The 116,396-nt window shown below is 45.5% G+C and overlaps 5 protein-coding genes across 12 annotated transcripts; 2 read left to right on the top strand and 3 right to left on the bottom strand.

The window, feature by feature from the left end:
- Positions 1–781: 781 nt before the first annotated feature.
- On the top strand, positions 782–9,499 carry GNAT2 (G protein subunit alpha transducin 2). The gene is made up of 8 exons (XM_089918490.1): positions 782–1,222; positions 2,877–2,919; positions 3,222–3,363; positions 4,104–4,261; positions 6,158–6,286; positions 6,518–6,647; positions 8,348–8,501; positions 9,041–9,499. The coding sequence occupies exons 1-8, from the start codon at positions 1,039–1,041 to the stop codon at positions 9,229–9,231; spliced, it is 1,131 nt and encodes a 376-aa protein (XP_089774616.1). The 5' UTR covers positions 782–1,038; the 3' UTR covers positions 9,232–9,499.
- Positions 9,500–16,697: 7,198 nt separating this feature from the next.
- On the bottom strand, positions 16,698–55,618 carry GNAI3 (G protein subunit alpha i3). Of its 2 annotated transcripts, XM_022584140.2 has the most exons (9): positions 55,397–55,618; positions 35,358–35,400; positions 35,101–35,242; positions 30,230–30,387; positions 28,071–28,199; positions 24,823–24,952; positions 24,103–24,256; positions 18,930–19,143; positions 16,698–18,839 (listed from the first exon to the last, which is right to left on the bottom strand). In XM_022584140.2, exons 1-8 carry the CDS (start codon positions 55,512–55,514, stop codon positions 18,953–18,955), a joined length of 1,065 nt encoding a protein of 354 aa, XP_022439848.1. In that variant the 5' UTR covers positions 55,515–55,618; the 3' UTR covers positions 16,698–18,839; positions 18,930–18,952. The 2 variants fall into 2 exon arrangements, with proteins under 2 accessions (XP_022439848.1, XP_089774607.1); XM_089918481.1 differs by lacking the exon at positions 16,698–18,839 and having other exon boundaries at positions 19,134–19,221.
- Positions 55,619–55,735: 117 nt separating this feature from the next.
- Positions 55,736–61,872, bottom strand: GPR61 (G protein-coupled receptor 61). The gene is made up of 2 exons (XM_089918475.1): positions 59,590–61,872; positions 55,736–58,916 (listed from the first exon to the last, which is right to left on the bottom strand). Exon 1 carries the CDS (start codon positions 61,195–61,197, stop codon positions 59,842–59,844), a length of 1,356 nt encoding a protein of 451 aa, XP_089774601.1. The 5' UTR covers positions 61,198–61,872; the 3' UTR covers positions 55,736–58,916; positions 59,590–59,841.
- A 27,452-nt stretch (positions 61,873–89,324) lies between these two features.
- On the top strand, positions 89,325–95,381 carry AMIGO1 (adhesion molecule with Ig like domain 1). Its single transcript, XM_022584145.2, has 2 exons — positions 89,325–90,109; positions 90,584–95,381. The coding sequence occupies exon 2, from the start codon at positions 90,649–90,651 to the stop codon at positions 92,128–92,130; it is 1,482 nt and encodes a 493-aa protein (XP_022439853.1). The 5' UTR covers positions 89,325–90,109; positions 90,584–90,648; the 3' UTR covers positions 92,131–95,381.
- A 5,673-nt stretch (positions 95,382–101,054) lies between these two features.
- LOC111180072 (putative transmembrane reductase CYB561D1) lies at positions 101,055–115,228 on the bottom strand. 7 transcript variants are annotated; one of them, XM_022584142.2, is made up of 11 exons: positions 114,742–115,224; positions 112,776–112,841; positions 112,287–112,391; positions 111,661–111,871; positions 111,076–111,362; positions 110,371–110,453; positions 109,762–110,015; positions 108,772–108,970; positions 108,510–108,631; positions 107,234–108,029; positions 101,055–103,373 (listed from the first exon to the last, which is right to left on the bottom strand). In XM_022584142.2, exons 1-11 carry the CDS (start codon positions 114,866–114,868, stop codon positions 102,870–102,872), a joined length of 2,754 nt encoding a protein of 917 aa, XP_022439850.2. In that variant the 5' UTR covers positions 114,869–115,224; the 3' UTR covers positions 101,055–102,869. The 7 variants fall into 7 exon arrangements, with proteins under 7 accessions (XP_022439850.2, XP_089774586.1, XP_089774579.1 ...); XM_022584143.2 differs by lacking the exon at positions 101,055–103,373 and adding an exon at positions 104,657–106,227 and having other exon boundaries at positions 114,742–115,227; XM_089918466.1 differs by lacking the exon at positions 101,055–103,373 and adding an exon at positions 106,759–106,956 and having other exon boundaries at positions 114,742–115,228.
- Between the last annotated feature and the right edge of the window lie 1,168 nt (positions 115,229–116,396).

Genomic DNA, 116,396 nt, shown 5'->3' on the forward strand with positions numbered 1-116,396 from the left:
GAGGAGCCAGAGGCTAGAGTCTAATTTCCCAAGGAAGCACTGTTATGTGAGGCAGCACAAACCCTCTACACTGAATACCAGCAAAGTTCACTTGCCAAGTCAAGTTAGGTCCCAGGTGGCTTTAGTGGGTAAGCAGCCCCGTTCTCTCTACCACATACCCTTTTTCCTTCTTTCCCTCACTCATCAAAACTTCATTGAGGATCCACTAATAAACCACAAGGTCTGAAGGATTCAAAGATGAATCAGATTTGGTACCTGACCTTCGGGGGGAGGAATTCAGTCTGGAGGAAACCCATCTGTAAAACAGACAATAATGAAGTGATTAAGTGCTAATAACAGGAGTACGTATAAAGAGATGAGCCAACATAAAGGAACAACGCTAATAGCTTCCTGGTGCAGCAGCCACTGGAAGAGCTGGAGAAAACATTTCTAATCTTTCCAAAAAGGGGTAAACCCCAAACAAAGATTCCTTGCCAGGACCGGCCTGCTATGATGGAAGAGTGTGCGTTGGTGCCTTGAAGCTGTGTAATCTGGAGTCTCAACGTGGGGAAAGCTTCCTCTGTTTGTGTCTCTAATCTCTAGCTCTAAGATGCAAGTGAATCTAAGAAGGAAGAGACTTTTAGGGGATAAGTCCCTCAAAAGGATGGGGCAACCATTATCTTATTCCAGAGAGTTCCAGCAACTGCATCCTATCCTCCTGTGTCAGAATCCAGCACATCATTTCCCTAGGTCTTTGCCCTTTGTCATATTGAGCTCTTAATTGGCTCAACCCATCACATTGCTAGATATAAAGGCTACAATCCCTAGACTAAGTAGGTCTCTGGCTGGGGTACGTAGCCTCAGGCAAGACAGGCAGGGTACAAGAATATAGAGCCCACTCCCTCACCCAGCTCCCTACAGGCTGGCTTTTTAGGAGGACTAAGAAACTGATACATGATCCCAATTTACTTTTTCCTTATCTTCCATCTCTCAGATAGGAAACCCTAGAGGAGAAGCTTAAGGGCCAGAGGAAGCCACCAAGGAGGAGACGGCAGAAAGATGGGGAGTGGAGCCAGTGCTGAGGACAAAGAACTGGCCAAGAGGTCCAAAGAGCTAGAAAAGAAGCTGCAGGAGGATGCTGACAAGGAAGCCAAGACCGTCAAGCTGCTATTGCTGGGTGAGCGAGATGGGAAGATGGGCCAGAGAAGGAGAAGGTACTGCTCCTTCCTGCTTATCCTGGATGGTAGGTGGGTTCTAGCCCACTGTGTGGGGAGGAGGGATGGAAGGTCATTTTTCCTCTCCCCATCCAGTCTCAGGATAGGGGATCAGGAGCTCTAGGGCTGAGCACAGCCACCCCAATGAGATGCAGAATGCCAAAGTTACTCTGGAACTGTTCTGCTCTTCCTTGAACCAGGAATAGTGTGTGAGGGCCAGGATGCACCCACCCATCTCCAAATTTAACCAAACCTAACACCTAACAACTCAGCAAATATCATGAACTCTGGGCTTGCAGACACTTACTGAAGCTACAAACAGAAACTCTGAGTCAAGGACTCAGAAGAGGACAGTGGACTCAGAAGTCCTACCATATAATCAGTGTCATGTAGTGCCAAGGATCGGCCTAATGGTTCTTAGCAAGTATACTGGTTCCTTCCCCTTGCTTTCAGTAAAAAAATTTGTAAAAATATTAGAAGTGGGGAGCCCTGAGTGGGGACGAATGGAGTCTGTAGAGAAGTCCTTTCCTGGCTTTCTATTCAGCAGCTGCCTTATCTAAAGCCCCTGCCAGATGGGAGGCTCAGCAGCTTGATGAGCTCCTAAGCAGATCACAGGTTTGTGCTGAAAAAAGAAAAGCACCTCAGGCGGTCAGAAATTGATCATGGCTGTAAACAGAGCCAAAACAATAGAGTTTGGGACACCTGGCTTAGGAAGAAACCCCAATGGTAGTACAGAGGTAGGCAAGCTGGAGCAGGTAGGATCTTTATAGCAGAAGACTGGCTGGCTGGGCTGGGTTTCCAAACCTGGGAACTAGAGCCCCAAACTAAGGCACCTCCTTTCCCTCGGCCGATCTGTGGCAGGGCCCTAAGGACACACTAAAGAGCACATCTCTGTAAGCAGACTCCAAGGAGCCCAGGAGGCTACAGAGGGGAAAGAGACGGCAAGGCCCCTGAGAGATCTTTTAAGCCTAAGCAGCTTTCTTCTATATTCAGGGTAAGAAGCTTAGAGGGACCAAGCACAGGATAAGTGGAGGGGGGGGGTTGGTTTAAGGCATCAGGGATAGTATAGAGTGGGGGAGAGAGCTGAAGGGTATGCGGGTCTTTGATAGAGGGAGAGTGGGGTGTGAATGAGGATCTAAGAACATTTTAGTCAATAATGGAAACAGTAAGATAACGAAAAAATAGTATTTCAGTGAGGTGATCCAGCTTTCTCCAATCTCACCCCAAGATCACTCTCCTGAGTAAAAATAGAGTACAAATGTGTTAAAGGAGTTCCCCTGAATCTATCAGTGGTTCTCAACGAGATCTTGTACATCTCCACCCCCACCCCAAGACACTTGGAAATGTCGGGAACATTTTTGGTCGTCACAGCTGGAAGACTGGAGTGCTATTGGCCTCTGCCAGGAGTGCTGCTAAACACCCTACAATGCACAGGACAGCCCTCCACATAAAGAACCATCCAGCCCAAAGTGTCAATAATGCAGAGGTTGAGAAACTCTCCTCTAATTCCAGATCAAATGGCCTGAGCTCAAAGCTGGCAGAAATTGGGGCAGTAATCATCCCTATGTGTTCTCCCCTAACAAGGCTCCCAAGCGAGCAGTGGCTTAGACTTCTCACAGGCCATCTACTGGAGGGTTGGGGAGAGCCGGTGGAAATCTGAAGCATAAGCATTTCTCCCTGCAGGTGCTGGGGAGTCAGGAAAGAGCACTATCGTCAAACAGATGAAGTGAGTAGGAACAAAGCCCCAAAGGACTGAGGTAGGGTGAAGACGTCAGTAGAGCCAGTGGAAGCATGGAGGATAAAGGGCTCTTTATCTGGGTTCTTAAGGAACCCAGGTGTAAAGGATATAAAGGATCTTATTCCCAATGTCCCTCATCTGCATGCCCCGTGTCCCTCACTCTCCACTTCGGGACAGCAGTAAGAATAGAGAGATTGGGTTTTTATGACCCTTTAAATCCTCCCAGAGTCCCAATCCCTTAGGTCTGGTTACTCAGGTCCAACGAAGGGCTGTGTGTCTCCTCCTTGCAGGATCATTCATCAGGATGGCTATTCACCAGAAGAATGCCTGGAGTACAAGGCCATCATCTATGGGAATGTGCTACAATCCGTCCTGGCTATCATCCGGGCTATGCCCACGCTGGGCGTTGACTTTGCTGAAGCAAGCTGTGTGGTACGTGGTTAACGCTATGTGGTTAAGGGTGGGAGGAAAGGCTAATGAGGAGAACAGGCCAGTGGCCGAGCTATGAGGAAACATGGGTCATAAAAAAGTTTATGTAGCTAAAATCCCATTTGCTGAGCTTTAAATCTTTTTACTTCAGTCCTAGCAAAGCATGCAATTCCTACCTTTATAATAAATGTTGATTTAAAAAAAAAATCTGCTCTCAGCTTCCTCTGCCTTTTGGTCTTATTTTACCATTTAAATTGTTCCCCTCAGGTTCTTTGCCCTGGCTGTGGAACTTTTATAAGCCAAATTCCTAGTTCCAGTTATTGTCCTTTTCCTAGATTTGAATCATTGAAAAAACAAAGGTGAGAGGTTCCTGTCTATCATCTTGTCCATTTCATGATCAATCTGGTCTTTAAACTTCCAATCTCCCTGCAGCAGAGCACCCACATTTTGTGGCAGGACACTCACATTTGGACTAAGGATGGAAGATGGAAACACCACAGAGGAAGCCCCTGGGACCTCTGTTATCCACTAGATATCCCAGGACTGGATATATTGGCCACCCTCTGCATCTCAGAAGCACCCTCAAAAATTAATCAGTGTTTATTTTAGAATCTTTGCTGGACACCATCTCCACCTTAGGCTTTGGTTGCAATGCAAAATGCTTTACTTTCAGCAGAATTCCCAAAAGCCTCCTGGAAAGCCATTACTCCCGTGTAATTCTCATCCTGGTTTCTGCCTTACAGGATGATGGGCGACAGCTCAACAACCTGGCTGACTCCATTGAGGAGGGCACTATGCCTCCCGAGCTGGTGGAGGTCATCAAGAAGTTGTGGAAGGATAGTGGGGTGCAAGCCTGCTTTGACAGAGCTGCAGAGTACCAGCTCAATGACTCGGCATCCTAGTAAGACTCTGACTGGGGAGGGGGTGGGATGAGGCGTCAGCAACCTTCTAGGAGAAATCAGAGCCAGCTGAAAATTTTAGGCACTGACAGCTGGAGACCCAAGGACTGAATTCAGGCTGCATGCCTGTCTTATTAGGCTTGGGCAGTGTTTTACTATGCTTTGAATTTAATGCCTTTACATTGGGACATTTGCCACAGTTCCCACCACTCTGTATTGCTTTACACTGGTTCACTGCAGCCTACAAAGCTGAAGACTCAAAATTCAAAACAGAGGTGCTCTGTTTAACAGCCCTCAGCCCCTGCCTTCTTAAATCAAACACGTAGCCTCTCCTTTCAGAATCATGAACACTAATACAGCCCTGCAGTTCTGCCACGCATTCTCCTAGGAGGCATGATTCATCATGGCCCTCTCAGGGCTGAAATTTCTAGCTGGCAACACAGGCTGTACTTAAGCCACTAGCCTAAAATGAAAATCTCCTTCACCCACAGCATCTTATGTCAAGGTGCCAGGGCACAGGACACAAACTGCCAGGGCAAACCAAAGAAAGTTGGTCAGGGATTAGAGAGTACCAGCTATGCAAAGTTGGTCCCCAAAAGATAAGGTATGCAGAGTTTATCAATCCTACCTCAAACAGCATGATATCATAGATGGGCATGAGCTTCAGAGGCAAACAGACCTGGGTTTAGCCCCCGTTTTATCACCTAATCTTATAATAAAGTTATCATTTACTATCCCTGGAGTGCTCACTCACTCAGGCCTAGGCAATGCTCAGTGCATTAGGTACACCTTTTCAATTAATATGCCTTTATGGTAGATAGTATTTTTTATTAGTCCTATTTATAGATGGAAAACCTGAGGTTCAGAGAAGAAAATTAACTTGCCCAAAGTCATATAGATAAATGGCAGAGGCTGGATTGAAATCCAGGTCTATTTGTCCACAAAGTTGAATGTTTTTTTACAATATACCACAATGCCTCTTGTCCCGGACAAGTTATTTAACTCTTCTGGATTTTTCCTTCATCTGTAAAATGGGATATGAAACTTGAAGGTTTATGAGGTTAAATGAGAATTTAAATGTGAAAATGTCTGGCATATACTTAATTTGCCCTCCCTCTTTCTCTCAGTCCTCTCACTTCACATCTGCCTTTTTTTTTTACTTTTTAATGGTAACTATCAAACAAATACAAAAGCAGAATAATACAATCAATCACCTGGCTTCAACTGTTACCAACCGATGGCCACTCTTGTTTCATTTTATCTCCATTCCCCACTGGAATATTTTGAAGTGAACTCCAGATATATCATTTCATCCTAAAAATTTCACTATGTTATCTCTAAAAAATAAAAGATTCTTTAAAAAAAAAAGAATCACAACATAATCATCACATCTAAATACTTAATAATTCCTTAATGTCATCAAATATCCAAGTCAGTGTTCATTCAATTTTCCCCAATTATCTCAAATGTTTTCCCTTCAACTTGATTCAGGATATAAAGGTCCATGCACTGCACTGGTTCACATCTCATATATTTCTAAAATCTCTTTTAATCTACTCCTGCTTCTTGATGGAATTTTGGCACCCATTTAAACCACCAAGTCTCATTCAAGGGTCTAGAAAACCTTGTAGTCAGGTGAAACACAAGGAAAAGTTATCTGACTTGACTTAAATGGGACAGAACCTCTGCCCCAAATGGGCTTGTCCCTCAGCCCATCCCACACTTCCTTTCGTAAGGACACAAGAGGGTTTGAAGGAAAGACTCCTATATTTAACAATATGAATTCTAGGCTGGTTCTATCACTAAGTTAGCTATATGCCTTTGGGTAAAACCCTTCACCTTTCTTGACTTTGGCTGTGGAAAATTTAATATTATCAATGCCAATCACTTTTTTCCAGCTACCTGAATCAATTAGACCGAATTACAGCCCCTGACTACCTCCCTAATGAGCAAGATGTGCTACGATCCAGAGTCAAAACCACAGGCATCATTGAGACCAAGTTTTCTGTCAAAGACTTGAACTTCAGGTGAGTACACGGTTCCCTGGGAGCATGTCAGATACCCAAAAAGGGACACAGGTATGCTTCTTGGCTTTCACAAAAGCCCAGTTTGACTTCCTCCTACTTCTCCCCCTTTCCTTTCCACTTCCCATCTTACTGCTAACTGGCCCCAAAGTTGCCACCTCTGTGGGGTAAACACCAAGTGCATGTGGGTCATACATTAGGTATACGTTTGAAAACAGGTGTTTCTTCTCTCAGGATGTTTGATGTGGGAGGGCAGAGATCAGAGAGAAAGAAGTGGATCCACTGCTTTGAGGGAGTCACCTGCATCATTTTCTGTGCAGCCCTCAGTGCCTATGATATGGTGCTGGTGGAAGATGACGAAGTGGTGAGTGACCTTTGCACCAAGCAGCTTTGATAGATAATTCCCCTGTGACCTTTCCTCTAAACTTTGTGTCACTCCATTACCCCAACTTGGGTGATTTCAGCTAACACTAATAGTCTAGCAGTCTTCTAGCAGACCAATGTCTCAAGCAAATAATTCTAAGAAAACCTCTTCTTCTGCAAGTTCTAGGTTAGCACTTTAGAGCTCCAGATTTACTGAGAGCTTGGTCTCCAATTAGACATCCAAGTATTACTTGGGACATCAAAAATCTCATAAGAGAAACTGAGTATTAAAGGGATAAGTGATCATTAACTTCGCAATGCAAAGGAGTTACTTAGTAGTCTCCCAGGCTGCCTATGGTAGTAAAGGATAGGAGGTGAAAATGATAGAGCAGAAAGAACAACGTACGATGTGTATGCAACATGCAACATGATAGAGGGGTTGCATACTAACCTCACTTGGAAGCCTAAATATATACTCAGTGTCAACAGGACTACAGAGAGACTGGCAAACCAGTTTTCTCACATGCCACTTAAATTGGCAGCTGGAGAACTACCTGAGGGTGGTTCTCTTGAGCCTGTGGAGTTTTACAAGACAGGAGCTCTGCAGGAACAGTGTCAGCCCACCCAGGTACCTTCCAAGTTTAAGACAGGGCATGTCAAAGGCCACCGATGGAAAAACTGGAAAACGCCAATTTTACACATGCATCTGCTCTGTAAACGGAAGCCCACAGTTTACTGATAGAAGACAAAGCTTCTATCCTTCTATTCCCTGCTCCAGTTCTTCTCCCTTCTCCTTAGTAGTTCAGGTTCACATTAGAGCACTCTGAATATCTTCTAGCCAAAATGTCTTAGAGGGCCATTCATTTTCCAAGATCTCTTCCATCTTTAACCTTGAAGTCTAGAAGGCCTTAAAGGGTTTTTATAGGAGTATTAGCAATGAGAAAAGGCTACTAACTAGTTTTATTAGGTGAAAAGATTGAGCCCAAGTCAGCTAATAGCACACTTCAAGACCCTAAAGGTCTACTCCCGAACAATAGGCTGGTTTGGGGCACTAGGTAACCTCTGGACTCTGCAGATTACAGCACTACTTCTCACTCATTGAAAGTGGCAATCAGAGAAGAAGATAAGGCAGAAGTGCTTGTGCTGTGGCACTGGGAAATTCTTTAGCCCTTACCACTTGGCACAAGGGCCAAATAATCCCTATTATGTTCCTGCCTGAACTGAGATCTTGGACTTTATAACAGAAGCCTATCAAAATCATCCTGGAGATGTATGTGGACATGTTAACTTGGGCCCAGTTTCAACCCTGAATCAGCAGCCCTTAGGGATATCAAAATCCTAAGCTGTGCCCTGGTTGCCAAAGATCTGCATAACATTTACTGTACACCTATACACCACCTACTATCATGGACACTATACATACATGATCTCATCTAACCTTCATAATAATCCTGATAGGGAAACTGAGACTCAGAAAAGCTCAGGACTTTCCCCAAAATCATACAGTTGTGATATAAAGAGGATTAGAAGGAAGTCAGATCTCTTTGGCTCTACTCTACCACACTAAAAAAGAGAAAAGCTGTTCCCCATCTTTCCTTTTACATTTGGAACACTGGTTTCTTCAAGGGGAGCAAGAACAGGAAGTAGACAGATATCCCATAAGCCCAACCTGATATCTCTGATGGTGTTTCCTCTTAATAGAATCGTATGCATGAGTCACTGCACCTGTTCAACAGTATATGCAACCACAAGTTCTTTGCGGCTACTTCCATTGTCCTCTTTCTCAACAAGAAGGACCTCTTTGAGGAAAAAATCAAGAAAGTCCATCTCAGCATTTGTTTTCCAGAGTATGATGGTAAGTGCCAGGGGCTGGAGGCGATTCTTTCATAGTAATGACAGGTGGCTGCCTCATTTCCTATACCAAGGAGACATAAAGGAACTTGTCTTTAAGGAGTAGTAAGTGAAACTCCTCTACTTTGCCAAGTTGATGATCCCTTATCCCTTTAATATTCAGTTCCTCTTATGAGCTTTATAATGTCCAAGTGATATTTGGATGTCTAACCCGAGAAAGTTGAGCATTCAGTTAGAGGTTTAAATTCAGATGTCTCCAGAATAGAGCAGACATTAGATTCAGGAGACCCACCGACTTGTTCAGATGGTAACTGCCAGAAACCAAGGGTGGAGACATAGAGACACCTCTCTCCTCAATTTCTTTGCTCAACTCAAGTGAGAAACACTGGAGTGCAATAAAGGAGAGGGCCCTCCCTCTAAAAATAGGCCCCCAACTGCAGCTGTCTAATACAACATTTCGAGGATCAAGTGAGTCACTTAAAAAGTGAGCAACTAAGAAGGGTTAATTTATCCCACTTCTTCACTATTTTTCTGGAAAACCAGGGAACAACTCTTACGAGGATGCAGGGAATTATATCAAGAGTCAATTCCTTGACCTCAACATGAGAAAAGATGTCAAAGAAATCTACAGTCACATGACCTGTGCCACAGACACCCAGAATGTCAAATTTGTATTTGATGCAGTTACAGATATTATCATCAAAGAAAACCTCAAGGACTGTGGACTCTTCTAATTCTCACCATTCCTCAAGTATACGTTCTATAAACAGGTTCAGAATCTGGGTAATTTCAAGCAGAAAATTTTAGGTCAATATACCATGACAAGAATACATCCATTCTCCCTTGGAGATGGAGTAGGTATGATTGCAATTGTGTCTCATATGTTCTTTTAAAAGTGGGATAGCTAGTACAGTTTAAAGAATGCAAGGCCAGGAGTCAGAAGACCCAGGTTCCAGTACTGGTTCTGCAACTTACTACAAAAATGTAAATATTTCATTTCTCTGAGCCTTGAGTTCCTCATCTATAAAATGAAGATAACTTCTCTATACTACTTCACAGGGTTATTCTAATGATCACAAACATAACTGAAGGAGGGGAAGGCACATAAAAGCTGTGTGGTTAGTGACAGAAAGAAATCCTATATAAAAGCTCCCATCTATGAAATTCAACACCAGGTTTTTAGATGAATTATCCCAAACAAAAAAGCAAACCTTCCCTGCAGTCTGCAAAAAAACTAATTAAAAACAGAACCTCACTAAACCTACCACCCCTTTTTACTAACAGACCTTTATGTGCCTTAGCTCAGAGACCTGAATCACCAGATAGAAGATGTGAGTTTCTTAGTTTCTAAGGTACACATCCAGAAAGGCTTTTTTTTTTTTTTGGTCGCTCACACCGTTTGCAGGATCTTAGTTCTCCGACCAGGGATTGAACCCCGGCCCTCGGCAGTGAAAGCTCAGAGTCCTAACCAATGGACCTCCAGGGGATTCCCAAAAATGATTTTTATTAAGCACAGATTATCCCTCTGCTCCCAAACTGCCAAAAAGACTGTGTTCCCTATATCTCTGTAAGCATAGGGATACTTATCCCTGTAAGTAACTTTATCAGCTATACAAGACACGTTCTGAATAAACTTGGAGGACAGAACACACTCCCACTTGGAGTATTAATGATTTTATTGCTGCCACTTCTCTATCACAGAATTTAGAATAAGTGAGCAATCCTAAAATCCTTGTTTCAACCACTACATGTTTCAGGAGAACAAAAAAGGCAGCTGTTTTGCTTTAGGCACCGAAAATCTTCGCAGTTGGGTCCATGAGATGCCTGGCTGAAAACAACATCTGCCCAAACAGGCCAACAATTAAATTATTCCCTGAACTCCTTTGGGGGGAAACAAAGCTTGTATTTATCTTGACAGGAGGTGGTGAAGTCAAGTATAGATTTAGCATTTACAACTACTAGTGAGGAAAGCTCTGGGCATCCAAGATTTAGTATATAAAAGAAAGTGTCAATTAAAATGAATATCTGCTCCTTGCCAAAAATACACATTCACACTTAGGCTACTACTAGCAATATTGATACTAGAGAGCCATATGAGCTTGAAATACACTGAAGAATACATTTGCAGCTGTTAAAACTGGATTCATTTAATAGTCTTTCTGATTCCTTGAAGAGAAACCAACTTGGGAGAATTACCAGAAAAATAAGGAAAACTACTCTGCCCACTGCCGATTAAAAAACTTAAGCCGAAGAAAAAAATCTGGGTAAGACTTCTTGCATCCAAGCACTGTTCAGGGACTATACTAAAGGGCACGCTCCAAAGATTAACCTCTTTGCTTTAACTCAACATATAGGGGCTTTGAGTCTTTTTTTTTTTTTTTGGTATCATAGATCCCTCTGGCAGTCCGATGAAACCTATGGACCTCTTCTCAGAGTATTTAAAAATGCATAAAATAAAACTCAGAGAATTACAAAGGAAACCAACATACTGAACCCAGTTTTATCTTTGGAGTTCTGAAGACCCAGGTTAAGAATCTTTGCTATAGCTATGATTTTATCTATTCAGGGCCCAGATGTAACTTTTCCCATTTATTCTACCTTCAAGTAGGGTAGCCCCACCTACCCCCAAATCATGCCAGATTATTTGCTTCTTTTATTCACTTTTCCTTGATCTTTGACTCTAGGCAGGAATTGGCTATGGGCCAAACTGTAAAAGCCCAACCCAGGCTCCTCAGTTATTAATGTTCATATAGAACCTGCCCTACAGTACTAGCATGAAAACAAAGCCAGTGGGACAGGTCTTCTGGTAGAACAATCTCTAGCAGAATAAAACACGGCTGTATTTTAGTTTTCTTTTGCTCTGGTAGACATCCCAACTTTTAACTGGTTTATAACAAATTCACACAAGCCACCCTATATGCACTTTGCAAAAAGGTTACCTTTGAGGCTGGATGGGGAAGTAGCAGTACTTAGAGGCAACACTTCTACAGCTGCTTTACTGAAGTTAGGATATGGTTATTCATCTTACAATATTTTCAAGCTAAAACTCTTCTGGTGAGTCTACACAGAATAAAAACAGCGGGCCTTGGTCATCCATTCTCTTGTTCCTTAGAACAAAGTCAAAACAATTTCCTGAAGCTCTTAGCCAACACTGGGATGTTCTCTGAGTAAAGGTAAGAGGACTTCAAATGTTCTGGATAAGCTTCAAAAAACAGGCATTAATCCTTACCACAGCTTTACTGTTTGTCAGGCCCAGAGATGGTTCCCAAACCTCATACTATTAGAGACAACTCCACTGGTACTTCTCCTACCCAACTGGCTTATTTTTATCTCATGGACATTTTGATTGTGTGGATGAAAAGTTCTCTTTGCATAAAACAGCTGTTAGAAAGCTTAAAACCAAAATTATGCCATACACTCACTCTGCTGTCTATATCTGTCTTCTTTTGCTTCATTTTAAATTTACACTATATTGTTGAATTTTATATCATCAGAAATTGTTTTTTCATAACAAGATAGGTCAGAAACTAATACTCAACCCTATTTTCACATACTGCAATCTTAATTCTTAAAACGATGAAGCTAGAAGAAACTTAAAATATTCCAGGTCCACTAGCAACTTACAGATAAGTAACTGAGGCCAAGGGAGGTGGAGAGTCTTCATCAAGATCACACTGCTAGGAAGTAGCAGAACTAGAACTCCAAAACAGGTCTTCTGAATCCAAAGCCAGTGGTCTTTCTATATGCACCGTAATACCAACAGCCCACCATACACTATAACATCAAAGTCAATTTTTTCATTCTCCTAAGCTCCTTCTATTCCCAAACAAATCCTTGGTCATTTTTAAATTATGCCATCTCTAAATCATATTTAACAAAATCATCTCCACACTAAATACAAATTGGTCTCAAAATGGAATGTGAAATTAGCATAAAACAGTAAAAGTATAAATAGCTTTGTTTGTTTAAGGTACAATTTTCTGTTCTTAGAGGGCAGAGACTGTAACACACTTCCCTTGCATTGCATGATTAGACATTGATGAAAGTAAGCCAAATGTAAATTAAGTTCCATTTCATATAAATCTGATGACAGTTGCTTTTTTTTTCTTATAAAAATGATTGACTCAAAAGGACAAATACAGTATGATTCCACTTATATGAAGTACCTAAAGTAGTCAAATTTATAAAGACAGAAAGTAGAATGGAAATGGGGAATTATTATTTAATAGGTATGGTTTCAGTTTGGGAAGATGAGAAAAGTTCTGGAGATGAATGGTGGTGATGTATAATGATGTGAATGTACTTAGTACTACTGAACTATACACTTAAAAATAATCAAAATGGTAAATTTTATGTTATGTATATTTTAACACAATAAAAAATGGAAAAAATATAATTGGAAATGTGCTTTTATGTTTCCGTCAATTAAAGGAGGAATAAAAGCAGCACAAAAATTCAGTCTAAAAATTCAGTATAACTATAAAAGACACATTTACTTGTAACAGTTCTTACTCTGATAAAAAAAATCACGTACCCCAAATAGTCCAAATCTGGGTGGCCCCATCCCCAAGGTGAAAAATAACAGCATTCAAAAACCACTCTATACTTGGAGATGTGCCGTAGACCAAAGTGTGCTGGCCATGCTGGGTGGAGAAGGTGGTGAAGGGTGAAGAGCTCTTACCTCCCACTTCCCTCTCTACCCGGCACAGCGCCCGGAGCACAGATTCCAGCAGGACTTCAGTGTTGGGCCAGGGACTGCAAGTGTGCCAGAGCCTCTGGTGATCCTGCTAGGTAAACGCGTGAAGACATCTCTGTGAGGTCAAACAGATATACTGCAGACTGCAGGAACTTTTCTTTCCTTTGGTCATGGAAAAGTAAGCACCAGTTTGAATAGAAAATAAAGAACTGGATTTAAATGCAAAACAAAGACCTTTTCACCCTGCTTCGCAAAATATAGGGTAATTTGTAGTTGAACTTCACTTCAGGTTTTCGAAATGAATATGGGAAAAGTGATGCTGAGAAAAGACAACCAGCTACAATGAATACATTTGTTGGTATTGTCTTAGGTTACCGTTTTTGCAGTGGAGTACAATCTTGAGTATCATAAAGAGTATTTACAAAACACTTTTAAATGTGTTATTTCTATTTGATCAGAACCATAGAATATCACAGCTAGAAGAAATAATTTAGTCTGTCTTTAGATGAGGGATATAAGACTGAAAGACTTCATAGCTAGCTGGAAGCAGGGAAAAGACCAGAACCCAGCACATCAAGCAACTCTCCAACTTCATAAGAGGCTGAGGACCTTCATCTTACATAAGCAAGAAAAAACAGGTAATTTCTTATGATTTGTTATGTCTACTGGGATTTTCTCTTACATATAAACAAGCCTCTCGGTAAAAATGTTTGGATAACCCAAAGGAATATGGCTGGGGGGTGGGGGTGGAGGGTAAGAAGACAGGATAAACCAGGTTGTACAGAACTTAATATGCCAGCTGTCAAAGATCTCACAGCTTAGTGAACGCTAACACACTGAGATGGTGTACCCCAGAAGTATGTTTACTAATATTTGATTATTTCTACTACCATGTTGATTCCCACTAGATTTCAGGAAGGGAGAACATATACCACTGGGCATACAAAGATTTTATATTATATTTGACTCCTCAATCATTCCCCTTACCTACCCCTTCCCAAACCCTCTCAAGAAGACTTTCATTCTATAGCTAGCTTTGCTCTTTTATCTACCAACTGTAAATGAATATTCATGTTATTACACATAGTTACCTTTGTCATAGGATTTTATCTTTACTTTGGTATATCTTTCAATTTTCACTGAATAAATAAATGGAGTGAAATAAACAAAAGTTTGGAAACCCCAAGTTTCTTATTTTGCCTTAATCTTCTATAAAAACGAAATACTCTGTCTAAAATGTAGGAATGTTCTTTGACCAAACAGTCCTCATACTAATTTTCTGGGTGAAAGGCACTTCAAGTCATGTAGGTGCTTTATACTTAATAGCAAATAAAAAATAACTTAGTCATTCACTAGTGATTTTGATGTTGTCTACTATTTGGGTTGATCTTTAATATAAGGTCTATTCAGTTGTCCCCAAATATTGGCCCAGGTTAGCTGCATCAGAACCACCTGAGGAATTTATTTTAAAAATACATATTCGGGCTTCCCTGGTAGCGCAGTGGTTGAGAGTCCGCCTGCCGATGCAGGGGACATGGGTTCGTGCCCCAGTCCGGGAGGATCCCGCGTGCCGTGGAGCGGCTGGGCCCGTGAGCCTGCGCGTCCGGAGACTGTGCTCCGCAATGGGAGAGGCCACAGCAGTGAGAGGCCCGCGTACCGCAAAAAAAAAACAAAAACGTATTCCCAGGACCTGGCTCAGACATTTTAATTGAGTAGAGTTTAGCCAGAGAATCTGTATGTTAATCTTGCACCTCAGGTATCTACTGCTGCATAATATTCCATATTATCTCTTATTCCTGAGAGACTTGAGTAAAGCCAGGTGTAGGCCTGACATAGTATCAGAAAATAACCATCCTGCCCTGATTTGTTCTGAAATATGCTTTCCTCAGCAGAAGTAACTCATAAAAGGTTATGAGAAAACTGGGGGTGGGAATGGGGATTTAAAACCTAAACAAAGGTAAAGGAACAAGGATCTTGACCATCCTGGAACTTAGTTCTCCAGTACGCCTCACTTAAATCTTTTACTTTCTAATAGTTCATAGTAAGAGCAACTTTCAGTTCCAGGCCTCTAAGCAGCCTGGTTTTCTCTTGTGTTTGGTGGCCATAAAGTTATACGGAGAGCTGTGGCTGGTCCAGGTCAGATCTCTGATTTGTACTTTGAAGTCTAAACTGGAACACAAAAATTACCTGGCAGTACTTGGAAACTGAGATAATTTTGTTCTTAAAGTCAGTGTCACATATGAAAGATTTCACAGGTAATATCAGTGAGTAGAGGGCTATTGTTTTTTGAACATCTAGAAGGGGAAAAAATCAAAGACAGGTTTTTAATTGGATAAGAGACTAACTTTCCCTTATATGTAACTGCCAATACAGCAAGGAGCTCTGCAACAGGAAACTCCAGAACTATGCTAAGCAAATGGATAAATATAAAAAGTAACTAGTGAGGTCAGGCAAGCAATGCCCAAAGAAAGCCACAGCTACAAATCAGAGAACAGTGGCCAGGATATAAGAATAACAGGTGGGCAAATAAATTAGAAGAACCAGCAGTTATTCCTAAATACTCCATAATGTGCATATAATAAAACACAAATATAATACATAAGAGAATAAAAAATAAACGAGGGAAGAAAACAGCTTTTAAAAATTTGGTCCATCTATTCTTAGAATGTAGCACCTTGTGAAAAATAACAACCCATCAGTATGATACACTGAACTAGAGGTTTAGAATTCAAACTGTCCACGGTGAAAAAGACATTTCAAGATCCACTTATGAATAACTGTAAAAATTCTTGGAATTTTCATGCCAGGAGGTGAAATCTATTGCAAGGCTGAAATTATAAGGTTAGGGAAGACTGGCCATTAAGGAGCAGAATACTTCCTCTCTACATAGAGCCTAATGGATGGCAATTCTACAGCCCAGAGTTTTAATCAGGTGGGGAAGATGTGACTGTCAACAAAATAAAGGTACTGTTACAATCCTTCCTGCTAGTGTCTGTTTACTGTTCGTTATTTGTTAAAATTTAATTTTCTTAGATGTGCTGATTTCTTAAGTGGTCCAAAGACTGGGCACCTAAATTCTGAAACATGATCCATCACAAATCTCCAGTATTCTCCACCAAAAAGACACAGGCAATTTTTCACTTCTTTGATTACAAACATCAATCCTTTTTCTCCAGGCTAATAGATATGAGGTTCCATTCCCACATTCTGGCTCTGCTGTAAGAAAAGACCTTTTAATTCAAAATATTGATACAATAGTGATTTGTAAGGCTGATGATCAGAATCACCTTCTTAAAATTACAGAATGCCAGCCCACCAGCCAAGAGTCAATCTCTGAGATGGTTCCAGGTGATTTTGACTTAAGGCATATTTGAAAACCACTGACTGAAACTGTGTCCCTGTGTCCTTAAGGAATGTGCATTTTGATAAATTATTTGGCATGGGGGGGGTAGGAGGTGATCCTCATGTAAACACAGGACAAATGTAAATGGTATAGAGGCAAAATTGTGGAGAACTACTGTTTTTCATTGACAGAAGGGCTAAAAAATTAACATATCAGACAGACATATTCAAATGAAAATACAAAATGCATTTCAAAGTATTAATTTTTTTGGATTATCCCTTATTTGTGTTCTCAACGCATTCCCATTAGCCCAGACTATAGAAAGACTACAGTTAAACCAACATTCTACCAGTTCTCATTTCCAGATGATCCTATATCACACAATACAATAAGGAAAAGATATATTCAAAATGAACAAGAACTATCCCTATTTACATTGTGGGCACAAATCAATCACCAATTGAAGCTGATAATTTTCTTTCTTTTAGATCCAGTTTTGCCAATCCTAAAAAAAAAAAAAACTGTTAGATAATACGGTTATACCATCTGTAGAGTTGTATTTTTCCCATGAAAGAAAAAAAAAAAAAACTACCAATAAAGGCACTGAAGTGCTGTGGCTTGCTTTCTGAACCAGCTTTGATGACCACCAACCATTTTTTTTTTAAAACTAGTGAAAGGTCACATCAAAAGATGAAATAGAATCCAATCCAAAAAGATCGGACCCCAAAAGGCACTACTCAAACTACTGATTTGGAATGCTCAAAATGCATTCTCTTCATTTGCCTTCCCCTAATGGACCATTCAATATTTAATGACATTTGCTGTACATTGTACAAAAGGACCTGCAGGCTGAGGTAAATAGAGCTCTCCACACAACCAAAATGTAAATCTGGAAAATGAGTTTTGACTGCATATCACTAACACAGATATGACATAACACGCTCAGTCAGGCCAAGATTCAACAATACTATTACACCAAAAGACTAACACCTTCAGGGAACCCTTCTACCTAAACCCATTCTCAGACAAAGGCCTAAGCACACAGCAGGGGCAAAAAACAACAGAAGAAAATACTTCCAGAAAGGACTAGTTACAAACAGGAACAAACCTGGACTCTTTACTCACCATTTTAATACTGCTGCCAACTATAACAGATTAAAATCTGTACACACAACAAAGTGGAAAAAAAGTCCCCAAATCAATAGTTTCAGCAAAAGAAGGTACTGACTAAGGATTACTACAATGAACATTGCTACAATAAAAACAATGGCAAACAGGGATTTGGCACCACGTTTACAAAGTAAAGGCATGCACTGTTAATACACTTTAGATGTTTCCCAACAGAAAAAGCCAATGGAAGATGGAAAACAAGGGGCATCTTTTACAGAACTCCCTATGACTGAGACGGACAAGCAAGAATTGAAGTGGTCAATTTAGCAGATGTGTAGCAGCAAAGTCACTGGTTCTGTTTGGAATTTAGCAATTTGCATTTCTAACTGGCAGCTGCCCTGGGTGCGTCTGTATCCAAGAAGCTGACTTTATCATACTACATCAGCATTTATCTAGTAATTTGGTAATCAGCATAAACCAGGTTAACCTTCAACCATAAGCTTAAAAAAAGAGCTGGAATCTTACTACAGAATTCTTCAATGTAATTACCATTTAGAAACCATAATGGTACTTTGAACAGGAATAGTAACATAAATTTCATCCAAAAAAGCTATAATTAGAGCCCCAATAATTGTAAAGAATTAAGTAATTATGGAAATATTATATTCTGACCATACCAAGAGTTAAAAACAAAGAGTTCCTACTAAGAGGAAAATTTTCAAGATGATCTGGTCACATCATGTGCATAGTTAAGACTGTTTGTGTTTTAATAAAGATTCTTTTACAAAGAAATAAAATTTAGTGAAGTTATTCTTCCCTTGATTAAAAAAAATAAACAACAAAAAACAACTTAAAAAATGAACTACTGGTGGTTTGTCGAGAAGGAAAAAAAAAAGAGTAAGCTACATATTGAAGTTCTGGAATGCAGCACCTCAACTTGACATCTGCCCTAAACATCTGAGATTGTGAAATCCAAGTGATGTCTTCATGATCAAATCATACTTTACAGTTGTTCCAATTCCAATGTCTGACTTTAGCATCTCATGTCAATTAAGAGTTCCCTAATACAGAAGATTGTGCTAAAGAGTACTAAGATTCTGCATGCCGCTGCCATTCCCTGGTCCCGTTCATGCTTGCAGCTGCCCAATGAGACAGCAAAAGAAGTCTGGTCTCAACACTCCACACTGTAATAACTAGGAAAGAAGAACATTTGTAATTAGAAAAAGTTTACAAAGTCAAGAGACATCAGTACAGCACTATAATTAAACTGTTCAAAGTTTTACCTTCTATTTAACATCCACACTCTTCAATAAAGTCCACATTCCTTTAAGTTGTTTTTAATGATGACATCTGTAACAGCATCAAAAACAAACTGCACATTCTTGGTGTCTGTGGCACAGGTGAAGTGGGTGTAGATCTCCTTGGTATCTTTTCTTCTGTTCAGATCTTCAAACTGGCACTGAATGTAAGCAGCTGCTTCTTCATACGTATTGGAACCTGAGGCAGACACCCAATATTCTCAGTTCAAATTGAAACAGCTGCTCGGACTCAACTGAGTCAGGCCATCACAATTTACTTACGGAGAGAGGAAATATAACACAGTTGAAATAAACAGATTTCTATTTTTCTATAAACATTACATGTTTCTTGAGTGCAGAATCTCATTATAAGTAAAATAAAATTATCACAAAGATCCAGGAAAACAAAACTTTAAGTTTCTTTCCCTTTTATTTAGACTTTTTAGCTAAAAAATCTAGAAAGCATAAAAGGAAACTAGGGAAGTAGGAAGATGCATTTCTAGAAGAACGTAACTGTTTAAAAGGTCAGAGAGCTTGTGCTCCTTGGAGTGGTGCTGAAACAAACAATTCAAAAGGGGAAGTCATGCTTCTTTTCAAAATCATTGCAATTTTAACAGAGCTTACTTAGCCTCAGAGCCTTAGGGAAATAGTTTAAATAACCAAAGGTACACCAGTAGATGCAAAAGGGAAAGGGGCCTGAACTGTATAGTTTAAATGGTGAATTTTATGGTATGTGAATTATACCCTAATAAATCTGTTATTTCTTCAAAGAGGGGGACCCAAAGTTAAACCCTATTTCAACAACATTGGTAATTAACACTCTTAATCGCCTGCTTCCTACACAATCTTATCTACTTGTGACTCTTTAGAACAGCCTTAGAAACTGTCTGCAGAGCCAGGGAAACTCAACAAAGACAGCATACACAGTTATTCCTGTGAACTAGGGGCTATTTTCAGTGACGTTAAGCATGACAAAAATATATCAACAAATAAGTATATAAAGATGACTAAATAACAAAGAAAAGCTTAAAGAAATGACTATTATTTAAACAGACTGTTTAAAGAACAGAAGGAAGATAGCTTGGTAGGTGCTTGAAATAGATTTACTGAGATGTGCAGAACCTCTGTAAATTAAAGGAGACAGATGTTTGAAACACGTAACACCAGATTTTTGTCTGGTAGGAACAGGTATTGATACTTGGGAAATCAGGACTGTGAGAATCCTTAAGAATGAAGTCAATGGAAGATAGGCTTGGAAGTTCACCCTACCCCCCGCCACCCAAAAATGGACATGATATTGAGGACTCTTTGCTATGTGTGAAGATTCCCAGCTGAAACATTAATGTCAATCCTTTACTTGTCTTAAGTAAGATTGTTCTCCCATTCTGAAACTTGGATACTTTCCATCAACTTACCCAACTCTCACCTCCCTCCTCCCTCTGAACAGATGACGACATTTCCAAACTCCCTAAGAAAACAGAGGCCACGGGGCTTTAAACTACATCTCAACTTTTTAGCCCACCACCTCACTTAAAAAGTTATCTATATCTGCACTTATTTGTATCTTTGGTCTTAGAGATGTCTTCCTTTTGATTCAAAATTCAACTGCTCCATCTATACTTTTTTTTTTTTAAGTTGAAGTGAAATTCACATAACATGCAATAAGTTTACAATACAGTGGCATTTAGTGCAGTCACATGCTATACAATCACCACCTCTCTCTAGTTTCAAACTTTTCCACCACCCCAGAAAAACACCCCATTCCCATTAAGTAATCATTCCTCATTCCCCTTGTGCCAATTTCCTAATAACCAACAACCAAACTGCTTTCTGTCTCTATGGATTTGCCTATTTGGGATACATCATATAAAAGGAATCACACAAACATAACCTATTCTGTTTGACTTCTTCCATTTAGTATAAAGTTTATAGGGTTCATCAAAGTTGTGGCATTATCAGTACTTTGTTCCTTTTTATAGCTAAATAATACTCCATTGTACAGATATACCAATTTGTTTACCCATTCATCCTACCTAGACTTTTGCTTCCTTCTTTTCCCACCTGCTTACAAATCTTGCTCCATCAATTACATCCACTTTTTGTAACTTCTCTTTTGCTGTAGGATCTTACCTCTAAGCTCATAAACATTTAAAGATCTCTCCTTCCCCTGTAATCTAAGCTGCTCAAGAGGAGGCTACACTTGTCTTCATTTCTTCACTTCCCACTCAGTAACTCACTGGTCCTGGCTCTGCTCTCATCATTCCACTGATAATGCTCTCCATAACAGTCAATGATCTCCTGGCTGCTAACTCCAGAAGCCATTTTTTCAAAATGTATTTACTTACCTGCATATGACATTGTTGACCACTCTTCACTATTTAAACTCTCCTCTTAGTTTTTGATACTTTGGCTTTCCAGATTCTTCTCTTTGTATCCTATACAAACCTTTCTTTTTCTCCTGCCAATAGAGGCTGGTATTCACTCCCACTCTATTCTTTTCTCTCCTCATTCTATATCATCACTCTAGGTCATCTCATCCATTTCCATGTTGTATTTACACATGATCCCAAATCAATATCTGTTACTAACCTGTAACCTCTCCCCAAGCTCCAAGGCCACATATATAACTATCTGTTAGATATCTCCATCAGGATGTTCCATAGATACTTCAAAACCAACATTCCTAAATATGAATTCAGATCACAGTACTGACACCCAATTAATACAGAGCTCTGAGAGTACCTTTGACTTGTCCCACTTCCTTACCCTAGCTACACCCTTTCACCTTACTATATAAAGCATTTACAGTGTCTGCTCAGCTAAGAAGAGGTCCCCTTTCCTAGAAATACTCAATTCTGATCTAAAGGTCATAGTGATACAGCTCTGGCACTCATGTTTGTGTCCCTAACCTCATCTGATTGAACTAAGGGTTTCTGCCTGACTTAACCCTGGCCAGAATCTCTCTCTTTTAGGGATTTGAACCTTGGGCCAAACAATCCCAGTCTAGCCTGGTCTTTTAAATGGAGGAGATATAGAAACTGTGGCAGGGCCATCTTTTATCACATAAACTGAGCAGCAGAGAAAGTTGGTAACGAAAGAGAGAAGAATAGAGAGACACAGAGAAGAGAGAACAGAGATGGGGAAAGAAGTGCTCCCAGGGTTCTTGACAGTGCTTGCAGGGTTCCTAATTCTAATTGCATTCTTGAGAACTGTCTGCATTCTTGTCCTTGACTTCTATGATATATCCCTGTATCTTCATCAAAAGTTTCTATTTGCATCCTAAGAAAGTCCTCACTAATTCAACTCCCCTACTATCTATCTTTATTGACATCTATCACATTATCTTTCTAAATCAGTTTCTACTACATCATGTACCCCAATGAATATCCTTCAATAGCTCCCCACTGTCTCAGCATGGGATACAATGCCCTCCACAAGCATCCTTGCCCACTTCTCCAACCACTCTTCCCCACCACTTTAAGCTCCATCAATACCAAATACCTCCTAGGTTTCAGAACAAATCATGTCATTTTTAACTCCATATTTTCATATATGCTGTTTCCTCTTCCTAAAATGTTTTTATTCCCCCGTCTGCCTGATGATTTACAGTTCATCCTCTTACTATCTTACTCCAAGTGTCATTTCCTCTAGAAAAAGACTACACTGATCCCACTGAGGTAACCCCTTCTTCTGCTCTTCTATTAATGAACATTTTACACTAAAATGAAATTCTTCAAGTGTGTCTCTCTCTTTCTACAACTAATGTCAGTTTCTTGAGTGTAGTAACTACACCTTACTCTTGTATTTTGTGAATATACTTATACAAAATTTTGATTTTTATCATTCTTTATTTGCCTCAGAAAATGAAGAAGACAAGGATTAATCTCCAAAATTTACAAGCAGCTCATGCAGCTCAATAACAAAAAAACAAACAACCCAGTCCAAAAATGGGCAGAAGACCTAAACACACATTTCTCCAAAGAAGATATACAGGCTGCCAACAAACACATGAAAGAATGCTCAACATCATTAATCATTAGAGAAATGCAAATCAAAACTACAATGAGATATCATCTCACACCAGTCAGAATGGCCATCATCAAAAAATCTAGAAACAATAAATGCTGGAGAGGGTGTGGAGAAAAGGGAACACTCTTGCACTGCTGGTGGGAATGTAAATTGATACAGCCACTATGGAGAACAGTATGGAGGTTCCTTAAAAAACTACAAATAGAACTACCATATGACCCAGCAATCCCACTACTGGGCATATACCCTGAGAAAAACCATAATTCAAAAAGAGTCATGTACCAAAATGTTCATTGCAGCTCTATTTACAATAGCCCGGACATGGAAACAACCTAAGTGTCCATCATCGGATGAATGGATAAAGAAGATGCGGCACATATATACAATGGAATATTACTCAGCCATAAAAAGAAACAAAATTGAGCTATTTGTAATGAGGTGGATAGACCTGGAGTCTGTCATACAGAGTGAAGTAAGTCAGAAATATATATGCTAACACATATATATGGAACTTAAGGGGAAAAAAATGTCGTGAAGAACCTAGGGGTAAGACAGGAATAAAGACACAGACCTACTAGAGAATGGACTTGAGGATATGGGGAGGGGGAAGGGTAAGCTGTGACAAAGCGAGAAAGAGGCATGGACATATATACACTACCAAATATAAGGTAGATAGCTAGTCGGAAGCAGCCGCATAGCACAGGGAGATCAGCTAGGTGCTTTGTGACCGCCTGGAGGGGTGGGATAGGGAGGGTGGGAGGGAGGGAGACGCAAGAGGGAAGAGATATGGGAACATATATATATATATATATATATATATAACCTATTCACTTTGTTATAAAGCAGAAACTAACACACCATTGTAAAGCAATTATACTCTAATAAAGATGTAAAAAAAAAAATGAGGAGGACAGAAATATAAAATAAACACAGTAAACTCAATTATGTCTGGAATAACACTTTAGACTTAAGGGGTCTTAATCACATGCTTAATGTTGATACCACTACCAGTGAACACTCTCCATAAGGAGATACACACAATGTTCAAAACAAAAGACAGCTGTAGGAAGGTCACTAAAGTTTTGACTCAAGATGTATACCTCTGACGAAATCTTTCATGATCCCTTACCTGTGTATTCTGGATAACAGATAGTTAACGGACTCCTCTTTATTTTTTCCTCAAAAAGATCTTTCTTGTTGAGGAACAGAATGATCGAAGTGTCTGTAAACCATTTGTTGTTACAAATGCTGTCAAACAGTTTCATGCTTTCATGCATTCGGTTCTAAAAAAGAAACAAAGGATGATAGGTCAGTAGCAAAAAAGTAAAAGTAGATTAACTGTTAATGAACAACAGACCAAAAAGATTTTTTTTTTTTTTTTGGGCGTGCTACAAGGCATGCAGGATCTTGGTTCCCCAACCAGGGACTGAACCTATGCCCCCTGCAGTGGAATCACAGAGTCCTAACCACTGGACCGCCAGGGAAGTCCCAGACCAAGAAGTTTTAAAAGTGCTGATGGGCAATCATGAAAAGAAGTCAGACACTGATAACACAAAAGCTGAGTCAGTCCTCATTTTTATAATTCTTAGAGGTTGAGAGGTGGGAATAAGGACTGGCTAACAAGAGGACTTAATCCTGCCCACATACTCAATGTGCTGTTCTATCTCGTAAGTTTAAGAGGGCATGGATCAATATTTTGAAAAATCTAATCACACTGACAAGGAGAAAAATTAAGGATTTTAAGTTTTGGTTCAATGAGTAAATGGATGAACAAAGTCTTCCTAAGAGCTATTTTCCGTTTCCTGCCTGCATTAGACAGGCCTTTTATTTACCAGAAGCTCCAACATACCATCTCCTCATCCTCAGCCAGAACGAGGTCATAATCACTGAGGGCCACGCAGAAGATAATTGCTGTCACTCCCTCAAAACAGTGAATCCACTTTTTTCGTTCTGATCTTTGGCCACCTACATCAAACATCCTGAGTAAGGGGAAAGAAAGCACAATTTCAGCAAGGTCATGCACACACACATCTCCCTAAACTGAACTGGTTAGGGAACTTCCCACTATTGCATATTCAAAACCCCATTTATAATAGAAAAGACAAACAAGGAGCAGATAAAATGTAGTCAAAATAATTATCTGTGGTTAAATGTAAAAGAAAACAATATGAGAGAATAAAATTTAGGAACAATTAAAATTCTCATTTTAGATAAACAGTTGAGCCTCTTCACTATCAAAGCTTGTGTCAGATGTGCCAAAAGTCAGCAGAGTAAGCACTGAAATGGATTAAAGGAAGGAGGGAAAAAAGACAGGAAAAATGAAGAGCTGAACAATACAACTTAAGATAGTAACAATAACTAACATTTACCAGACACTAAACATCTTAAAGTACATTAACTAATTTAACCCTCATAACACTCCTGTCAGTACTATTATTATCCCCATTTTACAGATGAAGAAGTTGAGGCACAGATATGTTAAATAATTTGCCCAAGGGAACACTACTAACAAATGGGGACTGGAACTCTAACTCCAGCACCCAACCTGGTACCCACAACACTACTGTACCTCTCAAAAGGGTTTATCTCTCTAGCTAAAAAAAAGAACAATAAACCCCCAACTTGCATTCTACTTCCATAACTCTACTGACTCAAAACTTTGTTTTCCTTACTTTTTGTTTTTTTTTAAATTAAGGTATAATTGAGATACATTTTTCTTTAAGGAAAACATTTTAGAGACTAATTACAGAAAGAAGTAAATTATATTTTATGGTAGGACTCTAAGAATGCAATACCTAAACACAAAATTTAACCAATATTTGCCAACTCCAAGTCTTATTTAACCTAATTAAAAACAACAAAGCCTCAATGGTTCACACATTTTATGTTCCACTTCAGATCAGTTTTAGACCACTACTCCCTTCTGGGGTGCTTACTTGATATCCTGAGTCAACTGCTGAACTTCTGTCAGCAGTGTCCTCATCTACCACCTATAGTAAAAGGAGGACCTGCACGGCTTTGTTTTTTAACTGGTACTAGGGTCTGAGGAGGTATGCATACAAATGGTTAGCTACTCTTAAGATATATATTTGATGACAATGATAAAATGTTTTAGGGTTAAACTCTGCCAAGCTGGTTCAGTGTGTCAGATCTACAGTGACTAGGGATCTATTTCCAGAGAATTTTCCCCCTAGAGATTGAGAGAGATAAGACACAGTTGAGTAATTTCTCAATGTATGTTTGAAAGAGAACAGTCATCTCATCTCTTCATCACCCAACTTTTTCTTTTGGTCTTTTGATCTTCCCCAGTTCTTTTCAACCTATAGTCCTGACACCTGGAATGAGGCAATCACAAGTTGGCTCTAATACAAGGTCATATTATAGGTTTTAAGAAAGCTAACATCACATATTTCACCATGGACCTTTCAAGAGCAGAAACACACTGGTATACCATAATTTGAATTTGCTCCACCATTTCTTTCTATAAAGTCCATAAAACTGGCAGAACACTGTGAAGTTCCCAAAGTGGGCTTTTCGCACATATTAACATTTACAGTATCATTCACTAACAGATCAACATTTTATAGACATTACCTCATAACTGAGAGGCAAGTAAGCAATTACACAATGCCTTGCATATAGGAGATGCTCAATAAATGTTTGAATAAATGGATAGTGGTTTTGCCTAGAGAGAAGAGGAAAAGGAAGAAGTGATAGTACTTCATAACAAGATATCTACATGCCAACAATAAAGTGGGTGCAGCACCTTAATTATATCTGGCTATTGATCCTGACATAAAATGACCAATAGGAATCACCTAACTAAAGATCAATCTATGACATCAACAAAGAAGTTTCCCACACTAAATAAATGAAGGTCATGACATATAATTATGAATGGATTACTAATCTTATAGCACGCCAAGAGACATCTCACTCCTACGGTTTCATGGGTGATAATCCATGGAGACTCTGCTATTCTTGTTAAATAAATTCATCAGTACTATGATAAGCAGCTCGTCTATTCTAAAAATATTCAGCTGAACTGCTATTTTCCTGCATCAGGTTTCAAATCTGTTTTGGTGTATTAAGATTTCAAGACCTCAACTAGTATGTAGTAATACCTAAACTCTGTGTGGGTTTTGCGAAACCTAAGAAGCAATTTTTTTCAGAGAAAAAAAAATTGAGAGAATCTGAACTAGAAGTTACATTTGCATGCAACAATGCTGAATATCACATTCTACATACAAGCATAATGAAGTAGCTAAAAAGGACATCATATACTGAAGGGGGAAAGTTTACTCCTAATCTCAAAGGTCATAAAAGCAGAAAACAAGAACCAAAAAGACAGTTCTATTATTTACAAAAGACCATTAACACAGAGACAAGCTGAAGTGTATTCTAGAATTACTAGTGCTGATGAGAAAATCCTCTGTATTAGAATACTAGAATCTTCTCTCTCTAAAACAATAATTGTTTATATTATATCATACCTCCACAAAATACCTCTATCCCTAGATCGATATTCCATTCTGTACTGTATTAAGAACTAAGTTGTGCATGATACTGTGCACAAATCGGTCAAAGGCCATGACAGTATTAGCTTCATTCCAGTAAACTGAGAGAGAAGTGCGATCCAGTAAGAAAGGATTGACACTGGTGAGAAAAGCATTTCTATTTTAATATCAAAATGTCAGAACAAAGCCATATAAACTAAACCAAAACACTAGCTTTCTATCCTTTTAGTATTGTTGTTACGCTTCACATTCAACACATGTTTTGGCGATTCCAATAAAAAAGCAGCTGAAAATAAAATTAAAAATAAAATAAATTGGTAACCATATGATTACTTTTATTGATATGTAAGTTACAATTTAATTTTGAATTTAAGTTCTTCCAAATGGAAAATATACTTGATGCTATTTGGAGAAAGAAGAAACGTTTGGGACCCCATTCAGTTTAAACAAATACTGGCTAATGAATATAAGTTTCTAAATCAAAGAATACTGCCTACAGAAATTTTACCCTGATTAAGAGATACTAACTAAAGGAAAGATATTTGTGTTTGGCATATCTAGAAAAAAGCTAATGACTTACTTGAAGTACAGGTCTTTGAAAGTGAAATGTGTTTCCACAATGCCTGTGGTCTTCACTCTTGTCCGCAAAACATCTTGCTGAGTTGGAATGTAGTTGGTTTGGGATATTCTATCCAAATCATTTAGGTAACTAAGTAAGTAAAATACATATTTATTTTTACTTAATGAAGCCAACCATGTGCACAGCAAGTCAACAGACTAAACTAGTTCCTTGCCAAAAGCAGGTTCTGAACCTGTCACTGAAGTAGCAGAACAAATCAGATCTTCAGTATCACAGAAGATAATGAGAAAAAAATGAACCTAGCATAGGACAATTAAAGTAGGTTTTATATACACTACACAAAAGTGGTTTTGGGCTTCCCTGGTGGCACAGTGGTTGAGAGTCCACCTGCCGATGCAGGGGACACGGGTTCATGCCCTGGTCTGGGAAGATCCCACGTGCCGCGGAGCAGCTGGGCCCGTGAGCCGTGGCTTGCTGGGCCTGCGCGTCCAGAGCCTATACTCCGCAATGGGAGAGGCCACAGCAGTGAGAGACCCTCGTACCGCAAAAAAAAAAAAAAAGGTGGTTTTAATTCTACCAAAATTAAACTGTGAAAGCCAATTAAAAACAAACATAAAAAAAAAACAAACATAGAAATGCTATTCTTAATAAAGATTCCTGAAATTTAATACTAAATCAACTGTGCACTGCACAGTACAAAAACCTAACCAAAACAAAAGCCCTCAGACATTTAATGGGTCATCTGTATGTTTAAACATTTGCTAGGACATTAGAAAATGCTGTTTGAATTACTAAAATTAACAAGAACTACTTAGCTCAATAAGAATGAGTATTCCTGTTTTCATTCATGAAACAGAAAAGTTTACAGGTTTGTTTTTTTTTTAAATCTAAGCCAAAAACTAATACCTACAAAGAAACTTCATCTGTTCAGTGGAATAATTTAAAAACTGCTTCAAAGCTAAATTAAATTCTTCACAATTTCAGGGCTCCCAAAGATTTTTTTTTAATAGGTGATACCATAATAAGTGAATTTTTAATGATTTTCTATAAAAATAAGTACCATCATTAATGTTAAGGAATCAGTCAACCTCAGATCAACAATTATGGAAAAAAAACTCTATAAATCATGTGTCTTCAGGTGTAGTTAGAGGATTCAGAGCTTACTGAATGTATGTTAAAAGAAATTACAATCTAGCTTGATGACTACTGGGAGAATTATTTAAACTACCAACATCTGCAACTGAAAAATATTATTGAGATGGGCAAGAATCCTGAAATGTTTCTAAAGTCAAGTTTTCATTTAAAAAGCTAAGTTTTTCAAATATCATTTCACCTTTTTATAATAATTTGAGCTAGAATAATAGGAAAAGCAGGAAAATATAATATTGGAGAAAATACCTTAACGCTTAGAACTGCCTTCATTTAGTACGGAGATGGATACAAGTAAAAAGAACTTACCAAGCCCCCCAAAAGCAGGTTAAGAAAAAAACCCCACACATTCTGAATATAGGTCTTATAAATAAACACACTGTAAAAGAAGCAATATAGGACAACATGTAATAGCTTCACAGAAGTATTAATTATCAATACAAATTCTCTAAAACTATGTAACCCTAGAGAATTTCCTTAACAAACAGATGCTTCAACTTCGTTCCAAGACTCAACATTCTCTTTCTATACAAAGCCTACTATTGTGATCTGGCAAAAGATTTATAAGTGGTGACTAGTACCAGAGAAATCCATAGTGCAGCCCAGCCACAGAGAGTTGTGCATGAAAGGGATATCACAATTTTAATTTCCCTTGCTAGCTGGCAATCAATGCAAAGCCCTTATGCAGAGGGAACCTACTGAGATGGAAGAGATCCAGGACTCAGATGCAATAGATTTCTCTCCTCTTTCACTTGTTTACTATAAATGACCACGGAGCTACTTTCATGATGCAAAGTCTCCCATTTACACTCCAAGAGGAAATACTTTTCTCCAAATCATATAAAATGACCAACGGCTCTATAACCCTAAACTGAAACAACCTTTATAAAGGGATCCTACAGAATTCTAAGTGTCTCTTCCTTAAATATTTCCTTAAGAATGGGCACTGAACTTTCACTAGGGTCACCAAGTTATTTTCTGTTTTCATTTCACAGAGAAAAATTACTTACTATGAAGCAGAATCATTGAGCTGATATTCCCTGGATCTGCTGAAGCAAGCCTGCACCCCACCGTCTCGCCATAACCGTTTAATCACTCCTGCTAATTCTGGAGTCATGACTCCTTCTTCCGCACTGCCAGCTAAAACAAATAATTGCCGGGCATCATCCTGAAGAAAGCAGTTAAAGGAGAGAGACAGATGATTCTCCATTTCTTAAAGAATTGACAAGAGTCTCTTTAACACACACACACAGATATACATTATATGTTATATTACTTAAAAGAGGTATGAAAGAGGCCTTTCCTGGCAGTGCAGTCTGAGAGAATTTACAATGAAGTCTGTCCCCCTTCTCTCTCCACTACAGTTAGAAGTGCAGAGCAGAGTTGAAGAATGATTTCACTCCCACTACCACTTCTTCACATACCACCATCCCCTGAAAAGATCTCTTCTGACTGTCCTACAAATCCCCATCCTGGTTACTCATGATTTTTTTAAAAAATAAATAAATTTATTTATTTATTTTTGGCTGCATTGGGTTTTTATTGCTGCGCACGGGCTTTTCTCTAGTTGTGGCGAGCAGGGGCTACTCTTCGTTGTGATGTGCAGGCTTCTCACTGTGGTGGCTTCTCTTATTGTGGAGCACGGGCTCTAGGCGCACGGGCTTCAGTAGTTGTGGCTTGCGGGCTCTAGAGCGCAGGCTCAGTAGCTGTGGCGCACGGGCCCAGCTGCTCCGCGGCATGTGGGATATTCCCAGACCAGGGCTCGAACCCGTGTCCGCTGTATTGGCAGGTGGATTCTCAACCACTGCACCACCAGGGAAGCCCATGATTTTTTTTTGACAGAAAAAAAACTGATCTGTCTGTGAGACAGGCACATGTAACACATCCCCATTCTGTTAAAGGAAACCTACAGGGTTTCCCTGGTGGCGCAGTGGTTGGGAGTCCGCCTACCAATGCAGAGGACGCAGGTTCGTGCCCCGGTCCGGGAAGATCCCACAGGCCGCGGAGCAGCTGGGCCCGTGAGCCATGGCCACTGGGCCTGCGCGTCCGGAGCCTGTGCTCCACTATGGGAGAGGTCACAACAGTGAGAGGCCTACGTATAGCAAAAAAAAAAAAAAAAAAAAAAAAAAAAAAAGGAAGCCTACAATAAAAATAGAAATGAAAAGACTAGCACATAAGAGGTAAAGTCTAAACACGTCAAAGGGAGTAAAACATTAATCAAATTTAAGGAAACTGTTCTCTTTTTCCTTCTTAATCTCAGAGGAACAGGAAGAAGAAGAGACTGAAGCATTTAAGGAGTCTGGAAATCTAGTAGGGGAAATAAACCCCTAAGGGAATAATTCAGTCTCTACGCTCCCCAAAGGTATAATAATCCTCTAAATGAGAGAGAAAGGCAGAAGGAGAAGAAAGTAACACAGAGATCTGATCAAAACTTCGTGAGTCACAGACATAGCTTTATAAGTGGTGACAGTTTTTTTTTTTTTTTGCGGTACATGGGCCTCTCACTGCTGTGGCCTCTCACGTTGCGGAGCACAGGCTCCGGACGCGCAGGCTCAGTGACCATGGCTCACAGGCCCAGTCGCTCCGCGGCATGTGGGATCTTCCCAGACCGGGACACGAACCCGTGTCCCATGCATCGGCAGGTGGACTCTCAACCACTGCGCCACCAGGGAAGCCCTTGTTACGGTTTTTAAAACTAAGATATGTGAGAGGTAAAGAGGTCAGAAAGGGCTGAGAATTGTGATTGCTTTGCTTTATTCTACCCAGCACTACTTGTCAGATAGTTTATAAAAATAAACATAGGTCTCATGGGATGATTTTCCCACCTCAAATCTAATATTTATCTGCCTCAGGAGATTTCCAAATAACCATAAAAATGCAACTACTAAAGAAAAACATATACTGGGTAAAGAAGATTTAAAGGGGGAAGGGGAGCAATCAATTGTATTATAAATAGTCATTAGGACAATAAACTAGCACGCAAAAAGCATTTCAGACCACAGGTGAAATTGCAAACAAAAATTCCTAAGACTTGTGTATTCCCAAAACTCGTGCATCCACCTAAGCAAAAGAAACCAAAACTAACCATAGCGCACTCCAATTAATTTTGCCGAATCCAGGATCTTCAGCCTTAATAGATTTTGCTGAGTAATATTCTCTTCCTTTGAGATCCTTTCCAGTATTCTTCCTAGGAATACTTTAGACCCAATCGTCTCTAAGAAATTTCATCTAATATCTATATTCCCCTCGTCTCTTTTTAGAGATAAAAATTTTTGATAAAGGAGCAAATGAGAAAAGCTGAAAAGTTACACAAACTGGCAATGTACTCAACAGTGGGCATGTCCTTCTACACATATGGAATAGTACTTTATTTAACATTTAATGACTTTATAGTCCCTTGGTTCTGAAATTTGATCTATACACATGTAGGTATTCAAAACCTCAATAAGTATTGCTTTGTTTTTTTTAATACCATGATTCTAATTTTAGAAATTTTTAAACAGAGAGAGAGCTACTGCTACGTATTTTTGCTGTCCTGACTTTGTAAAGTTTTAGGACAAAACATTTTTCCCTTCCCACTTAACCCCTTCTACAGACCTACTCCTGCTTGCCCATAATAAACCCTCTTTTACAGGTCGATAAAGAGGCCCCTCTTTACAGTGAACTTCATACCTCCACCCTTAAGCAGATATGAAAAAGCAACCTATCCCACACCCAGCTTTATGCTTTTCTATTCACTCTCCAGACAACTGTAAAAAACTAGAGGAGGATAAAAGAGGAGCTATAAATATAAATCCTTACATATGAAAAAGAGAAACTTCAAAAACAAGGTTGTAGATTAGGATGAGTGAATGCTGGAGGGCTAGGCTAGGTGATTCAGGAGGCCTGAAAGGAATTAATAATGCCAACTGCATCTGGTGACATGGGAGTGTTAGGACCCAGAGATTAATGATACTGATTTGATAAAAGAGAAATGAAAGGAGGAGGGATACTATGGTGTGAATGTTTGTGTCCCCCCCAAATTCTTATGTTGAAATCCTAATGTCCAAGTGATGGTTTTAGGAAATAGGGCCTCTGGGAGATAATTAGGTCATTAGGGTGGTGCTCTCATGAGTGGGATTAGTGCCCTTATAAAAGAGACCCCAGAGAGATCCCTTCCCCTCCTGCCAAGTGAGGACACAGCAAGAAGTCTGCAACCCGGAAGAGGGCCCTAACCAAACCATGCTGGCACCCAGACCTCAGCTTCCAGCCTTCAGAAGTGTGAGGAATAGATTTCTGTTGTTTATAAGCTACCAAATCTGTGGTACTTTATTACAGCAGCCTGAACAGACTAAGGCAGAATATGACAACTACATCTGGTGACAAAGGAATGATAGGACCCAACGATTAATAACAACTAATTTGATAGTGGAAAGAAAGGAAAGGAGGAGGGATGGCCAAAAGGCAGAAAGGCAGTCAGACAGAGGGTGAGAAGTCAAAAAGGAAGAAACTAAGAAAATAAGTAAATAACTGAGATGGAGAAAAAGCCAACAAAGAGAAGGAAGAGAATAAATACAGTATTACTAACCAATTATTGGATACAGCAAATACAACAGAGAAACAGAGTTGGGTGATAGGAAGGAATGAGAAAAGGGAGGAAAAAAGTAAGAACACAAGAAAGAGCTGGTAGAAAGAGGGAGGAAAAAGGAAGAAGAAAGGCAGCTGCGAGAGGGGATAGAAGGAATAAGACAAAAATAAGAGTTTGTTTATTCTTGCCTTAGCTATCACATTTTTCCTGCTCAGAGGCTTAGAAAAACAGTCTCTGATTTTTTGTGATATGGAACCCTTTTACAAAAACGTAGAAGTCATGCCCCACACATTCCTCTTCATTTCTTCTTTTGCTCCTCTTCTCGCCAATCATTTTACAACCCTTACTCTAGCTGCCCTTCCTTTATGGCACCTCTAGTCTTCCTAATCTAATACTATCCAATTAGAACCATCCTTCTATTATTTTTCCCTCCAAGAATTTCCTCACTTATTTACTGAATATTAATTTACATCTGAGAAATTGAGAGTTGCTTAGAAGAGTTCCTAAGCTACTTCACAGACATATAGGCTTTGCTTTTCCAGGCAGTCTCTCCAAGTCACTTCCCTTTATTGCCCATAGCACCTAAGTATGACACTGAACACAGCTGATGACTCTCTTAGTTCTTGGAAAGCGTTCTATACATTCCCAGCCTTCTCCTGGAATTTAGCTGATGATGATATAAAAAATCACCCACTTTCATTTTGGCTCTCTCCCCACTGCATCAAACATCCTAATTTATAAACTAGACCTTCAGGGCCCACTAAGTATTATAATCAATCAATACAACTTTTGAATATCTGACATGTGCAAGAATTATACTAGGACATGGTATAATCCAATTCTATAGCCTATAGTACAACATAGTATAGGGATATAGTTATTCTTGAATACTGGAAATTTGCCTCTAAAATTGAGACTTAGTGTTCATGTCCTTACCAAGTTTATTCTGCGACACTGATATTTGCCTTTAATCTCTACACCTCAGAAAGCAGAGCTCCATATCATGACAACCTCTCTTAGATTATTTCAATTTACTACTACAAAAGTCAACAGTGCTGTAAAAGAAGCAAGTGAATAAAACAGTTACCACAAAAACCTATAGTATATCCACAGAATCCCATTTCCTAGACTTACCTTTGTGGTAGTAATCTAATATCTCTTAAAGTAGATTGCTAACATGTCTCAAATGAGCAGACAGTACTTTACTACAACTTAGCTTGTTGCCTAAATTTATTTCCCTAACACATGAAGCAAATTGGGCTTAACTGCATTTACTGAAAAAGAGCAAGTAAAGAGGAAATGAGATACACTTACTGCTCTGGCAGCTTCCCCAAAGTCAATCTTTAGCCGTCCCATGGCTCTTATGATTGCAATGATGGACTGTATAGTATTGCTGTAGACAACTACTTTATATTGTTTACATTCTTCCTCTGAATAGCCATCCTCATGAATGATTCTTTAAAAAGAAGAAAACCACAAATCATTACCATGGACCTAAAATGAAAAGACACTATGGACTTTTATGCATTATGAGTAAATGTAGTTTTACAAAAGACCACGTTCCAACTTACTTCATCTGTTTCACAATGGTGCTTTTACCAGATTCTCCAGCACCTGAAACAGAAGAAAACCAGACTTTGAATTCATCTGTAATCCAGCTCAAAAGTATGAAATCAACATAAGTGATAATTCTAGATTAACAGAAACCACAGGTCCTAGGGAAAACTTTGGTGAGGTTTTCTATCTATCAGGAAAAACTACAAAGCTTCTCCAGTAGAGATTTTACTTTATATAACACAGCAACCAAATATAATTCACTGAAAGTGTTCCAGGGCCATCTTGATTATCACTTGTGTAACGTAGGCACTCTAAAGGAGGTACGGCAACATAAACACCTCTAGGAACTCATCCTCTACATCCAGGGTCCCCAAGCCCTGGGCGGTGGACTGACAGCAGTCCTCAGCCTGTTAGAAACCGGGCCGCACAGAAGGAGGTGAGCGGCGAGCAAGCGAAGCTTCATCTGCCTCTCCCCACTGCTCGCATTACCACCTGAACCATCCCCCTGCCTCCCCTCTGCCTCCCGTGGAAAAACTGTCTTCCGTGAAACGGGTCTCTGGTGCCAAAAAGGTTGGGGACCGCTGCTCTACATGAAACATCATGAATGACATAGACACTGAACACAGGCAAAAATGAAATGAGTTTTTTGGCTTATTCACTTTTATTAATTCCTCTGTCGACATCCATGGACCTAAGAAGCAGCAATCCTCTCAGCCATGAGACTAAAGAGTTCACAACGGAGGAGGCATTGTCCCTATCACTTTTCCACTGTATACACCCTCAAGACCACATTTCCCTCCTCAGCCAGCTGGAATCACTTTAACAACCACAAATGTCAGATGGGCCCCCTGAACTCCTCGACATTCCACCTGCACTTCCTTAGTCAACTCATTCTCCCACCTTCCAAGATGCCTATCTGACACCACCTCCTCTCTCTCAAACCTTACAAACCCCTACCCACTCTGACTCTCAGCTAATGATCCTGCCACCCTCTTCCTGGAAAAAGTAAAGCACTCTGAAAAAATTATTTCATTTTCCCATAACCAAACCCACCAATCTATCTGCACCTCCATTAATCTCTACCTTTATCAGTGGATGAACTAACTATCTCTGCCAGTGTCTAAGACTAACGCTGGAGAGAGTTCACAATTGGAGGCTGCACACTTACCCACCTCATTTTACCTATTCAAGGTCTTGGCTGCTACAATTGTCCCATGTCACTCAAATATCATCAAGTTTTCTCTACCCACTGGGTCACTCTCTTCGTTATACAAACTTGCTATACTATCCATCTTAAAATCAACACAACCACACCCCATTTCCTACCTTTCCTTGACTCCACAAATCTTCCTCTAGCTACCACTCCATTTTCTCTCTTCCTCTTCATAGCAAAACCCCTATGAGTTGTCTATATACATGTTCTTCAATTCGTTCCCCCAATTCTCTCCTTAACCCACTCCAATCAGGCGTTCACACGCACTACTCTACCCATTTCTCAAAGTCTCCAACAACTTCCATCTTAACAAATCCAATGGTCAATTCTCAGTCCTCATCTTACTCAAACTCTCAAGCAGAACTGGTCCAAGTTGATGACTTCTCTTGAAATATTTTCTTCTGATGACTTCTCTTGAAATATTTTCTTCATTAGGCAAGCTTCTGGATGCAACATCCTACTGGTTTGACTCCTACCCCACTCCTTCTCAGTGCCCTCCCTCCTGTCTCTGAATTCTAAAGGTTGTATTGCTTCAGAGCTCCCTCATTGGACCTTTTCTCTATCTAAATTCATTCTCTAGGTCATCTCATCTAACCTCATGGTTTTAAACACCACTCATAAACTGATAAGAGTTAACAGCTAGTGAGTACTACATGCCAGACACTATTCTAAACACTTTACTTGTGTTAACTCATTTAATCCTCACAATAGCCCAGTGAGGTAGATATTATTACTATCCCCATTTTATAGACAGATGACAAATTCATTTGTCCACCACTACATAGTCAGTAAGTGGCAAAGCTGAAATTTGAATTCACACAGGTTGGCTCCAAAGCTCTTGTACACTGCCTCTGTGCTAATGATTCCCAAATTTAGATCTCTAATCTATACCCTGGCTTCTAACCTTGGCTCCAGATGCATATATCTAAATTACTTACCTGATAAATCTTATATTTCTAGTAGACAACTCAAACTTAAAATGCCCAAACTGAGTTACTGCTTCCCCACCCTTACCCTCAAACAAACCCTGCTCCACCATGTATCTCATCTCAGTAAACGACTTCAACATTCACTCAGTTGCTCAGGCCAAAACTGGTAAGTGACATGTAGCTAACATACAGATGGAATGTGGGTGCCGGGACCAATATGTATACTGAATTAGTAGAGCTTAATTTTTAAAAATAGAAATAAATATAGCTCTAACAGTTTCTTCTTGCACCACAATGATCATGAGCATACTGGAAACCATAGACCTAGATCATTGCAAAAGCTTTCTAAATGGTCCAATGCTTTAGACCTCACCTTTCCTATGGTCAGTTTTCCACTCAGTAGCTGGAATGAAGTTTGTAAAATGTAAATCAGATCGTGTCACAACCCTGTCCCAAAACTCTCCTATGGTGTCCAATTACACTCAAAATAAAATTCATGGGCAATAAGGCCCAATATGCTCTGGCCCCTGTCTACCCCTTTACCCTCAACTCCTATTATTCTCCACTTCGTTGTCTTGCACTTGTCAGACCAGCTTTCTTGTTTTTCCTCCAACATACCAAACTGGTTCTCAATGAGCTAGATCCTGTCTCATGATCTTCACATTTACCATTCTCTCTGCCTGGAATAAGTTTTTACAAGATCTTCTTCACCCAGGTTTCTGCTTCCCTCAGAACAGTCTTCCCTGACTAATCTATCTAAACAGCCCCCACCCAATCACATTCTCTCCCCTTACTCTGTTATATTTTTAAAAGCACATATCACTTCTTCACATTAAAGATTTCATCTCCTATCTTCTCCACAAAATATAAGCTCCACGAACATTTATTTAACCTCGTATTCTCAGGGCCTAGAACTGTGCCTGACATAAATTGGTTACGTAAATATTGCTGAACAGATGAATGACTATTGTTCAATAAGAATGATCCTTTATTAATATTTCTCAACTCTATCAACCAAAAACGTTAGTTAAAATAAAGTTCAAATTATTTTATAATTTCAAACATCTACATTTTTAGAGAATCAAAAAGGACATTTATATATGATTTTACCTCTGTTCTTATAAACTTAAGAACAGAGATTCTATCAATTATCACTTAATTGATAATCAGGGTAGCACTAAAACAGTTAATATTCAAGTAGCACACAAAGAACTTCCTAATGACAGTGTGAGAAAGAAGTGATTTCTCCCATGCATATCTAAAAAAAAACCCTAATGATTCAATTTTGAGGAAGAGAATACGAAAGCATACCACTTACATTTAAAATAGTCTATAACACACAATTCCCAGATTATCCCATGTTAGCAGCAACTACAAAATTAACTACAAAAAGTAGAGATTAATGAAGTAATGTGCACCTTCTTTAATATATTGAAAACAGCATTTCTACCATTGATGTTGGATTATTTTGAGTGAAATAATAAGTTTATTAATCTCAGAATCAATTTTTACCCATCTCATTAAGTTCTACCCTATGAAGGTGCTGATTTAAAAAAAAAAAAATTTTGCTCTCTCTCTCTCATGTTTTTCCAAGGCTCCCTGATAAAATGTCAGTTTGTCCTTCTCTTTATTATCACACAACATATATTCACCCAAGTTTTTATTAGGCATCCAATTCTATCTCTTAAAAGAAAGCACCTCTTACTGACCACAGAACTAAATACAGGATTTGTTTCAGTGGGTGTACCATAGCATTTCATACAAATAAAGAATGAATTGCTTTATACCAAGCCTTTGACCCATTCAGCTTCTAGATCACCATGAAAAGTGCCACCATCTTACCTTCCTTCCAGGTACGAAATCTAAGAGTCATCTGGAACCCACTCACTCTTCTCTCCTTACATCAAGCTGTAACAAAATCTTCTTCTTATGCATTTCTCAAATTAATCCTTTCTACTACTCACACATCTGAGCCTGACGTATACCCACTGGATGTTACTGCTGCAATTTTCTCAAACTTCTAGCTCAAAGCCCCTCTTCCCTCTCATGATCTCCAAATGGCACTATTAAAAAAAAAATCAGGGCTTCCCTGGTTGCGCAGTGGTTGGGAGTCTGCCTGTCAATGCAGGGGACACAGGTTTGAGCCCTGGTTCGGGAAGATCCCACATGCCACGGAGCAACTGCGCCCATGTGCCACAACTACTGAGCTGTGCTCTAGAGCCCGCGAGCCACAACTACTGAGCCCATGTGCCACAACCACTGAAGCCCGCACGCCAAGAGCCTGTGCTCTGCAACAAGAGAAGCCACCGCCATGAGAAGCCCACGCATCGCAACAAAGAGTAGCCCCCGCTCGCCACAACTAGAGAAAGCCCCCACGCAGCAAAGAAGACCCAATGCAGCCAAAAATAAATTTTTTAAAAAAACATCAGTTTACCTAATAATTCTCCAAATTCTTCCAACATTTTCTATAACCCTTTCTTATTAGGTCTGAACTCTTTATTTTTACCTCAGTCCTCTGTGCTCCACTGCTTCAGTAGTATGTTCTCTCTCTAATAACTTCTCACTCTTAGGTTTTCCCCAAACTGCTACCCTTGTCTCACCCTCCTTCCCCAATACACATGTGGTGCTTGAAACTTCCTAATTTTACGTACATCTTTTTATGTAACTTCCTTCAAAATTCATCACAAGTTTAAGGAGAGATTCATTTGCCCATCTTCAATCTTCAATAATAAGGATATAAAGAATGGAATAGACATAAAGGAATTGCAAAGACAGACTCTATGGCTTGAAGAGGAAGGAACTGAAGATGATTTTGTAAGGGAGAAGGGGTGGAACTGGGCAGGCGATAGGACATATAGGGAAGAATAGTCTGAAAGGCTCCAGAGACAGGAGGGAATGGGATCAGTTCGACTTAAAAGATTTATCCTTAAAACGATATGTATCTAAAGGATATCCAATATAAATAGGAAAAAAGGATGAGAGCTAAAGCTACAGAGATTTTTGAGAGAAAAGGAAGACAAGTAGCTAAGTTAGATGGTCTTGTTCTCAACAAAAGAAACAAGGCAATCTGCAGAGAATAAAGCAATGGAATTAATTTAGAAAATCATGTTATAAACAGTCAAACAGAACAAGAAAGAAATGTGTGTACAGGTTAGCACACAGAATCACCAATACTGTTAGACAAAAAACAATTTACCAGTTTATATTCTACTGTAGAATCACTGTATTTACCTAAATATACTCTAAATTTTATTTTTAAGGAGCTCCTTGAGAGCAGGTACCATATCACAGGCCCACCTATTTCTTCCCATAACATATACTACATTATGAATGTGAAAAACAAGAAATGGTGATGATTTCTTTGCAAGATTTTTTTAAGGCCAGTGAATTGCTAGTATAAATTATTATATATGAGTAAACACATTCAGCTCACATACACACTGATTTTAAAAATTTATCCTGAAAGATGGCTGACACTCAAAACCACAGTGTCACTTGATGCCTCCTCTTTTTTCTCTCTCATTTTGACTAAAGAAAACTTAAAGCCAGCCCAAAGAAGGTACATGAGTATATTACACTCTTTCATACTTCTGTACCATCAGGCATAATGAATTTCCTCATCTGTAAAACAGGGGTCAATAGAAGATTCTTAGAACAGTGCCTAGCACATACTAGGTATTCAGTAAATGTTAACCAGCCATTATTTGTGAATGCTGTTTTCTCTGTTCCAAGTACCACCAAGTAATGTTAAGGCCCAAAGTGTTTAATTTAATAAAAACTGCTTGGATACTGATGTTGGTCCAAAACCTGAGTAGAAATGGTATAACTACTTAGCTGCTGTCTCACAATAACAATACCATGGATAGAACCTGGATTCACACACTTAGTCAGCAACTTATAACCTAAAAGCTACAGCAAACTACATCAAAGCATTAGTCATTTTCTCTGCCCCACCCTGAAGAACAAAAACACTTTCTTCCTTAGATCTATTTTCAGCCCTAGATACTCCTGTCTGCTACCTCTTCTCCCATACTTCTCACCCATCTGCACCTCTGCAGCTTTTCCTTTAAGTTTGCCCACAGGTCTCTGCACCACTACCTCATGTACTAGTAGTTATTCCAGTGGCACCTGAAACACCTCCTTTTCCTTTTAAATACTTGTTTCTGTAGAGATGTCATGAAACTTCTAAAAGGCCAGGATTATAACTACAGCACACCCCCTTTTCTAGAAGTCTCACAGCCCCAATATGCCACTATTTTTGGATAACCCTCTAGCCAGTGCTAGACAAACACATGCTCATGGTCTCTCTACAGGCCTGCAAAATCAGATATATGGGAACATATGACTGCAATAGGCACAGATCAGCCTCTCTCCCACAGCAGATTGAAAGCTTAGTCAGTAACTTTGATTTTTCTTTCTAACTTATTTTCACCTTTCATTTACAACTCAGGCACTTAAAAAGATTTTTTAGTTAGGGATACCATGTAGGAACAAACTCTATGGAAGAGGAAACTTTGGTCCTAGCTCTGCCATGACTAGCTTGTGACCCTGGGCAAGTCACCTAATTTAATACCAGTCTCCTTACACATAAAATGTGAAGGAGTTTGGCTTAGATGTGCTTTATGGCTGCATTCTAATATTCGATGATTATAATTATTATAACGCTAAAGGCAGACTAAATCTCTAATTCTGACACACAGAGGCTTCAAATCAAATCATGGAGCCACATCTTCCTATTAACCCAACAATCCACAATACTACCATAGTACAGTGATCAGCATGTTCTTCAATTATGCACTACTGATCAAGAAGGGACAAAGAGCAGAAAGAATTAGAGTGTAGCAACAGTAAGGAAGTTAAGAGTTGTCTGGCAGCCAAGCTCCTATATTCATGCTCAAGGATATTCTATATACAGTCTTAAACTAGCAGAACATTCAAGTTAGATTGCTATTCTTAAAAAAAATATGTGAATATCTATAACTAAAGATCACAGGAGCACAGTTCCTGCTATTTCCAAAAATAAGATTATCTATTGTTCCCACTGATTCCTTTCTATTGAGGTATAAGTAGCTAAGATAATAAAAACTCAGATTAAGGTAAAAAGTGACATTTCATCCAAAATGCTTTTCAAGGTACCACACTTAACACAAAAACCAGTTTCCAGCTTCCTAATTCAGTAAAAGAAATGGTTAGCAAAATTACAGATGGGAAAAATGTCACAGAGCAAACAAAAATTGTTATTCAGCCTTTAAAACACACACACACACACACACACACACACACACACACACATTCTGCATTGCCTGGTATTGCTAGACAATGAGACTTCAAATACAAATACGTTTAGGAATTTATGGTCTCATGGGAGAAGTTAGATATATTTTTCTTGTGAAATTAGCAAGTTTCCTTAACCTAAAATAACAGAATAATTTTTTCACCCAGCCCACTGTCCCTCTAAGCATGCCAAGCCTCTGCATTTAAACATTTTTGAAAATGCTATTCAACTCAAACTTCAATCTTTGCTGAAGCCTCCCCATTCCCTCTGAACACAATTAATACTCCCGCTCTGTTGGCTGGCACAGGTTATTCCCTTTCAGCATCAGTCCCAGAGGTTAATTTCCAAAATCAAGTCCCAAACTGTCCTTCCCAGTCACCTTACCTCATTTTATCTCTAGCCAGCTCTGGCTACTCAAAAATAAACTTTTTTTTTTGTCTCTCTTTCCAGCTCCTAATCTCATAAACTGCTAATGGGTTTTCTTGATTTTGATTAAAATGGTAACGAAACTCTTTTTGGTACAACCTGAAAACCCTTCCACATCTATGTAATTCTCCCTCAAGGTGACTCTGACCAGATTCAACCTGATCCTACAGGTTAATGTCAAACACCACAACACTAATACTTGGTCAAATTATTTTAATTATTTGGGTTGGTGCCTGTTTAGTATTCCACTAGTCCTAAGCTCAAAAGCACACTCCTCGAAAGCACAAAATAGTGCCTTCTTTTTGTGCCTCTACCCCCAATCTAGAGCACAGTCTAGGACAGAGTAGACACATTAAACTGTGGGATGAATGGCTTGAGTTTCTATGAGATCCAGTGGTTGCCTAATTACATTTCGCAAATGCCAGTTGCAGTAGATGGAATTTTCGATATAGGCAGTTAACAGAAACAGAAGATTTCCATTACTCTGCTATCTTTAGTCAGCCCCACACCCATTCCTGGTTATGCCTTCAACTCTCATCTCACAACTATACTTGACAATAAATTTGGACTCATTCACAAGCCTCCTGTTCTCCCTATTCCCCTCTAAACCTTACTCTCAAAACCCAGTCCCAGCTCCCTTGTGCCCACCATCCGTTTCAGTGAAATTAACTGCTATGAACCTGTCCTGCCCACTCTGTATCCTAATACCTGAAGGAGTGCAAGAAACATTGTGAGTGCTCATTAAATATTTGTTCAGTGAATGAATGAATATCTTAATAAAAGATAGCAATGAGTTGTGACTGGGACAAAGATAATGGGTCTCTTCTCTGAAAAAGATTTTTCTAGGAAGCAATCACATACCAATCACCAAAGAGGCTATGTGTTCCTCCCCAATATCAATTACTTTTTCATTAAGTATTTCCAGAGGGTGAATATGCAATAAGGGAGGGGGAGAAATTTTTTTAACTCCCTAACAACCAAAATATGTCTGGCTTACACAGTAGTGCGTCATTTATTCAGTTTCACATCTTTCATGGACATGATCCATGATCCATGATCCATGATCACATCTTTCATGGACATGATCCATGATCCATGGTTTATAAACCATAAAGTAGAAAGCTAATAGCCATTTTAACTTTCATAAATCACCTAAGGAAAATGTTGGTTTGATTAAACAGGAAAAAAAAAAGAGGCAGCTCACTCAGCCAAGTAGCTCTCCTCAAAATCTTTTCACTTGAGAATATGAACAAGGTAACTCGAGTGTTGCTAAGGATCATGTGTTCTCTTTGGGCAACTGGCCAATTTAGAGGGAGAAGAGGGGTTTCTTCCTCACTTTTGTGGAATATAGAAAGAATGCTTAAGGGATCAATCACTTGTGAGCAAGAAGCGGGATCATCCTCTGGCTCCCGCAATGTTCTAATTTTGGCTTCTGGTAACTTTCCCTTTACTTCTTTGAAAGCAGAGCAACAAAATGTCACTATGGTACTAATGCTAAATTATGGGATGTACCTATGACCTGACTGAAAACTATTTTTGAATAGGTACATTTCTTACTAGCTCTGCCTCAAAATTTTGTGAGACAAAAATGTAAAATATACATTTAACCCACACAAATAATTCATATGTAGTGGAGGTGTCCTACAAAGTTAACTGCAATGTTAAATCCATTCATCAAATTTTTACATTTAAAAATATTAAAATCATATCCCTATCTAGCTCTCAAACATTGACGGCAGCATACAGCACTTTTCTACATGCCTATTTAATTGAATGTACATTAATACCAACTTTAAAAATTCACCAATAACAAAATATTATAAATTCAGTTGCCTACAATTTCAACTCAGTTTCAATTCAAATTCAGTTCCACATTCCCAAGGATGCCTACAATTTCAATTTCCTTTACCATATAAATGCTCACCAATGTTGTAAGTCAAAACCCAAATGGAATTTGGAATGGCAAATGGTAATGGAATGGCAAAAAAGGCAGGTAATAAGAGGGAGGAGAACGCAAAGTCTCTAGATGGCTTCCCCACATTATATCTATATTTATCTTTATCTATCTATAATAAAATGTGGCTTTTTAAAAATACAGCTACTAAAAATTCAAATCAATACTCTCCAAATCCACTGCAAACCTTTCCAGCCTTACCTCCTACACTCCTCCCATGCCAACCCTTTATTCCAGGGCAAATCTGTTTGCTCACTCATATTTCTGAGTCTTTGTACATACTATTCCCTCTGTCTGGATGTGCTTCTCTCCAGTCTCTGCCTTAAGAGTTCCTATTTATCCCTCAAGGTCCATCTCAAATGTCACCTCCTCTGGGAGGACTTCCCTGATATGTCTCTTCCTTCTCTTCCTCCTTCCAAAACTAGCTACTCTTTCTGTAACCACATTCCATTACCATTGTTTACTTGTATATCTCCACAATTGAACTGCTTAAAAGTTTTGTCTATTTCTCATTTATACCTCCAGGCTAGGAAAGTACCTGTGTACATATAAGACAACCAGAGATACCTAATCATAAATAAGTCAATAAATGAGCCTCCTTCTGAACACTGAAAACCAAAAAGCTTAATAAAAAGTGGCTTTGACTAAATGCAATGCAGTGTCCTGGATTAGATCCCGGAGCAGAAAAAGAACATTAATGGAAAAACTGCTGAAATTCAAATAAAGTGTGAAATTTAGTTAACATTAATGCACCAATATTAATCTCTTAGTACTGACAAATACACCACAGCTATGTAACACACTAACGCTAAGGGAAATCAGGTGAACAGTATACAGGAACTCCATGCATTATTTTTGTGGCTTTCCTACAAATCTAAAATTATTCCAAAACAAAAAGCTTACTAAAAAACTTTTAAGTAGTCTAGAAAAAGCAGAAAGAACTACAAATACCAATGAGAACATGAATGTGGATTTTAACTGCAACCATAATAACAAAAATAAAAGAATAAGAAATATACTTCTCTTCTTAGAAGTAGAGAAAGGAAGGAAATTACTTTTAATAATCTGAAATGAACCAAAATATGTCAGGATTTATTAATATTGCAAAATGGTGAAAAGATTTACATCATTAAACTGAAGTAGTTCAATTTTTATTTTCAGAAATAAATAACTCAATATTGAAATAACCTGGATAGAAAAGTTAAGACTGTGCTATCATATCCCATACATCAGAACTACATTATCTACATAAATCATTATAGTATTTATATCGTTACTTCAAACAGAGCCCTGTTTTGAAGTTAATGATTCCCATGTTCTAACTGCAGGAGATAGAGGGGGAAATGTTCTATTAAAGGTATCTCATTCTAAAACAATCCTTCTATAATTTATAGTAATTTTTAAAATATAACTTCCAAGGTCCTGGGCAAAATTCATTTCCACATTAGCTCAAGAGCAGTGACTAAAGAGGAGTTTTGCTGTTTCTCAACTGATTTTAAAATATTTTAAACTTAATGATTCTAAAATCATACTGGTAAGTTCCAAGATCATATCATAATACACAACACTATCCATTAAATAAAAACATAAAAACTAGGGATATCAATACATGGCTAAAACAGAAATCCAAATACAATGTAACCTTTTCGTTAGTTCTTAGAATTCAATGGAATACTATTTTAGTTTTCAAATCCAACTTGAAAGAATAAAGGAAATTTTGAGTATCTGACCCAGTGTAAATAGGTTGCACAATCAACCACTACAGGAAGATTAATTACAATATGACAAGAATCCAGCTACCTTGCCAATTTTAAAGAGGTCTGATTTAAATGGTCCCTAAATCACCAGTGTAATAAGTGTTAACAGCAGGCCACATGAATAAAAGCAGGCGATACAAGAATAATTTAAATATACAAATAGTGCATATTTTAATCCTGGTGAGAGATGCCTGACATGCCAGCTGTAGATTTACATGAGCAGCTAGAAAAAATTTAGAATACTATCTACTTTTAAGTTAAGCGACGAAAACTTTTTGAGATGTAAAATACTAACATTATCCAAAAAGCTAAGACTTTTGTATGAATGTTAAAACATTTACCCATTCGAAAATTAGACTGATGACTATAGCAGCAAAATAGTAATGGAACAATGTATACAATAACATCTCAGCTAATCCTTAACAGTCTTAAATTTTAAGTATCTTCCAAGTCTAACTTAGAAATCAAAGGAAATTCATGTCTAAAGACTATATCCGGGAATTCCCTGGCGGTCCAGTGGTTAGGACTCCGTGCTTTCACTGCCAAGGGCCTGGGTTCAATCCCTGGTTGGGGAACTAAGATCCTGCAAGCCATGTGGCGCAGCCAAAAAGAAAAAAGAAGAAGAAGAAAAAAAAAGACTATACCCTCCTGAAAATTGTTTCTAAGATCACCTAGGCCATTATTCAGGTACAAGGCAAACAAATTTGGTCTTTTTGGTATCTTCTGTTTGCCTGGTTCTTACCAGATATGTTCATTTCTGTTACCACCTAATAGCAAAACATCGAAAATAGTATATTTCATTTACATACAGCATTGCACCAAAACTAGAACAATTAAACAGTGATCCTAACACAATGTTATTCAGTTCAAGCAGCCTGAATTACAGAAACGATATACATGATTACCAAGGAGGTAAAAGGATAGCCTGGATAGATAAAGGCCTAAAGATAACTCTAACTTGCTCAGCACTGATAAAGAATTGTACCAAAATGAAGATCATTAAAATTAGTGGAGAAATCAAATACTAGAAGAACTTCTTTATATTCTCTTGAACATTTACATAAGGGTACTTTGTGAATTTATGTCTTTCAGGTTTTTAACTTCAGTTTTTAACTATCTTCCTAAACAGGTTTATTAAGTTAAACTACTTTCAATCAAACTCAAGAACAAGAGAAATAACACAAAAATAGCCCACTTTATAACTTGCTAAAATATTCCATCTAGTTGATAATATTAACTTCACAGACAAGGGACCCCTGAGGTCAGACCTCATTGTACAGAAAAAGGAAAATGAAGCTCAGAAATTAGGACTGCTCTCCCAGTTTTCAGTCTCTGCTCTTTGCCCTACATTACATGGTATCTCCTATTTCTGAATTGAGTTACTAGTTCAAATAGATGGATTTTATTAGTGCTAGTCTACTGTATTCTGTTGACTGCAAAACAAATTTTAAAACAAATTTCAGTAATCTGAACAAATTTAGTGTCCACTGCTCTAGACAATTCTTATGAGACCCACGTTTAAATTTTTTGGTCTTTACTGCTAATATTCTAGCTCTTGAATACTTAAAACATCTCTTCCTCCCTATTTCCCCCGACAAGCCCCACCCCGCAATAAAACAAAACTAAGCTAAACAGGTGAAGACACAGCATGGATAACTAAAAGCTATGAGCAATCTCTTAGCCAAATGTTTTTACCTACTCCCTAACAAAAACCTCTAAGCCACGTTATTAACAAGGAGCAAAATGGTCCATTTTACCTCTTCCCTTAGCTCTGAACAATTTTCTGGTGCTCATAAAAATAATAGGGGGGAAAATTAACCGGAAAAAAGCAGGGACAATGAAACATAGACCCTGAACTGATTATATGCATTTAAGAAAATTAATTCCTGAATTAAAATGAAGGTAATTAAAATCAGGTGACATTAACTATTCTGAGTTGGATGCATTGATAATGGGAGTTTAAAATCCTGCACCTACCTCAAGTTGAATTTAATTACATCTCCCAACCATACAAAATGACAACTTAATATTGAGAATTAGCAGGCATGCTCTTGTGAATTAAAGAAAAACTAAAGCAATGATACGTTTAGTTCTTCAATATTTCCATCTCATTCCATTATTTTCAACTTATATTCAGTGAGTGTCTACTAGGTGGTAGGCACTGTCATCTATTAAACACTAACTTTCTAGCCATGCCTTTTTAATTGAGAACTTGACCCACCTAGTCCCTGAAAGGGTCAGCCTTATGAAACTCACGATACCCCACAGCCCTGCCATATTCCCACCACAGATGACTAGACTGCGGTAGGCACCTGACAAGGACGGGCCAATCTGATATTCTTTCCCAGGAACCTGGAATGCGAATCCTGGGAACCTGAGTCAGATGACATGAAGTGCCTGAACTACCAGGTTAGGCAGTGTGAGAGCCAGAGGTATGAGAGTAAGTCAAAGTTGAAGACTGGGGGAAGGGGAGTAGGGGCAAAGAAGTCCTGTGAGCAGAGAAAGCTGTTCTGAAGAGGTGACTTACCAACAAAGCAGAGCAAGTGACCAGTCTACTCTAGGAGAAATGGGGGGAGGGGACATGTATTACATTCCATGTGCATGCAACCTGGTTGTATTGCATTTCTTATCTATCCTTGTCTGATGCCTATGAAGGTGCCTACTGTGTCCTTTCAACAAAGCCTTCCTTGACTGGAAGAAGTATGAATTTCTATTCGTTTCAGGCAAAACACCTTAGCATTATCTTAGGTGCTGCAGCAGATATAAAGATAAGAAATACCTAGTTCTGGGCCTCCCTGGTGGCGCAGTGGTTGAGAGTCCGCCTGCCGATGCAGGGGACACGGGTTCGTGCTAGGTCCGGGAAGACACCACATGCCGCGGAGCGGCTGGGCCCGTGAGCCATGGCCGCTGAGCCTGCACGTCCGGAGCCTGTGCTCCACAACGGGAGAGGCCACAACAGTGAGAGGCCCGCGTACCGCAAAAAAAAAAAAAGAAAGAAATACCTAGTTCTCTTGGTCCTCAAGGACCATATATAGTGAGGAGCTGCTAAGTATACAAATAACCATAATATATGGTAAACAGTAAGCATAAACAGTACTATGAGGTTTCAAAAAGAGGGAAAGATCATATCCAATTCAGAACATCAAAAAGGTTTCATGGAGGAAAGGGAACTAAAATAGAAATAACAGATGGACCTTGGGATATTTTTTAAATGTATTTACTAAGAAAAATAAAATGTCAGAATCCTAAGTCAGTCAACAACAAAAAAATTAATTTTACTGGCCCATGAAATACAAAAATCTGGTAACAACTGAGTCATAGCACTTGGCAACTGACTGGTTATATGGATGAGAGCAAGCCAGGAGTTAAAAAAACGAGTTCAGTTTTCAGTGATTTTGAGAATGACAATGCCGGAACAGAAAAGTTCACAACAGGTGGATTTGGGGGAGAGAAGTGAGGAGGGGAGGCAAGTTCTGTACTGGATATATTGACTTGAGGCAAGCGTCACTGGGGGAACTGGAGAAAGAAGAGCCATCTCAAGTACAGAAAACAGTTTTCTCAAAAATTCCAAAGAAAAAACTTTTAGAGAAAAGACGTAAAAGACTTTTCACAACGTCTAGGTTTTTTCTTTTTCATTCTGAATGTTCCATTTTTGCCCAGCTACTGATTTTCCTGGTCCAAAGATGAAGGACTTTAAGGAGGTTAGGCAGTACCATGGAAGAAGAACTTGATGAAAAATATGGCTCTTCTCTCCAGAAAAACACATGTAACCACAAATTTTGCTAAAAATTTTAGAAAGTTCATGGATCTTCTGAAGCCCTAAGGGGTACACACACCCCAGGTTGTTTTTTTTTAAAGGCATGATGTGGAAGAAACTGTGAAAGAAGAGACAGGGTTCAGAAAAAAAGAGGAAATATCTGTAGAGACTCATCCACTCCCTTTTCATTTCCAAGCAACTAGAGGATGAAGCAGCTCAGCACCACGGGGGAGGGATAAAGAGCACAGTGCTTGAGGTTCTACTCTAAAAGAACAAACTACTTTTATCAGAGACCACTGCTCCAAAACTAAAAGACTTTTTGTAATAGTGCAAATACATTCAATAGGCTAAAATTTTTAAAGAAATACAGTTGCAGCCCTGATTAAAAAGTTACGTGTCCTGTCAAATCTACTAAGTACTAAGCACCCAACTCTATGGTCATCCCTGTACTTACTACATAATTAGCATACTCAGGCAAGATTACAATACTATAATTCCTGAAAAGGATATCACACTTTCAGACTGCAGAAGTGATGAATGCAAATAAAAGACACAAAGAATAATAAGTGCTTATAAGAAACAAACCTATTTTTGCACTGTGAATTTCTGTTTTTTATGCCAGTTTCTTTTGCCCAGGCACGAGATGCATCCCCACAAGAAATCTAATAACTGTCCAGGAATCTCAAGCCAAATAAACAGCAAACATTATAAAGAAAGGATATCATCTTATGACAATATAATAGCATATTTATCAAAGGAAGTCTGATTTTCAATAACAAGCATATTCAGCCAGTAACATGCAGATATTTAAATGTAAATAATCAAATATAAAATATAGGGTTTAAGTGAATTAGATGATTCCAATTCTCTGCTTGCAACTTAATTTTTTTTTTTTTTTTTTTTGCGGTATGCAGGCCTCTCACTAATGTGGCCTCTCCTGCTGCGGAGCACAGGCTCTGGACGCGCAGGCTCAGCAGCCATGGTTCATGGGCCCAGCTGCTCCGCAGCACGTGGGATCCTCCCAGACCAGGGCACGAACCCGTGTCCCCTGCATCGGCAGGCGGACTCTCAACCACTGCGCCACCAGGGAAGCCCGCAACTTAATTTTTGCCATACCACTACCAGCAAATTCCTAAAGAACAAAGCATTAACTTCATTTTGTATAACAATGTTTTCTCAAGATCTGCTAAGGGGAACTATCAAGAAATGGATAGACAGAGATAGCATAGGAGTAGATCATTCAATAACTTACAAAACTAAATGATAATGTTTAATTTCTTTTACCACAAAACAGTTATATTAAAATTCCTTGAAGATCTTTGAAAAGGGTACATTAATATTTGAAAAATAATCAAATATCTGTCTGAAACACCCTTGAAAAAAGTAGCTAAAATGATGTTTTCCAAACATCATTGTAATGATAGAAGTCACCACTTAGTGAATATTTATCTGCTAAGTATTTTACATGCATTATCTCATTTGATCTTCTGAAATAAGCATCCATCCCCACTTTATATATGTGAAAATTAAGACTCATATGTTTAAGTTACATGCTCTGGGTGTCACAGCTAGTAAATGGAGGTGGGAATTGAATTCAGTTTTATGAGACTCCAAAAGCAGTACTCTTATGCATTATCCCAGTGATTCCCAACTTTGGTCACATAATGTCGCATGCTGAAAATGGTAATACTTGCAAAGCTTACTAAGGTAAGCTGGAGGGACTTGGTGAAAATAATACATATTTTCTTTATATTATAAAATTATGACATGAAAAATAAAATACAAAATATTACAGATGATATTAAATACTAATTGGTATAAAACTTCCAAATCAAATATTTTCAATTGCCAAATTCAGACTTTACTGATGGAATCATATCAAAAATGTTCAAATATCATTCCAACTGCTGTAAAATTTTGAAAAGTTAATCATAAAATGATTTAAAAATCATAAAAATGATTTAAAATTTCAAAACCATAAAACATTTGCAAACAGCACACTGTATGCCTTCCTATGCACTACACTCTGGTTAGGAAGCCCTGCATGAGATAATTTTGTTTTTCTGTAGTATATTATGATTAAACACTAATTTGGTATATCAAGAGCTTCTCAATAACACGTCTAAAAGAAATTTAAACCAAAGGTAACCAAAGAATTATAATACTGCATTCTTCCTTAACTAATCTGCATTTCTATAGTACCTTTAATCTGTAACATTCATTTTGATATAATAATAACAATGGTGGCTAATATCCATTACACTAATATTTTGTGCCAGACTGTGTTCTACTTCACATTATTATCATATTTAATCCTCAGAGCAATCCTATAAAGTACCTCTGTTTTCTCCATTTTAAAGATGAGGAAACTGAGGCAGAGAGAAATTGAGTAAACAACTTTCCAAGGTTATAGCTGGTAATTGGAAATTAGAATTTGAAACTGTCTGACTTCAGAGCCCATGTTGTTAATCACTATGCTAAATTACATCCCCACAAGGAAGGAAATACAGCAATATTTAAAGAACACCTATTATGTGCCAGGAAACCCAAAAGTAAGTAAATAGATCTCAACTTAGACCAAGTTTGATAGTTTTACAGTGATGAAGTAAAAATGACTTGCATGTACATCAAAGGAGGTATTCGACAGCAAAAAGAAAATTATTTGTATACAGTGATGGGTGTAGTTTGCTTACAGAAATAGCAAGGAAAATAACTTTAATTTCATAAGTGTGTTATGTTATGGTTCAAGCAAGAACATCTCTCTCTGCCACCTATTTGAATTTGTTGATTTAACTTGCTCAAGAATATAAAAAAATCTTACTTAAAACAATGAAATTGATGAAAAGTAAAAGCAAATGTTTTTACTTACTGCTTTTGAAGTTCCCTAAGTGATCATGTGTTTAATTTTGCTTTTAATTAAATGCACTATTTATAAAGTCCTGTATCACAATAGGCTAATGTCCTGAGGGGATCTCTAATGATGAATGTAAATCAAAATAACCACAGAAGATGAAAATACACCTTTACTTTCATAACTAATCGATCAATAGAGACAGTGCTAATGCCTTGAGTATTATGGTTTATATCAAACATCTGAAAGGCCCCAAGGAGCAATGTCCAACATTAGCTGGCACATGCTGGTTAACAGTATATATTTAAGAAGCACCTGCTATGTACCAGGGACCACGCTCATTCACAAATGATACTGTTATATGGAGAGTGGCAGTCTGGAATTTCAATTTTATTTCATATGTTCTGTAAGATCGGGTATTCAAACTGAAAGCTCAAGCTCCAATGCATAACTTTCCCTCTTTATCCAAAAAGCTGTTACCAGGGCTTCTGCAATCTACAAACCATCAAACATGTTAATATGAAAAGACTAGCATGGCCACCCAGAACACCCTGGAGTACAAAATAAACCCTGGGTTATGGTGGTGCATTGTGTCCTCTGGAGCTTTACACCATAAAAATTTGGTACTTCTCCTAAAGCAACTTCTTTTTCCCCAAAATCACTTGTTTTGTAAAGTAAAGTTCTATTGCTTACAGAAACCATTACTCTATTTAGTCTTCCCTGACAGATCCCTAGAAAATACTAAAGGTGAAGAAATGCGGCTTGATCTTTTGGTAAGCTGATGCCAGGGTACTTCATGTGATTTACTGAGCCTCTAGAAACCAGTCTCTCAAAAATTCTAAAACTAACCATGCTGAGTAAAATGCATCTGACTGTACATAAAAGCTACTTAAAACAAATGTCAGGTAAAATAAAAGTAATTCCTGAAGCCAATATTTAAAAAAAAAAAGAACAGCTCACCAGAAATCTGTCACTGTCACACCTTTTACAGTAAATATGTCCAATATTTATCTTATCCTAAGATAACTGCAGTCCCACTGCACATCATCCCTAGCAACTATTCAGCAACTCCCACTGTGTAATCTATTATCATCACATCTTATGCCACAAACCTCAAACCAGCAAGTCCTTAAATCTCCTCAGCTCACACAACCTCCCACTTTATAAAAACAAGGAAAGGAGTTATAAAACCTTAAGAGAATAAAAATAATAGAAGAAGGTGGATAAGTACACACAGCTTCTGCACCCAAACTCTTTTCCTTTATACCTGAGAACTTGTCATTTATCTCAACCACACACCTTCCTGCTCCCGGATAACCCAGAGTTCCTCCACCTTACAGATAGTTCAAAATGCCCACTCTCTAATAAATGACAAGGTCCTATGTGACCACTCTGTCCCTGCCCCCCTTTCTATTTATATTAATTATTCAAGCCTCCTAACTCTAACCTGTCATAAAATACCACCACGCTCCAAACTCACAAGCCATTATACAAGCCCAACACACTCTCCCGTCCTCGCTACCAACTCACTCCAACCCCTCCCTTGCAAAACCTTCCCTAACATCAGCTCTTCCTTTATGAGCTTTTCCCATATTCCTAATACAGTCTCAATGTCCTACTGGACCACACTTCCAAGCTCTCTTCGCTGAACCCAATTCCAGCATGGAGGCACACCCTCTCTCCAGCCTAATTCCTACCACTCCAAAACCCCACCCCCTCATCACGCCCTCCGGCCTCAGCCACCAACCCCCCCACACCCCGCCCCACGTCCGTCACGCCCTCCAGATTCTTTGGGGTCCTCTCCTCCGGCCCGGCCTGACCCCCCCGCCCAGGACTCCCAAGTGCCTGGGCCCTCGGGAACACCCCACCAGCCCCGCCCCCAGCCCCTCACCGAGTAGCAGCAGCTTCACTTCTTTGGCCGCTTTTTCCCCGTCCTCCCGCAAGTTGCGGTCGATCATCTTGCTTCGCTCCACCGCCGCCTTGTCTTCGGCGCTCAACGTGCAGCCCATGGCGGCGGAGGGAGAAGGGACCAGGCCCGGGCTCACTCACACACCGGAGACCGCGGCTGGGCCGGCGGAGACAGCGTCTACTGTTGGGCGGCGGCCCTCTCCGTCAGCTCCCTGAGCGCCCAGAGAAACCGGATATCCGGCGTTTTACGACACTTCCGGCAACGCCCGCGGCCGTTACTTCTCGGCCGTGTCTGGCTAGGTTAAAGGAGGAACGACCAGGAACGGGAGAACGAAGAGAGGAACGAGCAGGTCAAGCGGCCGTTCCGTGGTGTAGGGCTGCCCTGTCGAGCTCGCCGGGCGCCGCTCGACCTTAGTCCCCTTTCATCTTTTCGGCTGCCTTATTTGGATAAGTGTGGAAAAACCAGGGACTGGCTTCTCCGGCTCAAGACACCCTCCCGAGGTCACACAGGCGGCTTCAGATTGACGTGGGGGATGGGAATTCCCAAATAAAAGGCCGCAGCCCACGCGGAAATCTCTGCTGGGAATTTCTCACTGGCCAGAAAACCCAGTTGGACTCTGGCTGTGGAGATCCGGGGCCTCTGCCCAAGTGTAGGACACTTTCTTGGCCGGAGTTGTCTCAGCCAGATCTATAGGATGAGAATTACAGAGTCTGGGCCCTGGCCACGCTCCACATCTGAAATTAGTAAGACCGACCATGCCTGGGACTTTATCTATCCCTTTCTGCTCTCTCCTCTGGCCCACCGCCTCCTGCTCTCAAAATGTACCCAGTGAACTAGAGAGTTGCCCAGCCACTACGTTGGTAAAGGGTCACTTGAAATCGCTAACGGATCTTACTTTACTTGAAAGGTAAGAGTGTAGTTTCTCCATAAAATTTCCATGCTGTCTTTCCCCAACATAAGCCAGTTTTAGCGCTCACATATCGTCCTGCGTTAAGGACTTAGGACTTCTACCAGGATTAGTCAACCAAAGTTCCACACCCTAAAACAAACCAGTGCATCCTGTGAATCTCCTATTAAAATTACCTGTTGTACCACATGAAAAGGGAAGTTCTGGTAAAATTTGCCTCTCAGCCATAGCATCACCTGAAAGTTGATAAATCACCTATAAAAGCCCCAGACTGATAGCCTCTTTACTCATAATCCTGGATACTACGGTGAAAGTAGCCCTAAATTACCTTTACTTCCAAATAGCCCCACAAATACTCTCACCATATATTCTAGGGAGGGGAACTCTTGTAGCCCCCAAAACCCTTCCCTACGATTAAATATTATCTCCCCAATAGAACCTAAACCTTAGAATATATGATCCAAACAGAAAGGTCTATATGGTGATTGATGATCATTAGAGGAATTTCTTGAGAGCCACCTTAAACAGCCTCATCCACCATAATTTATTATTGCCAGTTCTTTAAAGTTCGAAGTCTCCTACTCTTTTCCAAGTGACCGTTAGAATAAAAGGGACTGCTTTCCCATAATCAATACTTATGGGGGAAAAGGGCAAGAGGAAAGGGAAGAAAAACCAATATTTATTGAGTACCTATTTGCCAGCTATGGCTAGGTGCTTCCATGTGTCATCTCTTTTATTCCTCACAACAACCCTGTGAGGTAGGTTAATATTATCCCCATTTTTACAGATGAGGAGATAGGCTCAGAGAAATTAAGCATCTTTCCCAAGTTCACACAGTGAGTAAGTAGATCTGACTCCAAATTCACTCCTTTCCTACCATGCTACTATAAGATGTTACCTGGGCGACCTGACAACAGAAGGTTTTCATCTAGGATTGAAAGTTACCCCAACACCACCAGGGTGCAGGACAAAAATAACTTGAGAGCACGGTTTTCTCAACCTGTTGATTTCTTCAGTGGATTTAGAGGTCAAATTTTGTCCAGGAATGGCTTTCACAGCTAAGAATTACATATGGAACTTTACCAAGTGATCCTGGTGATTAGAAAACCGCTGGAAGGTGGCCATGACAAATTGTTGGGAAAGTTTTCAGCATAATAGAAGAGAAAATTTTATTTCCTTCATGATCCACTCTGGGAAAAATAAATGGCAAATGAACCAGCATATGTCAAATTCTGTAATAAACACCAGTGAGATCACAGTGTCAGGAAACTTCAGCCTGAATTTGCCATATTCTTGTACTTAAGATTTTCTCCTTTGATGTATGTGAAGGAAGAGTTGGAGGGCAAAGTCAAACAAAAGGCAAAATAAGTTAACAAAATGGCTGCCAGGCAGTGTTTAATGTCCCCCCTCCCCCTCCCCACCTGCACTCATCTTTCCTAGCTCCACTGGACTCACACTGCCACCTGCTGGCAATGTTTAGGGTCGGCTAGCTCATCAGTGGTGTTCGGAAGAAGTTTTCCCCCTATCTAGGAATGAGATTCCTCCCTTATGAATTTATCTTTAGAAGGAGGAGAGAGAGGAGGAGAACATGCATTTCAATCGCAAAAGACTCTCCTCGATGTATATATCATCTAAGGGATTTCCTCAATGTAATAAGCACTGGACTAGAGTAAGTCTAGTGGTAGGAAGACAGAAACCTGGAAAATTTCGTAGGTCTGAGGAGGAGAAGCTGCCCAGTTTCATGTAATAAATTGTTTTCTTCAACTAGAGTTTCATCTACAGCCCCCAGACTTCAATCTGCAGGAAGCCTCCATATAGGCATCTTGCTGCAATAGGCTGAACTCTCAGAAGTTAGAACCATGAACATATTCCTCAATATATTTCTCTTAACACATTCCATAGTGCTTTACCATATGTAAATGCTCTGTCAAAATACAAGGTACCTGATCAAATTAGACTGTGAACTCCTTGAAGGCAGTGACTCCAAATCCTCTGTGTGAGTCCCAGAGAATAGGGTATTCAACTATCATGCACTGAGTTGAACTGAAGGAGTCAATGTTGATATCAGCATAACTTTTTATAATAAAAATTATTTATTAACTGTTCAGAGGGGAAACTGTCCCACTCCCACCAAGCCATCTTCCTCTTTGATGCTCAGTCAAGCCAGGAATTTGTTCAAATACAGATCACACCACCATGTGGTCCTGCCTCAACTCTCTAATGTGACCTGATTGAATTGAGGGAAGTGGACGGACGGGTAGTCCTAGATGGGTGTCCTGTCCAGTTTGCGATTATTCCCCCTCCCTTGAATATACCACCACCAAGACCACCCAACACAGTTCCTACAGTCTCAATCAGTGAACAGCTGAGCCCAATTCCCGTGCCCCCTCTCCAACCCAGGGCTGCAGATAGGAGAGAGATTTAAGCCTGTGTCACTGAAGCTAATTTTGAGAGCGATGAATGGGAGTAGGGAGGCATTTAATGAACCATGGAAACCCCACCTTTCCCATTCCCGACCTTAGTCTCTTGTACCCGATTGTCCAGAGGGCTGGCGATGGGTCACTGCCATGAGGAGAGAGATCAGGGAGGCCAGCTCTGGAAAAAAAAGATTTACAGTATTATTGGTCTGGGTTACTACAGGCCTCTCTGTATCCAACCACCTTAGCGATTCAAATGCTAACTCCCACCTTCAGCCATCCAACCCCCAATCTTTCCACTTCTTCATCCTAAAAGACAAAGAGAAAAACCATCCTGCTTTATTCTTGCCTCTGCTAAGATCAAGCCCCAAACTTGATCTCCCATGTCCAAAAGAGAAACTGAAAAATACAACAGAACGGCTGTTCCTGGAGGGTGGGAGAGAGAGAGCTGCAGTCAGCTTTCCTCTATTCTACTCTGTGTGCCCTGATTACTATTTCCCCTTGCTTGGCCAAACTCAAGAAAGGAATATACCCAGCTGGTCCTCTCGCTTTAAGGAAACCTCAGGTTTAAAACTAGAAAAAAAAAAATCTATTAACTCAAAGGAAACACTTGGCTATAATTTAGTTGTTTTTAAACCTAGCAAGGAAATGAGAAGACATGGGTCATTTTCTTACCTTGCTTGAGTGCAATTTCTTCCCTGGACAATTACACTGAAAAATGAAAGGTCCTAAAGGGTCCCCAGAATAACTCCAAGCCTGGTCTGCTGCCCTATATCTTCCAACTCCTACCCTTATAGTTTCCCTGCTTCCTGAGTCATGGAAAGTTCATTGGTTGAGAGGCATCATCTCACCTTCTTGACCCTTTATTCTCATCACCATCTCACCAGGTTCCCTCCCCCAGTTGTCAAGGCTCACAGCCATGTCCAAGGCTTTTGCCACATATCCATCCAGTTGGCTCTGTTCCTGACCCAGAAAACACTAAGCGAAAGCTGTGTGCAGAGACCCCCAGCCCCAGCTAGCTGGGAAAAGGTGATCCCACAAGGAGTTCCTTGCGGTCCTAACCGGCCCCCAGCCCCATCTCCCTCCAAGTGTCCAGCAGCCCATCAGGACTCCAGTCGTGGTGAGGGGGCAGGACGGAGGTAGCTGTCCGACACGATGATGTCGCTGGTGAGTTGTTGCTCCAGGAACTCAGAGGTCTCCTCAGCTATCTGGCCGGGGATTCGAAAGTCAACAGCAGGTGGCTCCTGCTTGGGGCTGGGTACAGGTCGGGAAACCCAGGACTCCGTGGGACAGCCAGTGCCCTGAAGAAACTGCAGGAAGTTCTCCTCAATGGAGCCCTCCCGGCTAGGCAGCCTCAGCTCCTCCTCCGGCGCCTGCTTGAAGAAGCAGACAAACTGCTTGCTCAGCTCCCCCCGGATCTGCCGATTGAGACATCCATAGAAGAAAGGGTTGGAAGTGAAGCAGAAGTAGCCAATCCAGGTCACCACATTCTCAACCTGCCCGGTCAAAATGGGCTGAGCACTCAGGGCGACGTAGAGGTGAAAAGAAAAGTAGGGCAACCAACAGAGCAGGAACTGTCCCCCTACAGCCAGGAGAACCACTGCTGCCTTCCCTCCCCCAAACGTCCGGTGCGGGGTGGTCTGGGGGGCCCCCGAGCTGGTGACCATGGTGGAGCGGCTGCTGAGAGACTCGGAGCGTTGCCGGGGGTTCTCCATCCACGTGGGCAGCGGTCCGTGCTGCATGGCAGCCACTCGGGCTACTCGGAACATGCTGCAGTAGACCACTAGGATGAGGAGCAGGGGCAACAAGAAGTAAAGGACAGCAAAGACCACCACAAAAAGCTGGCAGTAGGCACTGTGGCTCCATTGGAGTGAGCAGCCTGGGGGAACACGGGGAGCTCCCTCCTCCAGGGAGACCCTTCCCAACACCGGCACAGAAGCCATGGCCAAGGCCTTTACCCACACACCCACCAGAACAGAGGCCACCAGCCCCAGCGTCATGCGCACCTCGTAGCGCATGGGGTGGACCACGTAATAGTAGCGCTCCACGTTGATGGCCGACACCGAGAGAATGGCCAGGCTAACAAAGCATACGCTCAGGAACAAGTAGAGGCGGCAGGCAACCTCCCCAAAGAGGTCACGGTCAAAGAGGGCGGAGCTGGAGAGCATGGCCAGGGGCATGAGGGTCAGGGCAGCCAGCAGGTCCACCAGGCAGAGGTGGAAGACAAAGACAAATTTTCGAAGGGCGGGTGTCTTGGCGATAACAGCCATCACAGCAGCATTGCCAGCCACAGCGGTCAAGTCCAGCAGGAGCATGAAGAAGAGGGCCACAGATTCTGAAGCCACGTCCCGCAGCCCTACCTCTGGGACCCCACTGGCAGTAGAGGGACCTGGGGTTTGAGGGACCCTCCCCAGAGTGGAAGAGTTCCCTGATGACGGGGGGATGGGGGAGGACTCCATGGGGCCGAAAGAGGACACCCAGGGCACCTCCTGTCACAGGCCCATCCCCCATCCTAGTCCAGTGACCCTGGGATGGCGAGCCCAGGCCCAGGCTTCCCAATTTTGTGTGTGCGGGTTGGGGTGGGGAGAGAGCGCCTCCTGCTGGAGCCTCTCGGGCAGGCTCTTGTTGCCAGCCCTCAAGGCCGGGGACTGAGGGCTCGGGAGGCAGCTCCGGGTCCACCTTGGTGACTGCAAGGAAGCAGGAGCATGAGAGATGCAGGAGCCTCACCCACTCAACACTCCGTCTTCTGAGTGGTCTCCTGCTCCTTTCCTCTCTTCTCCACACCCTTCTCCCCTTTCAAGGACTGTTATCCAGGGACTCTAAATCCTTTCCCTTTCCCAGGGTCCTGCTGAGCTCTGGGATAGTGCCCAGTTTTAAGGTTGCTTATGTAAATTTCCTGATTTCTTGTCTCCTCAGAATGGCAGCAGCTGTCGAGGAGAAGGAGCACGAGATCAGGTTTCCAGTCCTAGGTCTGGGAGCTACTAACTCTTCTGAACTTCAGTTTCCTCATAAAGGCATCTGTAAAATGAAGGGAATAATACCTGCTTCACAACTGTTTGGAAGATGCTGCAGGATTTATTAATAAAAATGCTAATAATAAGTAGTAACATGTCTATGGTGCTTTCCACATACCAGGCCCTGTTCTAAGCACTCTACGTATATTAACTCTTCTTCTTTTTATTTTATTTTATTTGCAGTTTGCGGGCCTCTCACTGCTGTGGCCTCTCCCGTTGCGGAGCACAGGCTCCGGACGCGCAGGCTCAGCGGCCATGGCCCACGGGCCCAGCCGCTCCACGGCATGCGGGATCTTCCCGGACCAGGGCACGAGCCCGTGTCCCCTTCATCGGCAGGCGGACTCTCAACCACTGCGCCACAGGGAAGCCCCTATTAACTCATTTTAATCCTTATGCAACCCTATGAGGTAGATGTCATTCTTATCCCCATTTTGCAATAGATAAAACTGGGGCTTGCAGAGATAAAGTAACTTACCAAAGGTCACACAGCTAGTAAGTAGCAAGGTCCAGGTACGCACCCAGGAGGCCTGGCTCCCGAGCCAGTACTCCAGCCCACCGTGCCATACTGTGTTTGATGGTGCCCTCCACAGTGGCTGCAACATAACAGACATTCAGTAAATAGTGGTTGAATTTGAAGCGTCTCTAAAAATGTCTCTCACCACTAGACAGAGATTACCTGAAAGGGGGAAGGACTGTGCATTAGTGTGCTTGGACATCACCATCCCCAAGACAAAGAGCTGCCACTTTGGGAGTGTTGAGAAGAACCAGTGAAAACAAAACATCCCAGGTAGAGGGAAACTGGGAGCTCAGCTCATCCGGACTCCACTGCTCCCAAAGCCAGAAAGGCGTAAGTCATATGAAAGCTGCCCTTCTCCACCCACTCATTAACTTCCCAAGGTCACTGTTCCCCCACAGGTGGGAGAGGAGCTGCTCCTAACCCCCCACTTCCCAGGGCCCCGGATCTTGGGTCATTGGAGCAGATCATCACAGGACCCCTGGCCAAAACCCTCCTATTCCTGGACTGTTACCACAGTCCCAGAACAAGGAGGGAGGAGTAGGCATCTGTGTAAGAGGTATGGAGGGGTGGAGGTGGGTGAGCATAAAGTAAAGAGAAAAACTGGAAGAAACTGGCAAGGGGCGGAGTCTTGAGTGTTCAGTGTCTCTCATTTCTCCTGCTCAGAGCTGTTTTACGTGTCTCATTATCCATGCTGAGTTTGCACAGAATTGAAATAAGTTGCTCAATGTACAGTTGACCCTTGAACAACATGAGTTTGAATTGTAGGAGTCCATTTACATGCAGATTTTTTTCAGTAGTAAATACTACAGTACTACAGGAGCCCATCAGCAGTAGGTTGAATCTGCAGATGTGGAACTGCAGATTCAGAAGAATTACAAGACGGAAGGCCAACTATAGATTATACCTGGATTTTCCACTGCTCAACGGGTCAGCGCCACTAACCCCCACATTGTTCAAGGGTCAGATATAATTTTAATTTTTTTTTGATTTCCATATGCCATTCTTGAAGTCCAGATTCCCTCAACATAGTGTACTAAGGTATCAAAATTAGAGGCAAACTGTGGACATGCCAAGTCTGATGGGCTTTCTGCAGACAAGCCAGAAGTTTCCTGGGTCAGTTTCTTAATCTGTAAAATGGGAGGTTTGAACTGGACAACCTCTAAGGTTCCCATATATGACAACATTTGATGGCTCAGTGAGTTCCCGGGCTATGGAGGGCCTGGTGGCTGCTCAGTTAAAAACCCATCATTTCTCTGACTGCAGTAAAGAGGCCCACTTGGGGCAGATGGGTCCTCTTGCCCCTCCATTGCTACAGCCTTACAATCACCTTGGTTTTTGGCGTTACCACCAACCTTGCACTAATTTAACTTCCAGCATGCCATGCATACGATAAGTGCTCAGCACAATTTTGTGACCTGAATCAAACTCAAATTGATCAGTTGAATCTCTGCCCCCTAGGACATACTCCAAGAACACTCAGTCCATCAGTTGTGTGCCAGCCAGGGGCCTGTCTTCTGGAACGAGTAACTCGGGCTCCTGGACTTGAGGCAGCCCTAACTTTGAACAACTACCTAGAGACGTGCCTCTCCCCGGGGATAAGAGACAGCACATGTCACATAGCCACTGGGTCTGCAGAGAAGGTGAAGAGAGGGCCCAGAAATGCAGACCCTTCTCATAAGACAATCTGCCAGAAAAAAATGTGGAACGAAACACCAGGGGAGGCAACATTGCCCCTTACTCTCTATGCCATGACTCCCGCATTCCTTCTACCTGGGAGTGGGGCCCAGAAGACGTGACTCTGAGGCCCTGGAAGCTAAAGGAGTCAAGGCCCACCATGTCTGCATGGACATCAAGTGTCTGCCAGCAGGGCTTACCCAGGGTCCCAGACTGCGGGAAGCAGACATGGTTTCCACGTGGAGATGGAGGGGTGCTGTGCAGCCATGATGGAGCCCTAGGCAAGAAGGCATTGGACATTTCTCCTTTTCACCCCCTCAGCCTTGCCAGTATCTCTGCACTGACCCCTAAATTCCAGTATTCCCATTTACCTCCTAACAGAAGAGCCAATATACCTGCTCCCCAGCACTTCCTCACTGATGGACCAGGGTAAAGCCTGAGAGGGCTGTGGGTAACGGTTTCACAGGGGAAGCCCAGGGAGCCTCACTCCATTCCTAGCTCATATCATCATGCCTTCTCGGACACTCTTGTCCTCCCTCTGCTCCCTTCCAGCAACCCTTCCCTCACCTCTAGGACTTCTCAGTACCTGGAAGGCTTTGCCACCCAAGGATCTGGGGTCTGGGCCTCTAGCAGGGGTATGGTCAAGTTACAAACAACTGTGTCTCAGGATGCAAGATGTACATAAGTGCCCAGCCCAAGGCCACAGAGGTGTTGGGATTCACATACACCTGTTTCTTAGTTGCAGAGCCTCCATCCCAAGGACCCGAGACTGGCCTCCCTTCAGAGAAGAGCATGCCCCTCCTAAGCCAGGAAAGATTTTCAGGGGGCTACAGCACCTCTCCCTAGGAGAGTTGCCGACGCCCAGGACACAGAGTTGCCCGTCAGCCTGGATGCCAAAGGATTCTTTCCTAGGATGAAGGGGACCCATTTCTATGACACAGAGCAAGATAGATGAGGAACCTGTCTGCCTGCAGGATGTGGGTACTCCTGCTGGCAGCAGATCAATCCCCATCTCTAGGCTTCAGAGATGCCCACACCCCAATATTGCCTTCGGGATACCTGGGGGCCCATCCCCTGACAAAACTGCCCACTGTAAGGTAGGATGGGCTGTACCCTTCTGTACAGTACCTCAGCATTCACCACCAGGCCTGGGTCTGGCCCCCATTCCTGGCCTAGTCGGCAACTCCTACCTTTGCTGAGCAGCTCCCGGCTCCCATGTGATAGCTCCTCTCAGCTGATGCTTCTCCAAGGCTGCTGAAGCCTGAACCACTGCAGTGATCAGTGAGAGGCAGCCGGCAGAGCAGGATGCGCTGAGAGCTTCTGGGTCCTAATGGCCCCCTGCTTCCCACCCAGCCCCTTGGAGCCACTTCTGCAGCCAGAAGCCAGGCAGCAGTGCCCCCAGGCAAGGCACCCAGGAGTGGGCCCAGCCCCTCCCCCTCCTCTCAGGCTTCTGGAGTGGTAACTCAAAAACCTGTTGGAGTCAGGTGATGGCAGGCAGGGGAGACCCTCCTGGCCAGCCTGATGACATAAAAAGAGCACTCAGAGTCAGAAAATCCAGGTTTAAGGCCTGGCTCTGGCAGTTACTAACTGTGACCTTGGGCAAGTCACTTGCCATTTCTGGTCTTAGTTTCTTATCTGTTCAAAAAGAATATAGGACAGATGATCCCTAAATGTTCCTCACAGCCCTGACATTGCATGGTTCTGTGACATCAGAACCAAGGTGCTTTTGTAGCAGGCCAGTCAGTACAGGCACAGGGCACTAGGGTCAGGTCTGGGAGGGGCCGTGGCTCGAGGGCGTGGCCCAAGGTTTGGCTCCTTTGGAAGCTGCCGCATGTATAGAGAGGACAGGTTCAGGAGTGGCTGTTGGGTTTGAAGAGGAGCTAAGGGCCTTGTCCTAACCCTGCACTTGCCCCTCAAAAAGTGCCTTCCTATTGTCTTCTTAGATTGTATGTTTATGTGGTGTGGGGCTGAGAGAGCTGGTGGAGATGGGGGAATCCAACATCCTCATAAGCCACCTTGTGGTACCAGCACTGCACTGCTCCCTGAAGGCAGAGTGGGAGGCAGGTACTCAGGAAGGCTCTGATTGGTCTGGATCTGTGGGATCTGCGGGACCGAGCAGAGCTGGGGAACATTATAGGCAGAAGGTCCAAGGCCAGGTGATGAGTCTTTGGAGGTGAAATGAAGGGGCATGGCTTCCCACCAACTATGAAGAAAACAGCTCCAGGCTTCCCTGGTGGCGCAGTGGTTGAGAGTCTGCCTGCCGATGCAGGGGACACGGGTTCGTGCCCCGGTCCGGGAGGATCCCACATGCCGCGGAGCGGCTGGGCCCGTGAGCCATGGCCGCTGAGCCTGCGCGTCCGGAGCCTGTGCTCCGCAACGGGAGAGGCCACAACGGTGAGAGGCCCGCGTATCGCAAAAAAAAAAAATCTTAAAGAAAACAGCTCCCCCAGGATTAGGACTGACACCCAAGGATAGGATCCTAACATTGTAGAGCTGTAAGACATCCTACAGGCCAAGGCACCCATATTTGTGAGGCCCAGAGAGGTCAAGAGATTGCCCAAAGCCACGCATGGCAGAGCCATGAGCCTAGACAAGGAATTCAGGCATAATATCTACTCCAGAGCCCTCTTCCCTGAGACTCACCTATACGGGAACTCCCTCTGTCTCTAAAAGGGAAGAAAGGGAATTCTGGAATTGTTTACCAGACCCAAACCAAAGAGCCATAAGAACAATGAATCACCCAGGAAACTCAGAGGGGGCAAGGTGGCTGCCCCAGGTCAACAACAAAGAGGCCACTGACCAGCCCAGACCCGACCCTGTGATCTCCAATATCCCAGCCACCCTTTCTTGAGCTCTTACGAGTGCCAGCCCCTTTACATACGAGACCTTCAATCCTCACACCAGTTCTATTAAGCAGCCATTACTCACCTTATTTTACAGATGAGGAAATGGGTACCCCGGGTGAAGTGACTTTGCCCAGGTCACATAGCTAGTAAATACCAGAGCCAATATTTGAACCCAGGTTTGTTTGAAGCCAAAGCATTTACTCCTTTCCCCCTGCCCCCATGGCTTCCCTGGAGGCCTGACATGAGACTCTGGGCTGAGGCCCTAAAGCCAATTCCATAGAAATGGCCACTACCTTCTAGGAAACAGCCTAAAACAAAATTAGATATACCTGAATACAGGGAAATCTAATTAAAATGTCAAATGAGAACCTGAAGACAGCAAAGTGATTTTTGTCAAACCTTGTGCTATCATGTCGGCAAGATCATCTTGGCATCAGTCAAACCTTCCGTGATCAGGTGAAGTCTATCCCTGATCAGCACCCACATCATTCCCGCAGAAGCCCAGCTCAGACTGACACGGCCCCCTTCCAAAGATCCACAAAGAACCATTCGGGCTCATCAGAACAGGATTATAGAAAGAGCACTGGAGGGAATTCCCAGGCAGTCCAGTGGTTAGGACTCAGCACTCTCATGGCTGGGGCCTGGGTTTGATCCCTGGTCGGGGAAATAAGATCCCACAAGCTGCGCAGCATGGCCAAAGGAAAAAAAGAAAAAAAAAAAAAAGCACTGGATTGGTCAGGAATCCTTGGTTCTAATTGGGCTCTACTCTATTGGTTTATAGTAAGACCTTAGCCTGTGAGTTGGCCATCTGTGCCTTAATCTTTCTATCTAGAAAATGGACAAACATTCTTCACTTCCTAGCTTATCTAATAGGGATAGGAAGCCTATAATACATAGCCTGCTTCTCCGGCTTGGGGGAGCTAGTACCCTGGCTGGTCAAACAACCGGTGTGGTGGCCAGCGGGCAGTCTCCAGGTCCTGAGGCCCCTCCCAGAGAGCCTTTGGGAAAGGTGGTTGCAAAGAGGCGGTGGATCCTAGAGCATCTTCTCAGTTGCTGGAGGTCATCTTGGCTCAGAAGAGGCAGAAGGAGAGGAGAAACTGTCTGTCCTGGCTTGGAGGCAGCTGATACAAGAATAACAAGAATAACAAGAATAACAACAAAGATGATGATGATACGAGCTCTCGAGGGCCCAATCTGGGGAGGACTTTTTACGCAATATCTCATTAAATGAACTCAGGGTTTGGAGTAGCTATTGACATTACATCCTCCCACCCCACCCTGCCAATCCCTCCTTCTAGAACTTAGCACAGTGGAGGAGGTGGGAAGGCCAAGGTGGAGAAACTGGAGGTGGTCCCACAAGCCACATCAGAGGTCCACGGCCCACCATACTGCATGCATACCCAGGAGTGGGCTCCTGTTACAGGTTGGTGGCAGGGGTACCCCTCTCCTCAGGATCATGGTGGAGCCCTTGGTGCTGAGGTCTGATTTCTCCATCCCAAACTTTCTCCTTGGTGCAGCCCTGCCCTACCCTTGCCCACCTCTTGACAGGGCTATGTCCCCTCCCACTCTTTCCTGCCTCCTCAAGATGAGACCTTGAAGGGGACCAAGTTTCATTCTTTCATTCGCCCATCCATGTATTCAATAGTCTCTCGAATGGTCTTTATGTGCCCACAGCCTTCTCCCTGCAGCCCCTCGCCTGCTCAGTAGCATCCCCTGCCCTCCTCTGCTCTCTCTGCATCTGTCAAAGCCTGCTCTCAGGAAAGAGGCTGACAAATCCATTCACACTGATAGCAGCTTAATGTGTTCTCTCTCCCAGGAATATTAACAATTTAACAGGGAACAAAGGAAAGAAGCCGGATGTTGGGATTCCACCATCGACCAGGGGTGTCCCTGAGATCCCACAACAAAGACTGGCCTCACCCCCCAGGATGCCAGCATGGCGCCCTCCCTGCACCCACCGCCATCCACATGGACACCCAACCCTCCCCACGTGGAGAGCAGGCTCACAGCTGGGACCTCCCCACCGCAGCTCAGCACCCGGCCGTCCAGAGCCCCCTGTGCCAGCTCCAGCCACGCCTGCTCCCCAGGCAGCCACCCCCCTGCCCACCATCTGTGACCAAGCTGAGGGGCTGAGGAGGGAGTCAGAGGAAAGCAGAGGTGAAAGCCTTTCCATTCCCTTTATTCCCCCACAGTCTGGCCTACACCCCCTGCCAGGAGCCAAGATCCAACAGTATATTCAGCCTGCAGCTGCCACTGGTCATGTGAGCCCATTGCTAGGTTACAGGGACCCAAAAATAAATCTTTCCCAACCAGATTAGAAACTGGGGGCCTTGGATGAACCAGGCTCAAAAGAGTGACAGGAACACCCACAGTGCATGTGCAGGCCAGGCCTGCTATGAGACGGGGGAGTCTTCCCCATGCTGCCCACACACCCCCATCCATCAGCTGGGGCTCAATGCTGGATCCCCAAAGAAAAATTCCCAGAGAGCTGCTGGGCCTTTGAAAATTGCACAATAAATAGGTCTCCAGGGAGAGTGGCCCTTCCTCACTAGCATCAGGGGCTGCTTGGGCAATAGCCCTCTGCCTGTTCTTACCATCCAACCTCCTCAGCATCAGCCTGCTCCTCCACATGCCCCACCCCACCCCCGGTGTACCTAAAAAGCGCCATTAACATTAATGGTTTGCCTGTGGCTTGAGGGCCGATCTGTACCAGTTGCCCTTTTCCAGACTTGGGGAGGGAGGGAGATCTAGCAGTAGCCCTAGAACAAGGCACTTTCACAGGAGAAATTTCACAACAATTTTCTGAGTTAGTTTTAATAACTCCACTTATACACGTGGAAACTGAGGCTCAGAGAGGTTAAGTGACTTTCTCAGGGCCACACAGCTGGGCAGCTGGGATTTAAATCCCAGATCTCTATTTACTGAGTCTGGGGTTAGGAAAAGGAAGAGGACAGGGAAGCACAGCAAAGGAAAGTGAGGGTCCCTGAAAACCCTTCCCTGGAGCCTGATAACCGGACACTTTATTTACCCTGCTGCCCTCCTCCACATCCTCTGAGTCAGGCCACAGCTGACTCAGCCCACATGCCTCCTTCTTCATGGCTTTGCACTCTGTCACCTTCTCCGGTCCAGGACCTAGATGGTGCTTAGGCCTGAGGGGGGTCATGTACAGATTCCCACTAATCATTACCCCTCTACTTCAGAACCCCCAGCTGGAGTCGGAAGAGCAGAGCTGCCAGGGCCATAGGAGGTCAGGTAACTATTTTACACATGATTAGACCCAGAGACGGGAAGTAAGTTGCCCAAGGCTACACAGCTAGAGGGTGAAGGAGAAATGACCAGAATCTAAGTCTCCAGATTTCTATCCCCCCTTTTTTTTGCTTGTCACTCAGGATAGCTGGAGGTCTGTCATACCTGGCGCCGGGGCAAACCTGAACTTTCCCCAGTACCAGGCTCCCTTCCTCAACCTACCACATCTCCAAGGCCCTCCCACCTGCCTGTTCTCTTCACTAAAGTGTTCCTCCTCCCCAGGCAAGGGTCCAAGGAGACCCAGACACCCCACTCATCTCCCTGTACAGTCCTTGCCTCCCTGTCCTGAGCACACTCCCATCATCGCCTGAAGCCTCAGAGCATCCCATTCCCACCTCCTGCAGCTCCCAGCAGCCCAAACTGCAGGCTTCATGTCACTCGATTCAAGAATGTTTACTGAGCACTTTCTATATGCAAAGCTCGGTTTAGGGGGTAAGAGAAATGGTACGAAGGTGAAACAAATATAAACATTGCCCTCTTGGTGCTTACAATCTAGAATGGAGATGAAGCAGGTTATAACCTTCAAAGGAGAGTCAAAGTGCCATGGAGATTCAAAGGAAAAAGTGAACCCACTCCCTCAGGAAATATGGGAAGGCTTCCTGAAGGAAGTAGCATGGGTCTTAAAGGAGGGGTAGGATTTAAACTGTGAGTAGTTGAAAGAGGAGAGGAGGAGAGCAGTTCAGGTGGAAGGAGCAGGTCTAGCAAAAATGTAGAGACAAGCAGGTTTATGGAGACAGGGCACGATAAGTTGTCCAGTTTGACTGAAAACTAATCAGGGAAACATAGGGCCACAGATGTGCCCATCTCTGGTCTTTTAGTGAGTCAGTTGACAAGTATTTACTGAATCCACAAGTTCCAGAGTGAGGGGATGAACTCAAGGCTGGGAATTTTCCTTATCATTCAGGCCTAGAGAGAGGAGAAAAAACACATAGGTCATCAAGGAGATAGTGCCTGTGACCATAAGACAGAGTGAACTCAGGGCCGTCAGAGATGAAGTGATGTAGAGACCAAATGATACCCATGAGTCCCAGGTGGGGCTCTCCCTCGTGACCTGCATGTCCATTCTGTGGGGGAGGTGAAGGATGGAGCGGTAACTTGAGTGCCTGGAAATTCTCCCTTCTAGATTCATGGTGTCATAAGAAGCTGCCCAGCCTGATCTGCAGGGACAGGGCACCCTGGACCACCCAGCTGCTCATTCCGAAGCGGGCTGCCCAGCTGCCCAGCTCATTGTCAGGTCCTGGGCTCTGACCTAAGACCAAAGAGTTGAGCTGGGTTTCCCAACCTGGGGTCCACAAAGCACTCCCAGCAGTGCCTGGTCTCTGACTCTAGGGGGCGCCCCTGCTCTACATCTCTGGGACAGTCTCCCTAAGCAACGTGTACTCAGCCCCGCCCGCCCAACTGAGCCCTAGGGTAACCTGACCCTTCCTTCTCCAGGCTGGGCACAGCTGAGCACAGGGATACGGGCCCTATGGCCTCTTTGCCAGACAGTGTTCTTTCCTCCAAAGTCCTCTCCCTGCATTCGTGACCCACAGGACCCCCCCCCCACCCCATCCAACTCTCATGCCCCCACGGCCAAGGAAGGTCCAGACTCCCAGACCCAGTGCTCCTTAAGGATGGAGAGATGGACTGTGAGTGGCCCCTTGGGGTGGGGGTGGGGCCGATGGTCAGCCCTCGATCACCTACCTGAGGACTCTGTTGCAGAATGGTGTGTGAAAGCTTAGTCTTTCAGATGCCCTAGCCTGGAAGGGTAGGCCTGGAGGGTCAAAATCAGCCCTGGGGGCGGGGGACCCTGGGCTGGAGAGAAGACACCAACTGCTACATTTCAGGGCCCCTAGGCCGCCCTGACAGTCAGAAACCACAAGAGGGCAGTGTTGGCCACAGAGCTGCAAAGAGTTGATTGCGGTTTCCAGGTAGAGGCTTCTCACCTCCAAACCTCACCGGCTTTATCCCTCCTGGGGCACTTGCTGTCCTGTGGGACCCGAATTTTCACCTTTCTGACCTCCCACAATCTTGGCTTGGAGGACCAGGCAAAAGGGCCAAGGCTCCCAAGAGAAAATCCCTCCTACTCCTAGGAGTTGGGTAGGAAGAGATGAGCAGGCTGGCATCCTGGAAGGAGCACTGAACTCAGAGTCCAGAGGTTGCACCTGCATAAGTGAGCAGTGCACTTGGGGTTACTCTCCTCGCTTCTCTGAGCCCAAGCTCCAAATGAGGATTGGACTAGACGTGTATATGCTCTCTAAGGTCCTTTGCAGCTCTCGATTTTGAGTCTGAGTCACAGCTGCTGTCCTCAAGTGGCTTCTCTCTCCAGGGCCCTGGCAGCTTGAGAGATTCAGGCCCTGGGGGTAAGGGGCTGGGTGCAGGAAATAGCAGTGGGCACATCTGCTCTCCACAAACTAGGTCATTCCTATGGGAATTACAGTCAGAAAGAGATTCAGTCCTAGGACTGGGAAGGGACCCAAGAAGGGATAACCAGCATCAGCTGGGCCCCAGAAAGACCCCTCTAAAGGGCTCCATCTGAATGGTTTGTGTGTGACTGTGTGAATGGTAGGAGGGCTGGAGGCTGGCTGAACAGTGTCCCCTCCCAGACCCAGGCTACCCAAAAACCATGGGGCCAGATTGGACAGCCCCAAAGTGGAGGCTGCAGAAAGCCTAGACGCCTAACCTTGGCCTTTTCACTTCAAGCCCCCCAACAGTCACCTTCTGCCCTTCTCCCCACATTGCTCTGACTCCTGCTTCCAGCCCATACCCTCATCCCCAAAAAGCAAAGCTCAAAGTTTGAATCTAGAAGAGGGTCCCTGCCTGACCTTCCCGTCTCTGGACTCCCGGCCCACCCCCTATCCCTCCAGACCAGCTCTGTTCCCTGTGCCTCTTTGTCCCCAGGCAGTGTCTCCTGACTCCTGTCATTTCACACCAGGCCCCTGGACACACTCTCCCCAAGCACCTCAGCTTCCTGATGGGGCATCTGATCGGGCACCTGGGGCCTGACCCCACTCAGCACAGGGTGTGTCCTGCTACTTGTATCCCAGCTTCTCTTTCTTCCCTGATGGCCCCATTTCTACCTTTTCTGTCTCTTTTTTGGCTTCCCTCGTTTTATCTCTCTCATCTGCTCTCCCTAGCCTGTTTTCAGAACTCTCCAAGTCTCAGAGCCTCTTTGCCCTGGGCCTCTGCTCCCCTGCCTCTCTGTTTCTTTGCCTCAGTGTACACCTTTCCTTTCCCATCTCTCTCTCCACCCTCACTTCCTCCTCTGCAGTGAGTACATTGAGAATCTGATCCATCCCTCTCTGGACTCACGGTATAAATAGCAGAGGGAGGCTGGGCTAGGAGCCAAACTTGCTACCAGCCTCTTCCTTGCAGCCACAGGCTTAGGCAACCAGGACCAGTAGTGGGAGGGTCCTGGGCAGGGTCTCCGGGGCAGGGAGTTAGAGAGTTGGGATTGAAGGCCACTGTACAGAGTGGCAGACCCAGACAGAGAGGATGTGACAGGAAGCTGGGGGTCTGGAGCTTCACGTGTAGGCCAGGTCCTCCCCACCAGCCTATCCACCCCTACTGGTTATGGAGTCCCTACTTCTGCTGCTAGAGAAGGAGCTCTGGGTCAGAAGACTCCCCAGGGCCACTCAATGGCCCTGCCCCCTCCTCCAGGGCACAGATGCGTGGGCACAGGTGGCTGCCAGCAGACAGCAGCTGGGGACTGGAGTGGAAGTGGTGCCCTCAGGAAACAGGCCACACTCTCACCCCAGCCAGCTCCCTGGCCTAATTAGAGACTGGAATGGGCATTGATCGTCCCTGAGCTCATTATGTCACAGCTGGGGAACAGCTGGCCAGTTTTTTCCAAGCCATTAGCTGCACCATGAAGTGGAGACAGGGAGGGGGCATGCCAGCAGGATCAATACCCCGTCTGTCTGTGGGGGGAAGCGCCTAGTGGCTGCCTCCTTCCGTGCTCCAGGCTGTGCTTCTCTCCGGGGCTGCCTGCCTGTGAGCCGAGCTCCTTGGAATTCATACACAAAGCTCAGCTCCTTCCAGCCTGGAGGCTGGAGAGACAGACTCTGACCTGACCCTGATCTGGCCTGCGGGGACCCTCTTAGTCTTCTCTCTCAGGGGATTAGAAGGACAAGAAAGAGGTTCAGGTTACCCATGCTGGTCTCCGAGGAGACCTTAAAAGTCCAGCTCCTCCCACCCCCGCAGCAAGTTGACACCTAAAGCAGCTGTTTCTGCTGGCCTGGGGCCCACCTGTCTGTGCCCCTGGGCTTAGCCGGGTTCGGTTTCCTGCGGGGTGGGGAGATGGGAGGGGATGCTCCAAAACTTGGGGAACGGCAGGTGGTAAAAGGGGGGCGGGAAGCAGGTCAGCTGGGTGGGACCTAAGACAGGAGGAAAAGTGCCCACACGGCCTGACCCCAGGAGGCCGACTGTCAGAGGGGAGTTCAGCTTTATTTAATGAACTGGCTTTTTACTTATGGAGTTAGGAAGTGTCAAGACCTCCAGAATATCCCAAGCCACACTTCTCAGTTTACAGAAAGAGAAAGCAAACTCTACCCTGCCTTAAGCTCTCTCTGCCTGGCTGACTACTATCAGGGCTTCACTTTGGTTCTCTCTGTTCATTTCCTGTTTGCTCTGTATGAGTTCTAATGCAGCCCCGGGGACTCTCAGTCATACGTCCTCAGGCCACCAGTAGAGTTGTGGGAACCGCCAGGCTCCCCTCCATCCTGCCTCTACGCCACTCCACCCCCAGCACCACCATGGGTCCAGCTGCTAGTTTCCTGAGCAGTTCCCCTACCCCGCTGAACAGAGGCCAGGATGTGCCGTGCCCTCTGCTCCCCAAACATCCTGCCCTAGCCTCTGTTTCCAGAATCAGCAGTGAACTGAGCCTGGGAGTCAGAGGCCTGAACTCCAGACTTGAGTTCCTGCTAGGCTTGAAGAGGCCGGCAGACTGGTTTAACTAGAAGGGCACAAAGGACAGAGGGCCCCTAAAATGTACTCCTCGCGTCATGGATGAGGAAACTGTGTCTCAATGAGCAGAAGCAATTTGCTCAAGGACGCCCAGCTGGTGAGAGCAGATCTGAGACTGGGTTTGCCAACTCCCAGGTGATCAGTGTTGGTTCTACTCCATCACGGGGCCTTGGCTGTAAGTTCCAAAAGCCACTGATCAGTGTCTAGTGGATCACCCTTGACCCATCCAGCACATCCCAACAAATCCATCCCTAGCAAACCCAGAGTGCACCCTCTTTCTCAGGCCTCTCAGAACCAATCAGAATGCAGGTTGGTCACCACTGCTGCCAGAAGCAGCCCCTTCTCCCGTGAGCCTCCATCAGGTCGGGAGCAACTGCTACCAAGGGATCTGATCAAGCGCAGACCGGCTGGGCTCTGCTGTGTCTGATGTTGATCCATCTGTCTGTCTGGGTCCAAGAGGTGCTGAGGGCAGAGGGCGTCTGGTGATAACCTGGCCTTACTGAACTTCCTCCAGCCTGACTCACAGGGATAGAGCGAACTGGAAGAAATTAAGTATTGCTCCTTCTGCTGGCATTGTGAGGAAAGAAATGTCTACATGGACTTGAAGATGACACAGCACCTGGCCCCAGCATCGAAAGGGCACACAAATGAGCTCCTGGGGCCAGCTTCCCTGGGGCCATTGTCAGGATGGCCTCATGCTCGTTGTCTCCTCCTTTGACTCCAGAACAGGGAATGACAGCCTTAAGCAGCAGGGGCTAAGATGCTGAACCCCTGTGGTTCTAGCCAGAATGTGGTGGCAAGACAGCCTGGAGAGAGAGCCCTAGCATAGGGTGCTTCAGGTGGGGATCTTGTGGCAGAAGAGCTCTGAGAAGCCAAGGGCACAGGAATCAGCCCCCCGAGGCTGGAAAGGGAGCTAGAGAGGCACCAACGCTGAACCATCTCCTGTCAGAGTGTCCATGATGAGGAGAGTCCTGGCTGGGTGTCACATGGGTGCCATTTACTAGCCTTGTAGACTGGGGCAAGGCCTGGTCTCTCTGATCATTAGACTTTCCTGATCTGTGACAAGATGCAGAGAGCAATATTTGCTTCACAGGTTGCTGCAGCTTTAAGGCTCACAGGGGGAATGTCTGTGAGAGGCTTCGGAAAATGTACAAAACAGGAATGATGATTTTCATTACCCCGCACTGCTGTCTGTCGGCACCTCTACAGTGGGTGGCATTAGGACCCTGATTCCTAAGTTGCCAGAGGGTGGATTGTATCACAACGTTGTGTACACAAGTTTTGTGGGGAATGACAGAAGCAAAGGGCGTTGCCTTCTAGAAGGGATTACCCAGGCCCCCCCAGCAGATGTCTATGAATCTATAACAGCATCCATTAGTCCCCACAGGGTCCCTCTGCTCATGGAGAAGGCGCCGAACATCGAAGCATCCAGGCTACGAGTGCACGCACAAGCATGAGCACACAAGGACCCAGGCAGACGCACCACGGAAATCCGTGGATTTGCCATCAACTGTCCCCCTTCCCAGGTGCTGGGCCTCCTCAGTTCTCAGTCCATTAAGGGAGTAATCTCTCTGAAGATAACAACGTTGCGATGGTAACTGGTTGAAGAACTAAGAGAAATGTCTGGACTGAAGGGACAATTTTGCATTCATTAGTTGTAGTTTTCTGGGAGAAAGATACTACTAATGATTTATATTTGGTATCATATTTTATAACTTACAAAAGACTGTCACGTTCATTACTATTTAAGCCACGTGGCACTCTTAGGAAACACATACTATTTATTATCTGAGGCTCAGAGAGGTGAAGGGCCTTTCCTTGTCTTCATATTTCGTGATCTTGATATTTTTGAAGAATGTAATCCAGTTGTTTCGTAGAATGTCCCTCAATTTGGGTTTGGCTGATGGTGCCTTATGAGTGGATTCAGGTTATGCATTTTCGTCAGGAATGCTACAGAAATGATGCTGTGTTCTCGGTTCATCTCCAAAGAGACAAAAAATGTTGATTCATCCTGTTTCAAGGACGTTAACTTTTATCAGTTGGTTAGGATCATGTCAGCCAAGTTTCTTCACTGTAAATTCAATTATAAGTATTGTGTACTTGTCAGTTAATAAGCATTTGTGGGGAGATACATTGAAACCATGTAAACACTGGGTTCCTCATCAAATTTTCACCCACAGGATTTAGCACTCATTGATGATTCTTGCCTAAATCATTTATTATTATGATGGTTGCCAAATGGTAATTTTCTAATTTTATCTCTTTTCTGTATTTATCAATTGGCATTCTAACATAAGGTACTGCCTTCCCTTCTCACCACGTATTTATTCATATCTGTATTAACTCAACCATTCCTATTTTATGCAATGGGTTACTATACTGAATACTAATGCTAAAATTATTTACTTTGATGCCTAAATTGTTCCAGACTTGGCCTGTGGGTATCCCTTCCATCTGGATTATGTATCCTTTTTTTTTTTTTTTTTTTTTTGCGGTACGCGGGCCTCTCACTGCCGCGGCCTCTTCCACCGCGGAGCACAGGCTCCAGACGCGCAGGCCCAGCGCCCATGGCTCACGGGCCCAGCTGCTCCGCAGCACGTGGGATCCTCCTGGACCGGGGCACGAACCCGCGCCCCCCGCATCGGCAGGCGGACTCTCCACCACTGCGCCACCAGGGAAGCCCTGGATTATCTATCCTTTTTTTCCCATCATTCTTTGAGCAATTCCTTACTTTCTAGCACAACAAGATGCTCTAGGTTCATCTAGTAATTTTTAGGCTGGTCAGTCCTGGTTCTTTTTAGTGGAAAATTTAGAAACAAAGATCAGAGTGATTGGTGTGTTCACTGCTATTCAGGTATCATTGCTTATAGGACCTTTAAATAGACGGAACTAGAAATATATATGTACACACACACACCACACACACACACACACACACACACACACACACACACACACCCTTACATCTATTTATCTATGCTTAAAACATGGGTTCAAACTAATTACCCTAATTCTGATGGCTTATTTCCTTTCCATAAATGTAACTCCTTTCACTAACCGTGAGAAATATAGCTCCCATTATCCTCAACATATTACCTATTTTCTCAAGTCCTCTACTTGCAACCAATCTCCTAATCATATGAGATATCTTCTCTGCCCCAGGCTCACCAAACATACTGGTTGCACTGGCCAAATTTTGACCCCAGTCTCACTGACCACACTAGCTATGCTGACTGAATCCTCCATCTATATCAAAGGGAAAGAGGAGAGGAAGGGCACATTCTATAATTTTTTGAAGGATTGCATTTATTTAAGTGTCTTCATCACATATTGAAATCAATTACACAGTCATTCAGACACATCCTATAACCTAAAGCTATCTGTTCCAATAACAGAGCATCTTTAATGTTTCTAATAGAGTAATAGAGCCAGTATTTATGAAGTTATTTCTAGATTAATTTGTAAAACAGATTATAACATGTGTGTTCTTCATTCTGCATTTTTTAAAAAGTTACTTTCTATTTACTTATTTATTGGCTGCATTGGGTTTTCGTTGCTGCGTGCAGGCTTTCTCTAGTTGCAGTGAGCAGGAACTGTTCTTTGTTGTGGTGCGCGGGCTTCTTTTGTTGTGGAGCACGGGCTCTAGAGCGCAGGCTCAGTAGTTGTGGCGCATGGGCTTAGTTGCTCCACGGCATGTGGGATCTTCCCAGACCAGGGATCAAACCTGTGTCCCCTGCATTGGCAGGTGGACCAGGGAAGTCCCCATTCTGCATTTTTAAAGCTCTCTCATAATCTGCTTTCTTATTTCATATTCATTCTAACTTTGTAAATATGACAAAGTAGAGATCCTTTGCCCTACTGATAAATTCAGGAAAAAAATTTCAAAGAAGGTATGTCAGACTAGTTGTTTACCAAACCATTTGCTTTTACCTCCTGGGTGCAAGCTTGACTACATTTCCCAGCCTCCCCTGCAATCAGGTGTGGTCATATGACTGAGTTCTGGCCAGTGGAATGTGGGCAGAAGTGATGAATGCCACTTCTAGACCCATAACACCTTCCACACAATTCTGCAGGCTCCAAGTCTCTTCCCCATCTGCTGACTGAATACAGAGAATCCATTAGAGGATTCCAAAGCCTGTAGCAGTTGGCTGAGCCACAAGATGGACAGTTCTAGGTCCCTGTATCACCCTGTGCAAGGCCATCAGCTGAACATCTGCATTAAACTCTTATGTGAATGTGATGTTGACTTGTATTGTGATAAGAAACTGAGACTTGGAGGTTATTAGTCATGTCAGTTAGCTCACTCTAACTAATACAGAAAGTAAATTAATTGCCAAAGTTTACCCTTTAGAAGTGATGAAGCATCATGTTGAATACGACCTTCTGATCCCTACCTGAGTGTTCTTCCCATCAGATCAGACCAAGTTAAATAACATTTTCCTCTTTAGCGCAAGCATGACACTAGACCAACATTTTATCCCTTCCCCTTTCCCAAGGGGACTGTGGCCCACATTTGCTGTTTCATGGATACATCTTCAGCAGATGAAAACACCTGGTTTGCCTAACACCTGGCCTCTGACAGGAGACTTGCCCACCCTGTAGAGGTGAGTCTCTCTGGTGAAAGAGGACAGCCCTTCAATTTCCCACAAGTGGACTCTGGTTGGTGTGGCAGTGGTGACAAGGCCCGAAGTCTGGGGATGGTCCGAAAGGCTTGGGGACAAGTTGATTTCTTCCCCTGACACAGGAGGCCAGCAGCAGTTCCTGGTCACCTCTACATCCTGGCTATTCATAGGCTGACAGCTATGAATAGCTGTTCAGCATGTCAGCGCAGTGCAGGCTTTTAGAAACTTACATCTTCCTGAAGAGGACGTTCCTCACCTTCCTCCCTCCAGGCAAGACAATTTTTCAAGACCAAGAGAGTTAGAGAAATCAGATCAAGAAGGTGGGGAAAGTGGGGAACAATGCAATAATATGGGGGAAAGGAAACCTCAGGCTGGAGACGTGGACATGAGAAGCCTTGGGAGCTTTCTCAATACTCGGTCTAAATTTCCGAGTAAAGTCACAAAGTCATATTTCTAGAGTTGGGCAAAGCCCCAAGGTTTGCCTAGCCTTCCTTTCATAGAGAAATGCCTGACTGTCATTTCATAGAGAGGAAATTGAGGACCTGAGTAATTAAGGAGCATATCCAAGGTCACAGAGGTAGTCAGGGCTAGGACTAGACCCCAGAACAGTGCTCTTAGCACTTTTCTACTATGTTTGCAGGTCTGATGGGAACCACTCAGTTCAAGAAGTTGGAGAAGCAGATGTAATTAGGATACTAAGTGCTCGAGAGTGTGGTCTCTGAGGACACATCTCTCCATGACCTCGGCCAACCCCCAAGCCTCCCTGAAAGCCTTTCCCTGCTTCTATGAGAAGCCAGCTCCCATCACCCACCAGGGTCTGTCACAATCTGTCTGGGGTGAGTCGCTCAGTTGCAAGGTGAAGCAGGAGTGGGAACATCTCCACTTAGAACTCCAGAGTGTCTGGGAAGGGAAAGTGTCTCCAGACTGGAAAGGCATGGAAATTTCCCTGAACCCAGAAGCATGCTTGGAATAGTATCAACCTCTGCATCACCGCTCCAGCCTGGCCTTGTTAGTGAGGCAAACTGCAATCAGGAGATAATTAGCTTGCTGTTATTTATTCCCTGCATTCAGCAGCAGCCCACTGCTTGCGCAGTGGAGAGCGCTCCCGCCCCCAGAGCGGTGGGCGGGGCGGGGGGGGTTCCTCAGGGACCTTTAGTTACCAGCCAGGAAACAAGCAGCAGAAGACAAAGGGCTGTGGAGATGAAAAGAGGGAGGAAGAGCCCCGACTCCAGGACTCAGGCGCTGCTGGGTGCACAGTGCACAGATCCCTGGGGAGAAGCGGCTCAGGATTACCAGGAGCCCCGGCAGCACTACGCTCCGCTCCGTTTTGTTCTTGGGGTTGGGCTCTGGTCAATAAAGGGCGGCTGGCGTTCACCTCCCTGTTCTGCCTCACTGCAGTCAAATTGCCTTTTTCCAAGACGACTTTCGAAAAAAGATGACATTTATCAAAGCCTGCTGAGTGGTGACCTTGGTGGGAGGGAGAGAGGGCGGGTGTACTGTCTATGGAAGCAGGCAAAGAAAATGAGGAAAACCTTGGAGGGAAGGAAATGCTTTCAAACCTCAAAGTTGTTGGAAATGCTTTTAAGCCATGGGGAGATGGCTCTGGGTTTGAGGCCATGCTCAACTGCACTCCCTCTTGGCCCCTTCCTCATCCTCACCAGCCCATTCTCACTGGCAATCCATGCCTTTCCAGATGCTCTATCCAAATAACAACCTCTGGTAAGGGCTCAGACCTATGACTTGATAACTCTGCAAAATATAGAACCTTAGAATCAGTAGCAGTTTCAGAATTTCTGTATAGGGCAGGCTAAGAGGTTGCTATTTGGTTGGAAGGCAGGGAGTGAGGGAGCTGGAAGATTTGTACTAAAGCTGTATTTGCATACCAAGTATGTTGGTTTTTTTTTTACATATATCATACATCTGTACAGAGGGCATGGATAAAGCTCTCCCAAGCCTCTTCTTGGATCCACCGCTGCATAGGATCCCAGAGTTGAAAGAGAATTTAGGGATCATCTGGTCAACCTTAGGTCCTACACAGGACTCCTCCACAAGTATGCTCCCTTCTCTTCTCTGGCCCTTTACACACAGGCTCTTATAGCACCTGTCACCATGCATTGTGACCATCTGTGTCTCAGTTTCCTTCACCAAACAATGACACTTAAGAACAGACACAGCTTCTTATGTGTCCACCTTTGTATTTCACTTTTCTACCCCTAAACAGTCACAGGAGTTCTTGCTGTATGTGACTGGGGTATGTGATAGAATGAATGAACAAACAAATGAAGGGACATCTGAGCAAGACAGTCATCCAGCACCTGCTTGAATGCTTCCCGTGATTAGGTGTTCATTACCTCAAGATGGGAAAGATCCATTACTGGACAGTTGAAATGTCAGAAGATGTTTCTGGTCATGGAATGGAAATCTGATTTTCTGACCCTTCTACCTGGTAGAACAGCTCTTCCCTTTAGAGGCCCAGAAGAACAGAGTCTTCAATCTAGGATTCCATGGATAAGCCTTATGAGATCCCTGCCCCCAAGAAATATGTACTTAGGGGCAGGGAATCCACTGTTTCACAAAGGTGTCTGTATTACCAAATTTTAGAGCCATACTTCATTTGTTTACTCCCTCTTCCTCATGAAATATATACTAGACAAATAAAGAGTCCTCAAAAATGCTTACTTTTTTAGATTTTTCCCTCCTTGCTTTTCCAAAGAAAGCAGATCCCCAAGTTGTTATGTATCTTGAGCAAAACTAGCTCTGCTACTTTAACCACAGATGATTGGATGGGGATAAATTCACATACTGAAGTTAACCATGTATGGGTTGGGCACACAGGAGGCTAAAGGAAAGAGCTTGATAGGAATTCTTATCACAAGGGTGTTCCATGTTGGATGGTAGCAATTTGACTCATTCAGAGACTCTTCTTGGGGAAATAAACGTCCTGCTGGTACCCACAGAAGGTGGGTAACTTCTGGGTTGCAAGCCTCTTTCTGCCATTTCAAACCACTTTTTCAGTTCTCCTAGCCTTGAAGGCACTGGGCTTATAGTGACTACAGCTAATAACGCAACTCCCTAGTTACAATACACTTCTGCAGGGTCCTGCAATAACCTTCTCTCCCTGAAACCTATTGGGTATGACTCTTCTCTGCAGTTCCAAAGAGTCTGACTAATACACAATGCTTCAACTTTCAGAAGTGGTTATTATGGCTTCCTCCCAAAGTAAAAGGTCCTCATTGCTAAGTTATCCCTCATATATGACTACCAAAGTAAGTATTCACATACATTCTCATTAAATCCTCACAAAAATCCTAGAATAGTGGTTCTCAAATTTGGGGGTGGGATACAAAGAATCACCTAGCTTCACCCTAAATACAGATTCCCAAACCCCCATCTCTAGAGGTTCTAAGCAAGTCTGGGTTGGGCCTTGAAATCCATTTTTAAAACAAGTTCCTTGGAGATTCTGATGTAGGTAGTCTGAAGTGCACACAAAGAAAACATTGCCCTACAGGGTAGTGTTTCCCAACTGCCTTGATGATCAAAATGCTTCTCAGACTCCTCCCGTAAAAATTCTGATTCAGTGGATCAGGGGCTCTGGAATTTGTACTTTAAATAGGGCAGTTATCATAATGTCCATTTTATCTGTGATAAAACTGAGACCCAGGGCTTCCCTGGTGGCGCAGTGGTTGAGAGTCTGCCTGCCGATGCAGGGGACACAGGTTCGTGCCCCGGTCCGGGAAGATCCCACATGCCGTGGAGCGGCTGGGCCCGTGAGCCATGGCCGCTGAGCCGGCGCGTCTGGAGCCTGTGCTCCGCAACGGGAGAGGCCACAGCAGTGAGAGGCCCACGTACCGCAAAAAAAAAACAAAAAAAAACAAAACTGAGACCCAGAATAACTTATCCACAGTCATAGACATAATTGATGTCAGGGGTGAGACTAGAATCCAGCTCTCTCAACACTCAGTCCAATGCTCTTTCTGCTGGGTCACAAAGGCCACACCACTACATAGAGGCCTGAACATAATAGACAATTGGTAGAGATTCGTTAAATGGAATCCACACAGGTTCTAGAGGGAAGAAACTATTTCTATAAAGCGTGTTTGCATCTCACTCCACCCAGCCTTACCCCAAGGCATAAAACACAGTGGTCGGCCCTAGGGGCTCAACAGATATTTGTGAGAGAATGCATTATTGTATGATTACTGGACTGTTACCACTCCATCAACTACCTCTGGCTGTGCTCCTGACTGTAAATGAGCTGCCCAGAAATGAACCTGATACACCAGTTATAGTCTGACCCAAACTGAGGACAGCAGGAGCTCCTTTGCCCATGTTTCTACAGGAACTGCTGCCTGTTCTGGGGAGCCAGACCTTGCCCTTCCTGCTGGTCTGGGGTGTACCCTCATGAAACTCATATAAGCTGACTGACCTACTACTGGCCGCCTCACTCCTTCAGCCTCTACTGTGGCTTCCTAATCCTAGCCTCCCATTCATCAACACTTAGAACTCTGCTATGCCCATAACCTCAGCAGCTTTCCCCCAGTTCTATATGCTTTGCACTACTCCTGGAAAAGAACTCCTGGAAAATAACCCTGCATTGAAAAGAACCCTAAACAAGGATGAAGGGCACAGCCCACTCCTACCTCCCCACATTTACAGAGTGCCTACCACATGCTAGAGACTCTGTACATGAACTTATTAAATACTTACAACAATTCCATTAGGTAGATATTTTATGCCCATTTTACAGTTTAAGTAATTAATTGGCTCAGGTCACCTGGTGAGTGGCAGAGCCAGGATTTGATCCCAAGGAGCCTGGCTCCAGAGACTATGGTCTTAACCACAAAGTTACACTCCTTCTCCAGGCTGACTCAGTTCTGCCATGACCCAGCTTGTGAACTTGACTGCTGAGGTATCTTCCAACACTAGTAGTCTAAATTTCTCTCATCATAGGTAAGGTCCAGACCAGCTGACATTATGATTAGCCTGAGAATAGGCTAAGAACTGTATAAGTGGTCAAAGAGTAGAAACTTCAAACAGAAATGAATAGGGACTTCCCTGGCAGTCCAATGGTTAAGACTCTGCGCTTCCACTGCAGGGGGCATGGGTTCTATCCCCGGTCAGGGAACTAAGATCTGGCATGCTGCACAGTCAAAAAAAGAAACATAAATGAATAGGTAAGGACTCAAAAAGTATGGTTCGAGGGAAAAGATCTATTAATTCAAAGAGTTAGTCATGTTAGTCAAATGGCCTTAGATAAGTGAGAAAAATCCTTAACTACAAGTTTAACCTTTAGTTTAACTATAATCCTTTACAAAATCATAAAAGTGTTGAATCCCTAAACTGGAATATTAACTCTCCAAATACAATACAAACTAGTCAAGGATTCATACGATATGAACTAGCTTAGAAGTCTCAGGTTAGCTAAATTTTAATTTTAGATATAAAGTCTTTCAAAATCAAAAGAGAGGGTTGCGTGTACAGGAAAAGAAAATATCAAAACTTTGACAAAACTTCTTAATGAAAAAACACCAAACTCATTTTGGAGGACCTCCTGGTTATTCAGACTCACAGGCAGGAGCTCCAGGGTAGTCTTATTTGTCAAATGCTTTGGAACAAAAGTCTTCCATCTCTGGATGTCCAGCCAGCTGCAGGCTGACTGAGGTGGGGGAACCCCACCGCTAAAGGCTAAAATAACATTTTGAGCCATGAATTTATTTGTCAGCAATATTTCAAAGCCACATCTATCTGATGACTCAGCACAGGACTATTTTGAGATGTCCATATGTGGGTGTCAAAAGCCAAGAAAGTGTTCATGATTGAGCCATCAGGAATGATCACCTCTAAGGAAGCAGAATAATCCTGACCAAGAGCATGCGCTGCAGATTGAACAAGACACTGAAGGGTGTCAATGGCACCCCTCCACCCACAGCAGTGATTCCTCTTCTGCCCCTGATTAGTATCCACATGCTTGTGGTTCCTGCAGGTCAAGTGGAGCTTCCAGAAAGTGTGCAGGGTTGAAGTGGAAAAGAGTAAGGAGCAGCAAAGAGGGAGTTGGATGTCAGTTGTCCAAAAAAGAGGACATATTGGTCTCCTGGACAGTAAATAATGGGTGAGCATACTAAAAGGCAAGTTAAAAGGTTAAAAGGATCAGTGAAATGAGTGATGGTTTATGGAGTGGAGGTGGGAGGATGGCAACAGGAATCCTCCAGATTGAGCACCTTCAGGAACAAACTAAAAATGGAAACATAGGTGAACTGCTAGGTATAGAAACAGCTCAACCCAATGGTAAGGGCTTCAATTTCAACCCTTTAAGCAATACTTAACAAAGCAGTCATCTTTATTGCTACCCCTCCCAGAAATAGCTTCATTTTGGAGCCCGCTCTTTTGGAGATACTCTAAGAACTACAAAGACTGTGCTGACAGTAGTAATACCACTGAAGTTCTCCATAAAATGCAGAATATTTTTAAAATTAAAATTTTTTAATTTAAATTTTTATTTTAAATTTGTAAATATTTTTAAATTATAAAAGATAGCACAGAGAGTGAGAGCTTGAAAACATGAGTGAATGTTCTAAACAGGCAATACCCTAGAATGTGGGAACAAGGCAGACAGTTGTACAAGGTGATCTGTACATATGTTGACATCAAGACCAGGGGATCAGGGCTTCCCTGGTGGCAAAGTGGTTAAGAATCTACCTGCCAATGCAGGGGACACAGGTTCAAGCCCTGGTCCGAGAAGATCCCACATGCTGCAGAGCAACTAAGTCCGTGCACCACAACTACTGAGCCCGCGTGCCACAACTACTGAAACCCTCGTGCCGCAACAAAAAGTAGCCCCTGACGCAGCCAAAAAAAAAAAAAAAAGATCAGGGGATCTCCTAACTCTCATGGAGAAAACCAGGTTTTTAAAAAGATAATACTTATAAATAATAAAGTACTTTCACACCTGTTACCTCATTTGATCCCCAAAATATGTGCCTAGAGCCCGTGTGCCTAGAGCCCGTGCTCCACAACAAGAGAAGCCACCGCAATGAGAAGCCTGAGCACCACAACGAAGAGTAGCCCCCATTCGCTGCAACTAGAGAAAGCCCACACACAGCAACAAAGACCCAACACAACCAAAAATAAATAATTTTTTTTTTTTTAAAAAGGTAGCTTCCTAACAGGGTGCTTTCCTCCAGCTCTGACTGAAGTGATGAGTATTAGTTATTGAAAAAGAAAAAAAAAAGTACTTCTAGTATGGAGAAAAGCAATTTATCCCATCTCATAACCTGATATACATATCCAGCCTTTTTTGCTCAGATGCTGAGCTGACCAAACAATCTTTCAAATTGTATTTAGGAACACTGGGTTGATCCATTGCAGCAAGAGGAAATAAACACCCACTATAAATAACCTGTTGCTATTTATCCTGCCAAGGTCCTCTTTTTGTTGTAAATTAATAGATGGTTGTTCTGGTCTAGAAAGCATCTGCAGGAGAGTTATCATGAGTCAATTCTTTATACCAAGGCCATCCAGTGGAACTTTCCATGATTATGTTCAAAAGGGTAGCTGGCCAAATATGGCTACTGAGCACTGGAAACGTGGCTAGGGCAACTAAGGAAGTGATTTATAATGCTATTTAATTGTTTTTAACTTCTTTATTGGAGTATAATTGCTTTACAATGGAATGCTATTTAATTTTAATTAAGTTAAATAGCCACGTGTAGCTAGTGGCTACTGACTTGGACAGCACAGCTCTAGACCCTTGGTACTCAAAGCGTGGCCTGTGGATCAGCAGTGTCTGCATCACTTTATTAGCTTGTTAGAAACGCAGAATTTCAGGCCCCACCCTAGACCTACGGATTCAGAATCTGCATGTTAACAATATCCCCAGGTGATCTGTATGCACATTAAAATTTGAAAATGGCAAGGTTATTTCTGAATGACCTGAAAATTAAAAAAAAAAAAAAAAGGATTGACTGAGAACCATATCTGTGGTGACCTCTTCAATTGCAGATACGCACATCTGAGACCGGTGTCCAGCATGAGGGGGCTTCTTTCTTTGTATCTGTCTCTTATCCATCCCTTAAGCATAGCAGAAAGGGGAAAGTGAGAGAAGGGAGAGAGCCTGGAACACTGAGTCTAAGGAAAGTCAGTACAGGATATGCGGATGGGGGTGCGGTGGGAAGAGCATGAGTTTCTCAGGGATACCTGTACAAAACAAAATGATGGAATTCCCTTGATAATTATTGACTATGGATGATGGGTATATGGGCATTCATAGCATTATTTTCTCTTGTGTATGTATGACATTTTTTAAAATTGAAAAATAGATGTGATTTCAGAGATGATGTGTGTGATAGCCAGCCTCCAAAGTGGTCCCCAAAGATCATCTCCTCCTGGTGGTATTCATAACTTTGTGTAGTTTCCTCCCATACTGAATCAGGGCTGGTCCATGTGACCAAAGTGGAGGTGACAGATGTGACCTCATAAAGCTAGGTCAGGGTGACCTCTGCCTTGCTGTCTCTTGAATCTCTTGCTCTGAGGGAAGTCAACTACCGTGCTGTGAGGACACTCAGTCTTGTGGAGAGGCCTCTACAGCGAGGAGCCAAGCTCTCCAGCCAACAGCCGGCCAGTCATGGGTGAGCCATGTAACTGAGCCTCTGTGGAAGTTGATTCTCCAGCCCCAATCAAGCCTTCCATTGACTGTAGCTCCATTTGTTTGCAACTGCCAAGCCAGAACTGCCTTTCAAGCCGCTCCTGAATCTCTGACCAACAGAAACTGTGAAAGACAATAAATGTATATTCTTGTATTAAACCACTGAATTTGGGGCAATTTGTTATACTGCAATAAAGAACTGATGCAATGTGATTTCAGAATTTCCCACACCCTGAATACCCTCCCTACATTATCACTGATGCCTGAAATAAACAGGAAAGGAAAGACCTTTTCACACTGTGCATAGGGTTAACATGCTAATACCCCTTGAAGAGATAATACATTCCCTTAAATCCATGGTAAAACATGTGACAGATATAAATTCTTTCTTTTGAAAACTCTTAGCAGGCTAATATATTGAGACATTAATTTCAGTCTTGTTCTTGCTGTTGTAAGAAACTAGAAAAAACAAAAAGGTAATTTCTCCCTCAGGGTCTACCATCTCAAGAACAGCTAGTCTTGAATTATAAGGTCTAGGCTCTTCTCACATCCCCTTATTCCCATGCCCAACCCCCAAAACACACACTGGTTAACAGCTTCTTGGTGCTTCAGGGACCACCCTAAAGAAGACACGCCCCCGCCCCCTTCATTTTGAGGATTAGGTAGCAGAGAAACTATGCTGGCATTGCTCCATAAGGGGAGGGGAAAGAGCTGATACTGGTTTAGGAAGAGGGCAAGTGCCAGACTTAAGGGATGAATGATTTCCCCCAGGCTGGGAAGGATTTTGGAGTTTCCAGGAATGGAAACTTGTCCCTGGCTTGTATGCAGTCGGTGTGTGTGTGTGTGTGTGTGTGTGTGAGAAAGAGAGCGAGAGAGAGTTGCCTCACAGGGTGTCTGTGCTTGCACCAAAGATCCTCCCTTACCCCTACTCCTGCCCATCCAGCTTGTAGGCTGTGAAGCTGTACCCTTTCAGTGGTACCCCAAGAGTCGTGGAACAGTAGCATCAAGACTGAAAAATAAAGGCCCTTCTCCAAATCTTTCCCCCAAATGTTGGAACTTCACAGACCTAGAGAGAGGGGAGGGAGGAACCTCAGAACGTGACTAATGAATTTCCCGCCAACATTAAGAGCCGGGAGCTTAACCAGATTTCTCTAATTTGTAAAATTAGAAGACATGTGACGCATCTTGGCCCAGAGCCAGTTGCAGCGAATTCACTTCAGTTAGACCTACTTTTCCTGAGAGAGGTTTTGGTAGGTAGAAGGATGGGAGGGTGAAGGGGCTGGAAGAAAGTGGAAGAAGTAATTGGGGAACTAAGGGGCCAGAGCCCTCCTCCCGACAGTTTTCCTCGCCAGGTCCCAACACTTCCTGAGAAGGAATGAGCGGCGCGCGACCGCCGGTCCGCCAGTCGGGCTCCGACACAAACACACGCACGTGCGCCCCGCCCCCGCCGCGCGCACGCGCCCCCAGGCTCGGCGGCGGTGACGGGCGCGCGCGCGGTGTTCGCTGCCCCCACGCCGCTCCCGGCGCTCGGATCGCGGCGCCTCCCGCTCCCAGCACCGCTGCACGCCGGCCCAGCGGACCCGGAGACGGTGGCCGTGGTCTGGGGGCTCCGACGGCGCAGCGGTCGAGGCTGCGGCGCGGGGGGAGCGGAGCGGAGCCCGGCAAGTCCCCGGGAGGCGATGTTGCCGGGCGCGGGCCCCCGCGAAAGGCGGGCGCCGCGGCAGGCCGGCCGGTGAGGCGCCGCCAGGGGAGGCCGCGACGGAGCTCCCGGACCCGCCATGGGCTGAGACACGTCCTCGCCGAGCAGGTGCAGTGAGCAGAGGTCCCGCGGGGGGAGCCCGCCCCGACAGGCCCCGGGGCCCCTCAGCCCGGTTAGGGCTCGCCCTACCCAGCCTGTGCCCGGTCGACCTTCCTTCAGCTCCTCCCCAAAGGCCCTACTGACCCTGCCTCCAGACCCGGGCCCTGCAATCCCTGTAACCCCAACAGTCCCTGACGCCCCGGCCATCCCCATCCTCCGCTCCTGTGACCCTAGCGCAGCAGGCCCTTGTGCCCACCTCCTCCTCGGTCCCAGTATTTTGAGCTCACCGCCTGCACAGTGCTTGGGAACTACCCAGCATCTCTTCCTTTCTCTTCTAGCCCAACGGGGATGGGGCCGCGGGGTGGGGGGGAGAAGAGGGGAAGGCAGGAGAGTCGGTCCTTCCCGCCAGAGGCCCCGGTGACCACAAACCCATCCTCTTTCTCTTAAGCCTATAGTGAAAGTGACCCTTCCTTACCCCACCAGAACATGCCCGGGTGACTTCCTCCCAGATCTTCCTTGTGGCCTTCCTCGCCCTCCCCAGTGACACTATGCAACCCCAGTGTGACCTGCGAGGCCTCTGGCTCCTGCTGCTGTCCTTGTTCCTGCTCCTCTTTGAGGAGGCCAGAGCTGGCCGTCCCTTGGTCAGCTGTCCAGCCGCCTGCCTGTGTGCCAGCAACATCCTCAGCTGCTCCAAGCAGCAGCTGCCCAACGTGCCCCACTCCTTGCCCAGCTACACGGCGCTCCTGGACCTCAGCCACAACAACCTGAGCCGCCTGCGGGCCGAGTGGACCCCCACGCGCCTGACCCACCTGCACTCCCTGCTGCTGAGCCACAACCAGCTGAACTTCATCTCCTCTGAGGCCTTTTCCCCAGTACCCAACCTGCGCTACCTGGACCTCTCCTCCAACCAGCTGCGTACCCTGGACGAGTTCCTGTTCAGTGAACTGCAGGCGCTGGAGGTGCTGCTGCTCTACAATAACCACATTATGGCAGTGGACCGCTGCGCCTTCGATGACGTGGTCCAGCTGCAGAAACTCTACTTGAGCCAGAACCAGATCTCCCGCTTCCCTCTGGAACTGGTCAAGGAAGGAGCCAAGCTACCCAAACTAACGCTCCTGGACCTCTCCTCCAACAAGCTAAAGAACTTACCATTGCCCGACCTGCAGAAGCTGCCCGCCTGGATCAAGAATGGGCTGTACCTGCACAACAACCCGCTACACTGCGACTGTGAGCTCTACCAGCTCTTTTCCCACTGGCAGTACCGGCAGCTGAGCTCCGTGATGGACTTTCAGGAGGACCTGTACTGCATGAGCTCCAAGAAGCTGCACAATGTCTTCAGTTTGAGTTTCCTCAATTGCAGCGAGTACAAGGAACGTGCCTGGGAGGCCCACCTGGGTGACACCTTGACCATCAAGTGTGACACCAAGCAGCAGGGGATGACCAAGGTGTGGGTGACACCAAGCAATGAACGGGTGCTAGATGAGGTGGCCAACAGCACAGTGACGGTGTCCAAGGATGGCAGTCTTCATTTCCGGCGGGTGCAGGTCGAGGATGGGGGCGTGTATACCTGCTATGCCGTGGGGGAGGCTTTCAATGAGACACTGTCTGTGGAGTTGAAAGTATACAATTTCACCTTGCACGGACACCATGACACCCTCAACACAGCCTATACCACCCTCGTGGGCTGTATCCTCAGTGTGGTCCTGGTCCTCATATACCTGTACCTCACCCCTTGCCGCTGCTGGTGCCGGGGTGTCGAGAAGCCTTCCAGCCATCAAGGAGACAGCCTCAGCTCTTCCATGCTTAGTACCACACCCAACCACGATCCTATGGCTGGTGGGGACAAGGATGATGGTTTTGACCAGCGGGTGGCCTTCCTGGAACCTGCTGGACCCGGGCAGGGTCAGAACGGCAAGCTCAAGCCAGGCAACACCCTGCCGGTGCCTGAGGCGACAGGCAAGGGCCAGCGGAGGATGTCAGATCCAGAATCAGTCAGCTCGGTCTTCTCTGATACGCCCATTGTGGTGTGAGCAGGATGGGTTGGTGGGGAGATTCTGCCCCAGGAGAGGTAATGCACCCCTGAAGGATATGAGGGGATGGAAGAGAGGGCTAGCTGCCCAAGGGAGTGGGCTCCCCCCGAACTCAAGGGAATTGGTCACGGTTACAGCAACAGGCAAGACCCCAAGCAGGGTGTGGCTGCCATGATTTTCAAATATGGATATGCTAATTCTCAGGCAAATGCTACACCCCTATCCAGAGCCCTGACAGTTCTCAATGTGGTGGAAGAAGAGGAGTGTATCTGAGCTGGTGGGAATGAGGAAGGGGTGGGAGGAAGAGCGGATTCCTTAAACTTTTTTGAGGTCATCCATAGCTCCTTAAGAGAAAATTATTTGGAAAAAAAAATCATTTTTTCCTATCTCTGCCCACCCACACCTGCGATGTTGTGTGTGCTGGCGGGAGCTTCCACAGCAGCCATGTTGGGGAAAAGCTATGTTATCTTTGACCAGGAAGTCACACTTCACAGCTGGGGAAATTGGAAACCTTTGGAAAAATGAGTCAGGAAAAGGCTGAGACCTTAATCAGTAACACTCCCCAAAGCCGTTGTAAGACTTCCCACTAATGCCTTCCTCTTTCTGGATGAGCCCTGGGTGCATGGGTCTTTGCAGGAGCCTGGCCTGTTGCCTGTCAGATATGGCAACAATGTGAGATGTGGTATCTGTGCCTTGTCCTGGGACCAGTGGTACAGAGGGGTACAACATGAACCGAGGGGTCCATGTCACAGCATAGGTGCCAGCACAGAACTTGGAGATGGGGGATAAACTCCAGATTGGCTAATTCCCTGGTTGGTGAAACCCTTGGTTAGCATTTGATTCCCAGCACCTGTGTGTAGCACCAGGGTGGAGGGTGCTGAAAGCAGAGCTTCTGTGGATGCCTGCCACAGACGTGGGATGGGGGCCTCTTTGCACTGGGAGGAGGAGGGTAAATCAGCCTCTATTATGTAGCATCCAGCTGGACCTACCTGATTTTTTGTGTATGCCATCTCTTCATTCAGTCTCCTGGTCAAGTTCAGGTGGGATTCTGAGTGTTCCCTAATATGCTGCTCTGCAAAGGAAGGAGTCCGGGAAAGTCTGGCCCCAGCTGGGTTAGATTGGGCTCGGGGATGGAGGGGGCCGGGTATGTATCTCTTCTGTGTTGACAAAGCCGCTTTGCTCCTCTCCTAGAGATCTCAGCCCTGCTGCAAGGCCAAAGCATGGGATCTCATCATCCGAGGAGATGGAATTGAGTGGTCTCTACCACAGAACAGTGGCAGTTTGGAGTGTGGCTAAGTTTTGCCCTCTCCACGAGGTTCCAGGCAGTCTTGTAACAGACAGTCAGTGGCACTAAACTTTCAAAAGGAGACCCTGTCAGCCAGAGGTCTGTGCAGTTGTGGTTGTCAGGCCCAAGGAACTTAAAAACAGGCCCAACGTTCCATTCCATCCCAGTTGCAGGATACTTTGGGTATAGAGACGACAACTCCCTTTGACTCTACTGCAGGCCCTGGGAGCTGGTTGCTCTGAGCTTTGGCAAGGGGACGAGCAGGGCCAAGGTGAAAATGTTCTCTGACGTTGGTCTTTTCAGTCTCTCCCCTCTCTCCCACCAAGTCTCCTTCCATCGGAAGTTCTCCAGATCTTCTAGTTTTCTGATCTCTCTTTAGGTTCCAAGAAGTGTCATTTACCTGCGGGTGAAAGCTGCTTGCTAGGAGGGCCTAACTCCCGCTGCCTATTAAGATTCGGGGAGGGGACTGGAACTCAACGTCTGCTTCTTGTCTGTTCCTGGGATGTCAAGACTGCTGTCCATCCTTTATTAGTAACCTAGTTTTGTCAAGAGAGGTGCAGCATTTCCCTCAAGTACTTGCATGCTCATAGGGATGCATGCTTATAGGTCTGCATGCACCCCAGCACCTTGACTTCCATCAAGACAGTGAGTCTTCAGTCCCCACTAACGTCCACTTCCAGAGTGGTTTCCACCCATGTGCACAACTTCATGCACACAATTTTCTTGCCCTGTAGGAGAGACAGTGACCATGCCAGGCTCCACAAATACAAACTTTTGTACTTTAGATTTCTGAACTGCCTGAAGCTTCACCCACATCTCCACGACACTGAATAACTTTTCAGCAAAGGCTGGAGTTAGGAGAACTACAGGTTGAAGATCTTGAGAGAAGGGGTGATGAGGAGCTAGCTGGCTCTTCAGACCCCTCAGAAACCTTCCTTGGATTAAAGATGATATATGTGAGAAATAAATGTAGAACTAGGTCAGTGACAGACCCAGAACACTGGCAGGGGACCAGGGAGCTGTAAGTTGCTCTTCCTGTGTTAACTGCCCTGGTAAGACAGGGGCAGGAGGAAAACGTTGTCTGGTTATATTTCAGAGACTTCTGAAGATTCTGATACTGAAGCTATAGGAACCAGGACTCCCTCCTCAGACTTACCAGGGAATCGGGGAAAAAATCTCACCTCCAATACTGCAGCTTCCCCTCTAGGCACCATCTGGGGCTCTGAAAATCTTTAAAAGTGAATGTCAAATGAAGTGGGTCTTCTGGGGCCTTCTAGCTGAGTTCCTGAGGACTAGGAGGGCCATTTGCTTCATAAATCCTACCCAGTTTATGGCATAATATCAATAAAAGGCCCTGAGGATCTAAGTCTCCCCACTGTATCCACTAGGTTGGCCAGTACCTACCGGTTTGAGAGACTGGTAGACGTGCCTGGCTGCCCCACCAAGAGACTGAAGTGATGAGCCTCCTCCCATGGTTTCAGTCGATAGAACCCAAACGTAGCTTTCTACCTGGGGGATCGGGTACTCAGCGTATGTAAGCTCAGTAGAACCCCGTGTAGGAAACTGCTAGCTCTGGTTATAAGAAAAGGTCGAGCCATCACCCCAACCCCCATAAACCAGACGTGTCTCCCAGGAAGCAGGTGTCCCTGGAGACAGTACGACAGGGCTGTACGATCTGTCTGTGTGATTATTTGTGATTTTTTTTCTTTGCCTGTATTTATGAGGCTCCTAGGAAGGAGCCAGGAGCAGGTATACCCCAGCTGGGGAGAGTAAAGCCAACTGATTCCAGTTTTCCGTGTGTCCTTACTTTTGTACTTCCTTGTAGCCCTGCTGGCGGAGCAAGCAGGACTCCCCATGTCCAGGATCCTAGTCTTCCCACTTATGTACTCTCAGGCTGGCAAACCTTGGAGCCTCTGGGCTCTGAAAACTAGACAATGATCATTAAACCTGGCTTGAGTCTCTGTTCTGGCATAGTCTGTGACTGGTTTATTTATCTTTTCAGCCTGTGGCTGGGGTTCACTGGACCTCAGAAGGGTGTGGCCTGTCTAGGGGGAGAAGAGTTAAATGCTGTTATAAGGGCATGGGTTGAATCCACATCTAGGCATTAAGATGGACCAGGGGTCAGCCAACCTTTTCTGTAAACAGCCAGACAGGAAACGTGTTCAGCTTTGCAGCCCGTATAGTCTGTTACAACTACTCAGCTGTACCGTTGTGGCAGGAAGGCAGCCACAGACAGCACACAAATGAATGACTGTGGCTCTGTTCCAGTAAAACTTTATTTATGGACATTAAAATGCGATTTCCATATCATTGTAACATGTATTTGAGGTTTTTTAACCATTTAAAAATGCACAAACTCTTACTAGCTCACAGACCATACAAAACCAGGCAGCAGGTTGGTTTTGGCCAGCAGACCATAGTTTGCCAACCTGGCAGATATTCTCAAAAGAAATGTCACTGACGCTTTAGCAAGAGAGAGTTTAGAAATTCCATGACTTGGGGCTACAGCCTGTAAATAAAGAAGGCTTTCTGGATCCCTGGGGAGGAGGGTTGTCTCCCTGAAGAGTTCTCTTAAAAGTCTGGATCAAGCCTGCAAACTGTACCATGGAAAAATGCTTGGACTGGTTTAAAAGAAATGATGGGAGAGCAGCTCGGTTTCACAGTATTTTGATTATTACCGGTATATGTTCATGTCGTGAATGGTAACCATCTTAGTTTGGCTTAAAGTATATTAATTTAATAGGAAGGTTATTATTCATTGACAGTGTAATATGTCCTAGGCATTGCACAGAACACAGAAATGCGGTCCCCACTTTCTTGGTACAGAAGACAGCTTACCAGAAATTGGACTGGATTCTACTAAACTCTGAACACGCAGTTTCTTTGGCTACTCTCTTGGTAGGGGATTGTCATGGTAGATTCCACAAGGGAAGAGGAAATGGTGGTATAAGGAAAAGAGAAACTAAAAGAATCAGAATTTGGGGAATTCCCTGGCGGTCCAGTGGTTAGGACTCCACACTTCCGCTACAGGGGGGCACGGGTTCAATCCCTGCTTGAGGAACTAAGATCCCGCAAGTCATGCAGTGCAGTCAAAAAATAAAATAAGAATCAGAATTTGAATAATTACCTAATTTCTTACATTGATAAAATCTTGACCAAAGGACAGTCCTCCTCTGTCTGGAAAGCTATCTTTTTCTCTTCATGAGGAACAAGTAAAGTGGTGAGGGATGGAGACACCTCACAGCCAGCCACATCGGACCAGTCAACCTTGGCAGTCAATGCAATGACAGATGTTGATGCCAGAGCACCCCTAGAGTCTACATTTATATAGTATTTTTTAATCTTCCCAAAGCAGTTTTTGCTATGGCTGAGTTTAGCCAAGAGGGTGAGCTGATAAAGAGAACAGATCTGGGGAAGACTACTGAGAGTTCTCCCCTGTATTTTGGCCTGTGCCAAGCCCTGTCTCTGTGCCTGAAGCGTTTTGATACTCCTTTCTCCATCATCCCAAGGAATCCGTGGCTGCATCTCTTCAACCCTCCCCTTCTCCCCGCTTCCCCAACCCCCCAGGGAGTTCCATAGGTTCTGGCCAAGATGTGCAGTTTTGTCTGCCATGTTTTGCAGCTCTTCCCCTAGCTCCTCTTAGGTGGCACTGCAGGAGAATGGATGAGGTTAATATGATGGTTACCTTTTAGAACAGAAAATGGGAGTTCAGTGGATTGCCCAGCCTAGTCTCTCTTCCATCTGATCTCTCAAACTCCTTCCCTTTCTGCAGATGTAGCTCTTGTACCCCTTATCTTGTCTCCAGGGCAACCGCTGGTGAAGCTTCACTTTTCCCACCCACACTGCAGAAAAGTCTCAGGCCCATGCAATAGTATGGTTAGCTCTTCTGGTCTGGCTACAGTGAGCCTAGGCTGGATGCTTCCTGTCCCCAGGCTTCAGAGAGGAGAGCTAAAGCAGCTGCCACGTCAAGCCCTTTCATCAGGCTTATATACTGTTGTGTGGAAAACATGAAGTGTTTTCCTGCCCTGAGGCCTTCCAGTCAGACATAGGCTTTGTTACAGTCCCACAATCACAGAGGGCATGGAGAGAACCAACCTTTAGGACATGAGGCCCTGCAGGAACTTCTAGGTGCCCTACAGCACTGACACACATAAGGTGAGAGTCACTGACCCCAAAGTTGGGGGGTGTGTATGCATGTGCACGCCCATACAAACATGCACACAGGTTGGGGAGCACTGTAGCTGGATAGAACTTTGTGCTGCTTTTCCTGCACCTCCCACTGCTCCTTCGCTTGGCCGTAGTTTGCTTTAGGCGTGGACCTAAGCAGAAAGGCCGAGCCCAGTCTTGGGCATCCTTAGAAAGCACTGTGAGATAGGTGGGAATCTGCTTTAAAGAGAGGGGTGCTGGGGGCCTCTCATGTATACTCAATGAGACAAAGTTGAATCCTCTGGTACCAGAGACTAGCCTGAAGTAGCTGCTTAATCTGCTTTGAACAGAGGTTTAAAAAATCTGGGAGATTCTAATAGCAGGTAGATTAAAAACTGGAACTTATTCCCTGCACATTGGTAACTTAGTCAAGCCTTCTGGGTGGGTGGGTGGGTAGGGAGAAGGCGGTCTTACTGGAGGGAATGGAGGGAATCTGTCTGCTTTAAGCTTAGCCCAGTGCTGGAGACTGTCTACATCAAACCACCATCCAGGGCAGTTCTGGGGCACTATCCTCCTGCCTTTCAGCTGTGTCTTCTCTGTGCCTATGCTTTGCTGAGGCCATGACTGCAATGCCTGACTAGTGTTTCATTCCTGGATCCCAGGACAGAGAAAAATAAAATAAAATAAAACCCACCAAGATTAAAAAACAAATACTGAAGCCTCTGCGCTCCTGGGGTGCCTGCCTCTCTGTGTCCACTCCAGGCAGACTGCTGGCTGTTCTCAGACCAATGGAATGGAAAGTATCCTTCTTCTAATTTAAACATAACTGCTTTCATGGCGTGTTTATGTGTGTGTGCATGTGCGTGTGTGTTTTAATTCCAATAAAGTCCTTTGAGGAGGAAGGGGCTGTGATCCTACTCCAAGAGCCTGAAACAAGGAAGGAGAAACAAACCTATGAACAAGCCAGGGGTTGTGTCTCACAGCTCCCCACCTCCACCCTGTGCCTGGGTGAGGGCCTGAGGCAGCCTGTGGCTATGGGGGAAACCAGAGGGTTGGTGTGGCAGTGTTGTGTCCATTGCTGTTGCTCCTCTCTTCCTGGATTGTCTGCTCCGCCTTTCCCTCAGAAGAGCAGAATTAGGTAGGAGAAATTTAGATAGACTTGTGACCAGGAGCTCCAGACTAAGACCAGCTCCAGGAACTTCAGGCTGGACCTGGGGGATAACTGACTCCCAGATTTGCAGTCAGCCCTGTGACTTGAAAGCACTAGCTGGCAGCACTCAGGGCAAGCTTCACTACAGTCATGGCCTTGGTGGCATTCCTGACCTTGCATCTAGGAGGAAATGTCTGTGTTCTCCAGTGATGGCCAGCAACACAACCTCTCAGAGACTTGGGTCCTCTAAGCATCATTATCCATAACTGTTTATTGCCTCCCTAAAAGAAGCATAAAACCCAGAGTCAGGTTGAGTGAAAGAGAGATAAGGACAAGCACGTAATACCACCTGTTTACATCTGTTTAATGCTTTGAACTTCCCAATGCCTGTTAACATAGCATTCTGTCATCTAGCGCTCACAACATCCCTGTGAGATAGGTCAAGCAGTAAGTGATTTGCCTGTGGCCACACCAGTGTTAGGAGCTGGGTAAACCCAGACTGCAGGTTTCCTAGCTCCCAGGTCGATTCACTTTTCACTTCATGATATGTAGGCTCTTTATGCCAACCAGACGCAGGGGCAGCGGGAGCACTGAACCAGACGCCTCCCTGCTCCCTAAGCCTGCAGAGGGCCACCAGAAATGCTGAAGGAGTCAGGGGTGTCCCCTGGAGGCCAAGACAGGTCAACAGAAGGAAGGGCAGGAGTACTAGAGGTTCAAGGTCAACAGCCACCACTACCAGTGTCAGTGGAGCATGTACTACGTTCCCTACATCTTGACCTTTGTCAGGTGAAAAGGCCTTATTAGTTTACTCAGAGGATGCTCAGGGCCCACTCCCAGAGGAAGGATAAGGCTTGGCTGGGAGGTGAGACTCCTGACCCCTCCTCCCTCTGCAGCCCAAGAAGAGGGGGAAGGTGAGGGCTGGCTGACTCAGCCTGCAAGTGCTTAGAGATCTGGAGCTGAAAAGCCCCAGCACTGTGCAGGTAATGATTATTGTCAACTCCAAACGGGCCTAGGCATAGCAGCCAGCTGGCTCAGGAAGAATGCCTGGATCTCCCACGGTGAGGTTTTAAAAACAAGACCCACAGTAGCCATGCCCAGGGGTGGAAGGGTGGGGACGATGAGAAGGAAGGGACAGGCCAGTGTCGGGAGTGGGGAGAGGTAGTCTGCGCAGTGAGAGGGTGCGGACAGAGGAGGCACAGGCTGGCAAGAGATAGCAGCCTACCTTCGATGCAGCTGAAAAGCCAAGAAGGTGAGGGTGGGAGACTTCCCCAGACAGAGCTCCTGCCATTCAACACCACCCCCCAGCCAGGGGCAGGGCGGGGGGAAGTGTTGGGGTGGGAAAGCGGTGGCTATGGGAAAGATGGGGGCTTTGGGGTGGTATGTGAACCCAGAATGGTGATCCTATTACCATTTGGATTTAGATACAAAAAGCATCTATATTTCTAATGTCCTCAAGGCTGAGTTTGAATGTAATCATATTCGGAATCAGGACTTAGTGAGCTTGATATGCAAATTTGTGCAAATGACACAGAATTTAAAAAAACTTGAACACCCTGGCTTTTTTTTCTAAAAGGCAAAACAGGCTGGCTACTAGCAGCTTTCCCTAGTTAGGGGACAAGGGCAAAAGGGCAGCCATTTGCTTCTCCCACAAGGCCTCTGCCTCACTCCTGAGGAGCCCAGATAACACCCCAGATGGGGAGATACAGGGAGGTGGGGGGATAGAGGGTGTAGGGAGGAGGAAACACACAAGCAAGAGGCATATGCAGCCGTCAGCCCCCAAGATCCCAGCTGGAGGAAGAGTGCCCTGGCACTGAGGTCTAATGGTTGTCCAGCTGCTGCCCCAGGATGTGAGGGCAGGTGGTGATGGAAGGAGAAAGGAGGGGAGCGGAGGGAAGTCCCCCTACAATCTGGCCAGCGGGGAAGAAGGGCTCCTCCTGGCGACCTCCTCCCTATACTGCAATCAGACTGGCTAAGCAGGAGACCACCTGTGCCCCCCTCTCTGCCCTGTGCCTCTGCCCCCCCACCCCCGAGGCCTACCGGTCAGAGAAGTGACAGCTGGGACCCCTTCCTCCTGCGGAATATAAATGACTTCCCCCTTCCTCCCAGGGCTGGGAATAGACATCAGCTGGCACTGCCCACGCAAACTGCCGGCTGTCAGCCAGCCTGCCCGCTCACCAGCCCCCGCACCACCTGGGAGGAGGCAACACCTCAGGCAGGCTCGGGCTTTATGGTGTTGCCTGCTTGGCTCCCAGAGCAAGCTGGTGAACCCCACCCAGCCTTCCTACCCTGCTATAGACAGAGTAAGACTCCCAGCACTGACTGTGGTGGGCAAGGGGAGATGGGCTCCCTGATCAAAGCGACCCTCAGTGAGAATCTCCTCCATGCAGCCCCAGCAACCATCTCTCCCAAGTTCAGAACACACTGAGGAGTTGGAGAGGGGAGAGAGGGCAATGAAAAAGACAGGAACCATCACCCTCTGCATAGCAGGGGTCCCCCTTGAGATGCTCAGGGTCTGGAGAGCTCCTAGGAGATGACACCTGACCCAGGAGGATCCTAGCGAGGTCCGCTCAGAGAACCCCTCTGTCCCTGCAGTTCTCACTCCTGTACTGTTGAATCATACCAACCTCCCTGCTTCTGAGCCACCCAGAGAGGAGGTCTTGAATCTTCTAAAGACCTGAGAGATCCAAAATATTGCTATCTAGGAACATCTACCCCTCCTGCTCCTGGGACCTAGAGCTCCAGGCCCTACACCCCAGGCCTCCCAGAGTTCCCACTGAGCTCTCTCTACCAGCATTAACACCAATTTCCTGGCTCAGCCATTTTCAGTATTTGCCATGGTCTACGGAGGTCCCAGCTCCCCGACTGAGCCAGATGACAGTTAACCAATCTAGCAGCCAGCCCTTATCACCGAGGGCAGTCTGGGGAACTACTGATACTTTCAGTTTGGAACAAGGAGGGGTCTCTGCAGGGAAGAGAGCCCAGCCCTCATTTGCCAGCTGGCACCAAATTCAGCCCCGTCCTGGGCCAAAGAGCTGGCAAGAGATGGCACTTAAGGAAAGCTTAGCTGACGAGGGGAGAAGGGGATCCAGAGACACTTCGTTTTCTCTTAGATCAGAAGAGCCCTGCCCCATTTCCTTGACTCTTATTTTGTTCTAACAGCTTCGGAAGAGCTCCACGAAGCTACGTGCTAAGGCAAGGACCTGAGCCCTAAGAAGGACAAAACATGAGATGTTCAGGACTACTTTGCCACTGAGAGTGGATGTCTCGCAGCCCTCGAGCCCAGATCCTGAAGTGAGCTGAAGGAAGACCTTAGCTGGGCTAAGAAGCCGAGCCAAGGCTTAGTTAAGCCAATGCCCTTTTGCTCCTCCAAAAGTTTTAAAGTGACTTTAGTGCCTTTACTGTCTTGATGTTCTGGAGACCCTCACCTGGGCCCCTTCTCTCCACAGTGCCTGACCCCTTGTCCCCTGGTGCAGGGGCCAAATCGGCACAGATTCCTGAAAGGCCACGAGAGCAGACCTGTCCCTCCAGAGGGGTAAGGAGACAATGAATGTAAGAGTTACACTCTGAGTCTGCTGAGTGGGCCAACCCACGGTTCAGACCTGGGAGAGTGTTCTGTGACATCAACTTGACAGACACTGGATGTTAAGAGAAATTGTTTAGAAACAATCACTCATTACACAGACGAGGACACTGAGGTCCTGAGACATGTGACTCGCATAAGGTCCCACAATAGCGTGTACAAGGACCACACCCCATAAACAAGACCCACTGGCTCTCTCCACTACACTGCTTTCTCAAAGTGACCCAAAGAGCCATAGCTGTCATTCATAAGTTACAGGAATCCAACTTTTCACCAGGCATGCAAGCAAGAAATGACTGCCAGTACCATCAGCACCACCACCCAACACTTCTGTCTCCCATCAAGAGTGGAGGCTTCAGGATCAAGCTCCCCATCACCTTTCACTTGCGCCCCGTACATTTCCCCATTTGGGCCCACTGAGTCATCTGTCAGCAACAGCAGTTTGGGTTTCTGCAGCCCCTAGCCCAGCTAAGAAATACAAAAACCCTACCACTTCTGAAGTGGATCCCTGAAGGTCACCAAAGGAACCACTGAAGTCCAAGTCAAGTGTCCCATTTTGATTCACAGTTTGGAGGAATTCACATTTCCATTTTCTTCCTTGGCAAGTAGGAGCTGGAGATCTGGTGCATGATTACCAGGGCTGGATAGAGGGGCAGCACCAGACACAGGTACCAGGCTGCACCTTTGATCTGGGCCTGGAACCACACAGAGTGCATACCCAGGAGCACTGTTACCGTAGCCATTAGGTAGATCACCAGTCCACATGTCAGATGGTAGAGCTTGAGGCGAGCCACCCTTGAGACCCTGGCTGCCCGGGGACAGAGGAGGCAGAGCCCACACAGTGCCTGGATGCTAGTGGCCAGCAATGTCAGAGCCCCTACCCAGCTGTGCCAGGACACCAGGTGGGGCAGCTCACTGCGGGTCCTGCTGGAGATGATAAAGCCCAGGCCCAGGGCTGCGCAGAGGATGGCTAGGGTCTGCCCCGCCCAATGGAGTCGGATCCGGGCCTTTCGGGAGCAGAAGAAGAACAGGGAGTGCTCAGGCGAGAAGAGTAGGATGGCCTCAGCCATGCAGAGGCAGAACTGTGAACACAGGAGAGGGCCAGTGAGCCTCAGACCCAGCTTGGAGGCCTAAGAAAAAAGAGGTGCCCTCATACATCCAAACAAGGAGGACAGAGGGTGGGGGCTAAAGAACTCCCACCAGGACCACCTGCCACACAGGTCAGCATTTGTGGGCAGAACTGGGAATCCATGCTAGAGCGGAAGTCTCATCATTCAGGCTGACATCATGCCCCCACCTCCACCACAGACAATGACCCTCATTTCTTGACCAATGGGAACAGCAAATGTTAAACTTCCTCCTGAACTTTGGAGTGGGGAGCAACTGGATTGCACCCCTCCCACTTCCTCCTTTCAGGCCCTAATGGAGAAAAAAATGGTATCTTCCATGTCCTCCCACCCCCTTAAACCACCTGACTACCTGCAGCCCAGCCCTCCATGTTTCCTGATCTCACAGGTTGCAGGGAAAGATGGGGCCCTGGGCATTTCCCCCCACCTCTCTGAGCCTCAGAAAGGCTAAGCCTTCTGAAGGCTGGATGCTTCCTTAGGGGCATATCCAAACCAATCACCTGCAGAAAGAAGCCCAAACTCACCGCCAAGGCCATGAATACAGGGTGCCAGGAGAAAAGACCTAAGAATCAAAGAGAACAGACTGACGACTGGGCACCGTTGTTTCTACCCCTGTGGCTGGCTGGAGCCCAAAGAGTCTGGCTGGAGGGGAAAGGTCAGAGGAGTGTCTCCAACCCTAATGGGTAATCAGGAACTCCGGGCAAAGTGGAGCAGCCAAAGGGCCTTAGGGTGAGCAACCAAGAGGGCAAACATACCACTTTGGCCTGCGTTCCCCATTCAGCACCTCGCAGCTACCAGCCCAGTCCTAGAACAGACCTTGGCATCCCTCCTTTACTTGTATCATCCACGAGGGGCTTTGCTTATGATGAACTAGTGAGTTCCATTCACTTCAGTCGCCTCCTCTCCTCCCAGCACCCAAAGCCCCACCCTTCCAGGCCCCACCCCCAGGGCCACGCCCCACCGCGCCCTTACTACCCCTCCACAGTCCGCCCATCCACTGCTAGGGTCCCCACTCCACGCCTCTTAGCGCTCCCAAGCGCTGCCCCTCCAGCGTCTCGGCTCCGCCCCCTTCCCCGCCCCGCCTTGCACACTTACTCGTTCCTGGCCGGGACAGCACTGTCAGAAAGATGGTGAAGCCCAAAGCGACCAGGTGCGCCAAGATCCCACTGCTTCTCCGCAGCCACCGGGTCAGTCTCGGCTCCCTCTGTGGAGCGGGAACCAGACCTACCTCCAGGGACTGCATGGCGGTGCCCAGCCGCCCCACACTTCCAGCTGCCAGGGCACGTCTTCCGGGTTTGCGATCGCGGAGGCGGCCTCGGCTGCGGGAGAGGCTCCTCCCCGGGACGCCGCCGGCAATGCGGCGGTTCGTCCACAGCGCCCTCTGGGGGCTGGGGGAAAGCGCATCCGTCCTGGAGAGCCCCGAGGGCAGAAGGCGACTGGACAGCTCCGGGCCCACCGTGTGTCTTCTGCCCAACTCATGTGTATCTTTATGTCTACCCGGGCTGACGGGGCTTATGTCTCAAATAGCCTGTGGAAACTACATTTACGACAACTTATTTCACCCGAATCACAGATTTGGTATACTGAACCAAGAGTGTGAAACCAGTGTTTTGAACAGTTTTCCAGAAATACTGGATTTCCCTGGTTGCCCACTCTCTCCTGCCACCTCTTCTTCTGTCTTGTTAAGGGAATAAGATCCCTCCCTGCCTAAAAGCAAGGAGACTGAAAGGACAGGAGAAGGCTAAAAACTAGTGCCCTGTGCCTGGTGAATTCAGGTTTGAGGACCAAAGGAGGGACGTGCAACAGTCGTATCCCCTGTCTGCACAGTAGCTGTTGTCCCCAGTGAGACAAATGGAAAAACTAGGGCACTCCCAGCCCTTGCCGCCTCCACACCATCTGCTCAGCCCTGGGGAGCCAGGCGAACCTGAGGGGCTAGGGCCTCCCACACAGCTGCTGCCTCCCACACCAAGGGAAGTTCTGTAAGTGAGGATACCTTTTCCCTTACTGCCTCCAAAAAAGGGTGTGGTTCAGCTTAAGGAGGCCTACCTGGGAGAGGCCGTACCCCTTCCTGAAGGGTAAACCCACAGGCCATGGAGAAAGAGACCAAAACCAGGCTGTCCCACAGAAATCAGGGACATCCTGAGTGCAATTACCAACTCAAGCTCCAGTGGTTGAGAAAATAAGGCTACTAGTAAGAGACAGAAAGGGCTGAAGAAACTGAGGCAGAAATTCAGAGACAGGACGGAGGAGCAGGATTGCTGGAAGACCAGAAAAGGGCCACAGGGGGACATCCACAGACCTTCAAGGCCAAGATCCAAGAGTAGAGCCAGAGGTGTGGCTCCCCTCCCACATCAAGTTTCCTTTCCCAGTGGGACTGTAGTCCCCTTGCTCGCTCCGAGCCACATACCTCCTCATCCTAAGACTCCCCCAGTGATACAACCCCCGGCCATTTCCACAGACTAAGAGGACAAAAATATACGAGTGTAAGAGATTTTTTTTTGCAGGCAAGTGACGGGAGCTGGAGTCTGACTGCCTATCATCTCAGCCTCCTGGGGAGCAGCTGGGGACAGTAAGGACACTCACTTTGTTACATTTCTTTCCTTCCTTTTCTACGTTTCTGTTTTTATATTTTCTTAGCAGCAACAGAACAGGGAGACAGTCTTGAGGTATTTTAAAGAGTTTTTTTTCTTAAAAAAAATAATATAAAGTTATAAAAAGCGGCAGCAGCCTGGGGCCCGGATCTGGAGGGGAGGAGGTGCTGGCGGCTCCATCGCAGTGGGCAGGCACTTTCTTGTTAATGGGCTTTTGACTGTAGGAAGACAAGAGGCAAGAGACAGGGTCGGGCTGGGGGTCTAACTGTCCTCCTATCCAGCAAACTATGTGCGCCAGAAAAGCTAAGGCTTGATTTCCTCCTGCTGGTCTTGTGAGTAAAGCTGGGCAAGGGGGAGGATGAACGCCAGCCCAGCAGAGGCAGCCTGGAGATCACCCATGCACACGTGTGACAAAAACACACTCAGGCCCCATGCAGCTGTCAAACTTACTACTCTCATATGGGCACCAAAGGTGTTGGTATGCATCTGGCCAGTGCCTAAACCAGGAGGGCATCTCCCCTTCCCACCTCCAATGCGTTCCTCCTGGCTAAGGTCATGTGGATAGCTCATAGCATGCTACTCCAGGGCTCCCATCAGAAGAGGCAAATAAACCTGGCTGCTGGCTTTACCAGAAACCCTGGAGAGCTTGCCTGCCACCTCAAAACCTGGCAATGGGTATATGTATAAGATGGGCAGACATGCATACGGGGACCTTGGGTTATGTCCCTGCCCTTTCACGCCCTGGTGCCCAGAGGCAAAACCAATGAACAAGACCAGCCCACCCAGCCTGTGCGCAGCGTGTTAGGCCACAGCTCAGGGACCCAAGCTCAACCCCACTGCCCAAACCTTTCTTATCAGAGCTCATGGAGTCCAGCTTTCTCTCCTTCAGGGAACAGAGGTAGCTCCAAGTCCTGGAGTGAGGGCCACAGCCAATTCAGAAAGTGGCCCTTTGATTAAAGCAAGCAGGGGAAGGGGGAGAGGCAGAGGCAACATCTCCTTAGCCCAAAGGAGAGGGCTGGGGATAGGGGAAGGCCCACGTAGCAAAAGCCGGGGTCACCTCTCCCTAGAGCAGATGGCCCAGGAATGCTCTCTCAACTTCCCCAGCCTTCCCTTCCCTGCACAGACGTTTACTTAAGCACCTCTTTTTGTCAGGTGCCTGTGCACTCCAACCTCATCCATCCTGACCCTTCCCCGCCCCTGCTCTTCAGGGAGCTGGGCTGGTACCTTCAGTGTAGAACACTTCTCCTCAAAGGCCAGGGCTGGACCCGGCTTCTTGCGACGCACAGAGCAAGCCGCGTCGGCAGGGGCACCAGCCTGGCAGTGCTTGGCCTTCACTGGCCGGCAGTAAGTGGCCAGGTTTTTCCGCTTCTTGGCTACCTCCTCCTCAGAGAGGCAGTTGGTCGGCAGGGCCTTGGCCGGGTGTCCAGCCGCTCCCTGGTTGTCCAGATGAGAAGCCTTGACTGGCGTGGGGGGCTGATGAGGGGAACCCCGACAGTCCAGGGGCCCTGCCCGCTTCACTCTTGGCTCCACCGTCCCATTAAGCCCCATGCCCAGGCCTGTTTTAGTCTTGGCCGAGAGGCCCCGGCAGCCAGAGGGTTTGCCTTTTCCAGTGGGCTCCAGGACGCAGGTCCGTTTGAAAGTGGTGGGCCCAGGGGATAACTTTCGCTTTCGAGAAGGAGCCTCCACCTCGAGCCCGTCCTTGCCTTTGGATGACTTGCTGGCCTTGGAAGGTGGGAGCTTGCTGAAGGACGGGGAAGGTGTGTTGGCAGGCAGTGGTGAGGTGATAGCCTGGCTCCCGCCCATGCACTCCGCCTGGCTGCAGGCGGCTGCCACGTTGGGGGAGCCTGCAGGGTAGCCAGGGCCAAGGCTGTCCTTGGTGGGGGGCGTGGAGGCTGGGCAGGCAGGTCTGGGGGGTGGGCCTGGAAGGCGGGGGCAGCTGCCCGTAGAGGATGGGCTCAGGGGAGCAGATGGCGGGGAGCTGACAAGGTGGGATGGAGGCTCAGCCGCCGGGGGGATCTTCCTGCAGCAAGAAGAGAGCCCCACTGTGATGCCAAGCAAGCAAGAGGGCCTCCCCACCAACATACAAGTCTTTCCACCCACGTAGAAATGGCCCACAGAGCCCTGGCAGTGCCGCCCTCTGCTGGGAAACGCTGGAACTCAGGGATAGGAAGAAGGCACAGGGAAAGGCAGGAATGAACTAATATACACACCCTTTAAAAACCTCACTTTAAATCTCAGGCTGGACATCCCCTATCCCTACTTACCCAAAAGGTACTGGAAGTGATTGGTGAGAGTTAAGATTCACTCCCAGGCGACCCATTCAGGCCCTGCCTTAGCCCAGCTCCAGGCTGCCAAGTTTCCCCACCTCCTGTTCACCCTACCTGGGGTCTTCCTGGCAAACAGACAAGCCACATCTATAGGTATGTGTGACGAATTAGGGGTTCTGAATCCCGTGTATCCTGGGGCCTGGGAAGGGAGGTTCTGGGGCCGAGAGACTCACTTCCACATGTGTGAGCTGAGGTGCCGTTCCAGCATAGAGCTCAGTGCCGAGCAGAACCGGTCCAGCCGGCGGCTAAACACGTAGCATCCTGGACTCACCAGCCGGCTCCCAAAGGTGCAGAACTGGAGGCAGAAGGAAGGCACATGGTTAAAGGGGCCTGAAATACAGGGAGGGCACCTTCACGTAGGATCTGACCTCCTCCCCACATTGTGGGCCAGGAGGACTGGCTCCCCACCCGCAGGTCCCTGCCCCAGGTCCTTACCGCCTGCGGCCGAGGGGGCCGGGTTGCATAATGGCAGTCAGTGGGGAGGTGGAGGTCATCAGACGTCCCCTCCTCCTCACTCTCCTCGCTGGAGGCCTGGGCACCACCCCGGGGCAGGGGGAAGGGGAACAGGCCTGGGTCCCCATCACCACCACAAGGGCCTTCATCATCGAACTCACTCTCAGAGGAGGCCCGGGACCTGGAAGGGCCAGAGGGGACGTGAGGGGGATGTGATGAGCGTGGCTCACGGTAGGTGTGTCCCTGAACCTGCCAAGCTCCAAAAGCCAGGGCAGACACCCTGCTGGGCGATCAGACAAAGAGGAAGGAGGACAGGAAGGGAGGGAACAACAGAGCTCACAGAGTAAGAGCCAGAAAGATCAGGGGCCACAGCTCCCAAGGGGTTTTCTCCCCAGCCCCTTCACTTCCCTGGCCCTGCCTCCTCAGGGGAAAATCTGCTTCACATTCGCCTCCTCCAGAAAATCTGAGTATAACCGCACCCAGCTCTGGTCAGCCCAGTCAATTTTCTCAAGCCCCTTCTTGCATCACATATTCCTGTGAGCCTATCTGTGAGCTGAGCCTATGTTTCGTGTCTGCCCCCATGTTACAGGCAGAGATGCGTGTGTGTCTCCTTCCACAAGGCAGGCTCTCCCTGGGTTCCAGCGCAGCCTCTGCACACGAAGGGGCCAGTGAATTAATACACAGTAGGACTGCCTCACCCAGGAGCCTGACCCTTTTGGCCTGTTGGAAGCAGCTGGGAAAATGGTTTTTCCTCGGTGTTGGAACACTACAGAGAGCCTGGGGTACTGCGGTATGCCGGGTTAGGAACAGGGAGTCACCCACCTCCACACCACCGCCAGGGGCCCCTCCCCACACACTCAGGGTGGAGTGAGCAGCATCTTCCAGGGCACTCCCTAGGCCTGTCTCCAGGGGTTCCTGATGGCCTGGGGCCAAGTGTCCCCAGGTAAGATGGGCGCTGGATCCTGGACGTACCTGGGCAGTGCACAGTATGGGTAGGTCTGCTTGGCACGAGCAGAGAAGGTGCTGCTGGGAGCAGCCACTGCTGCCACAACCTGGACTGAGGAGGGGGGCTCCTGGGAGGGGCGCTCAAGAGCTGCCTCCTTGCGCCCTGGGCTCTTCTCCTTGGGAGACTCCCCTTTGCGGGAGTTGGCCTTCAGCTCTGCCACCAGCACGTCAAAGTCCTTGGCTCGGCCCTGGACTTCCCTGCGCTGGTGCACGGAGTGGATCTAGAACACAGCAGGGGGGAGGGTGGGGAGGGGCTGAGCAGAGGTAAGGGGCAGTGGTGTGCTCTGGCCTGGGCAAGTGAAGAGGCTGGGCATGTGAGTGTGGGTGTGTCTGTGTGTCCTTGTTTCACTTCCTGACAGGGCCAGAACCCTCCTCTGGAGAGGGGGATCTGGAAGCCACCCCCTGCCCGCTGTCCCCACCTTGGGCCCAGTATGGAGAACCTCCCCTCCCCTTGCCTGGTCTGGGCTTAACCCCCATCCCTTCAGCTGGATCTTGGATGAGATCTCACTTGCTCTCCCTGCCCAGGGCCCGTGTCTGTGCTGTCCTCCCTCACTGTGCAGAGGGACTGGGGGTTACCTTGCAGGTCAGCAGGCGGGTACAGATCTTTTTGGTCTCTGGATTTATTACCCCACACTGCCTGTTGAGGTCGCACTCCTTCCCTGTGGGGAAAGCGGTTCCCATGAACCCCAAGGCCATTTCTGGGAGGGTCTGGCGTCTTCAGGCCAAAGGCCTGGGAAGAGCTGGGCCTAAGGCAGGAGAGCCTCTGGGCCTCAAGTCTGGGGCTGCAGCCTTCCAGAGATACTCCTCTGGGCAACAGCAGCTCTCTGCTGGGTGTAAGAACCATCCCGTCCCCATACCAGCCCCGGCACTCCTTTGGGGGGCCCCAAGTCTCAAACAGGGCAACATGTACCAGGAAACAAAAGCAGCTACAGGCATCTGGGATGCCAGGGAAACCAGCTATGGGAGGCTTCTGGTGCCCTGGATCTAGACGAGAAAAGAGATAAAGTTCAACAGCCCAAGGTGAGGAAAAATACCTTCACCTTCTTGGGCACAGGCTCCCATGGCCTTAATCAGGAGACCTGGGCTGAAGAGAATCTTCCAAGAGAGCAAGCAGGTCAAGTGAGTGTCCACGTCAAGGGATGACCAGGGGCTCCTGTACCCTGGCACGCTGTGATGGCCAAGCCCACCCTTTCCTGACCCCCTCTCCATCAGGCCCAAGGACAAAGCAGTCCAAAGGAGTCCCCACTCTACCTTCCTGACCCCAAGACCACGACTACTCACGAGCCATCTTCCGGTGGGTTTTAGGGGGCAGCCTGGCCCCACCAGGCTCCTTTTCAGACGGGCTGCCTTCAGCCCGGTGACTGGAGCCCTCGCTGGGGGTTATCTCGATGCTCCCTCTGCCAGGAAGTTCTTTAGAAGGGGATGCCATGGGGTTTTTTCCAGGGGAGTCCTTGGTGAGGCCAGCCGGCTGGCTGAGGAAAGCAGAGGGCGGAGCCACCCTGATTCCGTGTCCATCAGGCTTCGGGAGACTGGACATCTTTTCCAGATTCACCACAGGCACGAAAAGGCTATACATGGAGAGAGGGTGCAGGCTGGGAGGTAGGGAGGCTGGGCCTGGACCCCAGACTCTAGCCCAGAGCCATCTCCTTTCCCAGCCCTGGAACTTGGGTGGGCTCCTGCAGGGGTGCAGAACATGGGAAAAGGGGACCCCATATTCCCTGCAGCAAGTAGAAGGGAGCTGCAGAGAGAGATGGCTGCCTCCCGCAGTGAGCAGTGCCCATCGCCCCACAGCTGCCTCCATGTGTGCCAACCCCTCCCTGGGCTAGGGTCAGGGCTTGTCTCAGGGAGTCTCCAGCCTTTCCTTACCAGAGGTTGTCCTTCTGGGTCTTCTCCGGAGGCTGGTGGCCACGGCTCCGGGACCCCTGGCCCTTCTCCCTGGAGGAGGTTTTGGTGGAACCTGGGGCCCTACAAGCTGGGCCCTGACCGTTCACTACATGGCATTTCTGAGAGCTGGCAGGGGCTGGAGGTGGGGGTGGGGCCCGGGCGTAAAGCTTGCTGAGCGGCCCATGTCTTCTTTCTGTCACCAGGAGGTGGAGAAAGCAATCGAGGTGAGTGGCATCAACTGTCTCCTTCCCCAACCTCCTAACCCTGCTCACAGACTCATGATAGAGAACCTGGAGTTTCCAAAGCTTAGATTTTAAATTTGCCTCCTTCCCATTTGAATTTGAGCCTTCAAGACTCAAAATTCTAGGAATCAGCTTCCTGAACCTCTTAGCTCTTCCCAGACGCTAGAACTTTACTCCACCAGATGCTAAAAGGTTGCTTAAACAATAACCCCAACCAACCACAATCTGTGAAGCTCCCCGCCTCCACCTTCTTATTCCCAAAGCCTCCCTCCATTACCCACATGACCTCCCAATTGGCCCTGTCCTCAGAGTTCCATGTTCCACCTTCCCCTGTCCCCTCTATCTCCTCCCGAGGGCTCCCCTCACCGCAGTGCTTCTGGAAAGCTTGAGGCTTCACCACTTGGCTGCAATGGTTACATACAACCAAATAGAAGTCGTCATGGGCAGGGCAGTGCCCGAAGATGGACATGTCTGCAATGACAGAAGCCCTTATCACTGGAGCTGAGGACACCAGATTTTCCCTGTAAGATCAGAGAACACTCCCACCCACCACTCAGATGACACTTCCCCTCCCAGCTGATATGACAAGCTTTATATTGGATGCTTCCAGCTTCCAGAGTTCAATCTAACCAGTCCCTAAGAATGTGGGCTTTCAGGTGAGTGGGCACCAAACACCAGTGATTAGGATCTCCCTCAATAAGTCACAGGAGCCAGGGGAATAGGCTGACTCAGACCTATCAAAGTGAGAATCCCCAGACCTGCTGCTTCAGGCAGCCACCTCCTGGGTTGTGGTGGAAGAAGGGAAGGTGGTCCTGTCTGCCCTGGGCCCCAGCCCCAGCATGTGTCAACTCGCACCTTCTTTAATGAGGGTCATGGCATCCAACTTCTTCAGGTTTTTGTTACTCTCCTCCAACTCAGCCCCTGGAGGAGAAACACAGCTCAGAAGGACCACCCCCATCCCAGAAGCCCCATCTCCCATCCGACCAGGTCCTGGGGCCAAGCAGGAGGAAGCTCTCACTACTTGACAAGCACCTGGTGCTCAGGACCACTTGGAGAACCTTTCAGTGGATCTTTCTCAAGTGCCCATTCTTCCTTCACCTGCTACCTCTGGAATGAGCTGGCCCCATGAGGAGGGATCCAGCCACCTTTCTTATGGATCTTTCATTCCAAGGTACAGTTCAGGATTTCACTGCTGACTGGCTGGGTGACTATGGGTAATTATCTCTTTTCTGGGCCTGCTTCCCCATTTAAACGGGAAACAGTCCTTAACATATTTTACTACAGATCCCTGAGTCCCTTCTTGAGATTTCTCAGACAGGTCCTTTCTGCTTTTCTGTGGCATCCCAAACAGATAATCTCCTAGGTCCCCATCCCCAATTTTGTTCCACCTGGTTGCCATGGCATTGTCAAAGTTACATCCAGCTTCTCAGGTCCTGCACTGATAGGATGGCCACAGAGGAGAGAAACTGCTGTCTTAGGGCCCTTCAGCATCTTCAAAGTCCCCTTGATCAGCTATGCAAGCCCTTTTACTCTTAAGAGGGGGTTTGGGCAAGGGTTGCGCTTGTACCTCAGTTTCTGGGTTGATGACAAAAACGTTTTAGCTGTGCAAAGTAGCTCTTTCCCCATCCCCCTATCTTACTCCTCTCCCCTCCCTCCTCTACGCCCCCTCCCTGTCCCTTGGAAAAAAAATCAATTCTGAGTCACCAAACCCGTCTGATTCCATTTCCGGTTCTCAATGCACCCAGACCCTGACAATGGCCCCATCCTTGCCCACCCAGCATGGGGCAGTTCTGGGGTGGCCTGAGGCTCCCACTTAGGTCTGCTTCTGACACCTACTAACAGACGTGCACCTTTCTAGAATGGGAAGAATACTGACAGTCTTATATAATCTCCAGATATGAGGGGTGGTGGGTTAGGCATGCAAGAAACAAGGGGCAGCTTCCACTCTTAAGTCCATTAAAATGCAGTGATGGACAGAACTGAGCTGGGAGTTGGACGTCTCAGAGGAGAACAAGTGTCATCAGAGACCGCTCCATGTGGTCTCCTCCTCCACCTCTTCTCACTTGCAAACTTCTTCAGGGGTGTGATGCCTGCTGTCACCCCAAAGGCCACGAGGCCAGATGCCCCCTGGGGCCCAGGAGACAAAGATCAGGAGAAGGGGCTGTCAGCCTGCTCACCAAAAGCACTCAGGGGCCTAGAGAAGGTGGGGGTCAGGGGAGAGAGCCCGGGAGGCAGGGCAAGAGGCCCGGGAAAGGACGGAGGGTTGGAGGCATGTATGGATGGACGGAGGAGGGAGGAAGGGAGGATGGATGGATGGATGGACCGACGAACTAATGCGGAGGAGGCGGGGGTCTAGTGGCACTGCAGCCGACAGGCAAACGCCGAAAAGGAGCAAAAGGTGTAGGGCAGAAGGCGAAGGAACAAGGGGGGTTGGGAGGGGGGCACAGAAGTGGGGTGCGTGGGAAACACGTGGAGAGGACTATTGCGAATGGGGAAAGCTTGAGGCAGGTGCAGGAGGGGCGGAAGCTGGAGGACAGCAGGCGAGAAGAAACATAAAAGCAAGCAGATGTGGGGGCAGGTACTGGGCAACGACAGAGGCAGAGGTGGGCAGGGTGGGCTGCTGGAGGAGAGCAGGCGCTAGGACCCGGAGGCGCGAAGGTGTCGGAGCAGGCGGGCACTAGGACCCGGCGGGTCCTTTGTTTGGGGGGCCGGGGAGCCGGACGGCGGCTCCCGTCGGCAGCTCCCCTCTGTTGGCGGGGGCCCGGAGGGGGGGAGGGGAGACAGTGATGGGGTCTTCAGACTCTAGGGGTGCTTCACTCACCGTCGGCCGCGGGCAGCTCGGCCCGCTCCACCCACGAGCTCCAGCTCTGTCCCGCGAAGTCATCGAGACTCGGCACCCGCCGCTCCAGAGCGGCCATTGCTGCCGCCGCGCGTTCACGCACCGCCATCACCGCCGCGGACGCGCGCCCGCCCCGGCGCCGCCGCTGCGCGGCCCCCTCCCCCCATCCCTGCCGCGGGCACGCCTCCCCTCTCCCTCCCACCTTTCCAGCTCACTCTTTGCGCAAGCGCAGCACTGGTTGCCTTCCCCTCACTCTCCCTGCTGCACAGCCTTCTGGGAAACGTAGGCTTAGAGGTGGTGAGGTTGCCTACTGAGCTTGACGAGAGAGCCCCTCCAAAATGCACAATTGCGGGGGAAAAAGAGACCAAAGCCCCAGGACCTCTGCTCCTAACCGTTGTGAACCCATTCTTTGTGCTACCAGCCCACTCTCTTAAGTTCGCTGCACACAAACCCCAGTCCCAAACCTCTCTCTGCCCAAGATGCCCCTTTAAACCGTGCCTCCGCCAGCTGGCTGGCTCCCGTTCCCGGGCTGGCGGCCACGAAGCGACTTCGCTTCCCCGTAGATCGAATGCGGTAGGTGCAGGGAGGTGGGCGCTGTGAATCAGAAGGGCAAAGGGAGGGGGTCTGTAGGATGTGCTGAAGGACACAGGGGTTGGAGTGGGGGGAGGGTCCTCAACTCTCGGGTTGTGCCTCCTGTGTGGCAAACCCACGCTGCCCTGACGCAGAGCAGAGGGTTGAAGTGGCGTTGTCTGGGTTTGGGAGGACCTAGCTGAGCTGACCGGGATCACCTGTCAGGATGACAGAAGGCTATCTCCGAGCCAGAGCCAGCCCCGGAACTGGGGTGGCCCTGAGGCTGCTGGTGTTTGCAGCATCTCTGCTGATCCATCTCTCTCCTCATGAGCACTGCGATCGATACCCTGTACCGCCTCTTCCCAAACCCTGGCTGGACCCTGACTCCATCCAACCCTTTGGCTTCTTTTTCTAACGAATATTTTCTCTGCTGGCAGGGCTGCTACCAGAGCCTGGGCACAAGGAGATTTCCCATCAGATCTGTCATTTTCCTTGCTAAGGCCTGGAAAATACCTTAATCATCCACCTCTTTCTCTTTTCTCAGCTGATAACATTCCTTCCCACCCTCACATAATCAAGAGACAAAAGCCTGCCCCCCACCCCATCACATCAGAAAAGAGATACTAATTCTCTTTTCCCTCCTCAACCCCTTACACCTCACCACATATATTCATTCTTTCATCTAAGGGGAAACCAAACTGGAGGCAAATAAGTCAAGGTCTGTGACTTCAAGACCTCAGACTGTCTCATTTTCACCCAGGGAAGGTTTAAGTACTTCAAGGATAATCTCTGAGGGTAGAGATTCTTAACCTGAGAACCATGGATGATTCCTAGGGGGAGTGGGAAACTGGTGACATTGAACGTAATATTGTGCCCAAGTGTATTTTTCTAGGGAATGTAAATGCAGCCTGTGACTGTTTGTCAGAAGGGGCATAGAGGTGCAAGTCTGTTCAGCAAGAACCTTTATAGTTAAAAGGGCAAAGCACGTGGCCCTCAACTCCTGACAGGAAGCCTGTCTAGGTCACAGATGGTAGGAGAGTAAGTGGAAACAGCATTGTGGAAGCCAA

Source organism: Delphinapterus leucas, chromosome 1 (assembly GCF_059928025.1).
Source record: "Delphinapterus leucas isolate spDelLeu-1000000601 "Yukka" chromosome 1, BTC_Dleu_Yukka2, whole genome shotgun sequence".
Lineage (NCBI taxonomy): Eukaryota > Metazoa > Chordata > Mammalia > Artiodactyla > Monodontidae > Delphinapterus > Delphinapterus leucas.

Excerpts from the sequence above, each read along its gene's own strand:
- AMIGO1 (XM_022584145.2), top strand. The coding sequence starts at position 90,649 with ATGCAACCCCAGTGTGACCTGCGAGGCCTCTGGCTCCTGCTGCTGTCC.
- GNAT2 (XM_089918490.1), top strand. The coding sequence starts at position 1,039 with ATGGGGAGTGGAGCCAGTGCTGAGGACAAAGAACTGGCCAAGAGGTCC. Across the intron at positions 2,920-3,221 it reads ACTATCGTCAAACAGATGAA|GATCATTCATCAGGATGGCT; the intron begins GTGAGTAGGAAC and ends TCCTCCTTGCAG. Across the intron at positions 6,287-6,517 it reads GTCAAAGACTTGAACTTCAG|GATGTTTGATGTGGGAGGGC; the intron begins GTGAGTACACGG and ends TTCTTCTCTCAG.
- LOC111180072 (XM_022584142.2), bottom strand. The coding sequence starts at position 114,868 with ATGGCGGTGCGTGAACGCGCGGCGGCAGCAATGGCCGCTCTGGAGCGG. Across the intron at positions 110,454-111,075 it reads AACCCACCGGAAGATGGCTC|GGAAGGAGTGCGACCTCAAC; the intron begins GTGAGTAGTCGT and ends CTTTCCCCACAG. Across the intron at positions 108,632-108,771 it reads GGCCCCCTCGGCCGCAGGCG|TTCTGCACCTTTGGGAGCCG; the intron begins GTAAGGACCTGG and ends TTCTGCCTCCAG.
- GPR61 (XM_089918475.1), bottom strand. The coding sequence starts at position 61,197 with ATGGAGTCCTCCCCCATCCCCCCGTCATCAGGGAACTCTTCCACTCTG.
- GNAI3 (XM_022584140.2), bottom strand. The coding sequence starts at position 55,514 with ATGGGCTGCACGTTGAGCGCCGAAGACAAGGCGGCGGTGGAGCGAAGC. Across the intron at positions 35,401-55,396 it reads AGTGAAGCTGCTGCTACTCG|GTGCTGGAGAATCTGGTAAA; the intron begins GTGAGGGGCTGG and ends CTTCTGTTTCAG. Across the intron at positions 35,243-35,357 it reads ACCATTGTGAAACAGATGAA|AATCATTCATGAGGATGGCT; the intron begins GTAAGTTGGAAC and ends TTCTTTTTAAAG.